Raw genomic sequence first — 144,179 nt, forward strand, 5'->3', positions numbered from 1 at the left:
TGAGGACATAATTGTCATAAGTATAAAACAAATGTATTTGCTTTCTTTCCTTTCTTATTCCTTTATCATGTAACATAAGATACACAGAGTTTATATGATAGTATTCAGATATTGTTAATTTTACATCATAGTAAAATTACAGGATATAAAGAAGAATAATCATTACTCAACGACTTTACCTTCTCTTCTGGAAAAGGGGTTAGTGAATGTACAGTTGTATGCAGGACAATGGTATCATGTTAGATGGAATTATGACTTTGTTATTGTCTTTATTTGGAGATTACGCATGGTTTAAAGTGAGGTGATGCATATAAGCGCTGAAAAGAAAAAAACTATTGTTTTCTTCTGTACATTCCCAACACTCTCAATACTTGACTCCTGACATGGGTGTGTGTGTGTGTGTGTGTGTGTGCGTGTGTGTGTGTGTGTGTGTGTGTGTGTTTCCATAACACATCAATTTAATTATCCAACAAACATCAACTGGATGTCATCTGATTAAATTCAATTCTTCCACTATCTACTTGGAGTTAGCATCACATACCCAGGTTAAGGGCTCAGTTCCACTACACTACTTCCTATCATCTCACATGCCAATTGCAAGTAGTGTCTTCTCAAGTTACCCACAACATCTGTAAAACTTGGCTATAGAACAGGGGTTCCCATGACCCAACCTCAGTTTTAACAATTTGCTAGAAATACAGTATTTGGGGAAAAAGTTTACTTACTAGGTTACTAGTCTTTTATAAGAAGATAAAATTCAAAACAGCCAGATAGAAGAAACGATTAGGGTGAGGTATGGGGGCAGGGTGTGGAGCTTCCACACTGTAGGATCACCATTCTCCAAGCACCTCCGCGTGTTCACCAATGTGGAAGCTCTTCAAACCCCAGCCTTTGGGATTTTATGAGAAATTCATTACATAGGCATGATTTATTAAATCACTGGCCATTTATGATTAAGTTAATTTGCAGCTTCTTCCCCTTCGTTAGAGGTTAGAGGGTAGGGCTGAACATTTCAGCCTTCTTATCACATGGTTGATTCTCTTGGAAACCAGGAAAATCACTTCATAAATTACAAGCGGGTTAGGGGCACTGAATCAGAGATATAAAGCAAACATTAACTTCTTCTTATATTACAATATCAGAAGTACCAAGTTGACAAAGGGTAGTTGTATGTATCCACTTGACTGGGCCATGAGGTGTGCAGATATTTGATCAAGCATTATTCTGGGTGTGTCTGTGAGATTGTTTAAAAATATTAACTTTTAAATCAGTCTCCTGAATAAAGTAGACTGAGGAGATGAGTAGACCAAATAGATTAACATTTAAATTGGTAGGCCTAGACTTCCCCACTTAATGTGGATTGCCTAAATTGAACGAGAAAAGTCTGAGTAAGAGGGAACTCTTCTTGCCTAACTGCCTACAAGGTGGCATTTTGATTTTTCACGCCTTTGGACTCCAGACTGAAACATCAGCCTCTTTCTGGGTGTGAAGGCTGCTGGTCTTTGGAATGGGCTACACTATTAGCAATCTTGGTTCTCAGGCCTTCAAACTCAGGCTGCAATTTTGCAAGTGACTCCCCTGTGTTTCCATCTTGCCAATTGTAGATCTTAGGACCTGTCTGTCTCCATAATCACATAAGCCAATGCCTCATAATATACCTCTTTATTTATAAATATAGGCAGGTAGACAGATAGATGATAGATAGATAGATAGATACATAGATAGATTTCCTCTATTATTTGTGGTTCTCTAGAAAATTCTGACAAATACAACTAGAAAATAAAACAAAAGTAATCTATATTGGAAAAGAAGATGTGAAACTTACAACTGGAAAATAAAAGTAATCTATATTGGAAAAGAAGATGTGAAACTATCTCTATTTATAGATTACTTGCTTTTGTTTATTGAAATTTTAAAGAATCTATTTAAATACTATGGGAAGTAATAACGAAGTTAAGCAAGGTTATAGAATAAATGATGAATATTATCCCACAAGCACAGGGGACCAAAGCAAAAATGACAAATGGGATCACATAGAGTTAAAAAGTTTCTGCCCAGCAAAGGAAGCCATTAACAAAATGAAGAGACAGCCCATAAAATGGGAAAAAACATTTGCAAACTACCCATCTGACAAGGGATTAATAACCAGAATATATACAGAGCTCAAACAACTCTATAAGAAAAGAACTAATAACCCAATTTAGAAATGGGTAAAAATTCTGAATAGACATTTCTCAAAAGAAGATATACAAATGGCAAATGGATATAGGCAAAAGTGCTCAACATCATTGATCATCAAAGAAATCCAAATCAAAACTACAATGAGATATATTGCCCCAGTTAAAATGGCTTTTATCCAAAAAACAGGCAATAACAAATGCTGGCAAGGATGTGTAGGAAAAGGAACTCTAGGACACTGTTGGTGGGAATTTAAATTAGTACAACCACTATGGAGAAGAGTTTGAAGGTCCTTGAAGAAAAACTAAAAGCTATGATATAATCCAGCTATCCCATTTCTAGGTATATACCAAAAATAAAGAAAATCAAGATATCAAAGAGATATCTGTATTCCCATGTTTATTGCAGCACTATTCATATTAGCCAACATCTGGAAACAACCTAAGTGTCCATCAACAGATGAGTGGATAAATAAAATGTATTTATACACAGTGGAGTACTATTCAGACATAAAAGAGAATGAGATCCTGTCATTTGCCACAACCTGGATAGAACTGGAGGTTATTATGTACAGTGAAATAAACTAGGCACAGAAAGAAAAACTTCCCATTTTCTTCACTTATTTTTGGGAGTTAAAAGTTAAAACAATTGAACTAATGGAGACAGAGAGTAGAATGATGGTTATTAGAGGCTAGGAAGTGTAGTGGGGAAGGGAGTTATAGAAGTGAGGTTGGTTAATGGGAACAAAATTAGTTAGAATAAATAAGATCTAGCATTTGATAGCACAACAGGGTAAATAAAGGCAATAACAATTGTGCATTTAAAAATAACTAAAATAGTTGGATTATTTATAACATGAAGAATAAACACTTCAGGTGATAAGATACCTCATTTACCCTGACGTGATTATTACACATTATACGCCATCAAAATATCTCGTGTACCCCATAAATATATACACTATGTAGCCACAAAAATTAAAAATAAAGATTTTTTTAAAATATCAATATTAAAAATTCAATTATATACCATACAATAACAATGAACAATCTGAAAATAAAATTAATAATATAATTCCATTTTGGTAGCATTATAAAGAATAAAATATCTAGGAAAAAAATTTACAAAGCAAATACTAAATGTACATGCATCTCTAGGTGCACTGGTGTAGAAGTCTCATCCTGCAGATGTGGGGAGCTTTGACTCCATGGCTTGGTTGGGTGCCACCAATATGCAGCTCTCACTGGTTGAAGTTAGATGCCTGCAGCACTCCTAAGCTGTAATCACAAGCTCGTGGCTCTGTCTGTATGGGATTGTGGAGTTGGCACTACTGCCATGGATCTATATTGTCCTAGTGGGGAATCTCTGTGATGGCTCTCCCCAATAGCAGTTCTTTGCTTGAGCCTCCTGCCTCTCTGGGCATCCTTTGAAATCTAGATAGAGGTAGCTATACTCTCACAGCTTTGCTAAGCACAGTGCATACTGCATCTGGCTTGCTGGAGCTGCACCTGGGGTGGCTGCAGAGTGCTGTGACAGAATGTGGGGAACAAAGTCTGCCATGTTTACTGGCACCCGCAGTGGTGGCCCCTTCTTTGAAATTGTTTTGCCTCCCAGGTCCTTACACTCTGGTACTGTAATAAGAGAGATAGCCATGATTACCTCCAAAATGGCTTTAAGGTCATTCTTCCATTGTTTTGGATAATACGTCCTGGCTTGTTTAGACGATTGACTAATCTCCTCATTATCTGCATGAATACAGGTATTGATCGACTTACCACCTATGCAACTTACAACCATTCAACTTTACGGCCACAATCGCTAGCCATGACTGCTCTGCGTCTGGCAGCGCAAACGTTGCCCATCTGGGCGTACAACAGTGCGGACCAGCTTCCGGCAGCACTACCATCTCCGCGTGCACCATTTCAACTGTACATATAGCCCACTCAACTTACGACCAAATCGTGTTACGACCGGTCCGCGGTCCTGACCGTGGTCGTAAGTCGAGCACTAGCTGTATCACCTAGCTTTTGTTGGAATGGTTGATCCAAACTAAACTCATTAAGTTTGGTCACACCATTTGTGTTCTCTCCCAGAAAGCTTTCTCATATTTTCCAGTATGGATAGGCTGATACTTTTCCAAATTTTTACATTCCACTTTTGTTTTGATTATTTTATCATTAAGTCATCTCCCTTCTTGCATTTTACTATAAGCACTCAATTACTAAAACCAACCATGCTGCTCCTTAAATGCTTTGACTAGAAATTGTCCCAGTCAAATATCCAATTTTATTGCTCAAACTTCTATCTTTCACAAATGATTAGGATATGAACATAATTAAGCCAAGTTCTTTGTTACTTTATAATAGGGATGGCTTTTTCCCAATTGTCCAATATCATATTCCCCATTTCTGCCTGAAACCTCATCAGAATGGCCTTTGCTGTCTATATTTCTATCAACATTATGTTCATAATCACTTAGATGTTCCCTAAGAAGATTGAGGTTCTCTCTACATCTCTCTTCTTCTATTTCTTCATCAAAATTTTCTTTAATGTTCTGTTCACTGCAATGCAGCCTTTTTCTAGAGTGTACCTCGAAATGCTTTAAGCCTCTACCCTTTACCCAGTTCCAAAGTTGCTTCCATATTTTTAGGTATTTCTTATAAGAGCACCCCTATATCTTAGTACCAATTTTCAGTTTTAGTACATTTGGGCTGCTATACCAAAATATCATAACAGGGTAGTTTCAAATAAACAGAAAGTTATTTCAAAACTTCCAGAAATTTTAATGATTTCCTTTTGGAGCCTGGAAAATCCAAGATTAAGGTGTTGGCAAACTCAGTCTCTGGTGAGGGTCTTATTGGCTCATGGACAGTTATCCTTTTACTACAATATCACATGTCAGAAGAGACACGTCAGCTTTCTGTGGTCTCTTTTCTCTTTTACAAACACATTAATTCCATTCATGAGGACTCTGCTTTCATAATCTAATCACATCCCAAAGACCCTGCCCCTCAACCCAACTTTCTAATGTCATCACCCTTAGAGTCAGGATTTCAACGTTATCAACTTTGGGAGGCACTAACATTCAGACCATAGCAATGATCTAAAATTAAGGCAAAACCTTCTTACAAATGATGCTAAAGGTAAAAGAGAACAAAATAAATAAATTGAACATCATCAAAATTAAAAACCTTTTTTTACTGTAAAGGATATTAACAAGAAAGTAAAAAGACAACTCATAGAATGTGAGAAAATATTTTGAAAATCCACGTCTCATAAGATACTTGTATCAATAATCTAAGGAACTCTTATGACACTATAATAAAGAGACAAATGGCCAAATAGGAATAGATACACTACTGAGAAGATTAACAAATGGCCAATAGTCATATGAAAAGACACTCAATATCATTAACCATCAGAGAATGCAAATCAAAATCACAATCACATATCACTTCACATCCACTAGAATGGCTATAACCAAAAGAAAAATACCAAATAATATCAAAAGTATGAGGAAACTGGAATCCTCATACACTGTTGGTGGGAATGTGAAATGGTATGGCTGCTTTAAAAACCAATCAGGTAGTTTCTGTAAAGGTTAAACACAGAGTTATGACATTTTCACAGGATTCTTAGGGGGTTGCTTTACCAGCTGGAAACCTTTGTGTCTGGTGGTGCCTTTGCCAGAGTTTTGCTTGGACTTGCTGGGCTCCTTCTTCCCATTTGGCCTGGCAGGCTGCACTCGGCTTACACTACTGGCCCGAATCCCATACCTGCAAAGGACAAAACAGTTGTGGAGTGGTGAGGGGTGCCATGAGTGAGCCAGTGGTCCAGCCACTGGGCACGGCCAGGCATACTGGCTATGGTGGAGCAAGCAGTTCTTGTTACAAGCACAGGAACTAGTACTCTGTGAACCTGTGACTGGATCAGGCGTACTGCAAGTGGGTTCCACTGCTGGTACCAGGGAACATGGTGGTGCATGGAAGCTTGGAGATGCCAGAAACTGCACAGCCCCAAAGAGGGTGTCAGAGCTCTGGATCGGGGAGCTCCTAGGTCTAGGCCCCCAAAGAGCTGCAGCTCTCTTTCTTATCACCTGCAACGTGGCAAACAGGGGGCATGTTTCAGCCCTGTGTTACAGCTCTTTCAGTCCCACCATTTGGTGGGTCCTAAGTCCTTGTCCCACATCCAGGAAGAATGAGGTACATGGACAACTGGAGGGTCAGTTAGGTGACGAGGTGCTTTATTGAGCAATAGTACAGTTCTTAGGAGACCTCGAAGTGGGTAGCTTCTTTCTGCAGGCAGGTCATCCTGATGTTTGCCCATGTCTGGCTGAGTCACGGGTTTTCATGGACTTCAGGTGGGAGGAAGTATGTGCTGATTGCTCTGTGGGCAGCCATGTGTGGCTGGGAAAAAGCACTGTAAGTTCTCATGTTGGTCCATGGAACTGGCAGCCTGGCCCTCAGGCTTGAGGCTGTCCCAGGCCTGAAGGTGGGGCATTACCAGGGATCCTGGGGGCCAGGGACATTACCTGATGCCTGGCACCCAGGCTGTGCTGATGGGCACCCACAGGCCCACACCAAGCCACCCTCAGCCCCCCACCCCTGCCTCCCTCCAGCGTGTTCAAAGTCCAGAGAGGAGGACTAGGCAGCAGGCATGTCAGCACTGCCCGGAGCGTACACACCCAGCTTGGCCAGGATGGCACCCAGGCTTGGCCTCAACTTTGCTCTGAAATTAGAGAAGCACTGGGATCGGGGAGAGGCTTGGCAGTGGGAGCAGGCATTTCTGAGTCTGAGGGATCAGGGGGACTTCCAGCTGCGCCCAGGAGGGTGGGGCTCCCACCCCTCCAACTTAGAAAGGAATGGGGCTTCTGCCTGTTCTTGGCTCAGGCTGGCCTGTGGAGTGCATATCCCCAGCAGTGCCTTCCTGCTGCAGCCAGTGTCTTTGCAGCAACTCTTCTATTTGGGCTGCTGCTGTCATCAGTATGACCTAGCAATTCCACTCCTAATGTACCCATGGGAAATGAAAATAGATGTCCAAACAAATACTTGCATGTAATTATTCATAGCAACATTATTAAGAATAGCCAGAAAGTAGAAACAACTTAACACCTATTAACTGATGAAATTATAAATAAAATGTGGCATATTCATACAAGATATTATTTTGTGATGAAAAGGATGAAGTACTAATATGTACTGCAGCATGGATGAACCTTGAAAACATTAAGTAAAAGAAACCAGTCACATAAGACAACAATTATATGATTCCATTTACACAAAACATGAAGAATAGGCAAATATATAGAGATAAAAAGTAGGCTTATAGTTCTAGGAGCCAGGACTGAGGACAAATAATAGTGACTGCTAGTGAGTATAGAGCTTCTTTTTGGGGGTGATGAAAATGTTTTATAATTGATTTCAGTGATGATTGTACAACTCTGTGGACATACTCAAAACCATTGACTTGTATGCTTTAAATAAGTGAATTGTATGCTATGTGAATTATGTGTTAATAAGTCTCTTATTTTTAAAAAAAGAGAAAGTAAATAAATGTTAGAGTCTTGCTTTTAAGATATGGTTCCTCTAGATTCTAAAACACCTTCACTTAAGGCCGTCAATAAATGTGTATGATTTATTAAAATATTTTTTTCTAAAGTTTTCTTAAAGGAAATAACTTCAAAGGAACTTATGTTATAGTAATGAAATGAACTACAAATAAATTTTTATTATACTGGCACCATTTAAATGGAATTCTGTGACTGCAATGATCTGTCCTGTGAGTCTGTCCATGAAGCTGAGTATAGTGGATCTGAGAAGCTTTCAAAAACAGTTAAATGTTTGTTTCAAGTTAAAAACATCAACACTTTAGAAAAAAGCTTAGCAACATTAAGCTGTATTTAAATTAGTTCATTTATAGAATTAATTAGGTAATATTTACTGAACAACTCTCTTACCGTGCTTACAGTTTGCCCTACTCTGTATTTTTAGTTTCATTAGATAATAAATTTGCTTTTTGTTTTTAAAGAAAATTCTTAGGTTCCTTCCTTTGGTAGTAGGATTATTGTATCCAGTTTAAGAGAAAAGCAGACCATAGTACGTTATGGAATTACATGCATATTCCATATCCTTTGAGTTTTGCTAGGATAAAGATGTTTGAAAATACCTTATTATTCTAACACATTTACTTATTTATTTGTTACAGTAAGTGACAGAGGGCTTGAAATTGCCAGTTTCCCATAATAGTACGGAAAATATTTTTACAAAACACATATTCTAGTCAAAACTACAAAGCATTATGTTACATTATAAGAACTAACCCAAATATTATTGCTAGAGAGTCCAAATGAAATTACTGGTCAAATTTGGCAATCATATGCTACTACTGTAATTAATAATTAACAGCAATAGTAATAACACTATTAAAATTGGTATGGTCTTTAGTTCATAAATGATTTCACATATATTAGTTTCTTTGCTTCTTATAATTTTTGAAGTATATATTATCAATTATCTCTACTTTGTTGATGGGAAAATTGAAGCTAATAAGTTAAAATACATGTCTGAGTTCTTTAAGCCAGTAAGGAATTTCATGTAATGATCTGTCTATTTGCAGAATAATTGAGTGTTAATCACAGGGTTAGGGGTATGGCCCCTTCATCAGATTAGCTGTGCCTCATTTTAATCACCTAGAATTAAGTGCTTTTAGGTTGTAACTGTCATTTGCGCTAATCAAGCATTTTTGACTCCCTGACTACTGAGCCCAGAGTGTTATTGTACTTCATGACCCCCTTTAGGTTGAGTGGAGCTGCATAATCATTTCTGGCCAATGAGTCATGAGCAAAAGAAACATGAGTTACTTCTGGGCCAGAAGGGGTAGGATGGAAAGAAAAATTCTGCAAGTGGGTTATTAGGTGTAACAACAAGAGAAGTCACTCCTCCTTCCACTCCTTGATTCCTGGGCCCATGTATTCTACCTATGGGAGAGACTGTACCATATAATCGACTCTGATGCAAAGTGTACATTGCATCCTCCAAGACAGAACCCCATTATTTCAGGATGTTGTCTCCAAAATGACACCATAACTGAGTCTACAGTAAGACAATCCATCTTTCAGTCAAGCCAGCTACTTCCAAACTATAAAATATGCAGTAAGAACAGTTGATTTTATGTGCATGAGCCCATGATAACTGCTTTTACTGTGAAATGAGTTCCTTGATCAGATGTGATGCTCCATGGAATGCCACGGTGGTGAATAAGACATTCTCTGAATCTATAAGCAGTGGTTTTGGAAGAAACACTAATGGCAGGGATGGTAGATTTATATCCAGATTGAGTTCATTTCAGTGAGGATGAATCTCTACCTACTCTATGAGGGCAGAGATCCAACATAATCAACCTGCTGCCAGATGGCTGGCTTGGACTCTATATCCCAGGAATGGTGCCATATTGAGGGCTCAGTGTTGGTTTGTGCTATTGGCAGATTAGGTACTCAATGGCAGCATTAGCCAGATCAGCTTTGGTAAAGGGATGTACATGTTATTGAGTCCATGCATAGACTCCATCTTTGCCACCATAGCCACTTAGTTCGTGGACCCATTAAACAAGGAATATAATGGCAAGGGAAAAATGCTGACTGACATCCTGGAGTGCATAATTTTATCCAATTAAAGCCTCTTCTGCAGTAGTGGCCCTCTGGTGGGCACTTCACATTCACAAATATCTTAATCTGTGGCCATTCTGAAAAGTCAACCCACATACTTCTGTAAGCTCCCTTTTGACTAATCATCTAAAACGGTTCCTTCCAAGTCCTTGACCACTCAACTAAACTATTTGCAACTACCATGAATTATATGAACTTGTATTTCTTTTTTTCCCTCTGTCACCCAGGCTAGAATGTAATGGTGCGATCTCGGCTCACTGCAACCTCTGCCTCCTAGGTTCAAGCGATTCTCCTGCCTCAGCCTCCCAAGGAGCTGGGATTATAGGCATGTGCCACCACACCTAGCTAATTTTGTATTTTTAGCAGAGGTGGGGTTTCTCCATGTTGGTCAGGCTGGTCTTGAACTCCTGATCTCATGTGATCCGCCCACCTAAGCCTCCGAAAGTGCTGAGATTACAGGCATCAGCCACTGGGCCCAGCCATGAACTTGTATTCCTAACAATCTCTCTCTCCAGACATATAGATGACCAAATGTCACACTTGAGGTTCTGGTCGCTGGAAGAATGTTCCTTCACCACTGTTCTTCAGGTTTACCCTTAAGTGGGGTTGCAGTGCTGTAGCTGCTCTTTCCAGATGGTGCTAGCATATTGTGAAGACCTATCTCTATGCCAAGCTCAGGGTATTTCTTCCTCAGTCACTTGGTTATAAGGAGATTCCCAAAATACCATTGTTGCAGGTTTATCTTCTGGGACCATTCCTGGTAGCAATTCTGTATTGTTTCATGTTCACTCAGGAGAGAAAAAATCACAGTCATTTAAGGAGGCAAAATTTAATATAAACTATTATTAACAGAGAATTGGAATAATGAAGAATTGGCTAATGAGAGTCAAAATAATTCTATAAGTACACTAATATAATATAAAATGTGACCACTACCCATAGCGTTGAGATAAGTACCCAAGGACAAGCCCTCTCTTGCTAGGAGTGAGATCTAGATGTCACTGCCTTAGCTCTACCTTAGTTTCCTGAATGTTGGAGAAATCAATGAAGTACCTCATGGTAGGACTTAATGGAAATATACCCTCTGGTTGGCGTTCAGAACTTGTTAGGTGCCAGGAGAAGCTGCTGCCTATTTTAAACTATCAGACGCAGGAGCTTCACAAATCCTCCTCTTCAGGAGTCTAGTGCCCTAGGTCAGCTTTGGGCTGCTGTGCTTGCCAGACGTCAGGGAATGGCTGGACTCCAGTGATGCCCATGTGTGTCAATGCCAGGGACTAATAAGAGAGAAAGGCGTGCAGCAACCTGGGCTAGGGACAGGCCCACAATATCTGGGACTATGCCAACACAGCTGTATGATTTTGATAGTGAGTCAAATACCATAAAAAGTTTTGCCCTACAGGAACCTCACATTGAACAGTGGAGAAAAAGAGCTCTCTGCAGGACACTGCTAAGAGAGCATACCAGAAATAGGAAGAGAAAATACCCTTCCTTCTGCAATATCCCTCCAGATCCTCTACTGACAACATTTAACATCTTGGCAGGTGGCAAAGGAGAAATATCTATAAGGTTCATCTCCATTACCACAGAGCAGGCAATGAGAGTCCATTTGGAGCAGAGAGGCAAAGAATTAACAATCAGTGCACTGACTGTATTTTTCATTTCTATGAACTTTTTGGTTCTTCTTTGTAGTCTGTTGTAGTTATTCTTTATTTTATTTTTTTTGTATATTGTTTTATTATTTAAAGTTCTTTGAGGCTTTACTCATAAAAGTTTTATATGATGATTCTGATCCATGATAGTTTCCTTGAATGCTTTAAATTATGTCTTGTGATCTCATCTGCAGTAGTTTTATCTATTGAAACTGTCGAGTGGGTTGAGAAAGAGATATTTTTATTTGCTTATGCCAGAGATCCCAGTTACATCACTATCCCAAGAACACTTTTAATATTTTGAATTGTGACTTCCCAAACCATGGGTAGGATTTGGGAGGAGTTATCTTTCCTATACGGAGCCCAGGCTGATCCTGTTATTGACCGAGTATCTTATAAGTTTACATTTCCATTATTCCTATGATAATTCAAAGGAAAACCTTTAGATTATTGAGACCGGTCCTACACATTCCATCCTGGGGACAGGCAGAGTAGCAGCCCAAATGTTTACCAATCTCATTCTCTCACATAAAGCTACTTCGTTTTTTGTTTCCTGGAAGTTAATTACTTTTTTGCAACTTCAACCATGAATCTAAAGATTCTTACTACAGTTCTTCAGGATTGGTAGTGGAAGAATTTTAGAATTATCTGTTCTGCCAAATTCCAAGAGCTGAGAGCCCCTGAATATCCTTGTAAATCCTTCTTTATATTTTATTTTCCTTTAGAGATGGGGTCTTATTGTGTCATGGGTCTGGAGTGCAGTAACACAGTTGTAGTTCAGGGTAGCCTCGAACTCCTGAGCTCAAATGATTCTCACACCCAGCATCCCTATTAGCAGAGACTATAGGAATGCACTACCAACAACAGCTAATTAATTTTTTATACCAATGGAGTCTCCTTATGTTGCTCAGGCTGGTCTTGAATTCCTGGCCTCAAGTGATCCTCCTGCTTCATCTTCCCAAAGTTAGGATTATAGGCATGAGCCACCACATTTGGCCCTCTTTTTAATTTTTTAAGACAACATATGCAACATTCTTTTCAATGAGGAGTAAATTATTTCCCACTGACCGCTTACCTTGGGTAAATTATTAAACTCTGTTCATCAGTCTCCTCATCTGTAAAATGGGGATGGTGATAATAGCATCTACATCATAAGGTGTTGGTGAAGATTAAATGAGTAACCATACATAAAGTACTTATAAGAGTGTCTGACTCAAAGTAGACACTAATTATCTTCCACTATTAATACTACTGATGAGCCTGTAGAGAATATGAATACTCTCTGGGGCCTGTGATAAGTTCTGGAAGAGAGTTAAAAAAGACTAACATTTTAGAGCAAAACACACTCTCTCTGATAGATTTAAGACACCAGCCCTTGGCTAGTTATCAGCTTCTGGCAAAGATGAACGCATTAGTCTGTTTTGCGTTGCTATGAAGGAATACCCGAGGCTGGGTGATTTATAAAGAGAGATTAATTTAGCTCACAATTCTGCAGCCTGTTCAAATCTGGCATCAGTATCTTCCTGGCTTCTAGTGAGGCCTCAGGAAGCTCATAGTCATGGCAGAAGGCAAAGGGGGCACAGGCATGTCATAAGGCAAGAGGGGGAGCAAGTGAGTGAGAGAGAAACAGAAAAAGAGGCAGAGAGAGAGAGAGAGAGAGAGAGAGAGAGAGAGAGGGGTGCTATGCTCTTTTTTTAACAATCAGTTCTTGTGTGAATTAATAGAGCAAGAACTCAGTCACTAGCACCAGCACAGGGAAGGCAGCAAGTCATTCATGAGGGATCCTCCCCCATGACCCAAACATCTCCACTAGGCCCCACCTCCAACGTTTAGGATAACATTTCTTTCTTTTTTTTTTTAATCACATTTTGACATAATTTTAGAAGGGGACAAATAGTCAAACGATATCAACTAGATACATGAGCATGTGACATCAGGTGACCATGTGATCCAAGCAGTTCCTCATGAAATGGCTGCTATAACAATGAAAAAACTCCTAAAATTGAATGAGCCTTCCTTCAGCAAACCATACTCATGTGGAAATGTTATTTAAGCATACATTGCGTGAGCATTTGGCTCTTGCTCCCAGCAGGTCTACCCCTATGATCTCATAGGGAGTTCTCTCCGAACAGTTAACTAAGGGGTAAAAACTCCAGATCTGGCTTACAGATGGATCTTTATCATTTGCAGAATCAGTTAGTAGTTGTTGCAGGGCAAAAGGGCAGTGGACAAAGGAAATCCTCCCCTTGGGATACAACAGTGCCAACTGTGCTTCACAGGGGAGTTAAAATGAAGATTCTATGCTGTTTCCAGGACAAAGGTTAGAGTTTTGACTTGACAGGACTTAGAAGAAACAAGGTAGGATCTTGGGGTCAAGAAGGTTTCGGAAAATGTATGTGGGTGAGTTTCTTCGAATGGCCCCAGAATAAAAGCATATTTATATGTAGCCCACAATGATGTTTTCCAAAACATTTCATTTGATAAATTTATATCAAAAATAAGTTTGACAATAATGCTTATTCTTCCGTGGATGTTAATACTATTGCTTTTCTAGAAACTCCAGTGCTTGTTCTATGGCTTCACATACCCAGTGGCCATAGTGGCAGGGAATTATGCTATGCACTCAAAAATAAGGATTTCCCCTCACTAAAGGATAATTGGCTACTGCTCAGTGCTCAACTTGCCACAGTAGCAGCTATGTAGGGCCCTTATTCTGCCACACTGGAGGATCCTATGGTTGTCTTTAGTAGAAAAGTCAGATTGGCTTTTCCTTTTCTGCTCACCAAATTTCCCTCAACATGCTCGTCCGTGAACTTATTGACTGGTCTATTCCTCATCAGATTTTGCACATTATATATTTTTTCTAACTCGTTAAACCATGTTCTAGCAAAAGAAGTAAAGCTTTTGGGCAATGCCCATGGCGTAATTTATCTTATTACAAAACCCATTACTAGAAATAGCAGACTTCATAGATGGTGGAATGGAATAGTAAAGACTCAGTTATGGTCTGAGGATATCCTATCTGGAAAGTACAAGGAAGAAAAAGCTTTTTGACAGGATGTATATTCATGAAACCAGGAATTAACATATGATATTATTTCTCCTAAACAGGACAAAAGTGGATAGGGCTCCTCTTAATATTATACCTATACTCAAAGTTTTGAACTATGCTGGTTTAAAGACTTTTAGCACCTGAATAAGAATTCTCCCATTAAAAAACCTAGTGATAGTCTCACTTAATGGGAAGCTGAGACTACAGAAGGAATAGGCATATTACTTTGGAGTTGTACTAATAATGAGTAGGTTTGGGATTTTCTTCCTTTGGTGGGCTGTGAACTGCTTGCTCAGGTCTTAAAACATGGAAGTAGGGGGCATATGTGAAGAAAGGCAATATTATTGTTGGACAGCCAAAGGGTGAATTATGGTCAGGTTTTTCCCTCCTCCTCTTCCTCTTCTTCCTGTTAGTCTTCTTCTTTTTTGGTTGACAAGCATCAATATGACCTTTCTACGTTTAGAAAATTCTCTGCCTTCGGAATCTCCATGAAACTTGGTCAATCTGGCCAGCAGACATACTCTCCAAGGTTTTAATCCTAGAAAAATCAATACAGAGAAAGGGGATGGTGGAGACATTTTTGTGGCAGTAACAGCAGGGAAGTTCTCAGAGGCAGCTGTGACACTGCTGTCAGGGACAGCAAGTGGAGTCCAGTAACATCAGTGTTAATGACAATATTGACACTGGTGAAGATGGTATAGCCTCCAGTATTAGGCAATGTCTGTACCATTGGCTTTGTGGCCTGGTTTTGGCTACAATCCCAGTTGTGCAGCCTTGCTTTGTTCTTCCCATTTTCTGAGCCCATTCGCTATGCTTTCTAGCGATTCTGTGAGTTACAGCATTATTAAGAATTTCCTGGTTCAGATTGCAATTAGAAAACCTTGAATCTTTCTTGCCAGCCAAAATGAGCTTTACGAGGAAAAAGTAAAGTCGGTTAACTTATATTCTTTACAGACCTCAGCAGAGAGCATTTTCAGAGTACATCTGATACTGTGGTTAATACATATCAGAATCCCCAACCTGAAAATGTTATCATTTACTAAGGAATGTAAAACATGTACATGAAACAAATACAATTTGCAGGATGGAATAAAATTAAATGCTAAATTGAGAACAGACTGTCATGTAGAAAGTCTTTTTGAAAGAGATGGGACTATGTTTAATTTCTGAAGAATGGGCAGGAGATGGCATTTAAGGTACAGAAATCATCAAGCACAGGAACAAGTCTGGATATTCATGGGACAGTGACCAACCTGACTGAAGGGTGGGTGCATGTCTGAAATCAATGGGAGGTACATTTGAATGATTAAGAGACAATGTATCATTATGGCCTTGCTTTTAATCAGAAATATATTCTTTATTTCCCCAAATAAGGAATTCTTATACATAGCTTAACGTATTTTAAAATTTTTATTTTTAAATGGGCCTACAGAAAAGAGGTGGGGCCGAGGGAAGTAAATAATAAAACCTGAAAATAAATAAAAAAAAATTTATCAACGTGGGCTCAATTTTCCATTATTTTTGGAAATTAGTTTTGTTTTTGAATAATAAGCAGTTAAATAATTAAAGCTTTGTCTTGGCAGTGCAAAGACTGAAGATGATTTCTCCGTGGCAATTTTCCAGACTTGCTAGTTGTCCTTGGGTCTTGGTAACATTCTGCTCATTAACTTCAGGAAGGAGTCCAGGAGTAAAGATGCATTTGAAAGTGGCTGAAAATAGTTTGTAAAGCTCGGCTTTCCTGGCTTGACAGTGAAATGACCGCACAGGCCAGTCACTGGGTCGAAAATCAATTACAAAACAGGGGAAGTGTTCATATCTTTAGTTTTACATTAGCTAGAAAATCACAACCAAGAAGAAAGGCAACCATGAAATACAGGAAATACAGTATTGTTGCCTTTTTTTTTTTTTTTTTCCTCTCTTGGCAGGCTGGGTCGGCTGCCTCCCAGCCTCGTTGTGAAAACCGCGAAGTGGACGGTTCGCTCCGTGGCTTCTTCCCCAGACCCCGCCAACGCGGAAACCGTCACTCTGTGGTCCCCGACCAGGTCAATGCGAGGCCGCCCACTCCTACCTTCGAGTCTCTCCTCTTCTGCAGAGGACAGTGGTCCCTTTCTCCACCTAGCCGGAGTCCGAGACCCCCAGGCCCGTGCTTCCAGCCCGCCCCGGGCGAGGTGGGGATGCGCCCGGCCCGGGCCGGCGCTGGTCCCGGCAGTTCCGCGTCTGCGCAGCGGGCGAGGGGCTGGAGCGGGGCCGGCCGGGGAGGCGCGGGAGGCGCGGGAGCCAATGGGCACGCTCGGAGGAGCCGGGCTGGCGGCTGCGGCGGCCGGCCGGGCGCGCACTCTCGGGATGGAGGGCGAGCGCCGGGCATCTCAGGCGCGCTCCTCTGGCCTCCCGGCCGGGGGTGCAGACGGGGAGAGCCCCGGGGGCGGCACCCCGTTCCCGGGCAGCAGCGGCTCTTCCGCCCTGCTGCAGGCGGAGGTGCTGGATCTGGACGAGGACGAGGACGACCTGGAGGTGTTCAGCAAGGTGAGGGCGGCGGCGGCGAGTCCCGGGAAACTTCCAACGCAACTCTGGGAGTTGCCAGCGCTGCGCTGACGGCTGTCTCTGGCGCGCTCGCCTTCTCGGGGCGGCGGCTCTGAGCTGGAGACGGGTGAGGTCCCCCGGGCTGCGGGACCCCGCCTGCCAGCTCTGGCCTCACTCGGCGCCGCGTCACAGCGGGGCCTCGAACCGCAGCCGCTCCCTCCTCCGCACTTTGACCTATTGTTTGGTGGGGCTGTGGCTTCTTGGAGTCTGCAAAGTTGTGATTTCTCTTTCTGCTTCTCTGCCACGGATCTCTCCTCGCTGCAGTTCCGGAACCTGGGAGGCGGGTGGCTCGAAACCGCCCCCGCCCCTGCTAGCTGCTTTTCGGGCGAGACCAGCCCTGAACTCTGGGAGAGATTTCAGCCAAGTTTAGAGAAATTATTCTTGATTTAGTGTTGTTGGTTGCGGATTCGAGACTTGGATAACACCCGAGGCGAATCTCAGGTCCTGTGGGAATAGGTTCGAGGAAATCTCCCTGAGCAGGAGAAAACGGTTGTTTCTAACAGGAAGCTCCTCCGCTGAGGAGCTAAGGATTTTTCAGATGGTCAGCTACTGCCACCCAGCCCATAGCCAGCGCTTTCGTTTTTCCTTGCCCCCAGGAAATTTAGGACCAAAGGCTTTTGGGTTATTTTACTGTTGGAGGGAAATTGACTGGTGGGGGTAGGCTTTTGGTACGTGTAGGCTGCTGGTTGTAATTTCTTAAAGGGTTTTAGAAAAGAAAAATACCTTTCTTGCAGGGAAGTTGAATGTCACTCCAGTTTCTCAAGTTACTGCTGAGAGAGGACCTGAGTTCAGATCACAACGCTGTGGTGTGTTAATTACCAACAAGCCTGTTCAATTTAATGTTACCTGGAGATGTTAGGTGAAGCAAACTACCTACATAACCACCGCATTTATTCTGAGAAAGCAAACCCAAGTTAGAAAGTGAACAAGCATACTCTGACTCCAAAGAGGAGTATGCAAAACTTATTTCTACTTCGGGTTAAATGGAATGATAGGCCCCGGCTTGTATTGAGGACATTTAAACAGACTATCACAGTTTTGTGCTCTTGACTTTTCTATTAAATAGTAAAAAAAAATGGAATTATTTTATGTTTAGTTGTAAAAGGTAAACGCCTTTTCATATGCCACACATACTTTATGTTCAGATCAACGACAATTGGCCAGTTGGTTATTAATTTCCTTTCTTCTTTACATCGCTGTTTAGATCAGGAATATTAGTCTATTATGCATTGTGAAACTTTGAAAATGGGATGGGATGAGATGTTGGAAGTGGCAATAGCGTATCAGAATCATCCTAGCTTCCTTCTGTTTTTTTCTTTTTCTTTTCGCCCAGGCTGGGCTCAAACTTCTGGCCTGAAGAGATTCTACCACCTCGAGCTCCCAAAGAGTTGGGATTACAGGCTTGAGCCACAGTGCCTGGCCCTGGGATTGTTTCAAACTTGTCAGGTGGTTTCTCTTTCCCCAGATTGTTTAAATGCGGTCCTCTCAGAGGCAGATCTAAGAAGCTAATGAAATTGAAGCTTCAGCGCTATTCATTTGCTTAGACCTCTGGGCGTGTTGGGGGTTGCTGGAGTTGCAGATGTTCTAGGTGGGAAGGAAATGACAGGTTGCAACCAGAAGCATTTCAAAATAAGCATTTCTGGTGAATTGCATAAAGCTCTCAGACTAAGCTAGATCTCCGTGGCTCCATTCATTTAATGAGATTTCTTTTCTCATTCTGAATCATTTGTTTTTCCAACTAATTTTGTATTCTTTTAAAAGGGGACCTTCCAAACTCTGTAAGCCCGTACACCTGGGTCCACCCTGCTGGTTAGTGTTAACTGCGCGTGTTGGATGCTTAGTAAAAGTTAATAACATCTGTAGAAACTGCCCCCATAGATTAAGGCAAAGATATTAGTTAAAATCCAAAAAGAGTAGTTGGAAAAGTTTAAAGTTAGCCATTTTTATTCATTTCAGTAAGTTGAATTTCTGAACCGCTATCTATAGTTAGGCAAGCAGATTTAAGAAAGTCTGATCCATGTGGCCTTCCCTTTGCACTACTGCCTTTCTTACCTGCTCCTCTGTAGAACACACACCACTGCTGTTCAGCCTACCCTAGGATAGAATCTCACAATTACTTATCAAGCAGATTGTCCTTCCCCTTTAGTACTTTGAAGTTGGCAAATTGTATATTCAGTTTACATTCACCTTTGTAGTCCCCTTTATTTCCTTAGATTATTTGTGAATATATGTCTCGTGCCCTATTCCAGAAGCTTTTTAAAGATTATGAATTTCCCCACCACTTTGGGAGGCTAAGGTGGGCAGATCACTTGAGGTCAGGAGTTCGAGACCAGTCTGGCCAACATGGTGAAACCCCATCTCTACTAAAAAATATAAAAATTAGCCGGTTGTGGTGGCAGGAGCCTTTAATCTCAGCTACTCAGGAAGCTCAGGCAGGAGAATCGCTTGAATCTGGGAGGCAGAGGTTGCAGTGAGCTGAGATCGCACCACTGCATTCCCACCTAAATGACGAAGTAAGACTGTCTCCAAAAGAAAAAAAATCCAAAAACTTATTATTTTTTTCTACAACATATTACAAGTAAATGGCAAATATATATTTTGTCTTATGTGTGCTTTAAAAAAAAATGCAATATTTAGTTCTTGCTATCACAATCTTATAGTCCAGGTGGGAAGATGTGACAGAAACTCTGAAATAGCAGTGCAAATCAAGAGGGGTGGAAAGTAAAACAAAGTTGTTCTGAATTTTCATATAGTCTAGTGAGAAGAAAATGATGCCAGATCTCAAGAGAATGGAGAGGTTATTGACTTAAAATAATGAGTATAGATATTAGAAGGAGGAGAACAGAACCAGTCATTCAAAAACAGTAAAATAAGAAAAGAGACACAAATGGTAACAAGAGCCTAAGAATTATTTTAGAACTAGGTCAAAATGAGATGAGGCTTCTAAAAAAATTGAACTGGAGAAAAAGGGCCAATTTCTTCACATTTAAAGGAAAAAATTCTTCTTTTTTGGGGAAAAACAATAATTAAAATAAATTGCCTTTATTTTTGAATACTGTAATGTACAGAAGAAACAGCAGTAGATACAGTGTACATGAATAAGTTACAATGAAGCACTGAGATGCTTATCTGGTACTCAGTAAATGATAGCTCTTATTGGCCTCTTTAAAGATATTTGGGATCATAAAGTGAGATATATATATTACCTAGGATAATCAGGGAACTCACAGATGTAATCATCCTCATCACCGCTAGTCATCTTTGAGAAGTCATGAAATGCAGGAATGGTTCTACCAAACTAGAGATAGGTAAATATTGTTTTTAAAAATAATGGGCAAAAAGGAAGTTTAGGAAGGTACTGAATAGTAGGCTTAATTTCAGTCTTCAGGAAAGCCATGAAGTGAATTATTTGTATGTTGTTTATAAACACTTTGGGAAAAAAAATGATGAAACTAGCATGTTTTATAAGAATAATGAAAGACTTAAGATTGAGTAAACAGAAATATAATGAACATGATTATTTGAGCAAGGTTTTTGAAAAAAAAATCACTCATCTTTTAAGAAAAGGTTATTTTTGAAAGAATAAAGTTGAGACATCTAACACACTATACATATCTTTTTATATATTTTTTCCTGTCAATTTGGAAATTCAGTATAGTGATGGAGCAACATAATTGCACTATTCAACTATTCTATCAAATACTTAGAAAAAGATTAGGGACCCTACTAATTTTTCACATATATTCTCTGAACAGTCCGTTTAGTTTTTATTTTGTCTCTGTATCAGTCATCACCCTGATAAAAATCAGAATTCTCGCCAGTGGTTTAAATGAGAGTTGAATGAGGGGACTATTTATGGAATGATTGGCAGAGTTAGTGAACAAACGAGGAATACTGAGACATTTAGAGAGTTATAGTAGGAAAAAGCTATTAGTGTCCCTAGTTTTAAAGGGACAAGAAATAGAAATAGCATTGCTGGAAACCACTCATACCTGGAGCTGTGGCGATGGGGACACGTCTTCAGGAACTCTATAGAGAGAGGTAGCTACTGCTGGAAATGTGCCAAAGCAGGGGGAAATAAGGGGTATGTTCCCTGAATTCCTCTCCTTCTGCCCTTGGATCTGCTTGTGCTCCTCATTGAGTGATTTTGCTAAGGTGATGTCATCCATAGGTGCCAGACTCCTGAGGCATGTAAAATAGATGGGTGGGGTCATAGGATGCAGTGGAAGGACATATGGTGGAAGCGATGCTGTGCAGCTTCCCAGGGTAGATCATGAAATGGAATATAGGTTTCATGTTGCCCAGTAGGACACTGTGCATGTTGGAGCACCACGTAAGAAATACAACCTAAAACCTCCATGTTAGGAAACCCATGTTACATTGAAAACACATGTAAATGCTTGGTCAGCAGCCCTAGCTGAAGTCTGAGCACTATCCAGCATTAAGTGGCAGGCTTTCATGTGAAGATGTCTGTATGATTTCAGCCTCCAGCATTCAGGTTCCCTTAGCCATCAAGTCTTTTCAGTTGAGGCCTCATGTATAATGGAGTAGAGACAAGCCATTTCTTCTGTGTGCTGCCTGAATTCCTGCTTAAATAAACCAGTGAGCATAATCTAAAATAATAAAATAGTTTTATACGACTAAGTTTTCAGATGGTTTGTTACACATCAGTAGTCACTATAACAATAGCTAATAATCTGTATATCATAATCCACCTTCCAAATCTTTTGATAAGTTAGAACATTGTGTTCAGGAGTAGACTATGAAATTTAATTGGGATAAATATGAAGTTATGAAGAAAGCTCCATTAGTCATTGTGAATAAAAATACCATTAAGATGTAAGCTTAGTGGTTAGGAGTAGAAACTCTCTTTTAATTTGAGACAGGGTCTCACTCTGTCACCCATGCTGGAGTGCAGTGGCATGATTTTGGCTCACAGCATCCTCTGTCTCCCAAGGCTCAAGCCATCCTCCTACCCCAGCCTCCCCAGTAGCTGGGACTACAGGCGCACTCTGCCACACTCAGCTAATTTTTTTATTTTTAGTAGAGTCAGGGTTTTGCCATGTTGTCCAGGCTGGTCTCGAATTCCTGACCTCAGGTGATCTGCCACCTAGACCTCCCAGAGGGCTGGGATTGCAGGTGTGAGCCATTGCATCTGGCCCAGGAGTAGGGACTCTAACTACATTGCCTGCCTTTGAAATCCTGGCTGCACTGCTTACTGGCATTGTTCCCTAAAGCAAGTTATTTAATGTCAATGCCTTAGATTTTTCATCTGTAAAATGAGGATAAATAATAAATATGACAATTGCATGACCTAAATATATATGTTCCCTTTTCCCTAAGGCCTACATCCTGCTCTTGTCTTAGTGGGTCTTATTATTTTGATGATTAGGCAAAAAACAATAGAATAGGACTGACCCAGGACTATTTATATTTATCTTGCAAAAAATTTCACTCTGTGCCATATAGCTCTCTTACAGGTTAAGTATTCTTTTATATTTATTGTTAGGGAGGAAGTCTAGGTAGATGAAGTATAAAGGAGGTGAAAAGTTCTCAGTTCCTCTTTTTGAGATAGCATATGTGATCACCAATAAAACCAAAACAAATAAGGAAACTTCAGAATAAGTTTGCGGAGACCTTGTATAGAACCATTTTATGTGCAAGCATTCCTAGTGGTTTTTAGTCACTGAAAAACCAGTATATACAAATGACACAATATTGAATTTAAACGCCATATTTTCAAGGTCATATAGGGTATTAATTGTAATGTAAATGTGACTGTCCATGCCACTTCTGAAGATCTATTCCACTCTCAGCATTTTAAAAGGACAGTTAACAGTCGATGTCAAAACATGGCAGAGGAATATGATCTCATCTTCAGATGCCAGTGCCTTGTTATGGATTCTTTGGAATACTGAGTTGAGGTGTAGCTGAGATCTGGTCTGGGCTTAGCAGAAAGAGAGCTTAGATCCGTTAACATTGTCTCCCATTGGCACAGAAAGTAGCAACAGTCTTGTCACATATTTGCCATCCACGAAAGAGAATCAACTAAGGGATTTCGCTGATGATACATTCTGGCAACCATGGCCTGTGAGGAAACTCTGGGGAAGAACAAAAAGTGATTTAGCTTGGAAGAGATGGATTAATTCCTTTAATAACTCCTTATGAAGGCATTATGATCGAGGTGGATTAAATGTTTACAGTTTTGAAGGACAAAGCTAAGTCCTCTGGATCAAAAAATATGGAGAAGTTTCAGACTAATTCAGAAAATAGATTTCTAATTAAAGATTCCAAAATGAAAAGGATTACCCAACAGGATCATGAATTCTGTCACTAAAAATATTCTAGTACAAACTGGTTGACTGTTTCAGAGGAGAGGAGGGTGTGACAGTTGAACTGTCCTTTATTTTACTTTTAAGAGGCTATTCCAATGGAATTTTAACTTACTAAATTTAAGTGTAAGAACAGTGGAAAATCTTAATTAAATGGACCTTTTCATCCCTTCACTTTTTTTCCAAAGTGGAATGTGTTCTGTCATTCTTCAGATCTTCATTTCTCTTCCCAAACCCACTGTGTTTTCCATTTAATTTTCTCCTAGTGATGTACAATTCTTTAGGTGTCCAGAATAAAATCCTCAGGGTTTACCTTCTGGTCATCTCTCTCATGCACTCTCCTTGTCTGCTCATATACCTGAATGTCCCCATCATTTTTATTTTTTTAGTTTCTCTGAAATTAGTTCCTTCTTTCAGTTTCCTCTCCTATGTTTGGAGTGGTTATGTGATTAACTCTGGGAACTATTAAAATAGCTTCATAAAGTCTTCGTTCTCCTAATATTCTGTCTCCATTCTATGTGTTCCCAGCAAATCTATGTGTTCCCAGAGCACGTAACTCTGATCATATTGTCACCTTTTGCCATTCACAGCTGTTGATGATCAGGCTATTGGCCTTCTCCTTTACATCCACTCTCTTTCCTGGAGAGCCTCACTATTCAGTTCCATGACTGTTACACCACCTGGGAGCTGGTTACAAATGCAGTCTCAGGCCCAGTGAATTGGAATCTGATTTAAGCAGGATTCCTGGTGATCCACCGTACCTTAGAAAAGCAGCGATCTAAGTTGGTCCACTTGCCACCACATGAACTTACTCTGTATTTTTCTACTTTTGTGTAGTTATTGTTAGGGCAACAAAACAAAATCTTTTCTGTTGCTCACCATCCCTAAGAACCTTCTTCAATCCTCAGTTGAAATTAATTTTTTCCAGTCTGTGTTCTGCATACTAGTGTTTTGAATCATCTAATGCTTAATACATTCTGCCTAGATATCATTTCTCCTTTCCAAAATCTTGATTGCTTGTTTATTTTAAACAGATTAAGCTCCTCAAAGGTGGAAGAGTAGGAACTCTATTTACAGAATAAATGCATTAATGAGTGGCGTAGCCTCTGACTTTTTTTTTATATTTATAGAGCCAGTTATTATAATTTGCTGGTGATCTGTTTTTAGTGAATTCAATTTGTATCATATTGGTCTTTCCTGTCAGGATACTAAACTAAATATAATTAAATTAGTCTTAATTAATGGTGAGTAATGTTATTGTTGGATGATACAGAGAGTTATATTGAGCCTCAATCCTGAACAGAATCTCCAATTTAGGTTATATTGGAATAAACCCAAAGTGTAAACAATTCAAAGAGAATAGAAACATTCTTTTCTTGAAAAAAAATTTCAAAAAAATTCATTAGAACCTATAGGAAAGAGAGCTACAGTTCTTTTATGTAGAGACAGTGGTGTTTTATTTACTTATTTATTGGTCAGGCGCAATGGGGAAAGTTACTACAAATGTTTTGAGAAAATGATGTTAAAAGACTCCAGATTTAAAATCAGTGTACTCTAAAAAGACTATGTTATTTTCATGAATTTTAAAGATAAAGTGTTATGTTCATGTCCTTGAGGGTTCTGATAACATGCTCTAGCACACTCTGAACTGATAGCCTGCTATAGTTTTACAAATAGCTAGTGTGATCAAAAGGGAACACAGATTCAATAGCTATGTGGTTACAGTGTTCAAAATTTATTTTATTCATGTTCATGTATTTGTGTCCCACAGTTACCAAAGAATATATGAGACTGTAAGTTAAACATTTACAGTCGAATCACCTTAAGTATATACTTTACAGTTTTCTCAATAAACAGGTGAAGAGTTATATGCTTAGAAGATTTTGCCTATTTTAAACAGAATATTTGATTAACTTTGGATTGCATATATCAATCAAGCTGGATAATAAATGTTACCTGTAGTATTAATAAAAAAGACAATTAAAATTTTAGCAAATACTGACATCAAAAAATCTGCTTATGGTAAAACGCGGGGTTAAACCAATAGTTTTAACATTGAAATAGAAAAATTTTATTATTTTTTGATTTTGAGAAATGCTTTTATATGTCATGCTCTTTTTTTTCTTTTTAAATTCAACTTTATTGAGTATATTTTACATACCATAAAATTCACCCATTTTGGGTGAATGATTTTTTTTTTAAAGAAAACTAACCAAATTGTACAACTATCACTATAACCCAGTTTTAGAACATTTTCATCTCCCCAATATGGTCCATTATGCCTGCTTACAGTTAATCTCTGTTTTCTCTCTCAGTCATAGACAACCACTAATCTAAATTTTCTGTTTAGGTAAATATACCTCTTTAGGTAATTTCAAATGAATAGAATCATATCATATATGCTTTATCATATTTTTGAAGTTCTTTCATTTGTCATGTTTTTAAGTTCATTTCTATTTCAAAAATGATTTTATATCATAGTTTTATTTTTAGGTAAGTTTTTGTTTTAATAAACAGAAGCTTAATCATTTAAAATGAAATATTAAGAAAAATGCCTGTTTAGAATTAAAATGAAAGCCTTATGTGTAACCCAAAACAAATGGCAAATTCTTGGTACATGAATCTTGAAAATTAGAAAAAAAATGAATCCCTAAATTTGTTCTCCTATACTGACTCTGAGAAAAATGTGCATGTGTATTTTGTAATCTAATTGAACATTGAATTGTATCTTCATCAGGTTTCACTAGGTTATGCTGCAGTACAACCTCGAGATCTCAGTGACTTGCTTACAATTAAATTTTCTTTCTTGCTCGTGAACCTGTCAGCTGTGGCTAAACTGTGATCCTGTTCTAGGCTTTGACTCTGTTCCATGTCTTCTTCATTTTGGGATCAAGGCTGAAGGAGTAACCCCTAACTGGGACATTTCTCTCCTGTGACAGAGGGAAAAGAATATGAGCACTGGTGGAAATAGGCAACGGCTCCCAGATCTTCTACCCAGATGCTGCCATTGTCCAAAGCAAATAACCGGTCAAACCAATTGGGAGGCACTGAAAGTCACCTGGCAACTGGCCAGGAGATATAATCCTTTCACAGCAAGAAGAGAGGTCATTAGGAGCAATCGCACCACCTCTGACAATGGTTTTGTGGCAAAGTTGCAGGCAAATGGCATTTTGGACCTTTCTGAATAAATACAACCAAAATTTCTTAAATAGAGTACTAAATGCAAGAAATAAAGTTTTCTACCAAGTATGACATTATTCGAGTGTAATTGAGATAAATGGAGCTGCATTACATATGATTAATAAGCTCCAATTGGCTAATGCTTATAAATAGTCTGAATCCAAACAGATGCTTAACAATCTCTAGTTGTGCAACAAATGTTTAACGTTGGGGTTTTCAGGTGTAGCATTCATTTATCATAGAGCACTCCTCCCTTTTTAAAAGACTGTTAGATAAAAGATATAAATACTTGAATTTTGACACAGCAAATGTCAAAATGAGCTTTGCTAGTTATTCCTTCATCACAGTCTGTGTTCCAGCCATTTGTCTCCTTTCTTGTCCTCAAACATTCTTCCTGCCTTGGACCTCATTGTTCGGTCTAACTGGAATCCTCCTCTTCAATTGTTTTGTATAGTTGACTCCTTCTCACATTACCTCCTCAAAGAAGCTTTCCCTGGCAGCTCTATTGAAATCATTCTTCCTGCTCCCTGCAGCCCCTTTATCGAGCAACCGGCTCCATTTTCTAACAATTATTCTTCTCACCTGAAATTGTCTTACTTACCTATAGATTTGTTTGTTCATTCTGTGTACCCTCCCCTTTCCTCTCAACTAAAGTATAAGCTTCATGAGAGCAGGAACTCTGCCAGTCTTGGCCACTATTGTATCCCCAGCTCAGTGCCTGACACATGGGTGAGCATTTGTTAAATGAAATCAAATTACTTTACTGAGTGTTTTTTGTATGCACATGGATAGTGAGAGTGGTTGAGTGTTGCTATAAATTAAGAGATGAGTGATTTGGGGAGAATGATTATCATTCCTATACCACAAATTTATTCAACTGTAAAATATGGACAATGATAATTATACTTTCATCAGGTTGTTGAGAGGATTAAATGAAATAATGCATGTATATATTTCTAAGGCACATAGTCTCCGGTACTTAGAAAACTCTCAGTATTTGCTATTATGGTATATCATGGTATATAAGATTAATGTTTTTGACTTGTATAAGCAGCCACTTCAAATTTGTAGTGAGGTCTTCAGAGGATCACAACGATATACTTGTTTCTATCTTTAAGGAACTTATACTTATTTAAGGGAAAGTAGTGTGGCAATAAATTGATAATCTAGATGGGGCTATATATAAATCTACTTAGTTAAGTATGGAAAGTATAGAAAACATTTCTGTGGATATTAAGTCTCCATGGAGATAAACCTTAGGAAGATAGGGTACTTCTAATTTGAAATAATTAGAGCACATATTTTTAAATTACCAATATTTTTCTATCACCTTCAACAGTATTGTTTCTTAAGTGCTATAGTATATGCATAATTCCCTTTTTGAGTGAGTCCTTACATGTAATATCTGCCAGGCAATTTAGAATTCTTGGAAAATTGGAATGTTTGGTGAATCTGTTTTAATCATCGACTGGTTTTCCTGATATATGTATAAGCATATATTGTCTTTTGAGAAATGCTCTGTCAATTTATTGGTGGAGTTAGATATCTAGGCTCTTTCTCTGGAGAATATAAAGACAACACTTTGGTTTAGAAGAATAATTGTGGATTACAATAAGACAGGATCCATTTTAGCCATGCCTATTAAGAGCACAATCAACTGGCTGTGCTCCTTAAAACATTTCTGACTATATTCCTGAGTTGGGTCTGCAGTGTCATCTGTCTGTAGGACATACATTAAACCTCTTCAGAAGTTCTAGTTAGAGTAATTATTTTTCCTGGCTTGTTTTGCTTCTAGTTAGTCATCATTGAAACACAATTGGGTAGTTGGCAGATATTGTGTTTTATGTGTGTATCCAGTACTCCAAACTTGTTTTAGGCAATTTCAGTTGACCTTTTATCATTTGTTGATTTAGTATTCATGGCTTTAAAATATTTATGACATGCAGTAATATGACATATCACTGAGGCACACATACGAACTGCACCAGTGTGCTGGAGGATGCACTTAGTGGGGAAGCCTTGCCTACCTTTCAGTCTTAGCGTTTTAGTTGTTGTTTACTTGTTCTTGGTTATACATGGAGTAGTTTTTATTGTGGTGATTAAAACATTGATTTGTGAGTGTATGTGTCTGAGTGTAAAAAAAGTCCCTAGTAGAAAGGGAAATGCTACAAGTACGGAACTTAATTCTGCCTACCTGCCGCTTGTCAAGAGGACTTAATTTTTGTTTCTAAGTTTCATTAGAAAACTGAAAAGAGGCTGCGTGTGGTGGCTCACTCCTATAATCCCAGCACTTTGGGAGGCTGAGGTAGGAGGACTGCTTGACACCAGGAGTTTGAGACAAGCCTGGGCAACATGGTGAGACCCTGTCTCTGCAAATAATTTAAATAAATAGTCAGGTATGGTGCCTTGTGCCTATAGTTCTAGATAATTGGGAGGCTGAAGAAGGAGGATCTCTTGAGCCCAGGAATTTGAGGTTACAGTAAACTGTGATTGCACCACTGCACTCTAGCTTGGACAAAAGAGCGAGACCCTGTCTCTAAAACAAAAAACAAAAATCAAAACAAAACTGAGAAGAAAATCAATGGACACTATATACTTATCTTACTCAAACATACCTTTTAAAAACTTTTTAGATGATTTTTATTATGGAATATTTTCATGCATATGAAACAATATGTATTTATAAAATATCTGTCTATAATATGTAGCTGTCTATATAATATCTACAGTGTAAAGCAGGAACAAACAGCTTGTAGGCCAAATCTGGTTGACCTTTTATAAATAAAGTTTTATTGGAACACAGTCACACCTATTTGTTTATGTAATATCTATGATAGCTTTTACAATACAGTGGCCAAGTGAGAAGTTGTGACAGAAACCAGATGGCCTATAAAGACCCAAATATTTACCATCTGACCCTTTACAGAAAATTGTTGCAGACAGTAATCGAATGATAAAATTTTCATCTATGTTCCACCCTTCAGCTTAAGAAATAAAACATTCAAAAATTTTGACATCCCTGTATTCCCCTCCATAGATTCTTTCTCTTATAAAAAATAAACGAACAATCTGAATTTTGTGTTTATCATTTGGTTTTTTTTTTTTTTTTATGGAAGTTTATGTATGTATCTTGAAGTAATATATTTTAAAGATTTACTGATTTGGGGACCTTGAATGTTTTAGGACTTTAAAAAATGATACCAGCCTGTGCAAATTCTCCTATAATTTGCATTTTTTCTCCTAATACTTAGTTTATGAATATTGGCCATATTGCTGTATGAGGTTTTAGGTTATTTTCATTACTATATAGTATGCACACTCATATGCATATTTCACCGTTTATTCATTTTTCTGTTTCTAGCATTTTTCCAATTTCCAACAATGCTGCCTTGAATACGCTTTACTTCCTCAGTTTTTGTATGCTACAAAGTTATATACTGACCACATACATTTATTTATTCTTGCTTTAGATTTCTATTTAACTTCATGGGAAACTGAAAAAAGTGAATTCAGTGATGAGTCTCAGGGATCCCCTGTCATATTTTGATGTAAGATTATGACCCCTGTCATATTTGAGCTTATTGGCCATTAGCTTAAATCCTGATTCTTTCACTTAATAGCAGTTACAGTTTGAACAAATAATTTAATCTGAAAATAACAGGGGAAAGAGCACCTACCAATTTCTATCTGGCTAAGAAGGGGGAAAATATACTCTGTAGGATTGTGGTAAGGTTTAGATAAGATAATTCATATAAATCCTTCAAGCAGACATTGTGCACCTCACATTTATTATCTCTGTTTATCTTCTTTTTAGTCCTCTGTGATCTAAGGTGAGCTATGACCTCTTTAAGAAATTGCTAGAAAACTGAACCTCAGAAAAGTGACTGGACCAAGTGCACCCAGCTGATACATGTGTAAACTTGGATTAACTTTATCACTGCCTAAGTACAGACACTTTTTCTTTTCTTATACCACTCTTTGTTTTTTTTGTCAGAAGGGAAAATTATGTTAAATAAAATTATGTGAACAATTTCTGTGGTCTGTAGCTCTGCAGTATATAAAACTTGAGAAGTACAAGCACATTCAAGACAACCCCATTAGAAAGTAGAAAAACTAGAGATAGAAGAAGGGGTAAATAAATTGTGATGCCTACATGCAAGGGTATATATACTATGTAGTGATGAACATGTCAAACAAGATTAGAGTGTTGTATGCCCCTTTATAGAATAAGACAGCGGCTGGCTTTTCCCCCAGTCTCGTTTTCAACAGTGTTCTACAGAAAGCCTTTCTCGTTTTTATTATTATTATAAGCAGGCAGATTGGAAGGATTTGTAAACCAAAACACAGCTGGTAAGTCTAAATTTAGGCCTATCAAGATGAGTGTCCTTCTTAACAACATGGCTTCTCAAACTCCTTCCACCTTAAGTTGCTTTTTTACCAGATGTCTCTGGGTGTGCCTGTTTCTTATGCATCAGCAATTTTATTTGCATGGCCTTTTCATGCCAGTATTCTGATTTATCACACTTCTCACATTGATTTTTTTTTCCCCTGCAACTTGTGAAAAGAAAATAGCTGTTTGTGCACAGATGGTGGATGTGATTTAGTATTATCAGAGTAATTCACATTATATTTATGAGACATTCCTGAGTAGCATTTCAGTGAGGAAACTTAGGGAAGGACACCTCTTAGAGAGGTCACATCTCACCTTTTAACCTGTTTCTATTGGTGTTTGTCACCTGAACACTCAAACATTGACAAACCATCATTTATTTTAAATTTCAGCTGTTTTATTTATTTCAGTGGTAGAGTGTTGAGACCACCTAATTGCCTTAAAGGAGGATGGAAAAATTCTCAGAAATTCCTGGAGTTGACTACTAACCTGTTAAAAAAAAAAAAATGGAGCAAGGATGAAATGTTTTAATTATGGTTTCTTCCTTTTAGCTTTGCTTCCATGGTCAAATTTTTATTGTGTACCATTTTAAGTGCAGAAATGTTGTGTGAGTTTGCCAGGGTTGCTGTAACAAAGTACCGCAGACTGGGTGTCTTAAATAACAGAACTGTATTGACTCATAGTTCTGGAGGCCAGAAGTCTGAAATCAAGAGGTCAGCAGAGTTCGTCCCTTCTGAGGGCTATGAGGCAGAGATCTGTTCCAGGCTTCTCAATGTGGCTTATAGATCCGTCTTCTCCCAGTGTCTCTGCACACCTTCTTCCCTCTGTCCATGTTTCTGTGCCTGAATTTCCCATCTTTCTTTAAAGATACCAGCCATAATTGGATTAGAGCCTATTCTAATGACCTCCTTTTAACCTCATCAGATCTGTGAGGACCCTATGTCCAAATAATTTCTCACTCTGAGGATTTGGGCTTCAACATAGGAATTTGGTTGGGGGATACAATTCAACCCATAACAAATGCTTATAATAAGGCCCGAGTAACAACAGAAAAACTTAATTTGAGAGTTTTGCAATACATTCTATTACCATGCTCACACCATTCTAATCCATTTATTTCAGTTAAGTTATTGAGGTGGTTTTTCTGTGGTAGTGGATGTGTTGTTTTGGAGTAAGGATAAAAGACCATGAATTCTGGCAACACAGGCGTGCTTCTCTATTGAGCACACTCAAATCTCAGCCTGAAACCATACCAGGATTTTCGTGGTTTTGTATGTATGTGCATGTTCACTGTACTAGCTATAGGAGATTGGGGGTTACATGTTATTTAAGAAATAGAGATTTGTCACACAGATGATTTTTATTCTGCTGTAATCTCTTGAAGGAAAAAATAAAAAGATATATTTTCATTGTTTAAATGACCCTGAGATAATGGTCTTATATCCAAATACTGAGAGACACGCATCCATTATTGTGGAGGTGCGATCTTTGTTTGGAAAAGACAGATTTTGATGATCCGTTTCTCCTGAAAAGCATCAACCACAAAAAGTTAAATGGAGTTCTTTTTGGTTAATTGCTTCTTTGGATCTTCCCAAACACTTATTTTCTTCAGTTATTCATGTCCAAATGTTAAGTCTTTTAAGTTTTGTCAGTATATTTTCTTTCCTTTTTTTGAAGTGAATATAAAACATTTTAGATAGTCAGTTTTATTGAGGTTTTAAGAATGCTTTTGAGTGATTCATAGTAATTTAAATCCACTGAAATCTTGGATGTTGCTAAATTTCAGCCTGTAATTTTCTTCCTTTGCTAGATATCGAAGCATATTTTTATGACACCACACTATACTCATTGGAATTGTGAGCCTTTGTAAATTCATGCAGATCTTTCCCACTCTACAAAAGGATGCATTTCAAGCAGAAGAAATAGAATGTTAAATTATGTAGTAGGTAAAAGAAGTAGGCTGTGGTGAGTTGGGAGGGTGAGCAAAAAGAATGTCAAAGCACATTTGTACGTAATGTCAGTAAAATACAAAGTGCGTTTGCCCACCACATTAAGATTTGTCAGCTCACGGGGTTGCTATTTATATAAAATGGTTTTTGAGAGAGATTTTATACATGCTGATTACACATTTATTTGGAAGCTCTAAATTCTGGTGTTAATGGCTGCTTAGTATTTCATTGTGTTAGCATCCATAATTTACTATTTACTATGCAACCTTGTTAAGAAGAAAATCAAATATAATCCAAGGTATTCTGCCAGCATGGCCCTAGACAACTCTTTTATCCCTATGGCTCTTACTGTCTATGAGCACATCGTGTGCAATGTTGACTCTAACTATTTTAGCATTTTTTCTCATTACAAAATATAACATATGTTTTGGAATATTTGTAAAAATATAGAAAATCACATAGAAAAATATTAAACTAAACAGCAATCACAACACCTGGAATAATTCCTGTTAACTTTTTTTTAATAGCTGCTAAATTCCCTTTCCCTCCCTGCCCATCCCCCCATCATACACATACACACACACATTGGTATTTGGTTTTACACAAATTTGATAATTTGCCATTTTTTTTCTGGATAACGTACTGTAAAACGTTTTCCAAATTATTGTATGTTCTTCTAAAGCATCTTTAAATCACTATGTTGTATTCAATAATATGAATAGAATCATATCCTATTGTAAAAATATAAAATGATTTATTTCACTAATTTTTTTTTTTGAGGCAGAGTATCACTGTCACCCAGGCTGGAGTGCAATGGTGTGATCTCGGCTCACTGCAACCTCCGCCTCCTGGGTTCAAGCAATTTTCCTGCCTCAGCCTCCTGAATAGCTGGGATTACAGGTGCCTGCCACTACAACCGGCTAATATTTGTATTTTTTAAAATCGGGGATGGGATTTCACCATGTTGGCCCAGCTGGTTTTGAACTCCCAACCTCAGGTGATCTGCCCACCTTGGCCTCCCAAAGTGCTGGGATTATAGGTGTGAGCCACTGCACCTGAACTATTTCACTAAATTTTTTTTTGCGAGGCATTTATTGCTTCTTTATTTTTGTGCAGCTGATTAATCCAACTGAAATTTGTCTTCCACTCCTTGGTCTAAATTATGCTTAACTGATCACAAATCTTTTTGTGATAATAGGCTGAACTTTCATAATCTTAATGACTATTCTTTCTTCAGTTAACATGTCCTATGATAGTATCTCTTCTATTATTACATTGAAGGATGACCTAAATGTTACATTATAGTTCACAGAGCTAAACTTTTTGTGACAAGAGCCTTTAGAGCAGTGTGCTGATTATTATTGATGCTTCGAAAGCATTTTTATTGATTTGGTTTGAGAGGGAAACAAGTCCATATTATGATTTTATCTTTTTTTTCCATACATAGTTTCACAAAAAAAGTGTATTAAAACATCAGAATTTATTATATTGTAGTATATTAATGCATTTGTATCTGAGATATTTTGGAAATCATCAGGTCCAACTTTGTAATTTAACATGGAAAAGCTGAATTAGTGGTTCAGTGCCTGCTTAGTCAATGGCAGAGATAGGACTAGAAGCCATTTTTGGCCACCTTTATAATGATTTTTTTTTTTTTTAAACTCAATACTGGCCAACTTTGTTGCTAAGCTAAAATGGGCTTTATTGCAGATGTAATATTCAAATACATTGGTTAACTTTATAGTCTTTTACATAATAACAAACGAAACTTTTGATTCCAACATTTTTATTACTACTTTAGGGGAACAAATGTATCTAAAAGAAAAAGTATAGAGTTGGAAAACAATTTCTTACTACCACTGCAGAAATAACTCAAATATTCTATTGATAGTGTTCGTTTTATCTCTGCATGTGAAGAAACCATTATTTGAATTTAAAGTTTACTGTAATTATCCTTATATTTCAAATTTTATTTGTAAAGAATAACTTGTAGCCCTTCCTTTTCCTTCCTTTCCCATCTTTTTCCTTCTTTTATTTAGACAAAACTATTAAAGGTGACTGAACAAATGACCAGTGTTGCCAAATGAAATTGAAGCTGAGGAGGTATCCTGCATGGTTGGGGTTGAGAATGAGGCTGCCTTGGCCTGTGTGGTCAGAGCAGAGGAGCCAGCAGTGTGGTTGGGAGATTGGTTACATACAGGGGAATTGAGCCAATCAGTAAACATATTTGGGATAATGGGAACCAGGCTCCTCACTGCTGGTGAAAAGAGTTATAAATATGGAAAAGGGAAACGCTGGACAAGCCATGTTGTGTCAAATTAGAAATAGAGGTATATAATTCAAATTTGTGAACGCTTGGTATTTTACATCTATATCTAGCCATAGATCTCGAGCTGTAGGAGTCTGTGCATGTGTGTGTGTGTTGGTCTGTTCTTGCATTGCTATAAAGAAATACCTGAGGCTGGGAATTTATATAGAAAAGAGGTTCATTTTGGCTTACGGTTCTGCATGTGGTACAGGAAGCATGGTGCTGGCATCTACCTCTGGTAAGGGCTTTAGGCAGCTTGCAGTTGTAGTGAAAGGTGAAGGAGAGCCAGCATATCATGTGGTCAGAGAGAGAGAAAGAGAAAGACCCAGGCTCTTTTATATACTCGTTACTGTGAGGATGGCTCCAAGCCATTTATGAGGGATTCGCCCCAGTGATCAAAACACCTCCCACCAGGCCCCACTGCCAACTCTTGGGGGTCACATTTCAACACGAGATTTGGAGAGGACAAACATCCAAACCATATCAGTGAATATATGTATGTGTATATCTCATACATTTATTTCCTAGCACTAATATCTTGGTTTGTAAATACCAGTCTTCTCTAAGTAATCAGAGCTCCTTGGATAAATGCTTGATTCCAGAGCTTGGGCAGGGAAAAAACAAAATATTATAAACTTGAAAAATCTTGTTCTAAAAAGTAAAGTGCTCAAAGAATAATGAAGACGTATCAAAAGCATACAGGTGCAGCTTTAAGGGGCTCTCACTTGTCAAACTTGGGACTGTTTAAACATCAAAATAAATTATGTTGTTAATGAATTATGCCCACTGATTAAATAGGAATCTGTGAGTCTACAGTCATATAATTAATTTGAGTCTATAAGAATATAATTAGTTAATTATAGTCATATAATTAAACAAAATAGTATACTCTTTGGTGTTTTTAGTAGAAAACCTATTGATATCAAAATTGACAAAAATAGCAATATACATATATACACTGATACAGTTTGGAGCGAGTGAGAGGGAATGAATAAATGAATAATGAACACTCAGGAAAACAAAAATTGGGCTGGCACAGTGGCTCACACCTGCAATCCCAGCACTCTGGCAGGATATATTAATCCATTTTCACGGTGCTGATAAAGACATACCTGAGACTGGGCAATTTAGGCAGGAAAAAGGGTTCAATGGACTTACAGTTCCATGTGGCTGAGGAAGCCTCACAATCATGGTGGAAGGCAAGGAGGAGCAAGTCACGTCTTACATGGATGGCAGCAGGCCAAAAGAGTGCAGAGAAACTCCCATTTTGAAAACCATCAGATCTCGTGAAACTTATTCACTATCATGAAAACAGCATCAGAAGACCTGCCCCCATGATTCAGTTACCCCCCACCAGGTGTTGTGGGAGGCTACAACATGTGAGAATTGTGGGGGTTACAATTCAAGATGAGATTTGGGTGAGGACACAGCCAAACCATATCATTCTACCCCTGGCCTCTCCCAAATCTCATGTCCTCACATTTCAAAAACAATCATGCCCTCCAAACAGTCCCCCAAAGTCTCAACTCATTTCACCATTAACTCAGAAGTCCACAGTCTGAAGTCTCATCTGAGACAAGGCAAGTTCCTCCCATTATGAGCCTCTAAAATCAAAAGGTTAGTTACTTCCTGGATACAATGGGGGTACAGAAATTGGGTAAACACAGCCATTCCAAATGGGAGAAATTGGCCAAAACAAAGGGGCTATAAGGCCCCATGCAAGTCTGAAATCCAATGGGGCAGTCAAATCTTAAAACTCCAAAATGATTTCCTTTGACTCCACATCTCACATATGGGTCACGCTGATGCATGAGATGGGTTCCCATATTCTTGGGCAGCTCTTCCCCTGTGACTTTGCAGGGTATAGCCTCCCACCTGTCTGCTGTCACAGGCTGGTATTGAGTGTCTATTGCTTTTCGAGGTGCACAGTGCAGGCTGTCAGTGGATCTACCATTCTGGGGTCTGGAGGGCAGTAGCCTTCTCATAGCTGCACTAGGCGGTGGTCCAGTAGAGACTCTGTGTGGAGGCTCCAACCCCACAGTTCCCTTCTGTACCACCCTAACAGAGGTTCTCCATGACAGCTCTGTCCCTGAAGCAAACTTCTGCCTGGATATACACACATTTCCATACATCCTCTTAAATGTAGGTGGAGGTTCCCAAGCCCCAGTTCTTGACTTCTGTGCATTGTCAGGCTCCAATACCACATGGAAGCTGCCAAGGCTTGAGGCTTGCACCCTCTGAAGCCATGACCTGAGCTATATGTTGGCCCCTTTCAGCCATAGCCAAAACAGCTGCAATGGCTGGGATGCACGATGCAGTATGGGGACCCTAGGCCTGGCCCATGAAACCACTTTTTCCTCCTAGGCCTCTGGAAGGAAGGCCAGGAAGACCTCTAACATTCCCTGGAGAGATTTTCCCCTTTGTCTTGGAGATTAACATTTGGTTCCTTGTTACTTATGGAAATTTCTGTAGCCAGCTTGAATTTTTCCTCAGAAAAGGAAATTTTCTTTTCTATCACATTGTTAGCCTGCAAATTTTCTGAACTTTTATGCTCTGGTTCCCCTGTAAAACTGAATGCCTTTAACAGCACCCAAGTCACCTCTTGAATGCTTTGCTGCTTAGAAATTTCTCCCACCAGTTACCCTAAATCACGTCTCTCAAGTTTAAAGTTCCAAAAATCTCTAGGGCAGGAACAAAATGCCTCCAGTCTCTTTGCTTAAACAATCAGAGTCACCTTTGCTCTAGTTCCCGAGAAGTTCCTCATCTCCCTCTGTGATCACCTCAGCCTGGATTTCATTGTCCATATTAATTACCAGCATTTTAGTCAAAGTCATTGAACAAGTCTCTAGGAAGTTCCTAATTTTCCCACATTTTCCTGTCTTCATCTGAGCGCTCCAAACTGTTCCAGCCACTACCTGTTGTCCAATTCCAAAGTTGCTTCTACAGAAGGTATCTTTTCAGCAGCGCCCCACTCTCAGTACCAATTAACTGTATTATAATAGTCTGTTTTCATACTGCTGATAAAGACATATCTGAGACTGGGAAATTTGTATGGGAAAAAGAGTTTAATGGACTTACAGTTCCACATAGCTGGGGAAGCATCACAGTCATGGTGGAAGGCAAGGAGAAGCAAGTCACATCTTAATGGACAGCAGCAGGCCAAAAGAACTTGTGCAGGGAAACTCCCGTTTTTAAAACCATCAGATTTCATGAGACTTATTCACTATCAGGAGAACAGCACGGGAAAGACCTACCCCCATGATTCAGTTGTCTCCCATCTGTTTCTTCCTGTGACACTATGAATCGTGGGAGTTGGAATTCTAGATGACAGTTGGGTCGAGACACAGCCAAACCTTGTCACAGGCCAAGGCAAGAGGATCGTTTGAAGCCAGGAGTTTGAGACCAGCCAGGGCAACATAGCAAGACCTTATCGCTACAAAATATTTTTTAAAACAGTAGAAGAATGAAAATGTAATCATAATTCACTATATGACTTGGCTGTGAATAAAAATAATTGTTTTTTTAAACCTGGATCTACCTTAAAATGGTGATAAATTAAGCTGATGGGAGAGAGAAAACCTATGTCTGTATTTGAGAAAAGGAAACAAAGCCTATAAAATAGTTTCAAAGAGGCCTATACCATAATAGAAAATGAAAGATGAGAAATGGTTCCAGATTGAAGGAGACTGGTATAACGGTGATATAAGAGGAATAATGGGGCAACATGTTTCCAGCTTATTCTTGATAAGCAAAAGTTTTCTCATCCCTTCTTTTCTCTCTTTTGCTTTCTCTATCCTTAACTTTCTTGTATCAATTATAGTTTATCTACAGATGTAACATAGGCATGCTCCCTCTCACGTTTATGTCATTATTCTATCAGTTTTCTTTCCTTCCTTTTTTCCTTTGTCCTCCTTTGACTTCCTTTCTTTCATTCCCTTTCTTCCTTGTTTTTCTCTCTCTCTTTTGTTCCCTCCTTTGCTTACTCCCCTTTCTTGTTATGCTTTCCACCGTCTCTTTTTCCTTCCTCCCTTGCTTCCTTTATTCTTTCTCCCTGTCCTGTCCTTGACTCCTTGGATATGTATTTTCCTGGTCCTGTCTATATGGGCTGGTTTGCCGCAAAGCTGTCAACCTGGAACATTATCTTCCAGGGAATTCCTTTTACTTTAATCTTCTGTTGTATCTCTTGTTTTGGGATTTTGTTTCTTCTTTCTTGGCATATACCCTTATTTCGGAGAAGTAAAAAAGCTTCCAAAGAATAGGTACATAGGAACTTAGTTTTTGAAGTCTTCTATGTCTGAAATGGCTTTATTCTGCCTGTATATTTGAATGACAATTGCCTGGCTATGTATAATTCTAGGTGGAAAATACTTTTCTCTCAAAATTTTGAAGACATCAGTTTATTATCATTTAGTTTTCAGCATCGCCATTTACGAACTCTGATGGCATTCTGATTCTCAAGATTCCTCCTTTATTTTACTTACATTCTTTCTTAAATCTTTCAGGAATTAAAAAATCTTTAGTATTATGAAATGTCATGGTGATGGATGCTTGTAGGAGTACTAACTACTCAACCAGTGTCCTGTTCATTTTAGGGAGACCTGACAAGCCCTATCAACCTGGAAACACTTTATGTCAATGATATTTTTCTTTCTCATTTTCTGGAATTCCTTTTATTTGGGCACTGCCTGCTTGGATCCTTTCACTTTAAAAAAATCTTCTCATTTTCCATCTCTTGTTCTTTTGGTTCACACAGTGGGATGGTTCTTGAGCTCTGGTTTTCAAACCTTCTGTTGCGTTTTTATATTGCTGTCATGTTTTAATTTTCACGAGTCTCTTTTTTGGTTGGCATTGTTGTTGTTCTCTGAATATTATTTCTAAAAACAGCATGGTTTCATTCATGGATTTAATATTTTCTATTATCTTTCTGGTGATTTCATAGTTTTTAAAAAGTATTTCTGTTCTGTTCTATGTGCTTCCTCTAATCTTCTGTTTTGGTTTGTTTGTGATTTTACACCAAATAATAAAAGGCAGAGTAGACATTCTATGGTATGGTAGGGGCTTCAGTGTAGGGTGGTTATGTAGAGACCTGGCTAATTCATTAGGGGACCACAACTGTTGGTTTTTCTCCAAGATCAGCTAAGAAAGGAAACTTGCAACTGTAGTGGGTGCTGTGGTATGAATATTTGTATCCACCCAGAATTGATATATAGAAATGCTCATTGCCAAGGTGATGATAATATGACATGGAGACTTTGGGAGGTGATTAGGTTATGAGGGTGGAGCTCTCATGATTCGGGTTGGTGCCCTTATAAAAGACCCAAGACAGACCCTCACCCCTTTTACCATGTGAGATTATAGTGAGAGGAAGCTGTTCTGTAAACTAGAAAGCGGGCCCTCACCAGATGCTGAATCTGCTGGCATCTTGATCTTGGACTTCTTAGTTTAGAACTGTGAGAAATAAATTTCTGTTGTTTGTAAGCTAGCTAGTTGATCATATTTTTCTTTAATAGCATCCTAAATGGACCGTGATGGGGTGGGAGTTGTACCTTCCTGCCAGTGTCTTTAGGAGCAGGTGAGGAGGGTTGCATGTCTTTTGGTCTGGTATGCAGGACTTTCACTTGATATCTGTATTTTCATAGGACCTCTCCTCCGTCCTACTGGATGCTCTTAAGTTCAGACCTTTCAGAAAGCAAACTTCCAGTGTTCTGCCAAATTGGGGTGGGAAGTTACCTCATTGCATGGGGTGGGTGAGGGAATCTGAGGTTCTAACTCTTTGTTGTTGTATTAGATCTTCTTAATAACCAATTGTTTGGTTTTTTGCTCTGTCACAACCTCTATGTCCACGGGTTCTTGGTGGCTCCAATTCTTGAGGCTTTCTGGCATTCTACATCATAAATATCCTTGCGTCTTCCTAGTTTACTGTTCTCTTCTAGACTAATTTTCGGCTTTCTCTGCACTGCTATTTTAGTTACCACTTGATGATCAGATCTCCAATTTCCAAAAAGTAGTTGAAACATTTTGCTTACTATAGTTTTTTCTTCTTACCCTTGCCTGAGAACATTTGTGCCACTGTGACAAAATATCTGAGACTGGGTAATTTATAAATAATGGAAATTGATTTCTCATAGTTCTGAAGGCTAGGAAGTACAAGATCAAGGTGCTGGCGGTTTTGGCGTCTGGTGAGGGTTGCCCTCTGCTTCCAGGATGGTGTCTTTTTGCTATGTCCCTACATGGCAGAAGGTGAAAGGGCAGAAGAGGCACTAGCTAGTTCCCTACAGCCCTCTTATAAGGCAGCTAGTACCATTCATGAGGGCTCTACCCTTATGACTTAATCACCTTTAAAGGATCCACCTCTTAATACTATTGCATTGGGGATTAAGTTTCAGCATGACATTTGGCGAGAACAGAAACATTCAAACCATAGCAATCCTTGAGGGTTTATACTTTTCATTTGTTTGTTTCTTTCTTTACTATCATCTTTTGGGTGGGATTTTCAAGAGGAAACAGGTAAAAATACATGTTCAATATATCACATTTAACTAAAAGCCCAGTAATCCTTTTTGTTCTTGATATATTTCATTAATGTTGATAGCATCTATAATTAGAAGTTTAATTTTTCTATCAATATTCATTTTTGAATGTTTTATTTCTTAGGATGCCTCATTGATGGATATGAACTCCTTCAGCCCTATGATGCCAACATCCCCTTTATCAATGATAAACCAAATCAAGTTTGAGGATGAACCAGATTTAAAGGATCTCTTCATCACAGTTGATGAACCTGAAAGTCACGTCACTACAATAGAAACTTTTATTACATATAGGATTATTACTAAGGTAAATGTTGGATGAATGTTTTCTTGAATATAGATGCGTTTTTTGAAGTTTTGGAAGTAAGTACCTCTTGTTCATTGTAATTCTCAACATTCCAGGATCTTAGCTAAATTGACTTTTAGTTTTTCAAACCTTTTGGTTAGGACATTGCATCTTATCTGCCCTTCACTTGTTCTGTGCAATTCAAATTAACTTGAGAAATAGTCACTCATTTTACATCAGCTATACTTCTTAGAGTAAGAACATCTAGGTTTTCAGTTTAAAAAAATTAGTAAGAAATACCTTTGAAAAAGATGGGCACCAAGTTGTTAATAAACAAGAAAATATTTAAATAGGACACAGTAGTTTGTTTTAGGATTTCTTTGGAAGATTATAAAATATAATACCATTTGTTTTCCAAAGTGGGGCAGGTGGCCACTTTGTCTCATACATGAGATATTGTTATGTGTGCAATAATTCAAGGGCAAAGTAGTTGTTAGAACGCAGATCTCTTTAATCTTAGGGCAAAGTGCTGCAAAGACAGTTTACCTCAGACACAATTAAGCAACCATTTAGTATAATCTGTATTTTAAGTCCTTTATTTAATAGCATTTTTAAAGAATTCTCTCTATAATATTTTGTTTATAAAGCCTCACCTTAGACATTTACACTTCATAAATGTAAAAATACATCTCTTTTTTTTTTGTCTAAAAAAGTTCTGAACTATGTTCCTATAATTGCTTCTTACAATGAGACTTCTACACTACTATTGGTTATATTTCCTGAAAATATATGTATCTGATTTCTTCACTTGAATTCTTAAAATCCTTTCTTGGCCCCCGATTTCAGGCAGAACGAAGTGCAGACTTTCTTGTATGACATATAAAGAGGCTTCTCAATCTGGTGCCAACTTACCCTGAAGGCTTATTTCTTACACCTCACATTTAGTACCCTTGCTCTCTACTCATGGAGAGCTGCTTCTGTTTTCTGAATATTTAGGGGATCTCTTGCTCTCATAACTTTGCATATACTTTTTCTACTGTTTGCTGTGTCCATCCCCTTCTTAGACAAAAGAAATCATGTTTAGTTTTCAATGTGCAACTCGAAATGTTAGATGCCTGTGAAGACTTCTCTAGTTGTTACTGTCCGTTGGCTGAAATAGTCATTTTTCCTCTGTTTTCTCATACTGTTCTATTGAATTCTTAAGGAATGTAAAACATTAGAGTCAGTATAGCAAAACATCAAAAGCGTATATTTAATCCAACTAAGCTGTTTTTTTTTAATCTATAAAACTGAGATAATAGAACCCACTTCTGTAGGGTTGCAGTCGAATAAATAATCAATGCCAATCCCACTTAGTAAGGTGCCTGACACATGATAAGCGTTCAGTAATTGCCATCTCCCTGTATTTGGATAGATAACTATGTTTATTTGTATTTATGCTCAGTGAGTTTGTGAGTTTCTCAAGGAAGATAACTACATTTTAAGTTATCCATACTTCCAAACACAGTACTTAGGACGTAATAAGTAAATTATTTTGTTGATGAATGAGTGAAGGAATTATCTTAGCTATATCAAGATGTGGTAGAGCAAGACAGCATGGAGTTGAATCTTGATTTCTCCCCTTCCTTGCTATGTTCTTGGACAATTTAATTAACCTCTCTATATTAGTTTCCTCATTTGTAAATAGGGTAACAGTGTTAACTTCATAAAGTCTTTATGAAAATTGAATATGTTAATGCAGGCATACTGCTAGGAATAGAGCCAAATTTCTCCTATTACTACTGTTAAAATTATCTATTGTCATAATCCATCCTAGCAAATAACTTGTGAAACTGAATTATTTTCCCATCACTTGTTTCTCTCAGAAAGATACTCTTTCTAAAACCTTATGAATTTCATTCTGATCACAGATGTACAGTTCTTCTGAGTTTTCCATATTTACAACGTATTTTATTTTTATTTATTATATATGTATATATAAAATTGCATTTTAGGTTCTGGGATACATGTAAAGAATATGCAGGATTGTTGCTTAGGTACATACATGGCAATGTAGTTTGCTGCCTCCATCCCCATCACCTATATCTGGAATTTCTTCCCATATTATACCTCCCCAACTCCCTACCCGACACTGTCCCTCCCAACAGACCTCAGTGTGTGATGCTCCCCTCCCTGTGTCCATGTGTTCTCATTGTTCAATACCCACCTATGCGTGAGAACATGCAGTGTTTGATTTTCTGTTCTTGTTACAACATACTTTAAATGGACTGGTCTTATAGAAGTAGTAATAGTGTTGGTAATAATAATATTAAAGTATATAAACTAGAGAATATTTGCTGTGTGACTCCGTTGTGCCAATTAATATTCTAACCGGTTTCTACATGTTAACTCATTTGGGTTCATAGTAATCCATAATCCATAAACATAAGATATTACGATTTACGCCCACTTCATGCATAAGGACGAAGGTTACACAACATAGTAATTAGCTGAGCTGAGATTTAAATCCACACAGTTTACTTTCATACTATACATTTTTTTCTATTGTATTTTTGTGCATTTAGGTATGGATATGGTAAACTTTCAGTTTAACTATTACAAACTAGCTTCCTTCATTCTACTTCTCATTACTTTTACTATATCGTAGTATATAGACTATATATATGTGTATGTGTATATATATATATACAGAAATATATATATATGTGTATGTGTAATATATACAGAAATATATATTACTGATACAAATATACAAATAGTAGAGGTATATTATGTTATCAAATAATCATTTCTTATTCACTTATCATTTATTTATCCCACAAGCTTTTATTCAGTACCCCTTATGTTCCAGGTATTGTGCTTATCTATTAAGAATACGTCAGTAATAAGAATAGGTCTGACAAAATAAACTTTCTGTCTTCCTGGTGTTTTCATTCTGAGGAAGGGATGTGTATATGTTTGGTGATATTAAACAGTTATATACTGTGTTAGTTTGTTCTCATGCTGCTAATAAAGACATACCCAACACTGGGTCATTTATAAAGGAAAAATGTTTAATTGACTCACAGTTCCACATGGCTGGAGTTGGGGGCTCACAGTCATGGTGGAAAGAAGGGGGAAGCAAGACACATCTTACATGGCAGGAGGCAAGAAAGCACTTGTGCAGGGGCACTTACATTTGTAAACCCATGCAGATCTCATGAGACTTCTTCACTACCGTTTGAACAGTATGGGGGAACTGCCCCTAGGATTCAGTTATCTTAACCTGGCCCCACCCTTGACACATGGGGATTATTACAATTCAAGGTGAGATTGGGGTGGGGACACAGCCAAACCATATCATATACTAAGTTATTTCTTCATAGTTATAAATGTTTTAAAAGAAAAATATTGGATACTATGAGCATGAGATACACCATCTAATTTGGAGGTTGAAAGATGGCTTCCCTGGAAAAGTCTTAGTTTTGTAAGTATTTATGTTCATGGACACTAAGGGTTATAAGGGTAAATGAATATACACATATGTACACTGACAGTCACCTATTTAGGAATACTTAAGAATGATCCAACTGTAAATGATTGTATCAGGAAGACCACGTTCCTGGTGTCTGTTCTTTTTATGGGAAATTACCCTTTATTGTCTAGGTTAGCATATTGGAAGTGACTGTTCTAAAGATGTATTTTATCTTTTGGAGATCTAGAGATGCATGTTCTCTTAGTACATATAGGAGTAAGAACTAAGAGATTGAACAAGGGACTTTCCTTCTACTTCCTCTTTGTGAAAACAAACCTGTAAATGCCTGTCAGTACATAGTTAGGGGTTAAGCCGTGTTCTTGATTGGCTGAACTGATTAATAAAATTCATTTTCCCTCAAAAAAAGTTTTCTAAATTCTCAGAGTATAGAATAACTGTTCATACTTGACTGAAGATTGTTATTTTTGCAATGAATGCATTTTGGTGTATAGTTCACATGAGTTCATTATTACTAAACTTTAAGTCCCCAAGCTTTTATGGTCAGACATGAAAAATTGGCTACCATTTACAATATTGCTTCTATGGAAAACTGTATTCTATGTTAGAAGCATTATTTGTACTTCAAATGCACTTTATAAAATGTATTCCTAAGTTGGAGATACGTCAAACCCTGTTATTCCTACAGTTAGGAAGCTTTTGTCCATCTTTTTTTCCCTTTTTTTTTGAGATGGAATCTTGCTCTGTTGCCCAGGCTGGAGTGCAGTGGTGCTATCTCAGTTCACAGCAATGTCCACCTCCCCGTTTCAAGAAATTCTCTTGCCTCAGCCTCCTGGATTACAGGCACACATCACCACACCCGGCTAATTTTTTGTATGTTTGTAGAGACAGAGTTTCACCATGTTGGTCAGGCTGGTTTCGAGCTCCTGACCTCATGATCTGCCTGTCTCGACTTCCCAAAGTACTGGTATTATAGGAGTGAGCCACTGTGTACTGGCGTCTTATAATGACCAAATTCGTTCACTTTAGAGTAGACAATGATTCTAATCCTTGCTGTAGGGAAATTAGTCTTGTTCCAAACCCAGCTGATAATGACTGTTTTCCTCATCATATTCTTACATATATATCTCTTATAACCCTTCAGGAGAAGAATGAATCTTAAGATTAGGAAGAAGTAATATATTCTCCTCCATACTTGCACGTATCCTTTGTCTTCTTCTATTGCAGTACATTAGAGAATTCTTTTGAATCAATGACAGAGTAGTAAGGATAGACTGAACCAATTATTTGACTTGATTTTATATCTTCTTGCTGGAATTTATACCAGATTGTTTTGTGTTTACTTAAAATGTTGGATATTCTTGAGGACATGTATAGTTCAATCTTATTTTAACTGCTGGGTTTTTTCTTTTTGAGTGCTTTATTGTTCATTATACCAATTTATATTCTGAGAAATTGGTAGTGGCCCTGTACATATGTACCCAGCACAAGAAGGTGCTCAGTAATACTTTTTAATGAGTTGCTGTAAACCATGTTTTGGGTGCATATGTGTGTGTACATGCATGTGTCTATTTGCATTTGGACGTACACACACCAACCAGTCTATATTGTTAAACTGGGCTGGTACTAGATTTAGTTTTCCTGTTTTTAACCATTTCTGTATCTTGTACCATTTTGCATAATAGCTAGATTTTGTAGTGTTTTGTGACCATTTACTTTCTTAGACTTCTGCATTTCATTTGCCCCACTTTTTCCCGTTATAAACAGAATGTTGTACAAAGAGACATTATATGATATTCTGAACATTCATTTTAAGAGAATGAACTTTGGAAAGTATAGCTTTCATGGACCTTATTTTATGACAATGAAGATTGCATCTTATGACTTGGACTGTTTAATTTTACAGTTGTGTCCATCTGTGTGGGTGATTGATATTTCTGGTGAGTGTGAAATATATTTGCAATGTGTTATTCCATCTTCTGCAGGAAAATCTCACCCTAAACATTCTGCATATAATTTTTAATATGCAAAAATTCAGTTAAATAAGTTATTGGTGTGAGTGACTATTTTCTTATGAGAGGTGAGTATGCATTAGATGAATTCATATTTTTGTCTTTGTCTTAGGACTCAGGCAATAGGAATGAAGTTGATACTGTACCTATGTTCTTCTTGTCATATGTGTTGGCATGGATTTTTGGTTTGTTGAGAACTGATATTTTAATGTATTTGCTTAATTTTTAGAAGTTTAGGCATATAACCCAAAATAAAATTCCTTGAGAAATGACGGGAAGATTTTCTTTTCACATCAAATGTCTATTAATTACATCTTTTAAAACAGTGGCAAAATCACTTGGTAAAATGTTAGAACTTTCATATACTAAAAGCAAACCCTAGCACAGCAATTCATTTGAGCAAATTCCAAGAAAACATTTTTCTCAGTTACATTCAGGTTATTTTCCAAATTGCAAAAATAGGACTTTCCTCAAATTCTGAATTCTAATCATCTTGAGAAAAGAAATATATTTGAAACCTAAATTCAGAACACACTTTCTTGTTAGCAAGAAAGTCATGCCAAAGATAATAGTAGTTAAAATCTTGTGGAAGGCAGATGGTTGTTGTAAGACAGATTTTTCAGTTTGGATTTTAAATTTAAGTATGATATTTGCTTTCTTTCTGGAAATACTGGAGAGTTTGCTTTGTTTCATCTGCTACATGAATAGATGACAAAAAAAATTACAGGCTGACAAACACTGAATAATTAGGATTTGTTAATTTTTCTTAGAGACCCATTTATTTCACAATGTCTAAAATAATATTAGGCAAATATCTTCTGTCTTCTATTGCATGTGCTGTTATTTTCTCCTGCTTTCTTCAGACATCTCGTGGGGAATTTGACTCCAGTGAATTTGAGGTTAGGAGACGGTATCAAGATTTCCTTTGGTTGAAGGGAAAACTGGAAGAAGCACACCCCACTCTGATTATTCCAGTAAGTTTGCAAAAATTTTTTTCATAGAATAGCTACCAGTTTTCTAGTGAGTCTTTTAGAATGCCTAAAACCTAATTTCAGACCTTAAGTTCACTGTAATTCATTTATCTTAGGAACATTATTTCTAAATGTTTTAATCTGTGTACACATTTTAAAAAAATTCTTCATAATGTATTATGATTTCTCATTTTTGGTTCTAACATTGTGAATTTTTAAAAATTATTTTTATAAGAAATGGTTAGATGTTCAACTAGTCTTCCAAAAGGGGAAAACATAGAATTCCTTATAAACCTGTGGCACATAATACTCAGATACCTTTTTTATTTTCTTTTTGCCTTAGCCATTGCCAGAAAAGTTTATGGTAAAAGGAATGGTGGAACGCTTTAATGATGACTTCATTGAGACACGCAGGAAAGCTTTACATAAATTTTTGAACCGAATTGCTGATCATCCAACTCTAACATTTAATGAAGACTTCAAAATTTTTCTCACTGCACAAGCTTGGGTAACTAATTTTTATTTATACTGTACAGTCTTTTGGTGTCTGTATTTTTGTATTCTTCCTCTTGTCTGCCTTTATAAATCAGGCAGTGGCGTACTTGAATTGAGATGGAATTTTTCAGAAACACTGGAGAGTTATCCTTCAGATATAACCCAGTATCAAGTCTACATATAAGTATTACAGAAGTCTTGTATCTTTTTCCTATATATATGTGTGCACGCACATACACACACACACACACACACACACACACACACACACACACACACGTTTTGGTAAAGTTTGTTTTAATGTCAGTGTGCTTCTTGCATAAATAGCATATGATGAACAGATATAAATATATTTCTTTCATTGACACTATTGTTGACCCTTGAACAACATGGGGGTTGGGGAGCCAAGCCTTTATGAAGTTGAAAATCTAAATATGACTTTTAAATCCCCAGAAACTGAACTACTAGTAGCCTGCTGTTGGTTGGAAGCCTTAACTATAACATAAGCAGTTGGTTAACACATATTTATATCTTTTGTATATTATATACTGTATTTTTGCAATAAAGTAACCTAGAGTAAAGAAAATATTATTTAAGAAAATCACAAGGAAGAGAAAATACACTTAGAATATTCTACTGTATTCATTGGTACCATGAGTTTATGTTGTCTGTTGACAAGATGAATTGTTGGTCTGAAATGGAGGGCAACGATGGTGGTAGACCTCAATCTATGGTACTTTTCAAGCAATTCAACTTTTTTTGTAAGCCATGACGTTTCTCCGCTTCTTGGGAACACTTCCAGCATCACTAGCGACACTTCATATGGGTCCCATGGTATTATTCCAGGTTTATAGTATTGCACTAAACACAATAAAAAAGTGCATGGGAACCGCAAGAGATCACTTTTTATTGCTATACCCAATTTACTGGAGAGATGAACTGCGCATACGGAGATGATTAGCATCACATGGTGTTTTAAGTGGATATTCACAATACTTGCGCTCTCTACAAATAGCAACAGGAGGGCTACAAAAATAGTACAATAGTACAGTGTGCACTGTAGTTAATTTTAAGCAGTTATGATTTAATACTGCATCTTTATGTTTGTTTACATTTCTCTGAACTGCAAATGGTGGCATGTGAGTCAACATATGTGCATACATTTTGATAAATTTTAACTTTTTATAATAGATTTATATATTAGGGTAGTAAATGATAGACTAGTATCTACATATATTTTGTGCATTCATGACATACCTTTCCCTCAGTTTTTTCTGTATTTCTAGGCCATGTGGTTTGTGAGTTCTTTTTAATTGTCACAAATCTCAAAAAATTTTTCCAATATATTTATTGAAAAAAGTCCACATGTGGCCAGGCTCAGTGGCTCACGCCTGTAATCTCAACACTTTGGGAGGCTGAGGTGGGCGGATCACAAGGTCGAGAGATCGAGACTATCCTGGCCAACATGGTGAAACCCAGTCTCTACTAAAAATACAAAAATTAGCTGGGCGTGGGGTAATCCCAGCTGCCCAGGAGGCTGAGGCAGAGGAATCACTTTAATCCAGGAGGCAGAGGTTACAGTGAGCCGAGATGGCACTGTGGCACTTGAGCCTGGTGACAGAGCGAGACTCTGTCTCAAAAAAAAAAAACAGCCCACATGTGTGGACCTGCTCAGGTCATACCTGTACTGTTCAAAGGTGTACTTTATTTTGAGTAATAATGGGTCAGGGCTTTTAAAGTTAGGATAAAAGTACTTATTGAATAGATAGATGGATGAATGGAGATGTATGGATGGATGGATGGATGGTTGGATAGATAGATAATATAATCTCCTTTTCCTTTAATTAAGTGGGGGAGTGTCTAATTTCTAATACAGAAACCTTATCCATTCTACTTGTTTCTTTCTTTTATTCTGTAAAGCTATAACTCAACAAGAAAGGTACCAGAGAGGACAAAGGATCAGTATTAAACAGTACTGAAAAATGTTGAGTTTTATATCTCTCAGTTGTTGCCAGTGGTAGAAACTAAAAAGTTGTTTATTTCAATCTTGACAGTCCTGCTCTATGGAAGCCCTTTGTGACTTACATGAAATGAATATGTGGCCTGACTTAAGAACCTTAGAAGTGTTAGAACTATTCTTCACAGTCAACAGTTTCAGTAACAGCTTGCCGGTTGTGATGTGCCCTGTCTCTGATAATATTTACTCTATCAAATGAGGCCATAGCACTCTTGGATGGATGTGTTGCCTGGTCAAGGATGGCATCTGTTATTATTTGCACAAAAAAAACCCCACACTAAATTGGAAATAAACAAGTTTACTTTGTGTGTATTATTGTCTGTAAGATATTCAAGAAAGGAAAGCTGGAGGAAGATAGAATGTGCTATTTAATATTTGGAAATAATATATCATATTTTTATCTGTAGTTTTGGTAGTCAGTAGCATTTTATTTGATCCCAAGCTTGTGTTTCAACAAGGGCCACAGCCGTTATCAGGATCCCTTGTCCTTTTTTGTTTTTATTTGTTCTTTTATGCCATGCTTCTGAAGGGATATGTTTGTGTGTGGTGTGTTCTTTTATAGCATTTCTTCTATTGATTTTGCATGTCTATAGTTATCCCTCCTAGGTTAAGTATGAAATAACTAGTTACATATTTTATTAAACATTTTCTCTGTAGCCAGCCAGCCAGTGAAGGTGGTGTCACAGTTTACCCACTTCATTTGGCTGAAGCGCTATGGTCAGGTAGTGTCTACTTACAAACTATCCTAATGACTCTAAGGGGGCAAAGCAAGTTTGTGCTTAATAGTGAATCGTCTGGAATCAGACTTCCAGGGTGCCAGTTCTTGCTCTGTCACTTAATTGCTCGGTATCTTGAGCAAGTTACTTAACTTCCTGGTGCCTCTATTTTCTTCCGTAAAATGAGGAAAATAATAAAACCTACCTCATGGGTTTATGGTGAATTACGTATATAACATGTCAGTATAGTGCCCAGAACGTATTAAGCTCTCAATAAATGTTAGCTACTATTACACCCAAAGAATTAATGAAGTTTCCCAGTTCTCTTTTTCCGAGTATAACTTAGGCCCTGAGAAATCTTTCTCAATCATTTTCCATTAAATTCCTGTTATAAATGGCATGCCATATTTTCCTTGTCTTCTCTGGTATCTCACTGAGCACTATTCTGCCTGTTAAACCCTGTTCTTTTAGAGATTTATGGTCTGAGGAAAGACTGTGTACCTGCTTTACATGAGTACTGTGAAAGGAAATATTATCGAGGAGGCTGCCACTTAAAGGAGACAGTGTACCTGAATAAAACTAATCTGCTTCAAGCTAACATTAAAAAGATTGATGCCTACGAAACAATTGTATCTTAATTTTATTCTCTTAATTAGGTTTCCTTTGGTATTGAATCTTGGAATATTGCGACTTGTTTCACCAGAGATACTTCATTTTTTTGTTTCTAGGAACTCTCTTCTCACAAGAAGCAAGGTCCTGGATTGCTAAGCAGGATGGGACAAACAGTCAGAGCTGTTGCATCCTCAATGAGAGGAGTTAAAAACCGCCCAGAGGAGTTCATGGAAATGAATAACTTTATTGAACTATTTAGCCAGAAAATAAATTTGATAGATAAAATATCTCAGAGAATTTATAAGGAAGAAAGGGGTAAGTAGAATTACTGAAATGTGATTTCAAAGTTGTTCAGTTTCTGATGAATCTTCACATATGTTGGTGTAGTGTAGCAACTACCCCATTATACCTGTGGCATTCAGTTAGAACTACAACCATCGCATTCAGTTAGAATGTCAGCTTCAAAGTGTGGCTTATTCCCAGCCATGTGGTAGACATTTCTGATTCCTAAATGATTTCGAAGGCAGTCTGTATTTTCGCTTTCACCAATCACTAGCTGCTCTACTTCCCATTCATAGAAGATAGTGGTAAAGTAAGCCCGAGTTTAAGATTGTGGATGTAGTTGTATGAAGTTTGTATTCAACATGGAACAGAGCTTAGAATCAAAGAAGTGATGTTTCAGGAAAGAGGGTTTTCACATTTTCTAGTAATTATTTTTTTCTGGAGGGAACAGATACGCTGTATTAAGCCTGTCAAAGTATGGGAGAGAGATTTATGAATTGAAAAATCTGCCTCTTTTCTTATTTTCTCTCTTTCTTTTTTTTTTTTTTTAGTTTATAAATAAGAATTTATGATTTTTTTTCTAATTCTAATCGTGTGATTTTTCCATAATTTTCTAATTGCAATAAAAATAGATAACTGAGTCAGCAAATAATTTCCAAATATAAGTTGTTATTAGAGATGAGGAACTACTTAAAGATAAACCAAAAGTCCCTAAGTTGGTGGCTTATTTGTTAATTGTGCTCTACTAAACTGTACTGCCCATCAGGATAAGCTGGGAAAGTTTTTTTTTCCTAGTATCCAGACAGTGTTCAAACATAATAAGTACTCAATTAAAATTTGTTTAATGATTGAAAAAAACCACAAATGAATGAGCATAGCATTTGGGATGGTGTAGGAAAATGTACTTTATTAAGAATTGATTTGTTTTAAAAAGAGATATAGAAAAAATATTATAACTGAATATTCTTTGCCCCCTTTCTGCCTTCTTTTTCATGCATTGACACCTGATAAGATTATTGTAGCAACTGAATGTAGTATAATAATTTGTTTTAAACCTCCTTGGTTTGCCCTCATATTTATTATTTGTCTCTTTTTAAAAAAAATCTGAAGAAGTGAATTATTGGGTAGGTTCTGTGATTCTAGTTCAATTAAGTAGATTCTGGATGCATAGTTAGCTGATATAGCAATTCAAATAGATCTCTGGAAGCTATTGGCAATTAGGAGCCTTATAAGCTATCAATGAGTATCAAAGAGTAATTAAGATAGTACCTGTTAAGCTCGCAGTATAGTTGGGAAATATATATATTAATAGACAAATTACAGTGCAGCTAATTAAATGTTTGCATACAGATGTGATCTGAGTGGTACGTAAGCACAGTTTAGAATTTTAGCAAAGCTTTGCCTATAAACATAAATGTTATTTAGATTTAATGACAGACATTGACATATACCCAAATTGAGAAAAGAGTGGAAAATTTCTAGAAATTAGTTCAGTCTGGTCATTCTTTTACATAAAGATAGGCTTAAGCTCAGGAGGATGGAGTTTGGAAGGATTACAGAGGTGATTAAATGTTCATTAGGTAGCAACTAATATCTCATTGTTTTTAAATTTTATATTTTAAACTTTATTTGATACAAATTTTTAAAGTTTTAATAGTTTAGAGAAATACGACAGATGTCAGCAAATTCTAATGATTTGTAAGATGGTTAAATATAGAGAATTTAATTGTATTTATATGGATAGTGAACAAAAAATGCTGACTGCTTGTAAATTTTCTGCTGCAAAAAGCTATATGCCATTGAAAATTAAGTGTGAAAGTAAAAATGTAAAATTGTAAAAATGTTCACATTTTAAAATGAAATCCACATTTTTGAATACATAGCATATCAAACACTGAATGGTCTTTGGTTACTCTTGTATGCATTCTTTCATTGATATGAAAATATTTATTGAACACATTAATAACTCAGTCCCAGTTTTGTTGTTGTTGTTGTTGTTGTTGTTGTTTTGTTTTGTTTTTTTGAGCTGGAGTCTCACTCTGTTGCCCAGGCTGGAATACAGTGGTGCCATCTCAGCTCACGGCAACGTCTGCCTCCTGAGTTCAAGCGATTTTTCTGCCTCAGCCTCCAGAGTAGCTGGGGTTACAGGCATCCACCACCACCCCTGGTCAATTTTGTGTGGCTTTAGTAGAGACAGGGTTTCAGCATGTTTGCTAGGATGGTCTCCATCTCCTGACCTCATAATCCACCCACCTCAGCCTCCCAAAGTGCTGGGATTACAGATGTGAGCCACTGCGCCAGGCCAGTCCCTGTTTTAAGGAGTATGTGGCCTGCTTGCATTTGAGTCATCAGGCATCTATAATACAGTGGGATAATGCTTTAATAGAAGTATAAAATTATGATAGGCTCGTTGAGAACCAAAGCAACTCTGAGTCCTTTGGAACAGAATCAGCGGAGATTTATTTGAACTGGAATTTAAAGGGTTAGAAGTAGGTTGTCAGGTGATAGAAATGGAGAACAAGGCAGAGGGACATGTGCAAATGTTTTTGTTAAGAGAAATCATGGGATATCCATGAATGAGCAAGCAATTTGGCTTGAGTTAAAATCTTAAGCAGAGAATTTCACCTTGTACCTAGAGAAGCAGACAGTGAGGACTAATGGTAATGGTTTAATCTAACTAATTCTAATTTAGCTACGAAGAGTCAATTTTTTTTTTTTTTTTTGAGATGGAATCCCACTCTGTCCTCCAGCTGGAGTGCAGGGGTACGATCTCAGCTCACTGCATCCTCTGCCTCCCAGGTTCAAACAATTCTGTTGTCTCCACTTCCCAAGTAGCTGGGACTATGGGTACGTGCCACTGTGCCCAGTTAATTTTTGTAGAGACGGGGTTTCAAAATGTTGGCCAGGATGGTCTCGATATCTTGACCTCGTGATCTGCCCACCTCAGACTCCCAAAGTGTGGGGATTACAGGCGTGAGCCATCACACCCAACCGAGACAGTGTTTCTATACTGTGACGAAAATGGAGAATAGTTAGAGGGAGAATAATTAGGATACCCTTGAGGCAGTACCAGTTAGAGATGCTGATGGTGGTGGAAGTGAAGATAAGTACATGGGGTAGGTAGATGGACAGCTTAAGATATAGAAGTATTGGAATTGGTGATTGACTGGCTCTGTGTAAGTATGATTCTAGGATAACCTCCCAATTTTTTGCTTAAATCTGTGGATAGTAATTACCACTAAGTGGAATATATAGTCAGAAAAAGAAAAGAACATAAGTTTTTTTTAGGGCATGTTGCCTATGAGGCACTCAGATATAGTGGTGTGGCAGGCAGAAGTCTATTATAGATATGATGGTCATGTAATTTATTTTTCAAGCCAAGGCATTTTTGACAATGCAAAGGATTGTCATTATTGATTACACTTGGACAGTAGTGATTCAAAGACTGACCTGGGCAAACCATGATGGCCAGTTGATTTAATGTAGGATGATACCTGTTTTCTTATTTCTTTTGTAATAACATGTGCATAATGAGGGAAATAAAGCCCTTTCTTGCTATCTGTGATACAGGTATTTTGAAAACTTTTGTATATTGAAGAACTTATTAAGTCATTTGTTTTAGAATATTTTGATGAAATGAAAGAATATGGTCCAATTCATATTCTGTGGTCAGCGTCAGAAGAGGATCTGGTTGATATTCTAAAAGATGTTGCCAGCTGCATTGACAGATGCTGTAAGGCCACTGAAAAGCGGATGTCTGGACTTGCAGAGGCCCTGCTTCCTGTTGTACATGAGTATGTGCTTTATAGTGAAATGTTAATGGTAAGAACGCCTAATTCTAATAGTACCTCAGTCCCTTACCCAATTATAAGCTCTAGAAAGACAACTATACTCCTTTTCTTTAAAACCAGTATCTTTTTGTCTTAGCTGGTTGTTTTGCATGTAGAAGTTCAATAAATATTTGTTCACTGTGTGCCTAAATAAATGAAGCAACCCCATTGATAAAAAGCAAGAATTTTCAATACTCAATAGCAACACCAACAACTTACCAGATTACACGTAGACTTGAAGCATCCTCAGTTGAAATTTATGTAGGGAATATGATTAGTTTTTCCAAACCTTTTGAAATTTTACTTTAAAATTTTTTTAGTGTGTTGGGGATTTCTTTTCATGAAAGAACTGCTCTCCTGCTTCTAGGTACATTTGATTTAGCAATATATTTAGTACCATTATGTGGAAAGTACTTGAGTCAGATCTTGATGTTCTGCCTTCTGGTTTCTTTTAAAATAAATCTTTCAAGTTAAAATGTTTTTCTTTCACTGTTTGAAAAGGCTTTTATTCCTCTTATATCAAAGTTTTGCATTTACTTCCTCAGTTCAAGTTAAGGTTTCCAGATACTTAAAATTTAGCAATGCTATCTGCAAAGCTAATGTTTTTCATCCAGTGTTTTTCTGTACCCACAATACTTTGCACAGGCAAATTGGCACCCTCAGGTCTCTGGTGTTTTTAGGGTGGTGGTGGGGAGGGAGCCAGCTTCCATTCAGATATATAGCTCCTTTTTTCTGTTCTTTATAATGGGAACCATAGTTTCTTTTGACACGTACCCTTGATTTCTAGAGATTTCTTTCCATTTTTCTCTTTCTTTAAAACTTTTCCTTGTTTTGGTAAGAAAAGCTCACTTTGTCTTTCAGCTTGAGATCTGCCTCTCTTGTTTATCATGTGTAGGTTTCCTTTGACAGAGCCATTAAATATTGCACAGACATTTCAGGCTTCTGTTGTTCTTCACTTTATTGGGGTCCTGTAAACAAAGCTTCTTGTTTCCCAAAAGCCTTCAGTGTTTCACTGTTGATGATGCTCTTGCCTCTCTCTGTCCATTTCCTTGGCTACATCCTTTGGTTTCACTTCATTATTGATCACTCTCTTTTGTAAATCTTCAACAAGATCTGATTTGTATATTCTGTTTCCTTAATTAGTGTTTTCTCCTATATTATATCAAGGTGGAAATTATATAATTGAAGTCTTACATTATTAAGGGCATGGAAAATTATAATAAATTAATTATTTTATAGGCTCTCATTTGATTAAAATAATTTTTAGACTCCTAGGGTATAATAAGTAGTATTTATATAGCTGTTCTTGTTCTTTTTGATATTGGAATGTTCTCTTCAATTTGAGCTAAAATAATGAGAAATAATTCTTTGATTAAAATGATTAATTTCATGTAACTTTTACCAGTTGTCCCCTGAAGCAACCTTTTACTTAAAACACATTTGTGCATATGAAGCCCAGTACTTCATCTTTATTGAAACGGACCTTAAATAAATAGGACTGAATTAGAGAGTCAGTCATTTGGGTCAAAGAAAGGAAGGTCTTTCCTGACATTAAGGACAATTGAGCATTGAGGTAAATATAAAGGAATTTGTGATAATTAGTTGAATTTTCTGTGGACTTCTTCGCAACTGGGAAAAGTGTTCGTTTCCTTTGAATTTTTTTTTTTTTTAATTTTTTATTTTTTAAGAGACGTGGTCTCACTCTGTTGCACAGGCTGGAGTGCAGAGGCATGATCATAGCTCACTGTATCCTCGAACTCCTGTGATCTTCCCATGTCTTTCTTCCAAAGTGCTGAGATGTGATATAGGTGTGAAGTACTGCACCTGGCCTGCTTTGAATGTCTTAAGAGTGCAAAACTCCAGGTGCAAAACTGCACTAGGTGATTCTCAGGATACTCTCTATTCTTAATGCTTTTTGGTTATTATTTAAATAGCGTAGAACCATCTTGTTTGATGGAACTGATTTGTTTCTACTTTCTTTCCTTCTTTAAAACATCAGAAGGCCCTTCTCTTTTATGTCCTGTACTTCTTTTCTAGCTGGTTGAATTGTTTGCTTATCCAGAGTTTTATTTTTTCCTTAACCTGTTTAGGCCATTTGTGCCTATTAGAATGCCATTATTTAATGTTGTGAAAACCAGCAAAAGATGAGTACAAATAAAATGAGTCCTTGTGTCCATAAAGTCTAAGTTAGGTGTCTCGGAAGAGATGTGAATTACTTAAATATGTTGTAAAATGAGAAATGTAGGTGGATTCTGCACTAAAATTTCTTCACACGGGTGCTTTAAGTTCGCAAACTCTGAAACATGAAATCAAGCAAACAAGATGAAACTCCTATCGGTCAAAGAGGGAGCTATGATTTCTCATCAAAAGCTTGGCTAACTGATTAATATTTTATATTTTGAGTAAAATAAAATGCTTAGGATATGAATGCATACTTCAGTTTTCTGATTACCCACCATGATTTCCTGTTTGATTATCTGTCCCTTTGGAGTCAGATAAAAAGGCTGCCACAGAGTGTAGATATTTCCAGTCGAGTGGCCCATGTGACCTCCCATCTGCAACTAGTTCATCCCATAGTATATAATTCTAGTGCTTCTGTTTTTTTCTTGTTTTGCTCTTTACTATTTTTGAAGAATTGTACATGCCTAGAGTATTCCATCAAATGTAGTACATGTGTACAATGCTTAAATGGGTAAAATGTGTGTTAGGAAAACTAATAAAACATTTATGGAAAGAAAACCCCTCTTAAATACTTTATTTCAATTTACCTTTTAGAGATTAAAAAAAGAAACAACTTTTTGAATATGTTATATCCCCAAATGACTGATGCCTTGGGGAAGAGATGCTATTTATATTCCTAAATATATATTTTTGTTATAGGAGATTATTAAAACTAAGTACAGCCTGTTTTATCCATGTGTTTTAATGTAAAGGGCGTTATGAGAAGAAGAGACCAAATACAAGCAGAACTGGATTCCAAAGTTGAAGCTTTGACCTACAAAAAGGCAGATGCTGATCTGGTAAGTTTTTAAGTTTCTTGATATAACTATGTAGAATTTATTGTCTAAAATTTTTATTAGCAATGTAGAGCTTCCTTACATGATTGTTTCTAAGCATTCAGCAAATTCTAGTAAAACTACTTTTTAAAATCTATAATACATTGAATACCATGTGAATTTACAAGCTTAACAATGATGCTTTTCTGCTTTTCTGACTTATGTCTCATACTGTTAGCTCTAGTAAGAAAGCTAAAGATTAGAGGAGTTATAGTTATTGTGTAGAAAGATTGCAGTGATGTGACATTTTTTAAAAAGGAGATGACATGTTGGAAAAAATTATAAAAGGTAATGCTAGCATTATTCTAGCCTAGTAACTACTCAGTAAATAAATCTACTTTTTTCCTCACTTTTTGAGATATTTATATAAAATACATTAATGTTTCCATATACTTTTTTTCTAGGTGTTGTTAAAATCTTTATGAAAGGGAGTATCTTTGTTTGCGAGTTTAATCTTTAAGATATTTTATTTTGGAAATTTTCAAAGAAAATGAGATCTAATGACATATAATGAGTTCTCACATTTTCATTACTGGGCTTCATTAATTCTAAACATTTTGCTCAACTTTTATTGTCTCTCCTCATTTTAAATTTATACTGAAGTATTATAAAGCAAATTCTAGGTATAGATTATTTTACCCATGATATTTTTATATTTATATTTTAGTATCTTTGCATTTTCAGAGTAATATTATCGGGTAGGAAGAATTATTCTCATTTTAAAAGAGAAAAGACACTTGAAAGAGAGTAACTTGCCTAAGTTTATATGTAGGTCTTGAAATGCAGAGTAGGATTGGAGGTGATGATGTCTCTTGCCTGCCTCAGACAGTGCTCCCTGTCAGAAAGCAGGTATAGAAGAGAGAGAAATGGATTGTTACTCTAATGAACTTCTACTGAGTGCATTATGAAAGATTTTTCAAATTTTCCTTTTTATTAAGGTTTTAGGTTGTTATTGAATACAATATTGAGTGCACTTACATCAGGTGAGTGGGAGAGTCCTTGAAACTTCTTGTAAATGTGTAGTATCACAGCCTCCTCAGTCCTGACCTGGCCAAGGACTCTGCATCCCGTCCCCCCAGCACTTTAATTTTCTCCCAAACTTTATGACATAATATATGACTTCCTAATTAGTTTTCTTTGTGTGTATTTTACCTCTCTTGCCCTCTCCATAATTGAAACACCTTAAGGGCAGATTTTTGTTGTTGTTCACTGGGTATTCCCAGACCTTGTGCACTGCCTGGCACGTGGTAGTCACTCAATAAATAACATAGTGAAGGAACGAGTGGAAGCTGCAGTGACTACTCTGATTTGTGAAAGCATATTGAAGACCTGAAGCATGAAGTCTCTGCAAAATCAGACTGTGCAATTATTTCGTTATTTAATTAATATTGTGAAAACCAGTAAAAGATGAGTACAAATACAAAGAGTCCTTATGTCTACGAAGTCTAACTTGCATGTCTCTATGCAACTTAGAATTCTTATGCTATGAATTATTCTCATGTTTCTTGACTATGTATATTAACTGAAATGCTATTCTCCCCAGTGGAATGTGAGTGGGGAGTGGTGGGCTGCTGTGGACAGAGTAGGAGAAAGGAATCTGTGAGAGAATAACAAAATATAGAACTAGAGAAACTAGTGCTCAAGGGAAAAATCATCTTTATGATTTAGAGAGAACCCAAAATTAACCTTTTCCATTTAATAGGAAACAATCCAACTCCTAACTCTCACAATATATGTATAGTTAAGAAACATATGTGTGTATATATGTTTCTTATATATATATATATATACACACACACACACACGTGTATGTATATATACAAATATAAGTATATTCTTATATATATGTAAGAATATGTATAGGAAACATATACATATGTTTCTTTACTATATATACATAGAGTTGAGTCAATTAGAAGGAACAATAATAGGATGGGTATGTGTATAGAAATTATAATTGCATCTTTTGAATTTTACAATTTGTTTTCAGTTGTTAAATAATGAGGATATTAAAGTTATGGTTAGACAGAATTTTGCTCTTGACAAAATACTAGGAAAAGTAGAATATTTTAAAGTTTCAGGAGAATAATAGCATGGTTGAAAAACCAAGCATATGTTCAGAATGGCTTATATTCATGTTTTAAAATGAAAGGAAGATTAGTTGGGATTGTTCCAACCACAAAAGCACAAGGGGAAAAAAAATAGCTTGGGTTCAAATATGGCTGGGATTTCCCATCTTAGTTTAAAAAAACACATTTATTTTTCCATTGGACTTGCAAATATTTTGTCTTCTGCTTAATCAGAACTTCTTGATATACCGCATTATAACTTAATCATCAGTATATATTTATGATTTCATTTGTGTGTGTGTGTCATGCATGTCTACTATAAAGTGTTTAATACCCATGTAGTTGCTACATTGTAAGATTGTAAAAATTTAAAACTTTAATTATCTGCATTATAGCCTGTAAGATACTTTTGGTTGATTAAATTTCAAAACAGACACATTTAACAGAGGCATTGCAGGTATTTTTTTGTTACTCATCAAAACAAATCTTTCCTAAAATTTATGGGGACTGATTTAATGATTTGTGAATGGCACTGTTTATATTTTCAAACAATTAATTTGTTTATAGGTCTTCTCACTTCCAAAATCCCCGTGTCTTACGATGGTATCTTTGGGAGAAACCTACCTGAGTTACTCTAAAAATGAACTGGCCATGATTGGCCACAGAGAGACTGAAAGGAAGTTGCCTAGAAATATGCAGGATAGGGTCACCATGGCAACGTGCCCTTGTGAGGTCCTTCTAAGGAGCAGTCCTTTGCAGTCACCATGACGACCCTGGCAGAGAACTGAATATAGCAATCCGCCTGGTTGTTTACCATGGCAACTCAGACAGGGCCATTTCAGAGACAACTTTGGGGCCATTTCTATGGAGACATTGGGGCAACCTTCAGAGGCTCCATCAAATTCACCTTTGGGTGGGATGCTACGTGCAAACCCAGCAAAGCGACTGATAATGAAAAGGTCAGTGAAACGAAGCTCTAATAAGAAAGGCAAAGATTAGAGGAGTTATAGTTATTGTATAGAAAGATTGCAGTGATGTGACATTCCAGAGGACATTTGACTATGTCAGGTGACATTTGTGTGGGTTTTGTGGCATGCATATACAAGAGTTCTGGTCTTTTTACCTTACCTATAACCCCGCATGTGTTGTAAATGAACAATAATGGCATCACAGTAATTTTTTCTTATCACACAGATATATACACAAATGGTATGTGTCTTTCTGCAAACTAAAATAATAGCTGGTAATGAGGTCCTCTTATATAACCTGGGTAGTTGTAAAGTGGCTCCTTCTTAGAGTTTGTGGTTTGTAGTTCTTACCTCACAGCAATAAAAATAATGGTTTCAAAATAACCTAAGTCAGTAAAGATATTCTGAATATTCATTTGAAGGTCAGTTCAACTGTTTATGTAGAGTTTTGTCATCAAAGCTTTGAAATTTGATAGATCAAAGATCAAATTCTAGTTCACCTGTTTATTTTGTGACCCAGGACAGGTTTTCTAACTTCTTCTAGCCTCATTTTACCATGTATAGTTTGATGAAATTATTAGTACCTTTCTAATAGGCTTAAGGATTAAATTACGTAATGCAAATAAATTGCTTGGATCATAGTAAGCAGTCAGTAGTCTTTAGCTGCTGTTATTCTGATGATGATATAGAGGTAATATTTGAGATTGGTCCTATGAAATAGCTATGGAATTGTTTATTGCAAAGCACAAGGAATATTTCAGGTAGAATGGATATTATGAAAAGTATTACAAGCTCAAAAAGCATGCTAAATTGATAAAATGAGATTGACTCATGGAGGGGAGGGTACACTGAGGGAGAGGGGATGTGACTTAAAGGTGGACTACAGTCAGGTGGAAAGGAGGCCTTATCTGTCAGTTTGAGAAATATATACTTTATCCTTTGGTCAGTTTGGATCTAGTGAGAACCTGAACTGAAGAGGGAGGCCGTGGAGTGGCAGAGAAGTGTTAATTGAGAAAGAAGTAAGGAGAGGATAGGATCCATGTCACTTAAAGGATGAGGGGCAGCCAGTGTTTCAAGTTGCTAATGACTCTAGCATTTCTGACTTGCAGCAGGGCATATAGTGGCTCTCTATGCTGAGCTACAGATTAAAAAGTGTAGAAATTTGGAGGTGTGCAACTTTACATATTGATAAGGTGATATTTAAGGTAGAGGTATTCAACAAAAACTTTTCAGCAAAGTTAATTAGGTATTTACCATATGAACATCACTATTCCCAGCACTGGGGAAAGAAACCAGTTCCTCATGAGGCTTATATTGTAGTGGGTTAAAAAAAAAAAGTTAATAATTAAACTTTATAGTATGTTGTGATACAGTGCTAAGTGTGAAGGAGACAGAATGTTGAGGAGCAGTGCAATTTAGAATTAGGGGTCACTAAAATATTCACTAAGGAGATAATGTGTAAGTAATATGTGTACCTGGGGGAAGAGGCTTTCAGGCAGAGGGGACAGTATATGCAAAATGAAAGTAGGCTTGTACATTCCAGATAATACAAGAAGGTCAGTGTTGCAGAAATGAAGTGAGCAAGTAGAAGAGTTGTGGGAAATGAAGTCAGAGAAGTAACCAGGGATTAGAACATATAGGGTCTTATAAGGTTTTGATCTCAGTGAGACAGGAAAATAGTTGAATAGAGGAGTAACATAATCAAACTTAAGTTATGAGATGATTATTGTGCCTGGGAAAAGCACAAGATAATGTACATATGCTATGTGCATGGGATGGAGGAGAGCCGAAGCTGGAGAGTAGCTCTTAACAGTATTCCCAGTGAGACATGATAGCTTGGACCAGAGCAGAAGTGATGTGAAGGGGTCAGAAGCTGAGTGTATTTCACAGGAATGGCTGTTTGTTATTTGGCGGGCTGTGGATCATGAGACAATAAGAAGAGGCGAGGATGATTCGGAGGTTTTAGGCTGAGCAACTGGAAGGTAATAGCTGGCATTAATTGAGATGAGGAGACTTTGGAAACAACAGGTTTAATGGGGAAGATAAGTTTCTCATATTTGGTCAGGTAAAGTTGATTTGCCTATTAAGTCACCCAGGTGGAGCTATTGAGTAGGGAGTTACATGTAAAAATTCATACATTCAGCTGAAGATATATATTTGGAAGTTATTACCAAATAGATGATATTTAAAGCTATGAGATTTGTCAAGGTCATTAAAGTATGAGAAAAGAGAGAAGAAAGATGGCCAGTAAGAGCCTTGGCATATTTCAACATTAAGAGATTAATGATAATGGAAGAATCAGAATTTCTGGCTGATGAGGAGAAGGAAAAGAATTTGATTCAGCTTTGGCTGGTGATAAATCATTGCACCAGTAAGATGAACTAAACAGATCTGATTAGGGTCACCCAACTTTTTAAACCAATTCTCCATTTGTGAGGCATTTCTAAAAACAATTTGATATATGATAATTAAGATATTTCAAGAGTAATTGAGTTGGATTATGTGTTCCAATAAAGAAGAAATTCAATGAAATAGATGCTGTTCTATGAAAGTCATAATTTTTGACTGGGATGATAAAGGTATAATAATAACTGAGATTATGAGAAAACTCAGATATTTGGAGAAACTTGTGGGTTTTGCCATTTTGTTATAAGTTTTCAGAATCAGAGCTTCTGTTTGAAAATGCTTATTCATTTCACTGCTTAACTGTAAAATAAATAAGATTCATCTGTGGTGCTAAATAATACTGCATATCTATTTTATTTTTATTTTTGAATGGATGATTTATAGTTTTCCACTCAAAGCATTCAAATATAAATGAGTATGAATACATTTGACATTTAGCAATATGTGCATAGAATTGGAAAGTTGGATCTAGATATAATGCCATAGCTGTTTAGCAGTATATTTATGTGAGCAAAGAAATGCATTTTCATAAGATCATCATAGTCTGGATTTTTACACGGCCACATTCAGTGGATACAAACAGATCCCAGATTATTCAAGCTGGTCCTTACTCAGTATGGCATGCTATTTTTGGCTGGTATTTTACTCTCATCCTTAAATAGAGGTTATTAATTTTCAAATGATCTTGGCAATGTACTAAATGCTGTACAGAGCAAGATTGCCTTCTCTCTAATTCTAGGAAGCTTTAAAGAAATAATATTGACACAGTGAACCTTTCTTGTGATCAGAGGTGAAGGTCCCTTCTTCCTTTCCTTAGGTATTTTCTGGCTCCCTTCTCTCCTGAACTTTTTACAAATTATTCCTCTCTATATGCCTCATTTCTTAATATAATCTATTTTCTACTACGCTTTTTTTGTCTGTTTGCATGAATGTGTCTGTCATGTACAGATACACAGGCATCCACACATGTACACACAGATACATAGCAATAAAGAACGTGGCAGTGTCCAGTGGGATGAGAAGAGGCTTTTTTTTTTTTCCTTGCATATTTCCTTTCACCAGTTTATCCGAAAAGGGACCTGGCTGACATTTCCTCAAAACTTATTGGTCAGAATTGTGAAAAGTCAGGATGAAATCAGTCACATGGAGTGGGAATGTGGCCATCAGAATTTACTTACCAGCTACAATACACCCCCTGTTACAGATACCTGAAAACATTGGGGCCTTTCGAAAACGTAATGTGGAGAATGGAGGTTGGATTCTAGATAAAACAATAATAAATGCTGGCCACAGACAGTGCATCAGGGTAGTGGGTTTGCATACACACAGCTGGCTAGGAATTTGGAATGGAGCATGAGTGATGCCGTAATCAAGAGGCCTTCAGCTGGCAGCTCCTCCCAGAAGAAAGTACCAGGGAGTGCCTAGAATTCCTTTCCCTCTGTGCCTTCTCTGGCAGCCCTCCTTCATCCAAGGCTTTATTGGCTTCAGTTGTAGGTATGAAAGCAAAACTGTGTGCTCCTATTTATATAAACTTGTAAAGGATAATAATGAATATTTTATTAAATTGCAAAAATTACTGTATCTACCTTATGAATAAGAGTCTGTTGAGCCTGAGATCTCTGGTTGGAATTTTACCATGTTGGATTTTTCTCTCTGTCATTTACTTTTGTGCCCCTGGCATTTCCAAACAGAGCAGTCTCTGAAAAGTATTTAATATAAGATCTTAATCCCAGTTGCAGAGTTGTATGTAATTTAAAGCACAGCATTTTGTGGCAGAGGCCACTTACTGCCTTTGTAGTCCTGATCAAGTTACTTAGCATTCTCCATACTTTAGTTTTCTCAGCTCTGAGAGATGTGGGTAATACCTTACCTAGAGTGTTGTTAAATGAGCATATTGAAACTCAGCCCAGTGCCTAACCAGGATTAGATTGCAAATATTTCTAGACACAATGTTAAAGGAGCTTTCTTTGAAGGATATATTTGGTGTTTGAAAGTTTGGAAAGTGTTAACTGCAGTCCTGCTTGTGAGACCTCCACAGTGTTAAAATAAGAAAAAGAAAAAGCAAGGCAGCAATTAGTTTGAGCTGTGTAGTGCCCTACCTGGTCACTCTAGGCAGTTGCATAGATACTTGAAATTGTGTCTGAATTTATGCAGACTATTCAGAAGTTGTGCTTTGGACTCTTATGGAATTATTTACTAAACTCACTCGTTGTACCATCGATTTGTAAGAAGGACATTTTAGGGAGAACCATAAACCCATTTATGATAAATGTCGACAGCACTGACTATTTTATATTTTTCCTTTATGAGACATCAGGAGAAAGCTTTTATTTACATTTCAGCACCAGCAATATGGTTTCATTTCTCCTGAGTAGCTAGTGTACTTTCAGCTTATACACATCTTGGGTTTTATACCAGATCCTGTCCTATTTATCTCACTTTTTACATTAGTTACTAGACAATTGAGAGCCCCAATTCCAATCCACTCCTTTCCAGCAAGTATGTCTTTTGTGTGTCAAATTCACCATTGGCTTTATCTTGTTTTTTTCCTTACTCTCATGTTTTCATTGCACTAATGTCTTTACTTTCTATCTGTAAACTTGCAGAGTACAATTTTGGAAGCTCTCTTACATGGAATATGGAATCTAATAAGGAATAAATTAGAAACAAATTAATAAGAACTAGAGGCAAAGTATTCCAAATCATTTTAAAGACCACACATTTCTTACAACATATTGTGACCCACCCTGCCCAAACATGTTTTTAGTTATTTCTTTTGAAATTCATAAACACCATCATGTCTGTTATGAACACAAACCTGAACACAGAATGACTCATGCAACCGTTACCCAGAAAACTTGTCAAGAGATATTTGAGGGTGAGGCAAAAAATGCTGTACTCTTTTCAGATTTTACCCGTGAAATTTGCTTAGGAAAGTAACAACATATTAAGGTTTACTAATTTGAAAATAGAACATATAAATGTAGAGTCTTGATGAATAAGGCCTGCGTATGTTTCTGGTGGATGAGGGTGAAAGGGAAGAAGAAAGAAAAAGACAAAGACTGTGGAAAAAAGAGAGGCATTGTGACAGTGTTGCAGATAATTTCTAAAGAAAGACTAAGCTCTGAGTCTTTCTCTAGGAAGATTTTTTTTTTTTTCTGTTGCCTTAACTGGTAACAGAAAAAGTAACAGATGGACAAGTAAAAGGGGTAGTTTAAAATTCAAGTCATTTCTTCTCAGGATTTTAAGATATGCTACTTACGTGTCCTTTGGATTTGTGGTGTGTTTTGTGGGGTTTGCCTGCCATAGATAGAAAGTTTAAATAGCATTCCTACATAGAAACTCAAAATAGATTCAATTTCTTTTTAATTTAGACTTTTTGTTAATAAGAAATATGTCCTAAGGATCTGTCCTACATATCCTTTTCCCTCCTGGCCCTGCCTGGGCACTTAATAAATATTTCATTATGCTTAGAGCAGTAACACACTGGGAATCAGATGCCGGGAGAGTGCTTTGATTCACTTTTATTTAACTTGTGACCTTAATCAGACATTAATTATTCTTTATCCATGAAAATGCCAAAATTATGCTTAAAGAAATTTTTTTGAAGATGAATTAACATTTATAAATCTAGGACTTGTGTTAGTAAAAATTTTGGTAAGTTATAGTATGAATGTGTAAAGGGTTAGAGAATACATCATGATACTCTAAAACATTTAAAGTATAAATAGTTTGTTGTTGTTGTTGTTGTTGTTGTTTTGAGACAGAGTCTAGCTCTGTCACCCAGTCTGGAGGGCAGTGGGACAATCTCAGCTCACTGTAACCTCCGTCTCCTGGATTCAAGTGATTCTCCTGCCTCAGCCTCCCAAGTAACTGGGATTAAGGCATGTGCTACCATGCCCAGCTAATTTTTGTATTTTTTGTAGAGACAGGGTCTCACCATGTTGGCCAGGCTGGATCTCGAACTCCTGATCTCAAGTGATCCACCTGCCTCGGCTTCCCAAAGTGCTGGGATTATAGGCGTGAGCCACCACACCTGGCCTAAAGTATAAATAGTTTGCTATTAAATATCAAAAGTTGTGTTCCCACAAAATAGAGAACCAGTAGTTATCCTTCTAGCACATTTGGATATCACTAAATTGAGAATGCATTTTGAATTATTACAGGCAAACCTTGGAGATACTATGTTCAGTTTCAGACTGCCACAATAAAGCTAGCCACAAGAAATTTTTGGTTTCCCAGTGCATATAAAAGTTATGTTTGCACTATACTGTAGTCTATTAAGCATGCAATAGCATTAGGTCTTAAAAATGTACACCTTATTTAAACAGTACATCATTGTTAAAAATGCTAATGATCATATGAGCCTTCAGAGGGCTGTAATCTTCTTACTGGTGGAGTGTCTTGCCTCCCTGTTGATGGCTACTGACTGATCACAGTGGTGGTTGATAAAGATTGGGTGGCCCTGGCAATTTCTTAAAGTATGAGAACAAGGAGGTTTGCTGCATAGATTGCTTCTTCCTTTCACTGATGAATTCTCTGCATGCAGTGTTAACTAAGTTTACATAATATTCTGTATTCTGTGTAACTAAGTTTACATAATATTCTGAATTCTTTGTGGTCATCTTAACAAATATAGCATCTTTACCAGGAGCAGATCCTACTTAAAGAAATCAGTTTCTTTGCTCATCCATAAGAAGCAACTCTTCATCTCTTCAAATTCTGTCATGAGATTATAGCAATTCAGCCACCTCTTCAGGCTCTACTCCTAATTATAGTTCTGTACAATTTCTGTCACACCTGCAGTTACTTTCTCCACTGAGGTTTGGAATCCCTCAAAGTCATCTATAAGAGTTGGAAACAACTTCTTCCAAATTTCTATAAATGTTAATATTTTGATCTGCTCCCATGAATCACAAATATTATTCATGGAATCTAGAATGGTGTATTCTTTCCAGAATATTTTTCATTCCCATCAAGGGAATCACTATCTATGGCAGCTACAGCCTTACAAAATGTATTACTTAAATAATAAGACTGGAGACTCTAAATGACTCCTTGACCCATGGACTGTGGAAGTTATGTTAGCTGGCATGAAAGTAATATTAATCCCCTTGTACATTTCCATCAGACTTCTTCAGTGACCAAGTACATTGTCAATAAACTAATATTTTGAAAGGAATCTTTTTTGCTGAGCAGTAGATCTCAAGAGTGGGCTTAAAGTATTCAGTAAACCATGCTGTAAACAGATAACACTGTCATCCAGGCTTTGTTATTCCAGGTATAGAGCACAGGCAGAGTAGATTTAGCATAATCCTTAAGGGACCTAGGATTTTCAGAATGGTAAATGAGCATTGGCTTCAACTTAAAATCACCAACTACATTAGCTCCTAATCAGGCTGTCCTTTGAAGCTAGGCATTGACTTTTCCTCTCTAGCTATGAAAGTCTTAGATAACATCTTCTTCCAATATAAAACTTTTGTGTACATTGAAAATCTGTTGTTTAGCATAGCCATCCTTATCAATGATGATAGTTATCTTCTGGATAACTTGTTACAACTTCTACAACAGCAGTTGTTGCTTCACCTTGCATTTTTATATTACGGAAATAGGTTATTTCCTTAAACCTGCTGAATCAACCTCTGCTAGCTTCAAACATTTCCTCTCCAGCTTCCTCACCTCTCTCAGCCTTCATAAAATTGAAGAGTTAGGGCACTGCTCTGGATTAGGCTTTGGCTTAAGGGAATGTTATGGCTGGTTTGATCTTCTATTCAGACCACTGAAACTTTCTCCATATCAGCAATAAGGCATTTTTTGCTTTCTTATAATTGATGTGTTTACTGGAATAGCAGTTTTAATTTCTTCCAAGGACTTTTTCTTTGCATTCAGAACTTGTCTAACTGTTCTGTGCAAGAGGCCCAGCTTGCAGCCAGTCTCAGCTTTCAAAATGCCTTCCTCACTAAATTTAATCATTTCTAGCTTTTGATTTAAAGTGAGAGATGCGCAATTCTTCCTTTCACTTGAACACATAAAAGCCATTGTAGGGTTATTAATTGGCCATATTTCAATATTATTAGGTCTCCAGGAATAGGAAGGAGAGGAACAGAGACAGAATGGTCGGTGGTAGTCAGAACATACACATTTATGGATTGGATTCACTGCTCTATATGAACACAGTTCCCCCCCTCCAAATTACAGTGGCAACATGAAACACTACACAGATCACCATGACAGATATGATAATAATGAAAAAGTTGGATATTTTAAGAATTGCCAAAATGTGACACATATGAAGGAAGCACATGTTGTTGGAAAAATGATGCTGATAGGCTTACTTAGTACAAGGTTGTCACAAAGCTTCAATTTGCTAAAAAAAAAAAAAAAAAAAAAAATGGAATATCTGCAAAGCACAGTAAAGCACAGTACAATAAAATGAAAGACAGTATAATTAGTAGACTTTGGGGAGTAAGCCTTTTTTTTCTGCTGAATCTTAATAGTCAATTTAGGGGGATGTCAATGCCCCAATCACATGCCCATTCAACTTTTAGAGAATTTCTAGACTCAAACTACTGTTTTCATTTTATAAGCATATTTGACATCTATTTAGTACATTTTGTATGCCAGGCACTGTGCCGATCATTTGCATATGTCAGCCAATGTCTAATCCTATGAGATAGGTAGTAGTTTGTTCCCATTTTTGTAGATGAGAAAATTGAGTCCTAGAGAATAAATCAACAAATAGTTCTTAGCTCCTTCGATGTCCAGGTCCTGGGTGGAAGAGATACTGTGGTGAAGAAGACTGACAAAGACCCTCTCCCTAAGAAGCTTATTCTCTAGCAGAAGAACAGTGAAAATAAGTTTAAAAAAAATTAAATGTATGTGATAATTTTAGACCATGATTAGTGCTATAAAGAAAATAAAACAGGGTACTATGATAAAGAATACTAGGAGAGGAAGTATCTAGAGTGATCAGAGGAGGTCTTTCTGAGATGACCTCGAGAACAGAACCAAATCATGATAAGGGGGCATTGATCCAAATTCCGGAGCACCAGTGTTGGAAGAAGGAGGAAGAACCATGATCCTCTGAAATGAGAATGAATTCGCATGATCCGGAGCCTCATTAAAGTTGCAAGTACCTAGAATATGAAGGATGGAGGGATAGCAGTCTGGCATGAGGACTGAAAGCAAGAGGGTGAAGAATGTGTAGGCCTTGGGTTGTTTTCTTCTGGTTGCAGTAGAGAGCCTCTGAAGGGTTTCGAGTAGGGAAGAGTTGTGATTTGACATGTTACATGTTTTTAAATTTATTTCCAAGTGACAAACTTACAGAAAAGTTGCAAGTACACTTCAAAGACCTTCATTTCCTTTGAACCGTTAGAGAATAAGTTGTAAATCTAATAACCCTTGAATAGTGTGTTTCTTATAAACAAGAATATTTTCCTATATAACTATAATACAACTATCAGTATCAATACATTATTTATATATTTATATTATCAAATGCTCAGACCCATTCAGGCTTCACCAGTGTTCTTTAATGTTTTTTGACAGTATTTAGTTAGATGTCTCCTTCAGTCTGGAACAGTTCTTTCATCTTCCCTTGACTTTCATGACCATTCTACATTTGAAGATTATTTTGTAGAATGCTTCCTATTTTAACTTGTTTCATATTTCCTTATGCTTAAATTTATATCATCAATCTTTGACAGTAATGTCATGTGTTACTGTGATCCTCTCATTGATTCCTTTTAGATTGTACGTGATATTTATTTGTCCCATTAATGATCACTCGATCACTGATTAAGGCAATGTCCCTCTAGCTTCTCCACTATAAAATCACTCTTTTTCCAATGTAATTAATCAGTGTTTTATGGGAAGCATCCTTGAGACCGATGATCCCATCCCTTGTTGTACTTTAACTTTAAATTTATTCATGTGCGAATTTGTTTTTTATTTTAGGAAGTGGGTTTTAGCCCACTATTGTCAGTACTTGTTTTGATACATGAGTTACCCAAATTAGATGATTGGGTCCATCTTCAAGCTGGCTTCTGTGCCCTTTTGACATGTTCATGTCATTTTGATCACCTCTTTGCTTCTGATATAACAAAACATTCTGACTCTCTTGTACTGTACCTGTCTTAGCCCTTCTTAGCCCTGGAATCAGTCATTTCTCTAATGAGCCCTGGTCCCTTTTACTAGAAAAAGTTATATTTAGAATACAATATTTTGGCATTAGATATGTTCGTTGCTATTCAAGTATCACTATCTAAGACCTTCTTTAAGCAGAGCTAGGGAGTATGTCTGTTTAATCATACACACGCACACACACCCACACACACACGTTTTTATATCTATTATTTGTGTATTTAAATATATAGTAAAACAATTAATTTACACCGAGACTCCAATTTTAACTTAGTTATATGGATTCATCCTTGATATTTTTTTCCCCATAGATGTAGTTCCTTTTCTGACAATGAGAGACAGGCTCTCGTTATCTTTTCTAAGTCTGCTGATTTGATTGATTCCCCTGTATGTAACCAATCCTGCATAGCCCAAGTCGTCTTTCCTAAGTGGTGGCACTCCCCACTCCACCTGGGCTTTCACACACTGCATGGGCCACACCTCTACTTTACCACACTTCTGTTTCCCATGCCGGGTTTGCCTCCCATCCCCATATGGTGCCCTCTTCATCCTGCTTGGGCTGTTACTGTCTACTCTTGGCCACTGTCTGTAGGAACCACCTCCTCATCTTGTTTTGACATTCTGCGCCAGGCCGCCATGACTTTGCCTCCTTTTCTCCACCAATGTGGACATTAATCTTGTACCTGCAGCGATGAACCTTTAGAGCAGAGCTGTTTAGGAAGAAAAAGGAGAAAGGAAGAGTTGATAGTTGCTTTCAAATGCTCACTCTGTTTCCTGCGTAGGAAAACAGAAAGTTATATTGAATCCAGTACCATGGGTAGGAGGTGATGATGGCATAAACAAAGAAGGTAGTAGCGGAGATTTTGATAAGAAAGTTAAATGATTTGCTCACAGTTATACAGCTAGTTAAATAGCAGACCCAGAGCTGTAACCTAACTCTGTACACTCCCTGATGTATCATAAATACATTTTTTTTCCCTGATGGGTGGGTCTGAAGTCTAGGAAGATAAGAAGATTTTAAGGCAAGTAACAATTATCTGCTACTAAAATCAAAGCAAAAAGGAATAAAAGTTTGGTGTTTTCTTCTTTTATCTTCTTTAAAAAATATACTTAGTTTTCATAATAAATTGTAAATTGCAACTTGGAAATGCTTTGAAATACATAGGGAGATGAGAAAATTTTAAGGAAAGTAACAATTATCTGCTCCTAAAATCAAAGCAAAAAGGAATAAAAGTTTGGTGTTTTCTGCTTTTATCTTCTTTAAAAAATATACTTAGTTTTCATAATAAATTGTAAATTGCTACTTGGAAATGCTTTGAAATATGTAGAGTTATAATTATCTCAGAGAGTTGAAAGTCTTTTTTTCTTTCAAGGAATTATTTTATAGAATTATGCATTAACTAGATCAACAAGTCATACTAAAACTAATTGATGACGATAATGATAGCTAACATTTCTTAAGCACACACTATGTGCCGGGCAGAGTTCTAAATGTTCTACGTGTATTGTTTCATTTAAGTCTCACGTAATATGGTGGGGTGTAGGTCCTATTATTTTCCTCATTTTATAAGCTTTTATATTTGTTTTTAATGTGACAGTTGAGTAACAGAGGAATAGAATTACTTGAACGACATGCGCATGTAGTAATTTTTGAAGCAGAACTTCAGAAATTGTGCTATTAACAATATTCCAGGACTTGAAAACTATATTCCAGGACAATACCTGTAAATAGTCCACTGCTCCTTTACCTATAGCAGAAACCACTATATCTAATCCCAGAACAATCCTCAGAAAATATTATCAACATGCTTCAGATGATTAATACCAATCAGAGTTTGCATATGATAAATTCTCTTGGCCAGAACATCCTTGGTGACTTGAAATATTTCATTACAGTGAGCTGGCAGTCTTGATAGTGTTTATTTTAGGTTAAATTGACCTACCTCATTTATCTCTCAGTCACAAAGAGGATATGAAATGAGTTAAGGTGGCAAAATTTCTTCCCTTAATGTATGTCAGGGCTTCTCATAAGCAGTGTGGCTAGGGAGAGCGTAAGAGGCATTTCAAAATACACAAAATTACAATGATACTGCCCTTCCCAGGAGGCAGATTCTGTTGCTTCTAAGACCTTCTTATTTAGAAGCTTTTAATCTAAACTTAGTAGGAAAAAAGAGATATTCGTGAAATGCATTCAAAGTAAACCTTAATGCATTTAAAGAGCTGTTGCAGACCCTTGTACTGGGAAAATGCAAGACATATAATGGGCACTCCATACATGAGGAAATGAAAGGGGCATGCACACAGATCAGGTGGTGAGAGAAGTGGCAGATGTGGCAGTTACTTATCCCATGTAGAAGTGCAAATGTAAGGCTTCCCTAACATGTTTCCTGAAGAAGGCTCCTCACCAAAAAATACAGTTTTTGTCCAATGTCAAATTTTAGGTTACAATATTTAGATTAATTTTGTTCTACACAGTGAAAATTGCACATGAATGAGTGATTTTTAATATATATTAATACATTAATATAGAAATAACACCTTTTTCTACTTTCACTTGCATTTTCAATACTTCTTTTATCATCCAACACTTTTATTGGAAGAGGAAATATGTACACACAATTTAACAATCAGGGAAAAGGAACTGAGTTCTGTTTTGATGCCTTATTTTCTGAACCAGATGTAATGTGTCCCTACAAATGTTACTTCCCAACCACCACTACTCATTTGTGTAACATTAGGTACTTGTCGTGATCTCATAACTAATTAGCACATTGCTTTTACAAAAAACCCCAAATTGTGATTTATTTGAATAGGTAATATATTCACATCACTCAAAATTTATAAATTTAGAAAAAGACCCACAGTTAAAAGTGTGCCCATTCCAATATCCTATTCTTCCAAGTCCCACTACCCATGTTATTAATATAAGTACATCCTATTTTTAGTTACTTCTGCAGCCTTCCAGTTTCTTTATGGATATACAATAGATACCAGTATACATTCTGACTTTTTAATGCAATGGTAATATGCTCTGAAGATTTCTGTACTTCGCTTTTTTAATGTGATAAGATATCTTGAAGATCATTCCACTTTTTGGTGTTTTACAGCTACATGATATTCTGTTGTATGGCTGTGCACAATTTATTTAACCTGACCCCTGCTGGTAGATATTTATTTCTAGTATTTTGTGACTATAAACAATACTTTGCCGAAGAATTTTGTACATGTTATTTGTAAGTATACCAGTAGATCTTTAGAATAAATACTTAGAAGTGAAATTGCTAAATCAAAGGGTAATTTTGATAGCTCTTTACTAAATGAGTGATCTTGAGCAAATTAGCTAACTTCTCCATGCCTTAGTTTCTTGTTTTGTGGATTAGAGATGATAATAGTACCTAGCTCATAATGCTAAATGTGTTAACCATGTAGGGTGCTTAGAATATTGCTTGGCCCATAGGAAGGGGTAAAAGAATTACCTCTTCTGCTGCTGTTTGTTCTTGTTACTACCCAGGTGCTGTCCACAGGAGAGCTATTTACATTCTCACCAGCTGGCTTACCCCATAACCTCCACCCCCAGTCTTGTTAAGGGGAGATATCAAATTCCATCTCAAAAGTGAAAAATGATATCTCCTTATAGGTTTATTTTTGCATTTCTCTTCCGATGAGTGGGGCTAAGCATTGCTTTATATATTTAAGTAATTTTTTTTTTCTGTGAGTATCTGGTTTTTGTTTGTTATATTTCTCTATTCTTGATCTCTGTCTCTCTGATTTATAGGAACTATTTGGGAAATTAGTCTTTATTTTCCATTTGTATTATAAATTTTTGTACTGATTTTTACTAGCAAAAATTTCTGATTTTTATAAAGTCAGGTTTATCTATCTTTTTCTTAAGAATTTCACCTTTAAGGACAAGTTAGAAAGTGTTCTACTTTAGATGACAGAAAAAATGTCTCATGGTTTCTTCCATTAATCTTTAAGCTTCCTTTTATACGTTAATATCTGAGCCATTTGAAATTGGTTATAAATGTGAGGTTTTTGAGTAAACTATATAATATATATATATATATACACACATGATATCTATCATGTATATATATATATATATGTTTCCACTGTGTATATTATATATACTCAACTATATATATTTTAATAACTGTCCCAGTTGTGCCCAAGTTGTCTATTGAATAATCATGTTTTCCCTAGTGATTTGATGCTACCTTTGAAATATGCTTAATTTGTTTTCATATGCAACAATGTTAAGACTTTCTATGTATTCCCTTGGTCTGTTAATGCTCGAAAACCATACTGTGTCAATAATGGAGGTTTTGTAATATGTTTGATAAATGGCAGGACTTGTCTACCCCCACTCTATGTTCCTCTTGTTTATTTACAGAGCTTTTAAGAGTAAAGTATTTATAATAACCAAATAACTGAATCATAAAAGATTTCCTAGAAATAACTCTGTTGTTAATCTTTGTCTCCTTCCTTTAAAAACTAACTCTATTAGCAGACTACTGTGTATATTCAAAAGTATCATTAATTGAGTTTGCCTCAGGCTAATATATCTTACAAAATATTATCTCATTTTTTCAAAATGATTGAGAAAATACTCAGTAATATTAGAGTATTTGTAGGAAAACACATCAAAGCAATTTTACCCCTATTAAAGGACAGTTTTTTGAGTGAACTCCTAATTTTTATGCTTGAGCTATACATACGATGTTTACATGATCACAGATTTCTAGGGCCATACAATACATTATGGTACCCACTAGCCACATGTGCTGCTTACTCTTACATTTGAATTAATTAAAATTAAGTATAATTAAAAATTCAGTTTCTCAGTCACACTAGCTGAATTTCAGTAGTCACATGTGGCTTTTGATACCATGTTGGATGGTCCAGAATAGAGTATTACTGTTATTACAGAATGTTATGTTTGGCTGGATTTGTTTTACAGTATGTTGCAGCTTTAGGTGCTGCATTTTATGTATGGTAGTTTGGTTGATTGAATCAAAGAAGGGAGGTCATTTCTCATGGAAGTTTTAGCTTTGATAGGGATTCAGATAGAGAAGAGACGAATGTCTGAAAGAAACTTCAGGGGCATTCACCTGATTAAAACTATAGTGTACACAGTACTATAGCAAAAATAATATGGTAGTCACCAAACTCTTTTGATCACATACTCCATCAAATAAATATTTTTTAAGCAAACCTCCCAATAGATGTTCATATTTTCTTTACAGATTATTTATTTTCACCTCAGGTTGAATATTTTCAATGCATTTGTCCGAAACCCAAAATGCTCCAAAATTTGATACTCTTTGAGTACTGACATAATGCCCACAGAAAATGCTCTTTGGAGCATTTTGTGTTTTGGATTTTCAGATTAGGAATGCTGAACAGGTAGGTTTAGTGCAGATATTCCAAAATCTGAAACACTTTTGGTCCTAAGCATTTTGGATAAGGGTTGCTTAACCTGTATTATACTCATATTTTACTTGTGTTATAAACTGTGCATGTAAGTAGACATTAAAAACAATGAATAACGGTTAAATATAAATAGAAGTTCCTTTATGTAGTACTATGAGCTGTCTTGTATATGCCTTGAACCTCATCTATCCAATTTTGGAGTTTTGGAGTTTGTTGGGGTTCGTATCACAAGCTGTAGAGAACCTAGGTTCTAGATCGAAGTTTCAAAATAAGTCACTCTTAAACTTCAGTAAGCCTTATTTTTTCTTGTAAATAAACTGGGAAAATACTATTTATCTTACAGGGTACATTGAGAACTAAATGACATAATACAAGAGACATTGTTTAGTTAAGTAGAGGGTAAAATACAAATATTTAACAACAGAAAATTGGCCTGTGAAGTTCTGTGAAATCAATAAATTTTGATTTTTGGCTTTGAAATAATTTTTAACTTTGGAAAACCTAATGGCAATAGAACATATTGCTTTTCTAGGCTTGGGTTATATTTTGCAGAAAAGTACAGGAAATTGTATCTCAAGAGTTAAAAGACTGAATTTTTTCGTTTTATTTTTAAGGAGCCACATCATTTTTTTAAGATAGGCATATATTAATGACTGATAGAAGCACCTAGAAAGAAATGAATCCTTTGTATTCTAATGCATATTTAGTGGCTTTTGTTGTATAGAAGATTCAGAGGAGAGCTCTACCTTTCCTAAAATGTGGCCCTTTAAATAATGGACTTTCTATTTCCTGCAATGTCACAAGAAATTATAATCATTATTTGAGGGATGTTAATGGTGTCGAAGGTGCTGGCTTGAAAGGTGATGCGTTAACTACTTTTGTGGGTGTTTTATGACTCAATTTGTCATTTTTAGAAAATGCATTGTGTTTTACTGAACAAGTTACATTTGGATAACACAATCTGCAATGGGTTTCAGGGAGAGAGGCTTCCACTTTTTAAGAAAAGTGTGTATTGTAAAGTATGTAAAAAAGGTACTACTTAGTTATCACATGTATGCTTAAGCAGCATTGTATAATCAAGCATCTAATTTCTTCAGACACATCTCACCTCTCTCACGAATCAGAAAATAATACAATTTTATTGTTAAGAGCCCTCTTATCTTTCCCCTGCAATTTAATTAATACTTGTTAAGAAGAGGTAGCTGTCAGATTAGAAATGAATTTCAGAATTTTCTATTGTCTTCTGATGGAGTGGCAATCTAAATCCTTTTATTTAGATATATTATTTTCAAGAACTTTTCAAAATGATAATTTCCCAGCTTTTCTGATTATGAAGAGAATTTTTTAGCATTTGAATAAATAGATTGAATGGCTGATTTTTTTCCCCATAAAAGGAAATAATAGATAAGCCATTAAAAAAGGAAAACGATATTTTTAAGAATAACTATCAAATAATAAAATTTTGAGCAAAATTTTATCATTTTGCTGGGGCAGGAGAATTGCTTGAACCCAGGAGGCAGAGGTTGCAGTGAGCTGACATCATGCCGCTGCACTCCAGCCTGGACGACAGAGTAAGACTTTAATGCAAAAAAAAAGGAAATTTTATCATGGTGAATATTGTCATTTTTGTCATATTTATTCAATACTTACACTTCATATTTCTTTTTTATTGTTAGTAAGCTGGCAAAATAAAAAACATTATAATGTTCTTCATGATAGAACATTTTTGTATTTTTCCTGATTCTAAAGTAAATGCTTCCAAAATTGTATTATTTTGCTCAAAAATGTTGGCTGTAGGCACATCTGTAGTATTTAAAAGTGGAAAGAAGTAATCATCATAAAGCCAGTAGAGAAATAAGTCTAGATTAATTACTAACCTTGCACTATCCTGAAATCATTAATTCAATCTACAGATATTTACTAAATTCCCACCCAGTGTAAACACTGAGCATAACAATGAAAAGATAGACCCTTATGATAGTCCTTATATCTCAACAGAAAAGTACGAGACAAATAAAATAATTGCTAGATCTAAAGAATGTTAAGGAAATGAAGAATGGACTGGGGTAGGAAATGGCAAGAAAAAAAAAATAGAAAAGAAACAGAAAGAACAACAACCCTACTTTGTACATAAATGTTCTAGGAAGCATTATTTGGGAACTATTATTTAAGCTGAGATGAAAGGAAAGAAAACTAGCAAGAGATTTAAAATAGATGATTTTTTAAGATACTTCACTATTTGAAGCTCCTTCAATATCTCTCAATGAAGTTTTAAACTTTTTTTCCCCCAAAAAAGTCCATGTATACTTTTTGTTAAATTTGTTACTAAGTACCTTATTTTGTTGGCTTGTGTTTATCATAAATTTTGTATTTTAAAACATTTTATGACCTTTTTTAAAGCCAGAATTATAGAAAAGTAATTCACTTTTGCATATCTATTCTATATTTAATGATTTAAGTTATTTTTAATTTTAACAATTTATAGACTGGTTTTCTGTGTAGAAAATTCTAGGCTGGGTGCCATGACTTATGCCTGTAGGCCCAGCACTTTGGGAAGCTGAGATGGGCAGATCACCTGAGGTCAGGAATTCAAGACCAGCCTGGCCAACATGAAGAAACCCCATCTCTACTAAATATCCAAAAAATTAGCCAGACACAGTGGTGCACGCCTGTAGTCCCAGCTACTTGGGAGGCTGGGACAGGAGAATCAATTGAACCCAGGAGGTGGAGGTTGCAGTGAGCCGACATCATGCCACTGCACTCCAGCCTGGACGACAGAGTGAGACTTTGATTAAAAAAATAAAAGGAAATTCTATCACGGGTGAATATTGGCAATTTTGTCATTTTTATTCAATAATTATACTTCATATTTCTATTTTATTGTAAGTTGGCAAAATAAAAACATTATACTGTTCTTAGTGATAGAACATTCTTGTATTTTTCCTGATTCTAAAGCAAATGTTTCCAAGATTTTTATCATCAGTAATAATGTTTGCTATAGTTTTGCATCTTAAATATTTTTAATCAGACTGGGGCAGTTCTTATCTACTCCTATTTGATGAGAGGTTGATTCAAAAGTTAGTATCAAACTTTCAGAATGATTTTCTGTGTCTTTTCAGATAATTGTACACTTTTTATCATTTTCTTGCAGCGACTTACACTGAAAGATTTTCTCATGTTAACCATTGTTGGGTCCCTGGGATAAAGCTACTCTGGCCATTGCTGGATTTGGCTTGCCCGCTTTCTTTTTTCGGACTTTTGTATCCAGATTTCTGAATAAGAATGACTTATCATTACAGTTGCTTCTGCCAGAAATGTCACTATTTGTATCAAGGTTATGCTAGCCTCATAAATTTTTACATACTAGATTCGTTTGTATGAGAATGCTATTATTTGTTAATGAAGAAATGAACTCTTTTCATAATGTATTAGGAGCAGACCTCATAAGATGTTTAGGTATTAGGGGCTTAGTAATAATATTAGAAAGACTCTAAATTTTAATTGTGCTACCCATATGACCTTACTATTGTATGTATAGAGACAATCATGGGATAAGGATAAAGGATGCTTATTTGCCTCTATTCTAGATTACAAAATCAGGGATAAGTGATGGAAGATCATTGATTCAATAGTCAATATAGGTGTCTGTTTCTTAGAGAGATAAGTGAAATTTCTCCCTAGATTGCTTTTTAGCAATGATAAATTGCAGTAATTGAAAAAAAGCTTTGACTGGATATTTTCTGGCAGCTTTGCTTAGAGAAACAGACTGTAGGAAAGCTGATTTCTCAATCCATAATTTTTATAATTGATACTTTGATAAAACTGCTGGTAGCTATGACAACTCCTCTAGAATTATGCTAAAGTATATTATTTATTAAATGTATAGCAGTCAAACAGAGTTTCTTTTAACACATATTTCAATGTGGTGTACTGTTCAAACATTTTTACCAAAAGAGTTTACTTTCTATAGTATAAGAAAGCTGGAATATATGCTCCAGTAAATCTGAGAGATACCCCCACATGGCCAATGCAAACTCAAAATTTCTTTAAGATCTCTTGTTTTAAAGTCTCATGTGACTATCCCTACTCCATAATACATTTACATTTGTTAATAAAAATAGTTTAATCTCTGTAAAGTATCTATGAAAATTATGTTTATTCATGACTTTGGTGATCCTTAGACCATCGCTGAGTGTTGATATAGTTATAGGAATCCCAATTTTAGGAAAACATGTTAAAGCATTCCTTAGTGGCCTCATTGTGAGACTATATCTGAATTGGAAGGACTTTGTGATATTAGGCAAGAATGTTCCTCTATGAAAGAAGTGATCCAAAAATGAATGAGAAGGGAAGAAAACATTTCACATAGGGGCACTGTGCCTTGTATGGTACTTGGCATGAAGTAAGTGCTCAATAAATAGTTGTTGGCTGAGTTAATATACTTTTAAAATGCTGATCTCTGATAAAATCTAAAGGCCTAAAGAGATGTTTGGAAGTCGATAGGAATGGTTTTGGCTTTTATTCTTCTTAGATTGCTAGACAGCTTTTTTTAGTTACCAGGAAGTATATTCTAAAATGCTTTCAGAGTCAGGGAGAACATATCCATTTGCATATTTTGTGTTAGGGTATTTACATTCCATAATTTACAAGACACTGAAATTTCTTGGATTGGAGAGGAATAACTTATTGAGATGGCATGGCAACCTACTTTTCTAAAATAGAGGTAATTTCTGGGCTTTTTGGCTTCACCTGATTGGGAGAAGGGTCTTACAGTAATAGAAGAGGTAATTTCTGGGCTTTTTGGCTTCACCTGATTGGGAGAAGGGTCTTACAGTAATAGAAGACTTTTTGACATGAAGCATTTCATTGTTCAGTTCACCCACTAACACTCTCAGGCTTTGTCAGAGCTATTGAGGAGCTTACTGAGCTGTTAATAACATAGCACTTTGTTTCTCTGGTGCTTTTCTTTTCTTACAGGTCCTCAATTGGGATTCCTTAACATAGGATAAGTGAGAGAGCAGATTAGTTTAGGACAGTTCTGGTGCCTTAATAAAAATCTTCTCATACTCACACCAGGGTGCCGCATTTTATAGAGGAGGAAACTGCACCCTTCTAAGGAAATGACCTTGTCTGCATTCACACAGTTAGGATTTGAACCCACAGGACTTCAGAGCCCAGGCTTTAGATCACTGACTGATAAATGTGTTTGATTGTAAGCTTTTAAAGTTCAGTAAGAAAGGAGCAAGAGGAGCAGGTAACAACAAATTGTTAATATCCTAAGGCAACTGAGAAAGATGAAATGTTGTTTCTTCAAAGTAGAGCTTGCCTGAGTGGCCAGTATAATCTGAGTCGTGACCTAGAGCCAGCAGCATGTGTTATTAGGAGACAGGAACTTAGCGTTGAGGCAGGTGTTGCATCCTCCTCATAAGATGTACGTATCTTTCTCCCCACATGCAGCAGAGCACTGGACATGTAAAAATGTCCTAGAAATAAAGATGTCAGCCAACTGAGCTTGATTATGTCTGGTTGTTTACTTATCTATATTAGTATGTACGTTAATTTCATCAAGTGAATATTTAGTACAATAAGGAAAACTATTGATTTTAAAGATATATTTCCTTTTTACGTGGAATCTTTGGATCTGGATCTTCTGGATTTCTTAAGATTTAGTTTGGAGAGGGTACTTATTTAATTAAACAAGAAAACTCATTGAGAAACTAAGTTATCTATTAAGGTAGAATGCTAGGGAATGCCCAGTGTGATGTGAATCTTAAGTCCCTGCTACACTGTAAGCTTCCAGAGGCAGGGGCCTTCCCTCTCATATTCATACTGTGCTCTTGGTCATGTGTCTAGGCCAATGCCTGGCACATAATAGGCACTTAAAAATAAAGATTTGTTAAATGATTGTTTAATTTTCTACCCAATTTGTTTTTCTTCCTTCATATGGAAGGTAATAAGAAATTGTGTTTTAGTGGAGAATTGGGTGTGAAAGAGCGCACATAAATAAAATTAAATGTCTTATTATTATTATTTAAAAAAAAATAAAAAACAAAAACAACTTATTGGGGCCAAGATGGCCTACTAGAAACAGCTACAGTCAGAGGCTCCCACTGAGAGGAAGGAAAATGCCAAATGATTCCTGCACCGGCAACTAAGGTATCCAGGATCTCTCGACTGACTAGGCAGTTGGCATGACCCACAGAGAGCAAGGAAAAGTTAATCTAGCAGGCACATTTTAAGACTCTGCAATATGCAACAGATTTGCTAAAACATAGCTCCCCTTACTAACCCTTCAAGGGTTATGTTCTTTTTAACAATTAAAGAAATTCTATATTTTATATGCTACTCTAACCTTTTGAGAATACAATTCTCATCTGTAATAGTTATAATAGATATTTCTGATATGATTCCCAATACCATATTTTATCAGAAAGAAAATACTATCTTTATTCTTTTAACAAGATTCCGAAATGTTCTATCACTTTCATCTTTTTCATAAATATTTTTAAGGTACTTTTTGTGAATTTTTTACTTTTCACATTTCAGTTAATCATTTGGTTGAAAAAGCTAATAACTCATATTTTCAGAGATTTATACTTTAATATTAGGTCTGTTCCTGATGGTTATGCTTATGTAAAGATATATTCTTGAAAGTTTAAATTTATAAAGGTAATATAAAAGTAAAATTTATAAAGCCACTTTCTAATGAAAATTATTAGACTACTATGTTTCTGGATTAGTTTTACCAAAAGTCAGGGTTGAGTGTACAAGGAGAAAAACCTCCAGCATGATTAAATGGGCTTGTGAAATTAGTGCCCCAGCGGTGATGTTAGCAGTCATATGTTCTTTAAAAATAAAATAATATTAAAAACAGTGCACAGTATGCAGTTCTAGAAATGGTCCCATGAGTCCATGACAACAGACTCTAGGTTTTATTTTCTAGCAATAATGCTTGGACTTATCACTTTACCTTCCCCACCTGCCCATGTGACCTACAAACATTCACAACATGATGAGCAGGGTTCACAATGCAGCCAGTGCTTATGGAACCCAGTGCGTCTGTTTTGGCCCTTTTAATCATCAGACCATTCCCTACATAACTTGAAACTGAATCAGAAAAAGCAAGCCAGATCTAACAAGAAAGGGAGGAAATGCCCTTCAGCTGGATTGAGATACCTCCAATAGATGAGGTATGACATGAATCTCATGCATCTTTTACTCATCCACTCCATGCTGCCTCCTATACTGTACTTCCCATGGATGAGAATAACAAAATAACGTTTGTTTATGGTGGACTTATTTTTAGTGTGTGGTTTTATTTTTTTTTTTTTATTTATTTTTTTTTTCATTATTTCCTTTTTTTTCCTCCTTTGTTTCTTCTCAGGGATCAGCAAATTCTGTTTTCACTTTTTAAGACTAATAATAATTTTAGAGAAACATATCAGCCTTAACAAAGTTTGGTCATATTCCCCTCTCAGGAAGAATAGTTTTAACCAAAAAACAATTTAGAGTTTATTCCTTTTTTTAAGAACAAAAAAAAAAACTCCAAAGTATAGGAATACTGTTTTTTATAAGAATAAAAATTTTTAAAAAGGTACAAGAAAACTTTTATTTAGCCTCAGGTGCCTCAAGGAACTAACTATGTGCTCATTGTTATTTGTATATTAAATGTATTTAATAAAGAGATTTTCCAGACAGGCCTTGTGTGGGCAACAAGGCTGTTTTATTTCTCGTTTGGGTACAAGTGGGCCAAGTTTGAGAAAGGACAGGCGAAGGCGGTAAGGTGGGACTTGGTTTTATAGGTTGGAGTCGTTTTTTGGAGGGACGGGTGTGTCACAGAGTAAGATTAGTTACAGTGGTGGGGGTTAGGGGCAAGGAATATACATGACCACAAGTTCAGTTACAATGGCGTGTGGGGGTGAGGCAGAAGAGCAATTAAGATGGCAGGATGGGTGAGAGGTATTCACATGATCATAAGAACAGTTAAGATGACAGGGCTGTGTGAGAGGCATTCACATGATCTTAAGAAGAGTTAAGATGGCAGGATGGGTGAGAGGCATTCACATCATCATAAGAACAGTTAAGATGGCAGGGTTGGGTGAGGGGCTTGTCTAGGGAAGCTCCACTGGGCAATCAGGGACAGTGGCGAATGCAGGTGGGGGGTGGGAGACAATCACCTGAGGCAGGCAGGACCTTAGACTTTCAGGCTCCAGGCTTGCATATGGAGACCTGACACTCATTAGATTGTATGTCTCATAATAGCTACAATGGCCCATGGTAGACCAAGAATATTTATTAACTAAATGAATAAATGTCATCTTTTTAGTTCATAATTCCCACAAAGTAGTTATCTAGATGAGCATGAACTGCTTCAGAATCCCCTAATGTTGCCCTCTTTGTCTTTGGACTTCAATAGAAAAGTCTTCAGTTATTTTTCACATCAAATTTTCCATAACTCAATTATGATACGGTCATGTCTTACTAAATGATAGGGATATGTTCTGAAAAACATGTTTTTAGGCATTTTCATCATTGTGCGAATGTTGCAGAGTATACTTACATTACCTTGTGATGTCATACTCTACTACACACCTAGGCTCTGTAGTATAGCCTGTTGTTCCTGGGCTACAAACCTATACAGCATGTTATTTTGGTCCATTGAAAGACAACGGTAAATATTTGTGTATCTAGACATAGAAAAAGTACAGTAAAACTACCATATGGTCGTCTTATGGAATCACCATCATATATGCAGATTGTCATTGACTGAAAGGTTGTTATGTGGCACATGACTCTACAAAGTCTTCTGGATTTGTTAGCATTTCTGACTAACTTGATTCTGCTATAGGTACACCAAACTTAAAGCTTTTGTTTAATTAAATGTGAATGACATTTGAATTACTTATAACCAGTAAAATGATTTATAGTTTTCAGATAACCCCGAAAGCTTAGCACTTCAAAATGCAGATGGTCCCTGAATTCTGATGGTTCAGTTTAGGATTACTCAACTTTAAGATGGGGTTACAGTTTCTATCGAATGTGTTTGGCTTTCTCACTATCCTGAAGTTGAAAAATCCTAAGTTGAATGATTGTAATTTGGAGACTATCTGCTGTGTTGCCAGCATTACATACATTTTTGACTTACAATATTTACAACTAACAGTGGGTTTATTGGGATGTAAGAATAGCCCAAAAAAGTATCTGAGACAGGTCTTAATCAGTTTAGTTTATTTTGCCAAGGTTAGGGACATGCGTGGAGGAAATAAACATGTAACCACAGAAACAGTATATGGTCTGTAACTTTCTCCAAAGATGATTTTGAGGGCTTCAATATTTAAAGGGGAAAAGTGGGCTGGAGGGGAAAGAGGCAGGGAACTATTATCCATATGTTGAAAGAGAAAAGGCACATTCCTCTCAGCCTCAGTGAATGGGCACTTTACTTAAAATAAGGTGAACCTGGAGTAGCTACCTGTGTTGATATTTAATATTTTTATCTGTAGGTATCTGCTTAGGACAAAAGGAAAGGCAGCCTCTTTCATGACTCAGCTTTCAGCTTATTTTTTTTCTTTTGGCTTAGTGAATTGGGGTCCAGATTGGAGTTTTTGTTTTCTTTCACGTAGGTTAAGTCAGGAACATCCATAATCAACTATATCCAAAGAGGTATCAAAGAGGTCAGGGTCAACAAATAAAAACAAATTTATATATTTATGTATTTGAATGAGGAGGATTAGTCTTTCATTTTTTAGGACCAAATGTTTTAACAGTTTCCAAATGAACCACGTTATTGTTTTTAGTTCAAACAAGAATTCTAAAGCAGTTTAAGCATCATTAAGACATCAATATAAAAAACCTTGATAATGGAGAGAGTTCTCTCCCAAAAGAGCAGAGCTGCACATCAGCTGCTGTGAGGTGCACAGTACTTCTCCGGGTTGTTTCTTACAGTTTTACTTCTTTCTTTAGACATATATGTGTAATTTTTTAATTAAAAATATCAGCTCTGCTTTGGTGCAATCGGTATGTCATCAGTATATTCATATCATCTCTCAGCCTGCCCAAACCACCCAAATTAGTGTAGCAAAGTCTTTTTGGAAGCTTCAGAGCTTAACTTTAATCTTAATTCCTTCTAGCCTCCAAAAATTGTTTGCTCTGTATGCAGCTGAATGGTTTTGAATGTTTATATAACTGTCCCTCACCTTGCAACACTGTTTGGGACTGGGAAATACATTACCACTGTTAGCCCTCAGGCCCTCCTCTCCTATCACACTCTACCTGTTCTTCCCGTTAACCTTATCAGCAATGCAGATTTTTCTCCCAGTGCCCACCATGTAGTCAGGGCTAGACCTGCCTGATTCTGTCTCCCTCATTTCAGTTGCTGCTTTTCAGTTTCTGTGGCATCAGGAATCTGATCTTTACCACTGTTCTTTAGTCCTCTTTCTTAAACTCCTTCAGTGCCTCCGCTTGTCTTCTATGAAAATCCGAACAACCTGCAGGAGAAATCCCTTTAGGACCTGGCACTGCCTGCCTCTCTGTCCTTTTCTTTAGCTCGTCATCAACTTGTTCTCTAGGTATCCACCTTAAAGAACCACCTGTAGTTCTTGAGAAACTCCAAGGCAAACATGCTTTTGTGAACTAACGTCTGCAGTTTGCTTTGCATGAATGCCTTTCACGTTTTTTTTTCCTGATTACTTCCATCTTTCTCCCCATTGGTATGAGTCTGTGAGGGCAAGGTCCATTTCTTCCCCCTCCTTTTTCGTTCCTAACACATACTAGGTGGGTGCTGAGTGGAAGCTGCTGGGTGAATGAGTGAGAACCAACCAAATCCTCCCTATTGCCTTTCATGGTTGTTTCCTTAGTCCCATTTCAGATGAACTGGTTTCCTTTCTTCTCTTCTTTTGTTTCTCTCTCAATGATTTCTACATACCTCTAAGTCAGTCTTCTGCAGTACAGCTCTCCCTTGATCAAAACCTTCAGTGGATTATTATGTCTTGCAAAACCCTTTTCACGCTCAGTATAATTTCCAGCCTTTAGTGGTCAGTCTCTAATCTGCATTTGCAGCTGCATTTCCCATGCTGCTTCTTGCCAACTCCAGACCAACCTCTTGTCCATTCTTTTGTCACACTCTGTGGCATACTGTTTCTGTAGTTGTGTTCATATCATACCCTCAGACAGGTGTTTCCTTGTCCTGGTCACTGCCTAGTGAATTAAAACTCAAATGTCCTCTACCCCACAATCAGAATTAATCCTCCATTTTGCATCTGTAAATACCACTGTAAGTTTTTCCTTCCATTATGGTGTGAATCCCACTCCACTTTTTATTATAGCCTTTGGTTTTTGCTTTACTTTTGTGTGTCTGTACCTAATAGATTACAAATGCCTGGAGATAACGGCTCTATCAGTTTAACCTTGAAAGCCACAGGCAAGCTAGTCCAATCAATGGTTGATGCTATTCAGTCAGAACAAATAGACTGTTTGCCTTGACTGACAGACATTGGTTTGAATCCCTAATATGCCACAAACAGCTATATAATCTCTGCCTTTTCTTTCTTCTAGTTTCCCAGCTTTTAATAGGAAGATAATACCCAATTTCTAACATGCTTATGCAGATTAAGTGAAATAATGTATGGAAAGCATATAGCTTAAAACAGTGGCCCATGACAATGCCAAAAATAGTTGTGATTATTGCTGTTACTGTTACTATAGCTATGTAGTTACTGTTGTAGAAACAGACTATTTTGTTTGAGCTTTTAGCATTAATGACTTTGTGTGGCCAATTTCTAGTTGAATATAACTGAACCTAGAAATTACCCATTAGCCTGACTATTAAATATAAAGCATTTTTTTTCACTCTCTTACAGTCTTTTATCATTGCTTATTTTGGCATTACAACGTTTTTCTGGCAACAAGTGTTGTTTGCTTCTTCAGTTGTTCCAATAGCAGAGGACTAAACTGCTGTCAGTATTTGTGAAAAGAAGAATTATTGCAAGCCTTAAATCCTATCTAGCCCAGTCTTTTCCATGATATTTTGCAGTATATGAGTTGAATTTCCTATGGTTAGAGTTACTGAAACCTGCCATGTGGTGTTGGAGGGAACAGTAAAACACCAGAAGGACTTCTTTAGCCTGACAGTGGGCTGTTCTCGCCCTCAGGTTAACTTTTGTTGAGTAATATGTTCTATTAGAACCTGGATGGATGGCACAGTCAGAATGCATTTTCTTTGTACCAAAGAACTTAGTAAAGTTGAAGTCAATTAAGAAGAAGGACATCTAATTATGCTTTTGTGAATTGTTAGGAAAGATATAGTGCAGATCATTCTTAATTTGAATTAGGTGTTTTGTGCTTATTATGTCAGTATTTCTTAGAATTGAAATTATGGAAGATAATTCACTATGAGGAAATATCTAATTTTTTTTTACCTTCCTTTTTTCTAACTAAGATTATGAAGAACTCATCAAAGAAAGAATTAAAAACTCTGATACAATTACCAAAAAAGCTAAGAATTGATCTTACATATTTAAAGCATATGTATCATTTTCTACACTGGTGAAAATAGATTGAGGAAATAGCACTAGAAATTGACTTAAGATCTAGACACTGGTGGAAGAATGACATATTGCCAGAGCCTAAAATACCAAAAGAAGAGAGGGAAGTAATGTCAGTTTCACCAACTGGTGATGTTGGTGATGGTGGTGGTGAGAACATTTTGTAGGCAAATTTTCAGGCCCTGTGTAAGTCAATTAGTGGTCATTATTTCGTGCAAGTTTTATAAGAATCTCTACGAAACCCGTGTTATTACTTTGACCCTTGTTTTACAGATAAAGAAACTAGGGCTTCAACGGATAATCTTACCCAATGCCACATAAGTTGTAAAAGACAGAAGTGAGACTTACAGTACTCTTAATCCCAATACTGTACTGATAAGGCTGCAATCCTTCCTTTATTCCATAGGTGACAGTGAGGTCAAAGTTCTGAGAGTGAGTTCTTAAGTTCTTCTCTAGGAACATAGTACCTGTTGGTTAGAGCAGAGCCACCAACTAAGCAGACGACCACTTCAAAGGCTTTAATGAGGGGGATTTACAGATTGACATGGAAAAGCTCTTTGTAGTAAATCCTTTAGGAAGAAGAGGAAGATAGACTATGTGATTTAGATACTATGTGTCCTGAAAGCCAATTTCAGTAAAGCCACTCTGTCAGTATTCCACTCCATGCCATAGCAACTTAAACTGCAAAGCCTAAGCAGAGGAGAGTAATGGTATGGTTACAATTGGTGTGTGTACCCCTTGATCCTGGATGGAGACATTCTGTTAATAAATCCTCCCCCCGCCCTCCCAGCTGTGCAAATGGCAAGACTCCAGAGGAGTGAGGCTCTCAAATGTCCCTGAAGTCTTCTAGCCTACTCAGATGCTGTTTGAGCTTGGCCTTTCAACAATTTTATTATGCCTGTGGGTACCTATTTCCAGAATGCAAAAAACAGTTGTGATTATTGCTGTTACTGTTACTATAGTTATGTAGTTACTATTGTAGAAACATACTATTTTGTTTGAGCTTTGAGCATTAATGACTTTGTGTGTATGATAGGCACCCACAGCCTATCATTATTAGTTATTCAGTAGCATTCCATTAGACATGTTCTTTAAGATTCGGCAAAATAATTACCCAGAAGATTATAAATTCCCATATTCTCACTGAGCTAGTTTGACCCTACAAACAAAACAAGAGAGTGAAAAAAACACAGACACAAACATGAAAGTCAGCCTTTCTACTGAAATAGATCTCACATTGGTCATGCGAGATTTATATAATACCAAATATCTATTATTTGAGAAATGACAGCACACATGGCTGCTGTAAAAGAAGAACAGAAGTGAAATTTCATATCAAAAAAGGAGCTAATTCAAACAAGCATCGGAAGTAACACATTTTATTGGTTCTAAGATATTTTGACATTTTAGCATCTTGAAATAGGAATTCTTTTAAAAGATGGCGTCTTACAAATACTTTGTCGTGAAATGATGGTAACATATAAAGCTCCTTTTAAAAATTGAGAAGAGGTGATGTCATTTTTGCTCAGATCCTGGCTTTGGATCTCCATAAAATCCAAGAACTTTACCATGGACTCCATGGCTCAGTATGCTCTGGACACTCACTGCTTCTCTAACCTCATTTCTCAGGACTTTCTCCTCCTTTTTTTCTGTCTTCGTTGCAGCCATGCTGGTCTTTCTGTTCTTAAATCACCTAGACATACTTTCACCTCCAGGTCATTGCCTTTGGTGTTTCCTCTGCTGGGAATGTGTTTCCACTGAGAATCCATGGTTCACTCCCATATCTACTTCACATATTTATTCAAGTCACACTTATTTAGGCTTTGCCTAGCCACCTTCTCTAAAATTGCAACATCCTAACATTCCCTGTCTACCTTTCTGCTTCAGTTTTTCTCTTTAGCATTTATTACCAGCTGACAGTTCGTATTTTATTTATCTTGCTTGTGGTTTATCTCTCCCAAGTAGAGTATAAGCTGTGGTAAAAATAGGAATTTTTGTGTATTTTCTTCACTACTGAATCTCTAGGTCTTAGACAAATGCTTGGTATAGACAAGACACTTAATAAATATACGCTGAATATGTGAATAGCTATAATATAAATATATAAATATATAGAAATATGCCAAATATAAAAGAATAAATCAATGGAATACATGCTTAAAGGCTGACAAGGTAGGAAAGAAGGTAAATATTACACTAAACCTGTCTAGTGGCTCATGATCTAGGATTTGGGCATCTTGAGCTATAAGCTTACCTCTGTTACTAGCTATCTGAGTAAAGTTTGCAAGTTAATCTCCTGGGGCTCCAGGTGGGACCACAGATTATGGATATTATAACCAGCCTCTCAGTTAATTGAGCCTTCTGGTAAAAACAGTTGAAAAATGAGGACCAGAACTAGAAAGCTAAAGTGAATGAAGCCCTATCTTTTAACGTAAATATCACCAGAAATGGTGCTTGTAAAAAGAGTCTTAATACAAAAGACTTTTGAGTTAATTTTTTGTTCAGTTGTGTTCGTTTTATAAACAGTGAAACCGAAGCCCAGGATTTGAGAGACTTAGCCAAGGTCAAGTGCCAATTGGTGGCCAACCATAGAACTGTACTCGGCAACCCTGACTGAACCTAATGTTCTTTTTACTTTAATTAGTACACATGGTAAATGCTGGTGGTTAAAAACAAAAAAGAGTTATACTTACGCTGTTTTGGTATTTTGTTCAACTTAAACTTGATGAATTCACATAATGGAAAGAATGCATAGATCAATTTCTCTCTCTTTGTGACTTAATTCAGCTTCCAGAGGAGATTGGAAAACTTGAAGATAAAGTGGAGTGCGCCAATAATGCCCTGAAAGCAGATTGGGAAAGATGGAAACAAAATATGCAAAACGATATCAAGTTAGCATTTACAGATATGGCTGAGGAGAACATCCACTATTATGAACAGGTAATTAGTGTTATTTGATATTGCTTCATTTTAAAGTTACATTCTCATTTATTTTCCATCTGTCCAGTGTTGACAGGGTATGTTAAAGAACCAGCGTCACATTCTGATGACTCCCTGGTAGCCGAATTTTGATGACGTTCTCAGTTACAATTTAGTTTTGTTTATCTTCAGTTTGTTGTTTTGGATTTGAATTCCTCAAAAGCATTTGATAATGCTTTCTAATGATTCTCCTAACTTCTCCTTTTTCCTCTCTCTTTCTCATTTGTAAAGAGTTTGCAAAGGAAGGAAAGGAGCAGAGGTTTGAATGAACAGAAGATCAGTTCAGGGTCTGTTCCCTATGTCCTTGCTGTCCCTGCCTTCTATAACTGTTCTAAAACCATCAACAAAGAAGCACACTATTCCATCAGCAAAAGAGTAACGACGTCATTTTTAAGTTCATTTTGTTTTTCAGATGATTGTATTTTATATATTTACAGCTAACTTTTCCTCAAAGAAGTTTTTTTCTTTATTGTAAACATAATTTTTCTTGAAAGTGTATTTTAAAGTAACATCTTTAACCTTGTCTCTGACTGAATTAATGAATATATGAAATTATTACAGCAACAAAATTATGTTTTATAGCCATGGTCCCAGACCTTTTTGGCACCAGGGACAGGTTTCATGGAAGACAGTTTTTTTATGGACCTGGGTCAGGGCAGGGTTAGTTTTAGAATGAAACTGTTCTACCTCAGATCATCAGGCATTAGTTAAATTGTTATAAGGAGCACTCAGAACTTAGATCCCTTCCATAGGCAGTTCACAGTAGCATTTGCGCTGCTGTGAGAATCTGATGCTGCCTCTGATCTGATAGGAAGTAGGGCTCAGGCAGTAATGTTCACCCGCCGCTCACCTCCTGCTGTGCGACTAGGTTTCTAACAGGCCAAAGACTAGTAACAGTCTGTGGCCCAGGGGTTGAGGACCCCTGTAATGTATATTATATAGTGCTTATCAGTTTAAAAGAACTTTAAACTGAAATATTGTATATCTTGAAAGGTTAACTGATATTGATATTTTTATTCAACATGAGTTAATTAAGCTCCTGCTATCATCAGACATTGTGCCTGGCCCTGGAGAGACCACAGTGTGCAAGACAAACCCAGTCCCTTTCTCATAAAGTTACAGTCAGTGAAGGAAACAAGTCACTTAGAAAGACAGCATGATAAAGTGGTATAAGGTTCACTATAGAAAGACATTGCAGGGGCATATAACCTAATCTAGAAAGAATAAGGATATGTTTATGCAGAGACCTGAATGATGAATAAGGAGTTGCCAGATACGGATGCGAGAGCCTGAGTTGGAGGCAGAGAACACACATGCACAAAAGCCTAGAAGGGAGAGAGAACATGTTCAGATAACTGAGGTTCTGTTTTGGAGGAAGAGGAGTGAAGGTAGTTTTGAATTGAAAGATAGGCCGAAGAGCGCTTTATAAATTTAGTCTTTTATCTTTCGTGGGAAATGGGAACCATCAAGTAGTTTTCAGCAAGGAAGTGACAGCATCATACTTGCCTTCTGGAAAGGCCATACATGGGTTAGAGTGGAGCAACACTGGAATGATGAGACTAGTTAGAAGGCAGCAAAGGCAGAGATGTGTGAACTGACCTAGGAGTTTCATGTTAGTAGACTGGAGATTAACGAACAGATCCGTGGTTTTGTTTTGTTTTTTTTAACTGGGTAGAATGGAACGATCATTTTCTCTCTCTCCTTAATTTTTTGTTCTGGTAAAAACCATGAGTGAATTCAAGTATCTAAAGTGAATTTCTCATAAACCTCAGATTTTGAATGATATAAAATACTTGTTTTTAATAAAGCACATTTATCAACATAAGGACTTATTGCCACTTAACTGTTTAAATCCATAGAATTAACCTTACCTCTCCTTTATAGTAGAACCTGCCTACACTTACATTACAGAAGTGTTATGAAAGTCAACTTGTTATGAATAACAAAACAATAAAACCAAAAATTCAATTGAGATAATTTATAAGAAAGTATCTTAAATTAAAACATGCAGTTTTCTATAAATGATTATAAAACCTAAGTATATTAGGGTATAAAAATCACATGACAAATGCACTTAATATATTTTCCTTTAAATGAACAGATCTGCCAATTTTTCTAAATTTGGATTTTTTTAAAACTGTTCATAACTATTTCACAGAATTCCAACTAAAATGTTTGGGTTTTGACTGTACTTCTCACATAAATATAAATTTTTTCAGTCTCATTGATTGAACTCAGTTTGTACAAACATTCCTTTCTCAGAAACAGTTAAATGAGCATTGCTGTGCCATATTGCAAATTGTTTTTCACAGTGATTTCTATCAGTGTATGATGTTTTTAACTCTTTCCCTCAGTGTATTACATTTCTAAATGTTACAAAAATATAAGTGTAGTACATCTTAGATGTATAAATTTGGAGGGATTATTGTTTCTCTTTTGTATAACTTCTAAAGATCCTTATAGCTCCAGTTATTTCTTGAATTTTTTCCTGAGTGAAAACCTTTTTGACAGATTTGGCACATCAGTCTGGTAAAATCAGGATGTTGGTGTCCTTAAATGATCAAGGATTCTTAGCAGAAAGATTAAGTCCTAAACAGCAATAATCTGCCATTAACTTCAGAATATCTCAGATATACAGGGAAGTGAAATGTTCCAGAGGCCATTCCTTCCCTGTTTGATTTAATCATTCTAAACTTTTTACATCAGCATTCCCAAAAGGGTCTGTTCTTAGTGTAATGGATGAAACAGGGTGGATATACATTTGCCTTTGGACTTAACATGTATGAAATTCTGGTCACAGATTGTTAGAAATTAAAACTTAAATATCAACGTGGCAGAAGGAAGTCAGATTATAAATATGAGGTATGGGTCTGTATCCAACTCCAGTTATTACAATATTGTATAATAATTGTGTCATGTTATACTTAGAGGCATCAATTACATCTAAGTACATGTAATAATCATTGTCATGTTGTACTTAGATGTATGAATTTATTGGGAGATAGTTGATTCTAAATCCATAACAGGTGTCTCAAACTATTAGTAGGTAAAATGAGGTTCTTCCCATTTTGTTCTATATGACCAGTAATTAAGGATAAATGTGTTGAGTCTTTAACAAATGAATAACAAATGGATAAAATTAACAGTCCAGGTGAGCAGGGTGAATATTGTCAAAGTACATTGATACCCAAGTAACCAAGGAAAATGACTTCCTGCTAATGTGAAGAGATTCTACAAAAATAAAATAGGATATGTTGGATACAGGACATGGATGTTTCCTAACTGCTTTCTTGAAGGTGCAAGAAAAAATCTTTTGTTGCCATCAGTGCTGATGATGCTAATGGTGGAGGCTTGAGAGCAAGTGATTCCTGGCTGATCTTATAAATTGGAAGCATGCATTCTTCTCAAAGCTCATTTTAATATCATTGAATTCGCTAGGCTATCCTGTGTCCTCTTACAATTAGACTTCGAGGGTTTATTTGGACATCTGGCAGGAAAGTGCAGCTATTTAGGAATTGCTTTAGAATAGCTCTGGAGTTGGCAAGAACTATTAATATAAAAGAGAATGATTACATTTTGGCGGGATGAGCACAAAAAATGGGGAACCATCTACCCAGTCTAGTGAAATCACCTTTGTTATTAAAGAGGTGACAGCCCTGATGTCCTTTTGGTTAATTAATGTCTTTGTTTTCTTTGTCTCTAACACATCAAGGACAAGGTTGATATTTGGAAAGGGTAGGGAATTCCCAAGAGAGTTATGATAAAGGTAGGGTTAGTAAAGGGAGCTATGTTCAAGTGTGTCTATAGCACCTAGCAGATTCTTATATGTGCCTGCTAAATTAACATCTCTGAGTACCTGCTGTGATCTGGCCCTGCTCTGTGTCTCACATGTGGCATCTCACATGACCTTCTCTGTAACTCTTCTCTCTCTGCAGTCTTGCCGGCCCATTTCTACTAATGTTAATTTTTTGCTAAATTAAGCTGTTTGTAGTTAAGTGAATATGATAAAGGAATATAGTTTATTCCTTTGCATAGTTTATGTTATAGTTCATTCCTTTGAATAGTTTATTTTAAAATTATTAGTAGATATATGTAAGTGCTTGTTTTATTGTCTTATTTTTCTGGCTATAAAATTAATACAGGCTTACTGAAAACAAACAATTACAGCAAGAAAAGCTCCATAAAGAAATGTGTGATGAAGATAAAGAATACCCATCTAATCCTTTCTCCTAGGGAGTGGTTTATTTGGACATTTTACCTAAACTTTTACTAGGTAAAATGATGTTATTCCCATTTTGTTCTATATGACCAATAATTAAAGATAAATGTGTTGAGTCTTTAACAAATGGATAAAATTAACAATCCAGATGAGCAGGGTTATAACTAAATATAATTATAGAAAATAATTTGCTGTTTTAAGATTAAATTATTGTTAGATTTTCTGCATGGCTTTTTAGAATGTGTCATAAAAACACGTTTACTCATTTATTTTGTGTCATAATAATTAAAATGAATATATGTGATTTTGAGTTCCATATTTTTCATTTCTTTTACATCATAGTGTCATAATTTTCTAATGATACCTCATACTGATGTATATTTATTAGCTTAGATAATTAATAGTTGAACATTTGTGTTTCTTCTTTCATCGCTATACGATTAAAAATAATGATAAATATTAGCTTTTTAAAAACTTGCTTGGTAAGAATTTCAAGAAATAAGCAGGTTTATGATTACTGTATTTCTTGTGCCATCAGTCTTATTTAGGAGTGTCAGTTGCCTCATGTAAAATCATTCATTTGAGATTCTGTTATCAAAAGTCCTGTGCTAAGCACTGGGGTGGCAGCGAGGGGATAGGTGATCCATATTCACACTGAAATCTTGCTGTTAAGAGACTAAAGTTGATTAGGGAAGAATAATATATACAAATATTTATTCATTTATTTGATAATTACAGCCCTAAAGTTATTTTTTTTCTAATGACTAAATATTTAAATTAGTTTTATTTGCTTGTTTGTAATGGACAGACTTAATAGAAGGTTCTCTTCTGAGTAGATAACACAAATATATGTATTTGTATGGACATCTGGAAAGCAGAACAACAATTATAGCAAAGGAAATTTTCTGGAAGATAAATGAGGAAAATAAAACCATTACAAGGGTGTACCATCTAGACAGATGAACAGTACTACTAATGTTTTCTTAAAATCCAAGCCTAGTTATTTATGGCTCATTTAAAAATTGCAGAAATTTTATAAAAGTAGATCTCATAGCAGTCTTCTACAAACTAAGTATGAATAAGCACTGAGTGTCCAGAAGGTTCTTCAAGTGTAGTTTTACTTAATTAAGGATTTATTGCTTGTTGTGTTGGGAAAATGGTGAAATAAATTCTAGTGAAGGGGTTGTTTATTTTAAACTTGAGCATATTACATGCATAGGAACACTTTGTATATTTTGTAAATATTTACTAGAAAATATCCTTGTCCAAATTAGGACAATTCCCAAGTATTCTGACCTTAAGAGGTTAATCTGTATTGATAATGATGATAAAACTGCTTCCTAGGCAAGATTTGGATAGATGCCATTTAAATTCCTATCAGAAATTTCATTCTATTCAAAGCTGAAAATCAGAAAAATTATCGACTTGTATTTATCTGTGAGTTGAATGGAGCAATGAGGGGAATAGTTTCCCTAGACTTAATTCTAACTAACAAGTAACTGTTATCTTAACATGACAGTTCCATTAGGAGACAGTACTTTTTAAAATCTGGGCGATGAAAGCAGAGGAAGGAAAACTTGGCCATTCTCAGTCACATTTCCTAGGATTTAGTCAAGTAGCTTACAAAATTAGAGAAAAGTTAGTTGTACCTTAAAATCATAGACTCTAAATGAGACTATGACTTGAGAGGAATGGACAATTCTAAAAAGTGAAAAGAATGAAGCAGGTAAAGAATCTGACACAAATATACCTGTGGAGCATGTAAACAAAGACAATGGGATACAGTCAAGGATGAATACAGAAAAAAACAGGCAGTGTCAGGGAGAGCATATGTCAGGAAGAAGAGAGTTTTGGGGGAAAAAATGTGAAGAGCTTCCAAACAACCCCATAGTCAAATGATAGTAGGTATGAGGAGCCTCTTTGGAAGCAACAAAGTTAAGAATTAATATGTTATCAAAAAATTAATAAAAATGAATTCCTAGTGGAAACTGTGTAATGGAAACTAGGAAAACAGAGCTATCTCATTTCTATTTCACTGCTGTTTTCTCCATGAAGGAGAATAAAAGTAAAAGATGAAATGGTTAGGCAAATACAAATAAAATCCAGTACATTTGAAGAGATGATAAAACAAAAACTATCCATTGCCACAAAAGGAGATGGCTGGATGTATTCTTTTTTTCAGGGAGTGGTGCAAAAGCCCGCCCTCTACCAACCTGAAAGCCGTGCTTACAAAGCCCCAGGTGAAACCCTTAATTCTCAGTTTACTCATAGAAAGGAGATTGACAGACCTTCACTTACCCATGGGAAGCCCAGGCCATGTTACTTTCCTCGATGAATACTAAAATTACTCCCCCAGAGAAGATTTTCGGCAATACTGGAACCATGTTTCCAAAGTAGTTAACCTCCTCTATAATTTCTGATACACACCATACACAGTCACCTAATACTGCTCAGCCCTTTGTCAACAGCCTGTCTTAGAGAGAGCAGAATGGATGTGATAGAGGAGTTACCCAGATAGAGTTGTTTAGCATAGTTACCAGTCTAGGAAATGACAGGTAGTATTTGAGTGTTTGTTTAAATTGTTGAAACAGAGGTGTAATAGATGGTCTGTATTGAATCACTTTTTTTAATGTTGGCCATAAAAAAGGGTCCTAGGCTGAATCTCTGTCAAGAGGCACCTTCTTTCAAGTTAAATTCTCTTTCCTTATTATGAAAACAAAGAAGTTGACTAGAGCTGGAATAATCCAGAGTCATCCAGGACAGGGAGTTTTGAATCCGTATCAAGGTGTGTTTCCTTTTACAATCATGTCTCCTAACAGTTACTAAAGCCTGACCTAAACCTGACCTAAACCCTAGACCCCAGAAGGCAGATGCCCTGATGGTGCTAATAGGGGCCTTCAGAAAAGAGCAGTCTGTACCTTTGGAACTATGTGAAGAATATCTCAGAACTACATTATACACCCTAAAATTGAATAGATTCCAGTTACGTGTCTATATTTCTGGCAAAGCAAACACACCAGCTTGAGAGGATAAGAAGCTTAGAAGTTTACTCAGTCTAGTCATTTTTATACCAGCTAACTTTTCCAATTCGTTACATCCTTGTACCTACATTATCTACTGTCTTATTCATTGGGAAGTGTTCACTGAAAGCCTGAATGTGGTAAGAAATTCAGGTTACGTCATGCTACATTTCTGTGGATCATCTAATATATTTAGGGATGATCCTCAAAAGGAAAACAACTCTTCATCTTCTTAATGCTATTAAATGGCAATACATTGAATACAGTGTTTTCCTTTTGTTTCGAGACCAACATTATTATTACTTAATGGTTAATCTTGCCCTTTTTAGCAAATATATCATTTTTTTGTTGAGCAATCAGTTCTTATTTCAAATAGAATCTAAAGGCACATAGAAAACATCAGAGCAATAGATACAGAGATGGAATAACCTCCTGTAATTCTAGAACACCTTTGAAGACAAGCTACTGTAGACTCCAAGAAACTGCCTTCTCAAGATTGACACATTATTACCAGGAAATTTGGGTAAATGAAGAAGCAAGAATTGTAGGGTGAACTCAGGGAAATCTACATTTAAGATAATTCACAAATAACTTTTTAAAAATTGACTGTAATAAATATCAGAGGAAGTCCCTGGGCATAGTTCTTTGGGTCTCTAATTATTGTATATTTGTCATCTAGATGATGCCACAATTATTTACTTCCACTGATTGAGTATGGCAACATGATAGCCAGATTCCTTCCATTTAGGTTATACTGTTTCGTTTTGTTGGAGAAGGTTGGCAGTACATCTTCGTATGTTTAAGCTTCTAAGAAATTCTCAGGAAAGAAACCTATTCACCTTTCTTTATCCTCTCATATCTCAAATTTATTTGCTCCACAGAAGCCATTTGTGGAGTAAATGTTCTGAAATGTTCTCTGGAAAACAGAGGGAAAATGCATGTTAGAGATATAAGATTTTTAATGCTCATTAGAGTGTTCATTTTAACACCACTTGAATGAGCTTAGGTAACCATTAGGTCTTGACAGTAGATTTTAATTCCACGTGACTTAAAACACTGCTCACTTTGAACTTATGTGTACATAATTTGATGCAACTTTTCACTGATATTTAGATGAATATTGCCCTACCATAGTAAATAAGAAGGTAAATATTATCTTCTATGTTGATAAGGTCCTGCTTTCACATTCCAAGAGGTAAATCTAACTAGTTTCTTTCTGCAGGAATCTATATATTCAAGCCAAAGTTATTTTGCATAAGGTGATTTTTAGTATGGAGAACGATGATATAATTTTTAGAGGTCAATTTATTTAATTTCCTAGGCATTTATTTGGTGACCTCTTAATTAATTTTGAGAGAAAATTTTTTCAAATTTAAGTTTTATGAGAGTCATATTAAAATCCTGTTATATTAGACGACACTTCTGACTTCTAAAACAGCAAAGTAATTATTAAGTAGTTAAGTAAGTTTATTTACTAAAGAAATTCTCGGAGTATTATATGTGTTTGTATGGTTGTGAATCTGAAGACATAATAATTTTCTTGACTAGAATGGTGTTTCTTCTTGCAGGATGAGTTTTCCAGAGAACATAGTTTAGGAAATGTTGGGTAATAGTGTTTATTTCTAATGCTATTTTAAGTGTGGACTGATACTCATTCCATAAGTTATTACAGAATTAATTTAGAGGTTGAAAGTAATCAGTTGGAATCTTTGATAGCAATTAGACATTGCCAAGACATCCAAGTAGTTGATTGGGTTTGACTTGTTGAATTCTATGGAACAATTAAAGTGTTGTCCAGCTTTTGTGGTGATTTGTATGTTGCATAAACTATAGACTAGTCATGGCCAGTAAGACCATTTAATGGTCCTTAGTAGACTGAAAGAAAAAACAAACAAAAAAACAAATTGTTCTTTACCACAGGCAATTTGAGAAGCATTGCTCTGAAGTTCCTTCTGGTTTTTACAAGTCTGTTGATCTCTTACGCTTAATCTAGATAGTGTCCTTTCTCATTTAAAACTACAATTGATTTAATACTGAAGCATCATATAAAGCGTATAAAACACAGTCAATGGTAGAATTAAGTTTAAATGCAGCCGGATTTGGTTTTTATTTCAGGAAACCTTAGAATCAACTAGTTGTCATTTTTAGAATTATTAAGTATTATGTACTTAACTATTTTGTTGTTTAAGTGTGATTTCTGCTCTGAATTAAATGTTCAAAAGCTATGGCTATAGCTCATGTTTCATATTTCCATCTAACTGTGAATCTCTTTTATTATGTGTTATATAAGTCTTAAATATTTTCGTTGTTTTACAGGTTTTTGCATTTTTTTTTTTTTTTTTTTGAGATGGAGTCTTGCTCTTGTCACCCAGACTGGAGCGCAGTACTGCAATCTCAGCTCACTGCAACCCCTGCCTCCAAGGTTCAAGTGATTTTTCTGCTTCAGCCTCCCGAGTAGCTGGGATTACAGATACCTGCCACCATACCTAGATAATTTTTTGTATTTTTAGTAGAAACAAGGTTTCACCATGTTGGCCAGGCTGGTCTCAAACTCCTGACCTGAAGTGATCTGCCTTCCTTGGCCTCCCAGAGTGCTAGGATTATAGGTGTGAGCCACTGCACCCCTCCAGGTTTCTTCAGTCTTAAAAACTTCTATTGAAAATATTCTCATCAGTCCCCTGTATTCTGTAATGTAATTTGTTCTTAGTTATCTGTGCAAATAAAATGAGCTTAGGTATGAAATAGACAGTTGTATCATGGCATAGTCTGTGCTTCTTCCCATCCTTTGGGCTACATAAGTTTTTATGTAGTTAATCAGGGATTTGAATAGATGGACATTACACATTATCATGAAATAATTTCTAAAAATATCTAGTTTGTGAATCAAGGACATTCTGCTTATTGTGCTTTGTAAATGACAGACTACATACTATGGGCCAGTATAATAGCTTCTGTATAGAAAAGGAAGAAATGATTTAAATACACACACACACACACACACACACACACACACACACACACACACAGTATTATATCACATCTTAACTAAGAAAGGTGTGTCTTCTAATGGAAAAAATTAAAGTTGGATATCATGATGTCTGCATTTGCTAATTATAATATTCTAATCATGTCCTCTCTATATGCCCAGTTTGCTAATCTGCCAAATAGAGGTACTCCTCCCTTCCCCCACACCACACCCCATTCACATACACCTCTCACAAGTCTTTAGGAGAATAAAACTGAAACATATATATAACATGCTATAAAATGTGTTTAAACATCATAGTTGCATCTTAATAATCTTCTAATAATCCAAAGATAAAGGTGATCATCCATATAGTTTGTTGTACTTTCAACGTGTGCTTACACAAAAACAGATAAGCTTGATGTTTGAAATGTCTAGCATTAAACTGGATAAACTTCATGTAATTGGCTCCGTTATAAGTAAACAACAGTGATGTGGTATAGAAAAAGTATGTGTGTGTAAGGATATGAATTCAAATTTTGGCTCTTATATTAATTTCTTCTATAAAGATTTTCAATATGTTAGACCTTTCAGGGCCTCAATTTTCCCATGTATAAAAATGAGGGAAATGAATAAATTTTATCTAAAGCTCCATCTGTCTTTATCAGATCTACAGAATAATTAAAAAAAATGGACCACAAGATGGCGTTTGTAGCTAATGAGTCCTTTTGCATTAACTATCTGTGTTGCAGCCATTTAAATATTTGCAATAATTATAAGTACACACTTATCACTCACATTCTTGAGAGATATGTAAAAATAATTTTTAGAAAAGTAATATGCAAATCCTGTTATTTTTAAGTTATTGGTATTTCTAAAATTATAAATTGGCAGATGATTGATTCTCAGAAGCTGACTTTAGACTTTTCCAAAAATGAAATTTAATGAATAATTTTGAGCTATTGAAAAATAATAGAAGTAGCTTTTCTCTGGCAATATAAACTCTAATTTCCAGATTGACTACATTTCAGAATTTGAAAATATGTAGCTCCTGAAAGTTTTCATTAGTGTTTCAAATTTTAGGTTTAAGAGATTAAAAAATAGTTACTAAAATGTTACAAACCCTATTGCCCTTATTTTAGGCATAACCTACAACTTTTTAGATGCTAAATAATTTTGTGATGCTATTGGCCTAGTATAGAAATGATTATGAATTTGAGCTTCAATGTTTTCTCAAATGTAGGTGATATTATCTCTGTCCAGGATTATTTGAGACAACATTAAAATACTTAGAAGAAACTCAGTCATATTTCCCATTGGTAGCTTTTTGAGAAAGATGTAGTTATCATAGTACTCTCTAAAAGGTGCTTTTTGATTAGAGGTGAAAAGAAGCACAGCAGCTTTATATGGCTTAATATGGGAATTTCCAGTTTTAAAAGAAATATATGGGAAGGTGGCTTTTACATATTCTATAATAATAAGTATCATTATTATTAGATAAATGTCCAGTTACTTTATTAACATAGAAATACATAATTGTATTTTATTTTGACTTATGTAATAATTTGGGTGAAAATAAATTTTGTATTAGCTGTTTCTATCAACAGTGCGGTATCATTACCTATGGAGATATCAAATGTCATGTAGGCATCACATGGTGGCTAAGGACATGGGCTTTGGACAAGCATGACTTCTGACTTTTAGCTGAGTGACCTTGAGGGCTTTTTTTTTTATTTTAGTGAGCCTCAGTGTCATCATCTATAATGTGCTGAAAATGCCATACATTTATTTGGGGATTAAAATATAAATGTACATGCATATACATATATATATATATGTATGGAAAGAAATATGTAAAGATGAAAGAAAAGTCTCAGAAGCAAAGTCTAACATTCCCAGTGAGTCACTAAAAATAGTTTATAAGATTTTATTCTCATCAGGTCTTTCCGGGGGTCTTAACCAGCATATGCCTTAAGCCAGTAGTTTTACTTGAGCCCAATATTGCCACCATAGAAAATAGATTTTAAAGCTGCTAAATGAATGAATCGTTGAATGAATGAATGAATGAAAGAAAAAGTTAACTCAGCATCTAATAAGCATTCAGTAAATGTTGGCTACTAGTAGTAATAGCAGCTGTAGTGGTGATTTAAAATATTTCTCATATATTTGTGTATCTCATCTTTTGAAATTATAATGACAATTATAAATACCAAATGCTGGAAGGAGAAGTAAAATTTTATGTTTGGAATATTCCACACTGGGTCAAGTGAAGCAGAGCCAGGCATATTTATAAATTATATGTGATTTCATTTGCCAACTTCTTGTCAGCCACATGTAGCCTCTGGAAATCCTCAGTTTTAGTTCTGGGATGAAACTTAAGATGCATATGGTTCAAGCCCCTTACTATGAATAGGTAAATGGGCCCAGGGCAGTAAAGAAATTTGCCTGAAATCACACTGTAGAACAGAACATCTTCCTATCCCACAAGCTTGAGAAAATAGTAATTCTCAAATGTGGAAGCTTCCATTGAAAGCTGTATTGTATCTACAGAAATATTGTTATTGTCACCATTGACTCTTTAGAAAGCTTGTTCACATCTGCTTGTGGGATTACTGCCCACTTATGAGAACCGAAGAGACATTTACCTCTTCGAATGCAAAATGTCACCACCTTTGCTGAAGTGGCAAGAGATTTAGTTTCAAAACTGAAAGTTAGTTTTGGAATTAAAACTTAATTTTCTATGTATTCCATCTGTGTGCACTGCATTTGAGATGACTTTCAGCCTGTGTGTAGAAACAAAAAGGCTTTGTTTACCTGTTGGGTCTGTTTTCCCCACCTCTTGGTCACCTTCCTGTGGTGGCTCTCTTTCTCTGAGTTCTCTCCTCAAAGAGAAATTACACTTGCCTTTGGCTACAACTGCAGCCACCTAGGGAAAACGTGTACTGGATTCTCAACGAGAATTTGTGATAAATTTTTTCTGATCAACCCATACCCTGGCTAATTGCATGTACAGCACATTTATCAGCTTATTGTTTCTGCAGTGTGAAGGAGCTGTTCACCATGGTTTCATATAGAGCACTGGAAAAAAACATAGTACTGCACTATGAGAATCAGCTTTCTTAACTATAAAATGTAAATACCTGATTTCATCAGAAGATTATTGCATGAAATAAAACAGTATTTATGGAAAATGATGACACCTTATTCAAATGGAAGTGGAGTATTTGTTGTTGGTGGTTCTCCCATGATAGTTTGAGAATCCAAAGCTAGAATGAGCTAATCAGAACTGTTAAATATCAAGCCAGCAGTGATGCTGGATGTTTTCTATTACTACCCTGATTTTGACAGATACTAACTTTCTTCACTCATTGTAATGATTTAAAAGTGGAAAAAGTTGGTTGATAACAATGTGAAGCCAAATAACAAATAGAAACTTTTAAAAATATATTAACTTGTAATTATAAGCAAGTCTCACACTAGGTTTTGAGATTTTTTGGTGGTTTTAATGATTCTTTATATCCTCCAATTGTAATCCTGAACACAGTAGATAGTCACTGAAATAAATTACTTAACTATGTGGCATAAACAATCTATTTATTGAGGTTTTACTTAGGTTTCATACTCAAGAAGGAGCAAAGGGATTTAAGGAGCCTTACAGATCATCTTTTTGTTGTTTAAAAAGATTTGTGTACATTAACTTGATGTATGTGCAGGATATCAGGTAACACAGGTGAATATTAAACATTGGTGGAAATAAGCAATTACATTTATGTAATTAAAAATCTGCTATCAAGAATCCCAAAGCAGTCTGGTAGTGTCAGGGGCTGCGTAGTTCAAGGTCAGATTCTCTGCTGTGCAGACCTAGAAAAACAACCATATTGGTCAGCAACATAAGTAGGGATCAGGCTTTTAGGGCAAAACTTAATATTTACACATTTAGAGAGCAATAGAAACCAAGATATTAGTTGATTGGTGTTCAAATAGAAAAGTGTAGTTTTCTGATGGCCAGCATCAGTTGTTCAATATATTCCTTCTCTATATAGTCATCTGCATTTACTGAGCCCTTACAATCTTCCTGGCATGTATTAATTCAGTCATCTTTAAAGTATAGATCTGTTCCTATAAATATATATAGTATTTTTAAGTTTTTGAAGAGAATTAATTTCCATGCACTCACCTTTTGTAAATACTCTTTCCTAAAATGTGATCAGCCTGATGCCCCTGCAGTCAGGGTTTCTTGCCCATTTACCCTTCCAGAATCATTCTTTGACTATGTAAAGGAAATGTATCTCATTCTCATGACCCAATTACTTATTAAATGTACCCTGGTGATGGTTCAGGAGATTGGTTATCCACTTGTTGATGGATAAATACTGGCATACAACTTAAGAGATTTATAATGCCATAAACGCACTTAGACCATTTGAACCTCAGCCTTCTCATCTGTAAAGTAGGATTCACAGTAGTCATTGTGAAGCTCAAAGAAGGTGACATATAAAGCAGTCATTATAATGCCTGACCAAGTATTTGCATCAATTTATGGCAGTTGTTAATGTTATTTCTGTTGTTATCCTATGTTAATTGTTCTATAATGTTCTGTATTTCCAAACACATACTTTTTCTGCCTCTGGTATGGAAGATAAGGAATTGTGAAATAGCTAATTTGTCCTATCATGTTTTACTGTCCCTTTTAATACTTACTTTAGAAATGAAAATGTTAATTCACATCCCTAATTAGCAAGGATGACACTGAATATCTCAGATCTTTATTAAGCTAGCATAGTTAATGCAGAACATGAAAATGATAGGCATTTGTTCACTTGAGGACTAATGCCATCTTTGGTGCAATTTGGATCACTTATTTGATAGGAATTCTAAATAGAGCAGACTGCTTAGAATTTCATTTTGAATTTTACCTTGAGAATGTTCAGAAGTTTATTTAAATGATAGTTTGGCAGTTATCAAAAATATATAATATCTTCTGAAAGTGGTAATTGCTTGGGGCTACCCTGCAGGGATAACAGATACAAGATTGTGTATGGATTTGCAGAGAGCAAACCAGAGAGCTCTTGTGGAAAAATGGTCTGCAAAGGAAACCAAGGGCTTTTCTCCAAATGGAAAGTGCGGTTCTATTCCTATCAGCCCTCTCAACCCAGTTAATAGTTTTATGTTATAAACATTGTGGATAGATTTTTTTAAAGCTATACTTTGGTGTTTTTGTATTTCCTTCTTGTTTATACTTGACATTTGGTGAAGGAGATTTGTGAGTGGTTTATGAAGCTGAGTTTTAATTTCTTTTTTTTCTTGGGTATTGAAAAGCAACAAAACACTAATAACAGCCAATATTTATTGCATATCTGCATGTGATGTTAATTGTAGCTTTTTGTAGATATTATTCCTCAGGTTGTGGAGCTTCTCTTTTACTCCCAATTTCCTGAGAATTTCTTTTTTTTTTAATCAGGAATGGACATTGGAATTTGATAAATGTTTTTTTTCTCTATTTAGATGATAGTGCATTTAATATTATCATTTGATAAATACTTGAATGTTAATCCAATCTTGCATTTCTGGGATAAACTCCATTTAGTTATGATGCATAATTCTTTATGTAGATTACTGAGTTTCATTTACAAAAATTTTATTTAGAATTTTTGCATCTATATTTAGGAGGAATAATGGTCTGTAGTTTTCTATTCTTGGAATATCTTTGGTTTTGGTATTTTGGAAAGCATCCCCATGTCTTCAATTTTCTGGAAGAGATTATATAGAATTAGTATGATTTCTTCCTTAAATGTTTGATATAACATTTAAGGCCTGGAAATTTGTGTGTATGAAGATATTTAACTACAAATTCAAATTCATTTGGGTTATTGGTTTCTTCTGGGGTGAATTTTGGTAGTTTATGTCTTTCAAGGAATTGGTTCATTTCATTTACATTGTCAAATGTATAGGCATAAATAACTTTGTAATATTTTCTTTTCTCCTTTAGTAGAGTCTGAACTAACATTTACCCTCTCATTCCTGACCCTTGGCAATTTATGTCACTTTTTCATGATCAACATGGCTAAAAGTTTAATCATTTTATTAATTTTCTTATAGATCTAACATCAGCTTCATTGATTTTTCTCTATTGTTTTTCTTTTTTCTTTCATTGAATCCCAGTTTGCTCTTTTCTGGTTTTTTTTGTTTGTTTTTCTTCTGCATTTAACTCTTCCTTTTTTGGTTTTCAAGATAGAGACAAAAGTCATTGATTTAAAATATTTCCTCTTTTCATATGTAGGCAGTTAGTGCTAAAAAGTCTCTGTGTTCTACATTGTAGCATACCAAAGTTTTTAATATGTTGTGTTTTCATGTTCATTCAGTTCAAAACCCTTTCTTATTTCTCCTTTGATTTGTTCTTTGACACTGGAGGCTTTTTATAATTGTCCTGTTTAGATTTCAAATATTTGGTGATTTTAAAGATATATTTTGATCTCTAAGTCTATTATGTTCAGAGAACATACTTTATATGACTTGAAAAATTCATATAAAATTCTTGTAAAATTCATATAAAATTCATCTTTTAAAATTCTTGTATGGCCCAGAATGTGATGTATACTGGTAAATATTTTATGGGCACATGAAAGAAAATATGTATTCTGCTTTTATCCTGTAGATCTCAGTTAGGTCAGCTTGATGGATAGTGTGGTTCAGATGTTCTAAATATCGCGGATTTTCTGTCCACACATTCCATCAATTCCTGAGAGGGGTATAAAAATCAATTATAATTGTAGATTTGTCTTTCTCTTTGTATTTCTGTCAGTTTTCATGAAACTCATTTATGTGTATGAACATTTTAAATTATATCCTCTAGATGAATTGGCCCTTTTATCATTATGAAATGATCATCTTTCTCTCTGATAATGATCTTTGCTTTAAAATCTACATTTCAGATACTAATCTAGCCATGCTAGCTTTTCTTTTGACATGTGTGACAGTAAAACATATATATTTTATTTTGTTTTTTTTTTAATTAAAAAAAAAATGCCAGATTTCACTGTGTTGCCCAGGCTTATCTCAAACTCCTGGGCTCAATCGATCCTCCCACCTCAACCTCCCAAAGTGCTGGGATTATAGGCATGAGCTGCAGTGTCTGGCCATATATATATATATATATTTTTTTTTTAATCCTTTTAATTTTAACTATATTTGGCCTTATATTTAAAATATTTATAAGAAATTTAAACAAAATATAGACAGGTTTTTTTTTTTTAATTCAGTCGGCCATCTGCATGTTTTATTGTTGTATTTAGCATATAGACATTTAAATAGATTATTGGTATATATAAGCTTGAATCTTTTGCTGTTTTTTATTTGTCTTATCTGTACATTGTTCCCATTTTCATCTTTTTGCCTTCTTCTGAATTGATAGACAATTTTATATGATTTCATTTTACATCCCTTTGTGGTGTATTAGATACAACTTTTATGTATTAGATATAACTCTTATAATTTTAGTGGTTATTTTTAGGTTACTGTATATGTCTTAAATTCATCATAGCCTACCTTCAAGTAGTGTTAAACTGCTTCTAAAGGAACCTACAAATGTGTTTTTTCATTCCCTTTCACCTGGCTTTTATGTTGTTTTTGTCATACATTTTACCTATACATGTATTATAAGCCCTGTAAGAGTTTGCTATTTTTTATTTGTTATATTTAAGTACATTTAAATAATAAGAAAAGTATATATCATATGTACTCATGTAGTTACTATGTTATTTGTTTATAGATCCATATTTCTATCTGGTCTTTTTTTTTTTTCTGCCAGATTTTTTTTTTTTAACATTTCTTGTAGTGTGTTCTGCTGATGATTAATTTTGTAGATAATGAATTAAGTGATTTTCCAGTCATGCACATGGGATCCTGTTCTATTGTAGGCCCTGTGAGAATGCCGGATACTGTTTAATTCTTCTTGATGGCTTCTTTCCCTGTCTCTGATAGTCTTCTCACGTGCATGCACCAGTCAGTACTCTGCTCGGTGTGGAAGACCCTCCACACATCTCCAGAGCTTTCTCTCCATGCACCACTCTCTTCCCTGATACCCTGTTCTATGAACTCTAGATTAGCTCTATCCTTTAAACTCTGTGAGTCAGCCAGGTCATGTCTTCCTTCACCGTGGCTTGGAAATTCTGTTAAGACAGTAAGCTGGTATAGTAGAGGGATGCTAATATAGTTTAGATATTCGTCCCTGCCCAAATCTCATGTTGAAATGTCAATCCCAGTGTTGGAGTTGGGGCTGGTGGGAGGTGTTTGGATCATAGTGGTGGATCCCTTATGTATGGCTTGGGCCATCCCCTTGGTAATAAGTGAGCCTTTGCTCTGAGTTCACAGGAGATCTGGTTGTTTAAAAGTGTGTAGCACTACCCTCACCACTCCTGTATTCGCCGTGTGGCATGCCTACCCCCACTTCCCCTTCTGCCATAAGTGTAAACTTCCTGAGGCCTCCACAAAATATGAGCAGATGCTGGCACCAGCTTCCTGTAAAGACTACAGAACTGTGAGGCAATTAAACCTCTTTTCTTTGTAAGCTACCCAGTCTCAGGTATTTCTTTATAGCAATGCAGGAACAGCCCAATACAGATGCCATTACACAGTTCCAAAGACTAGGTGGCTTAGGCAGCAGAAATGTGTTTCCTCACAATTCTGGAGGCTGGAAATCTAAGATCAAGGTGTCAGCAGGCTGCTTTCTTCTAAGGTCCCCCTCTTGGCTTGCAGATGCCCACCTTCCTGCTGTGTCCTCAGATGGTTTTTCCGCCTTGCTCACATTTCTGGTTTCCTCTCTGTGTCCATATTTCCTCTTCTTATAAGGACACCAGTCATATTAGATTAGGGCTCACCCATATGATCTTATTTTACCTTAATTACCTCTTTAAAGGGCTTGTCTCCAAATACAGTCACTTTCTGAGGTATTAGAATTAGGGCTTCAGTTCATAACACTGGGGAAATCATGGAGCTTATTCTGATTTTTTTTTCCCAGAGACCACTGTCGTTTGTTGCCTGATTCCAGGGTGTTGAAAACCACTGCTTTATACGTTTAGTGTCTACCTGATTGATTGATTGACTTAGGCAAAAGAGCCTTTCCAGTCCCTGTTATACCCTCTGGGTCAGCAGCAGAAGTCTTGAGCCTGAGTTCCTGATCACTTCACTATACTTTTTCACATTTACTTTTCACAAACATGCAGAGATTTAGGGGTCTGCCTTCTGCTTGTCTTTTAGTCTGAATTCAGTGATCACTTCCACTAGGAAACGTTAGGACACTCTGACTTAGATCCTATTACTGTTGCTTCCATCGTGTCCTGTAACATCACAGACCCTATAGTTGATTATATTTGCTTACTTGGGTTTCATGCGAAATCATAATTTCTGTTAGTGCTAGGGCACAGCCCAGAAACTGTCACAGTGCCTGACATGTAGTAAGTACCCAAAATTTGTTAAGTGAAGAGATGTTGTATATCTACCTTCCATGCCCCCAAATCATGTATAGTTTAGACAATTACAAATTACTTAGGGTCCAAAATTTGAAAAATAGCTAAATGTGAAATATGGATCTTTTATGCCTTTTCATGAGTATAGACATTTAGATATACTTAAAGATACCTAAATTCTTCTCCTGTACTGTCTAAGTCAAGGCCACTCTTATTTGATGGTTCTGGTAGCAGCTACCCGACCCTGACTCCTTTCCCCTCTCCCATCTCTCCTTCCTCTCCTATTTTATTTTGTTATTATTATTATACATCTGAGGAACTAGAGAGGTTATTATTATATATCTGAGGAACTAGAACATCATAAAATAGTAACTTACTGCAGGATAAAAGCAAACCCAAGAATCGATTCATTACAGTGACTATGCTTCTTAGATTGTACTTGGCTTTCAGTATCTTCTAAAGCTTTTTAAAATTAAAAATATCCCTTAAAGTCTTGATAAACTTGATTATTCTAATGAGACCTACATTACTCCAAGCCTGGCCTTCAAAATATAGTACAAAATAAATATCCACTATTTCCCAGTAATTTATTGGGTAAATTTTACCAAGTATCTTTTTTATTTGACAATTAGGTCTTTCAGTGTTTTACTGTTCTTATGTGATTATACATCGTTTAGCTTTATTATTAGCTTCCTAGGTTCTTGGAGCCATTCTCAGAATTAAATCACAGTATGTAATCTTTATGAAAATCTGGTTTGACAATATACTTACCATATTCTAAATCTTCAGTTTGAAAAAATTGTGTGTGTATACACACACACACACTCACTTTTTGGAATGCAGCACACTTACAATTTTAGAGCTTTAAACATTTGAGTTTTTATAGTGTTTGAGAACTCTCTAGTCTGTTATTAGCATTGGTTGTCAGATATGGACACATTAAAGCTGTGAAAGGATTAGAAGCAAAAGCAATGACCTGGAAGTAGTTTAGCCAGGTAGACCAGCGTTAATCAGCCAGGTTTGGAGTGTGTCATATAGAAACATACATGTCTATGGCAATCTGTCCATATGTAATTTGTATTACATATGGATACAAAAAAATATGTAATTTATTTCCTAATTCATTATAGCTCAGGCTGAATATACATTAGAGTAGGTATGTTTTAGAAAAATCCTAAATGTGTGCAGACTATTATCTTATCTGTAGATAAACTTCATACAGATACTTGAGGATCATCCCCTGGCAAAACCAAATGGGCCACATTTATGTTTGTGTGTTCTCACTACCTTCACACCCTTAACAATCCTGTTTCATTTCCTGCGGCACATTAATAACGAGGCCTCTCCACCCCATCCCAACAGACAGTCATAACCGTTGCTAACTTTCTGAGCATTCACTTTATGCTAGGTATTCTGCTTAGAGATTTATACAGATTACATAAATTTAATGCTCACAGTTGTGGTAGTGGTAAGTACTATCATGAACCTAATTTATAGCTGCAGAAACTATAATAAAAGTTAATCAACTTTCTCAAACCCACATTTGATGTAATGGGATTCAAATCTGACTGATGTTTGTATCATCCTTCCTCTGACTAGGTGCCTAATGCCTGCTCCTCAGCTCCAGCAGGGTCTGTCTTTTTCTCTAGAACTTGGAGCTTTTATTTTTCTCTTGATATGGGATAATAGATTATTTCAGCAAACTAATTCTTGCTAATCTTTTTAACCTTTAATATGTTTTCTCCTTAGTTAGCAATAGCATCCCTCATAAAGAATTAAAATATATCAAAAATGACAAGGATTCTGACAAGCTGATGGGAGAGAAGAATAGGGAAGATTGCAATAGGAACAGATGTGTTCGAATTTATTAATCCTTTAACACTGAAGGTGAACTATTGCTGATTGCCTCATGGTGTGTTTCCATCATTCAGTGCCTTGCTACGTGGGAATCATTTCTTACATCACAGACCAACCTCCACTTGGAAGAAGCCTCTGAAGATAAACCTTAATCCCATTCAGGACTTCTGTTTGATCTTTGGGAGACAGCATTTATTAACCAAAGTTACTCTTTCTGGATCTGCCGTGTTCCTTATAAAGTGGATGCAAAATGTTTTGTACTATCTGGAAAACCAACAACTTGAAACCTCAGATATTCCAGGTCACTGAAATGAATTTGAAGACATATCTATCTGCATGGGTATATATCTATATGTATATAGATATATAAATACAGAGAGAGAGAGATTTTGCTTGGTTTTAATTATGTTCTTAAATTTGTATGCCAATAATTGCATATAGATTTTTTTCTTAGATATTTGACTGTGGAACACGACATTTTAAATATGTTGTAAGGACTGTTTTAATAAAAAGTTTAATATGAAGTGGCTGGCTGCAGTGTGTTCTTTTCCTCCCCTAGTAGCTCAAGCCTCTCCAACGTATTCCAAAATGAGTTCAGCATGTGTTAACAAGTATACTGTGCATTTATTTTTATTTCGTCATTGTTTCCTCTGAACTGCTCAGTTTAATATTAGGAATTCGAAGTAATATCCAAAAATTATTTGACATTATTAAAATTGATAACTGTTCAAAAATTGATTTGTTAAAAGTTATTTCCACAGTTAAAAAGTTTCCAAGATTTAAATTATTATTTGAGTTTTTAGAAATCCTTCTATGATTATATTCCCACTAGTAGATATATTTAGGCTTTTTAAAATTTTTGCGTATTCTTAACACATATCTAGCTTTTATTTTTTAAGATATAGTGTTTATCAAGTTTATTTTCCCATTCATTTATTGTCTGCCTCATGCAAGGCACAGTTGTAGGTGCTTATGTTCTGTGGTGATGAAAAATATAATTTCAGAGCTTATGTTCTAGTAACATTGATCATACAGATTTTTTCTATTAATTTTATAACTATAAAAAAACTAAATGTGTTGATTATTTAATTTTTGCTGATTTTTTGGAAATAGATACTTCTCAGAACTAAGTAAAAGTTGAGGTAATTGGTCATGCATGCTGTCTTACACATATGACTATATTTTGGGTATTAAGTGTCACAAAACTAGACATTTAAATTGTTTTAACTAAAACAAGGGATTCACTTAATATACACACAGCTGTAAATATAAAGCTAAACATTTTTCTTAAATATTGGTAAATACAGTTTTTAAACCATTTGTAATAAAAAGCTGGCTCCATTTTTTTACTTTTGGCTGCTAACAGCTTGTAAGTCTCACTCCTCTCTCTTCCTCTTCTGCCCACATCTTATGGGCAAGCTGCTTTGAAAGCCCAAGTGCTCCCTCCTTTGGCACTGACGGGAACAAAGTTCTAACCGTGCAAGCCCCTCCCTACATATGGAATCTACCCCCTAACCATCATAAAATCCTTAAGCTGGTCTCGTTTTCCAAATGTCTCAAACCATTTTTGAATCAGTCTGAGAGGCCAACCTGGCTCTCCCCCAAAAGCCTCCTGGTATAAGTGATAACCCTTTTCATAGCCTCTTGGTGTGTTTGTGTCATCATGAGTCTTGACATCCCAAACAAATTTTAGGTGGGAGTCCTTCCTGTTTATCAAAATTGCCCTAACAGTATTGTTTCGCAAGCTCTTTAAGCTTGTGAACTTCAGCTTCCCCATAGGGAGGTAATGGAGATAATAATCTTTAACTCACAGATTGTTAGATGATACAGTAAACTTAGAAACCCTGGCAGAGAAATGATAGTCAATCAGATCATTAAATGATTCAATGGGATAATGTGAAATGTGCTTTGTTTTTAAGTGTAATGCCTTTTTCCCCTCTTTAATGCACTGTATGCCTTTCCTCATTCCTCCCCTCCTTTTCCATCCACATGACTACTATCCCAAATACGTACCATGCATAGCCACACAGGTAACCCATGTTAACAAGCATGTACCCTTCCTTACACTTTTCCGTGCTCATAATATACTGTGCATATTTACACACAAGTGGTTTTTCTCATTAATCTAAAAATGCCATCATACTATACATGCTGTTTTGCCTCTTATTTCTTCACTTAACAATATAATCTGGAAAGCCTTTAAAGTCAAAAATAGCTCTGCTTTTTAAATGACTGCACAGTATATCATGAAATAAATCTACAGTAATTTATGCAGCCATGTTCTTTTTATTTATTTACTTTGCTTTCACTTTTTCATCTCTTCAAAAAGAATCTCCATCCCTTTTAACTGTCACTCCCTTAGCCCGCAACCCCTATCTCTCAAGGCCTAAGGAATCTTCTTTCTGTCTCTATATATTTGCCTATTCTGGATATTTCATATTAATAGAATCATGTGATCTTTTGTGACTGGTTTCCTACACTTAGGTTCATCAGTGTTGTAGTGTCAATACTGCATTATTTTTATGGCTAAAAATACTCCATTGTGTGGTTAGACCACATTTTGTTCATCTAATACATTTGCTTATCCTGTCACTGATGGGCATTTAGGTTGCTTCCAACTTTGGCTATTATGAATAATGCTGCTATGAAAATTGATATACAGGAGTTTGGGTGGACGTATGTTTTCATTTCTCTTTGCCCTGAAAGTGGCATTGCTGGATTATATTATAACTCTGTTTAGCCATTTGAGGAGCTGCTGGATTGTTTTCCAAAGTGGCTGCACCATTTTACATTCCCTCCAGCAGTTGGATAAGGGTCCTAATTTCTCCACATCCTCACCAATATTTGTTACTGTTTGATTTTTTATTATAACTGCCCTAGTGGGTATGAAGTGGCATCTCATTGTTTTTGAGTTGTATTTCCCTGATGCATCTTTTCATTTGCTTATTGGCCATTTATATACAAATGTCTATTTACACATTTTCCCCACTTTTAAAATTGGGTTGTGTGTGTTTTTATTATTGAGTTGTAACAGTTCTTTATATATTTAATATACAAATCTCTTATGGAATTATGATTTTTCACTTTCTTGATTATGTCATTTAAAGCACAGAAGTTTTTCATTTTGATGAAGTCCAGAGTATCTATTTTTTCTTTTGTTACTCATGCTTTTGGTATCATATCTGAGAATTCATTGCCAAGTATGAAGTTATGAAGACTTATTCCTATATTTTCTTCTAAGAGTTTTAGGGCTTTAGTCAATTTTGATTTAAAGTTTGTATGTGGTGCGAGGAAAAGGCCCAATTTTATTCTTTTGCATGTAGGTATCCAGTTGTTCCAGCATTCTTTGTTGAGAGACTATGCTTTGCTTCAGGATTCTTATTATTGAACTTGGCAAAAGAACAAATCAAACACTTTAAAAAAAATAGAAGGAATTGACCGATTTATATAGTCAAAAAGAAAAGGATATATTTGAGCATAACTGGTCCTGAACAGATATCTTTTTCTTTCTGTCTTTAATCCGTACATCTCTTGAACGGTTGGCTTCACTTTCTCCTATTGCTGCCTTTACATGAAGCTAATTCTGTGGTTCTCAGCTGGGACAATGTGATTCCCAGGTGACAATTAGCAGAGCCTAAAGATACTGGTTGTCACACTTGTGGAGGAGGGTGCTACTGGTATCTATTGGGTAGAGGTAAGAGATGTTGCTAAATATGATGCACAGTAGAGCTTCCAACTACAAACAATTTTCTAACCCCAAATGTCAGTACTGCTGAGGTTGAGAAGTCCTGGACTACCTTAATGTTTATTAGTAGCTCCTGGCTCACAAGTGCCCAGCTTTGCTATTAGGAAGGAGAGAGCTTTTCCCTTACACCTTCAATTCAGTTAAAACTCTTGAGGGAAGAACTAACTGGCTTGGGATATAGCCAAACTCCCTCTTATCCCCACCCCCAATCCCTGTCTTAGGTCAGTCTTTGTGGCTAGGAGCCAATGTGCTATTATTAATACAGCCAAGGTCATTTCCTACCTTTACACGTATTACGGTAGGCAGAGAAGTCATGACCAAGAGGAGATGGCAATTTTCATTCAACCATATTGTATGTTTCACTCAACCACTATCTAAAAGAAGGGGCTGCTTTATCCAGAAGAAAGAAGAGTACTGGGGAAGATAGAGTAATGCATGTCCACACTATAATTTTGAATGAACTTACATTTTTATCTAGAATTTTATTAGTTCTATATATTTATATAATTAACACTGTTATGCCTAAAATTCTTCAACAAGAAAGGACTCATGTAAAAATGGCTCTTCAAAGAATATTAGCGATTACAAGTGTGAATAAACCATTAGTCCAGCACATATAATTACACAGGAAGTCAATCATCATTGTATTAGCTAAAAAATAGCACAAGACTGTGAAATTAGAGTTGTTAGTTTTTTTTTTTTTTTAACTCATCTGTTTAAAAAAAACAATGTTTACATTAGAATTGATTGAATAAGGAGTTCAATGTGTAAGAAATATTCTTATGCAGAAATACTGAAGATTCCATTGAAACACATGAGTTGTTAGAACTAGAATTAAATTCTGAACATACTGTAAAAAAAAAAATGTCATTTAAGCATTTAAAATTCTGAGCTTGTGAGTTAACTATTCTAGGCCCCAATTTCCCATCTGTGGAAAAAGGGAATTAATCTGCCAGATCTACATTGCTGGGAAGTATAAGAATAAATTACAAACAGCTGACTTTGACTACTTACTTGGAATAAAAACGTTAAGTTCTGCCTCAGCTTCCCCTTGTTATCTACTAAATCTTTGAAACTCCGAATCCCTTTATAGGTGAATCATGAGATAAAATAAACAATAGTAACACTTACCAAGGCATGTCATAGTAGGATATGTTCAGAATGTCATGCATATGTGAATAGAAATAAATATAGATACATATTTAAGCTCATATTTATATAGATGGTATAGATGTGTTATGTGGTGTGTTTGTATGCATGTGTGGTGTGTGAATGTGTATAGTGATCAGTGGAAAGATGGGAATAAAAATGGAGCAGGAAGCCAACTGCAGGCATGCTGTTACTTATCTCCCTGTCTTCATGTATTACAGTTTGCCCAGGTTTGAAATGTATTTATGTGCCTGTTCATAAGGTTATTGTGCAATGAGATCCCTTAAAATGGGACAGCTAGTCAAATGTGTTTGCCATCACTTTTGCTTGTGTAATTCTTTAAGGCTATAATTACATACGTTCAAAAGGGAAAATTTGTACTTCCACAATTCCTGTTTATATTTCTCTTAATGTAAATCATGATGACTGAAGAGACTGTTTGTGCTTTTTATCTTAAAACACGACAGGGTAATCTTTTGGTAAGACCAGAAGAACAATGTTTTCTCATTTTAAGGGGAATCATCCCACAACATGCAATTTAATAACTAATCGGAGCTGGTTAAATGAAGTGTTTGATAATTATGCATCAGAAATTTTCTTTTCCTACTTGAAGCATTATGATTACCGATTTTAAGATTAAATTATTGTTGCTTTTAGGTGGTTTATTTGAATAATCTGAGATTCTAAATTGTTTTGAAGGACTTTGCATAAAAATATCATCCATACATCCTCTTATTCAGTAATTCACTAATTTCACAAATATTCCACTACTAATAGGTGCCAGACAGCATCCTCTCTGTTGCTGTAAACAATTATGGTAGGTAAACATACCGTTCTCTCATAAAGTTAAAAGTCTAAGGAAACAGACATCATACAATAAATGATAAATCTCAATTAATGCATGTATTATTTCCTAGGGATGCCTTATAAAAGTACCAAGAACCGTGTGGCTTCAAACAATAGACACTTGTCTCACAGTTCTCGACGCTAGAAATGGGAAATCAAGGCGTCTGCAGGACTGTGCTCTCCCTGATGATTCTAGGGGTGAATCTTTCTTTGCCTCTTCCAGCTTCTGGTGTTTGCCAGCAATCCTTGGCATTCCTTGGCTTGTAGGTGCATTACTTCAATCACGTGGACATCTCCCTGTGTGTCCTCACATTGTCCTGTCTCTGTGTCCAAATTTCCTTTTTTCACAAGGACACATATCTTATTGTTAGGGCCCACCTTAATAACATCATTTTAATTTGATTGCCTCTATAGGGACCCCCTAGTGAAATAAGATCACATTCTGAGGTATTGAGGGTTAGGTCTTCAACATATGTTTTTTTTGGGGGGTGCGGGGAGAAGAGACACAATTCAACCCATAACAATGCATAATTCCAAATTGTGTAAAGTGCTGTGATGTAGTCAGACCACGAAGACAGGGAATAATATGGATCATCTATTTTAAATTGAGTAGACAGGAAAGCACAACTTAAGACACAGAAAATAAGAACAAACTAGGCAAAGGGGAGTAGATCGTGGCTGAGTGAAACAACACGGGCAAGGGCCCCAAGATGGGAAAAGCTTAATGCATTGAGGAAAGTGAAAGAAAACCAGGGTGTCTGGACTGTAGTGAGCGAGAAGAGGCTCCAAGATGAGTTGTTTAAACATACTGATTTTTTTTTTTTAATTGTAAGCAATTACCAGAACTTGGTTGGGGGTAGTGTGAACTTCTAAGGGACCAAATCAATATGGTTTTTATGACCTCCTTTGTAAGGACAAAGGTGGGGATATCGGAGCACATATGAAGCTAGGAACAGTGGTAACATTAGAAACCTACAGCATAAATAAAAACAGTAGAACTAATAGATACCAGGCTTCAAGTTGTCATAAGCAGTGTTGATATTCAGGGTGGTTTGCACTAGTACAGCCATACTTGTTAAATTATTTAATACTATGTAGAGAAATATGCCAGAAGGAAAAACAAATCATTTAAATACTTTGATAATAATTGCTAAATAGCTGCTGCCGTAAGCCTCGAATCACCCCACTGACTCATATTCTAGAACTGTCCCCAGATGGTCCCCAAGTTTCAGAAATGAAAACTTCTCAGAGACCCCTGCATCAGCTCTACTACTTGCTGTTCTTTATTCAGATTAGTTCACCCGTGATACACTGCATATGTCATAGTAAGAACTTTCAAATGTGATATTCAGGCATAAATTTTGTCTCTTTATATAGATAGATCTCTATGTCTATATACATATACATGTGTGCAAAAATATATGCAAATATATTTGTACACTTGCATATATTAGTGAAAATTAGCAAAATAAAAGTTAATTATTTTATATGCCTATCTTTATATGCCCATAGTCTCTGAAATCTTAACCGTCCATGGAGATGCAAAAGCGTTAACTGACAGGGTAGTTCTAGGGGCTAGAGATGGAGAATACAGCTGGATAAACAAAGAAGCAGAAAATCCAATAAATGATCAGGTAGATTTTGATGCAGGCTGGTATTCACATCCAAATTGGTCCCATTCCACAGAGAAAGAATACGAAGTGGAAGGCTGAGGCAGAGGCCAAGCCCAAAGTCCAGATAAACAACTGCGTGCCCATTCCAGGAAAGCAGCTGAGACATAAAGGACAGAATCCACTCCACATGGGAGGGAGCTGGGGCAAGGTGAATTCCAGGCAGGTTCCAAGCTAAGTGGAGGCACAAAGGCTAACCCTCTCAAAGTAAGTGGGATGCATTTGGCCATGATAGGGAACTGACTCTAGCAGGTTTAAATGGAGAGAAAAATATATCCTCATTTAACAAGGAAGTCACTGAGTGGCTTAGGATCAGCTTCATCTGATTGCCCCACCCCGGTTTCTCTGCAGTGCCCTGATCTGTGAGCATTTTGCTTATAGGCTTCCTTTCCTTACAGTATGAAAATGACTTGGTGGCTTTTAATTTTTTATCCACATACACAGTATAGAAAGGAAGCAGGAAGTTATCTTTTCCAATGGTTATTTTTTTAAGAATAGGAAAACTCTTTTCCAGAATACCCAACATCCTCCTTGGGTCTCATTTCTCCAAACTGAAATTTATGCCTATCCTGAACCAATCCCTGTGACTGTTTTGTCACACAACAGTTGACCTAGGCCTGAGTTTCTAAGCTAATCCCAAATTAGGGCAATGAGATAACTTTATTTAACCTACTCCTGGATGTATTACCAGTTTTTAAAATTATTATTTAGAACAGGATCTTTTGCTTAGATTATCTCAATTTTGTTGAAAGTAAAGAATCAGAAAAAGATTTGATGCCCTGGTATTAGAGTGTCTCAGTTTGGGAGGCAGCCTCCAAGACAAAATTAGCAATGTCAAAGATTGATAGAAACTATACATAGAAGAGATAAAGAAGAGAGGGCCAAAGAAAGGCTTCAGACTGTCATGCAGACTGGATCCACAAGGGGAGAGGTGGAAGAAGAAAGTGGGTTTGAAGGGCCTCAGAATACAGCACAATTCTCAAAAAGTCTTAGGCCACAAGCAATTCTCAGAACAAAACTTTTCTGTTATGAGTCCTGGCTTGGTAGAAGTGCCCCCCAGCTCTGTTAGCTCTGCCAGGCTGTCACTGGCTGAGAGGAGTCTGAGGGAAAGTAGGATGTTTGTGTGGAAATCGCAGTGGATCTGAAGATGTAGCAGTGAGGGGCTGCCTGCTAACTACACTTCTCACAGCAGGGTTTCTCTTGGAAGAAGAGCTAAGCTACAGACTTAGCGACTAAGTAACTGTCACATAGAATCTTCCTTCCCTTTTTCGTTTCTGGAAAATAGAGAGCATAGATTTTACCAAAACTTATTCAATGACAATGACTAATCTTTTACTCTTTCACTTAGAGACACCTTCTTAAACAGAAAAGGTTAGGGAAATTTAAATATTGCTAATTGTAATAAACCTTTGCTATGACAATTTTTGATAAAGTGCTTTATTCTTATGTATTGTAAATTTTTTTGTGAAAACTTTGGAGTTACAGACTTAGCCCATTAAATTTACAGAAAATGTCAGCCATGTAACCTAATCGATCAAGCCAGCCCTCATTGTGAAATCAATCATTATATTTCAATTTAAATAAACATACAAATTCATATTTTCATGAGAACCATCTCCCTTCTGAACTTTAAGATTGTTACATGGACAGATGGGTGATAGATAGAAGGATGGGTGCACAGATAGGTGAATAGATAGATCAGCCTTGCTACTAGCTTGTCATTTGCATAAAATAAAGCATCACAACTTTCAGCATTTCTTAATAGACTCATTGCTTTGTTCTCATGAGACAAAGTCACTGGAGCAAAGCATTCTTTGATGGTACTCCAGAGGCAGATGAGAGTGAGGTCACTAAATGAAAATTAAATAAACCCTGCCTCACCCAAAATTAATCTGAACATTGCAACATTGACAAGAATACAGCATTTTTTATTACACAGCATGCACGCACGCGCACACACACACACACACACACACACACACACCATATATATGAGAAATATTTTAATTTTCTCTTTGTTTAGTGACTAGTGAATTTGTACCCTTAGGCAATTAGCCATTGTAAAATTCCAGATGTGTAAGAGCTATGCCTCTCTTTTTTAAAGTGAGAGAACATCTACTGTAAAATGGAAAGAAAGAAAATTAGGTTATGAAGCAAAAATATTCTCAAGCAGACAGCTTTAGAAAAGAATATATTTAGGAACTTAGTATCTAGAAACTGACAACCAAAAACACTGCCCATACCAGAGTACTTTCTGGAAATTTTATTCTGTAGTCCCAGGCTAGTTTGAAGACTACTGGTCTGAATGACCTTCCATACTTTCCATCTTCTCTAAAGTCCAAACATAGACTAACTTAGCATTCTCCAAACACTGTTGAACTTTCATTCTTCTATAATTTTGCTCATATTTTCCCTCCTATTGATAAGTCCTTCCTTCCTGCCTTTCAAACTCCTACTCATTTCAGACTCGCCTTAATGTCATCCAGTCTTTGATGCATTTTTCTATTATCTCCAAGAATTACTCTTCCCTCTATCCTCCTGCGGCACTTTATAGCTACGTTTATTTATTGAAACATGTACCACCATTACTGAAGTCTACTTGCTTAGATCATTCTGGGAATAATACAGTCACAGGAATAATAATTATTCTCTAATTCTGTGTCATATTCTCAGCATCACACTGTGCTGGTTCTATGCCATTAGAGAAAAATGTGAAAATGTTCAGTGCATAACAAACCGAAGAGCTACATTTCAACCAAAGGCTGAGATAGTTATTAGGAATTTATTGCTCTAGTCCACATTACGGATTACGGAGATCTTAATTAAAGTTGTGGTAGTAAATATTTGAAAAGAGTGGCTAAAATGTTGAGGAAAAAATCATAAGTTTATTTTGAAAGTGAAAGAAGGACAGAGTTTTAGGATACATAAAAATGTAAAGTGAATTGCTTCAAAGAGAACTTACAGGAAATGGACCTACTGAACTAAGCAATTAGGAAATCCATGCTAACTATAATGAATAGTTTTGTTTATAATTCAGTGGCCAGATTTCGCCACAAACTCAATGGCCGGTCACATAGCACACCTACATTTAAAGGATACTGGAGAATTTAATATTTATTTTTACATGCAGCTTCCACAGAATAAAATTAGAGCTCTACTACTAGGGCAAAATGGAAGTCTAGATATAAGGTGGATAACTAGCAGTGTCTGTATTACATCACAAACTGTAGTGGACAGTACAGAAATTCCATTTCTCACAGCTGTCAGTCTGCTGCAGTGAATTGCAGACCTGAAGACTGAGTCTTAGGAGATGTATTCCAGCCTGATCCAAGACGTCACGATTGCCCAGAGCTCCTCTTGAAGGTCTTATAGATAGATTGTTTTGCCACTGTTTATTTCTTTTGAATTATCATTGCAGTCATATAATTTTACTTTTGAATATTCTTTAATATAAAATATAAATCTTTCTTAGAATAGCATCACAATAACTTACCTTTTCCCCTTCCTTTCTTCATTCCTCTTTCCCCTTTATTTCCTTCTTTCCTTATAATCATTCTCTCTCTTGGTATTTCATTCTCCTGTATATTTCTGTCATAATATAACACATCCCCTTTAAAGAAACAAACTCAGATTCTCATATTTCAAGAGAGGGACAATTGTGCTAAAATCAATACTTTTCTGAAGAGAAAACCTCTTAATTTAATTATTATACTATAAAAACATAAAAAACTCAAAATGGCTCAATGGCATAATTTGTATCCTTTAATGAAGGCTTAAATACAACCAAAGAAATATAATGTCTGCTTTTAAACTTTAAATTTTAAGATTCAAAATACATAATAGCTGCATTTTTTTTCTTCTAGAAGAACTTATGCAAATACTTTCTAACAGGCAAGATTACTTTGTGTTTCTTTAGAAATATGTGATATAAATCATCAAAAACTTCATTTATGGTGTTATTATATTTTTCCCTTAAGGCAAGGATGATACAAATACTGGAAGATATTTTGGTGACTAAATCACTTTTAGAGAAAAACATCATCAAATTCTGCTGTAACAAGTGAATGTCATAATCTTTTCCGTATAAGAAATCATCATGATGTGAAATTCTAAATTCTGGATGGGACCATGGAAACACAACTTAGCAAATCAGTTCCTGAGTTTACAAATAAATTGTGAACCCAGGGCTTTGGACACAGTATGTGACCTGTGTCGTTATGTAGGTTCCTAGGCTTACCAGGGCCCGACACTTGGTTTAATGCTCTGCCGTCACCAACTTGAAAGTCTCAGTAATTTTTTGAAGAAAAGGCCTAATGTTTTCATCTTGCATTGTGCCCCACCCCTCACATTACATGGTGAGCCTTGGTTGCAGTTGTTTGAAAATAGAGTCAGAATTAGAGCTGTTTATCCCTTCTCTTCATACTCTCACTTCCTTAGGCAAATATGGCTTCAAGTGAATCTCCTTACTCCTTCTAATAACTTCCCTCCTAATATACAGTGTCTGGCTGCCTTTACTCCAGATAGTGTACAAGCATCTAATGCCATCTTTCTTAATTACATCAAGTAAATGGCAAAGAGGTGGAAAGGGAGATGCTTTCTTTATCATTTTTGCTCTATATAGGAGGCATTCTGTGGAGGCCCCTTTGGTTGTTGTTCATCATCATCACAAGTTCAGTGCAATGTGCATATGGAAAAAAAGCTTTTAAAATTAAGGATCAGGTTGGGCATGGTGGCTCACACCTGTTATCCCAGTGCTTTGTGAAGCCGAGGTGAGAGGATCATTTGAGACCAGTTGAAGATCAGTCTGAACCACATAACAAGACCCTGTCTGTACAAAAACATACAAAAATTAGCTGGGTGTGGTGGTATGCAACAGTAGTCCCAGCTACTCAGGTGGCTAAGGCAGGAGAATTGCTTGAGCTTAGGAGGTCAAGGCTGCAGTGAGTTATGATTGTGCCACTGTACTCCAGCCTGGGTGACAGAGTGAAACTGTCTCTTAAAAAAAAAAAATAAGTATGGCTAGTCTGATAGTAAATACAAAATTTTAGTTTTTTAAAAAATAAAAGTTAATATTTTTTATATTTTTAAAGCAATTTTGACTTACTACATTGCTCTACATTTACAAGATGGGAAGGAAACAGTCAATAATACCTGAAAGACATTCAATATCTGGGAGAGACATATATGTGTATATATAGTATATTTATAGCTTTATGTATTATACATTGTAAATATATGTTATGTAATTGTTTAGGGAGGGATAATACATAATTACTTTTTCAGATATAAATTATCCCTCCTTCCCACTTTGTATCTATTGTTTTTTACATTTTACATTCTGAATGAAGATGCTTCTCTTCTTCTTTAGCAGCTCTCTGTCCATTTTGAGTAAATTACAGCTGCAACTATTACTAAACTGAAGAGTTTTCCAAGGAAACATTTGCCAAATCTTCTAAAAAGGACTCTTTTCTCAGAGGGAACGAATGTATGAAGCTGCCCTGACCTCAGATAAGAATCTGAGCACCTTACTCCTGAAATGGTTCAGAAGCACCTAGAGATTTTGCGTTTGCTTTTTGCACTCTTGACTGGTGGAAACATCTCAGCCTCAGTACATCAGCCAGCTTGGGCTGCCAAGTCATTGCAAGTTTTCTAAATTTTCTTCATAAAGTAAAAATGTTCTCAAAAATGTTCTTTAAATTTTATGTCACTCAAAAAATGAATGCCCCATATTCTCTTCCTGTTTACACTTAGAACAAGTATTTCTCTTTATGGCTTCATGCCTCCTAGACATTAATTTGCTTGACAATCCTTGAATAGATTGGTGAACAAATTTATCACCAGTTATTAATTGTTGGCCACCTAATGTGCTGAGCATGATCAAAACCACAAAAATGCTTGACATTGACTGTTATGCAGATAAGGCAACCAGGTGCTCTCTTAACTAATGGTCAAGAATGAGGGCCCTGAAGTTAAGATCCAGATTTGAATTAATCATTTATTATCTGTGTTACTCTGGGCAACTTTATCAATTTTTTTTTAGTCTCAGCGTTTTTATCTGTCATCTGTCTGTCTGTTTGTCCATCTGTCTATCAAAATGTGCATTAGTTTTCTGGGGCTGCTGTAACAACAGACCATAATTCTGGAGGCTAGAAGTCCAAGATCAAGATGTCAGCAGATTTGGTTTCTTCTGAGGCCCCTCTCCCTGTTTTTGTTTTTAAGGATTGCCACTTTTTCACTGTGTCCACACGTGGTCAACTGTTCCCCACCATCCTGCAGCAGCTGGCTTGATAGAATAGTGGAATGGCCTTTTGAAAACTCAGTTACAGCAACATCTGAGGGGTGATACCTTGCAGGGCTGGGTCAATATTCTGCAAGAGGCTGTACATACTCTGAATTAGTGTGCAGTATATCATGCTGTTTCTTCCATAGCAAACACTCAAATATCCAGGAATGAAGGTGTAGAAGTGAGAGTCACACCATTTGTAACCAACTAGCAAGATATTTGCTTTCTGTTCCTGTGACCTTATGCTCTGCTTGCCTGGAGGTCTTAGTTCCAAATGGGGGAATTCTTCCACCAGGACAGATAACAATGATCCCATTGAACCATGAGCTAAGACTGCCACACAACCACTTTAGGCGACTTATGCCTCTGAATCAATAGGCAAATATAGGAGTTACTGTGTTAGCTGGGGTGATTGATCCTAACTATTATACCAAGGAGAAATTGGACTGCTACTAAGGAAGAGTTTGTCTAATACAAGAGATCCATTAGGGTTTCTCGTAGTATTGCCATACCCTGTGACTAAGATTGCTGGAAAAATAAAACAACCCAATCCAGATAGAACTGCTAATGGCCCAGACCCTTCAGGAATGGTTTCGGTCACCTCACCAGGGAAGGAACTATGACCAGCTGAGGTGCTTGCCGAAGGCAAAGAGAATGCAGAATGGGCGGTCAAAGAAGCTAATTATAGATGCCAGCTATGGCCACGTGACCAGTTACAGAAATACGTACTTTAATTGTCATGAGTATTTCTTTCTTATTTTGTTATCAGTATGTTTGTGTGTATATATGTACATACATATGTATGTACGCATTAATGTACATAATATATAGTATCTTTGTTTTCTTTCCTTTCTTTCCCCCTTATTATGTGATACAAGATGTATTGACTTCATGTCATAGTATTAAGTATTATTGACTTCATATCATAATATTTAAATTACAAGATATCAAGAGTAAACATCATGTAAGGACTACATATCCTCTTCTGGAAAAAGAGTGAGTGCATTTTCAGTTGTACACTGGATAATTGTGTCATGCTAGGTGGAAGTATGACCTTGCTATTGTTTTTATTGGAGATTGAAGTACAGTAGCCGCCTTATCTCTGGCAGACATGTTCCAGCACCCCCAGTGAATGCCTGAAACCAAGGATAATCCAAAACCTATAAATAGTATGCCTGAATTTCTTTTTACTGCTTCACAATTTCACAGATAGAACATTCATTTTCACTGTAGATCTTAACAACCTCAGCATATGATTTTTTTCCTTCCTAAGTCGAGAACTTTTCACTTAAAGGAAGAACTTTATAACATCTCTTTAGCATACCCAAATTTCCAGTATCACTATTCTTGCACTTTGGGACCATTATTAAGTAAAATAAGGGCTGCTTGAACACAGGCACCATAAACCATGACAGTAGATTTGATAACCAAGTTAGCTACTAAGTAACTAATAGGCAGAGAGAATAGACAGTGGATATGCTGAACAAAGGGAGGTTTATGTCTCAGGAGACAGAGTAGAATGGTGTGAGATTTCAGCACCCTACTCAGAACAGTATACAATGTAAAACTTATGTATTAATTATTTGTGGATTTTTTTTTTTTTTTTTTGAGACGGAGTTTCGCTCTTGTTACCCAGCTGGAGTGCAATGGCGCGATCTCGGCTCACCGCAACCTCCACCTCCTGGGTTCAGGCAATTCTCCTGCCTCAGCCTCCTGAGTAGCTGGGACTACAGGCACGCGCCACCATGCCCAGCTAATTTTTCGTAGTTTTAGTAGAGACGGGGTTTCACCATGTTGACCAGGATGGTCTTGATCTCTTGACCTCGTGATCCACCTGCCTCGGCCTCCCAAAGTGCTGGGATTACAGGCTTGAGCCACCGTGCCCGGCCGGATTTTTTATTTAATATTTTTGGACCATGATTGACTTCAAGTAGCTGAAACCAGAGAAATCAAAACAATGGGTCTGAGGGGTATTACTGTATGGTTAAAGATGTGTGTGGGCACCAAGTTCACATGGAATAGGCTTGTGATGATCCATTTTATATGTCTACTTGCCTGAGCTATGGTGCCCAGATAGTTGGTCAAATGTTATTCAGGATGTTTCTTTCAAGATGTTTTTGGATGGCATTTACATTTAAATCCATGAACTTTGAATAAAACATATTGTTCTTGGTAATACAGGCCTGGATAAAACAAAAGACTGACTTGCTCTGAGTAAGAGGAAATTCTGCCAGCAGACTACTTTGGACCTTCATCTGCCACATTGCCTCTTCCCTAGGTCTCCAGCCTCCTGGCCTACCATGAAGGTGTTTTTGGCAGCTTTCATAATCTTGAGAGCCTTAAAATAAATCTCCTTGACTTACAATGGGGTTATATCTTGATAAGCCCATCATACATTGCAATATCCTATGTCAAAACGTATTTAGTATACCTAACCTACTGAACAGGATATCTTAGTCTAGCCTACCTTAAATGTGCTGAAAACATTTACCTTAGGCCACAGTTAGGCAAAATCATCTAACACAAAGCCTATTATATAATATTAAATAGCTCATACAAATTATTGAATGAGCTTTTTTAAAAATTATGTACTGAAAGTGAAAAACAGAATAGCGCATGGCTACTCGAAGTATGGTTTCTAATGAATACCTATTGCTTTTAACACCATCATAAATTTGAAAAACCCTAAATCAAATCATTGTAAGTCAGGCACCATCTGTGTATGTAAATCCTATTGGTTCTGTTTCTCTGGAGAACTCTAACGACTGCAATGCCAGATAGTCTGTGTGTTGTCTGAGTCCCCATCTCATCTTCTTCTAAGCATGTTGGTCATATTGGATTAGAGATTACCTAGAAGAGTTCATTTTACCTAACTTATTTCTTTAAACACCTATCTCCAAATACAGTCATATTCTGAGATACTGGAGTTGGGACTTCAACATATGAATTTTGAAGGGGACATAATGCAGCCTGTAACAAATAGTGTGGTAATGGTGCCTCAGAGAGTTTTGAAGTGAGGATTAAATACGTTAACACATGTCAAGTACTAAATACAATGCCTGGCACATAGCAACAGAAACATAATCACTGAAATTTTTTTCCCTAATAACATTTTTAGTTCACTAAAAGTTTTATGAAAAACTTAATTTGCATGGCTGATGAGTGTTGGAACTGTAGGGCTCTGTGTATCTCAACATGTCCTGGATTGTGTTAACATAGAAAATTGAGACATCCTTTTTCTCCTTAGGTAACTCCATAGCAGTAATGAATACTGGTGATTATTTTTGCAAAATATTCTCAAAATATGTCTCAAGAAAGTCAAATTATATCATTTTTTTGAGTTTGTTTCTAAACTATGATGAACTAAGAAAGTCCAAACAAATTTATTCATGACATATGTATAATATATTTTTAAGTAAACAAGAGTAACCAATTGAAGCATTTATTTAAGAAATACTTATCTACCTATTGAGTGCTACTATGTGCCAGGCACTATTATACACAGGGAAGATCCAGTGGTGAAGAAAATGACAAAGTCTGCTCTCTTGGAGCTTATATTGTAGTGGAGAGGGATCTAGAGTAAACAAATGGACAAATATCTAATATGATGGCAACAAGTACAGTGAAGAAAACTATATCAAAGCAAGGGGTTAGAGGGTGGGGCACCTATTTGACACAGCTTAGTCAGTGACTGCCTCTTTGAGAAGATAAAGATGCAGATGAAGTAGAGATCTGATGTAGTGATGACGCCAGTCTTTTTCGGGTACAGAGGAAGGAGTATCTATACTGGAGAGGGATGTTGAGATTCACTTGGGGTGGTTGGCAAAATATTACAGAAAATATTAAAGATATCTTAGGTAAAGTTATAGACTAGTCTCAAGCCTTTTGGGGGGCCAAAAGGTTTTATTGGGGCAGGCCAAAGGCTGCCAGCCAGTCCATTAAGTTAGGGAAAGGTAGAGATAATCAAAGGCCTTACCCCATACCCGCTTGTCTCCACTGTATTTACTCATGTAGATTTTGTACTGCGTGGTCTCTCCAGGGAAGATCAAAGGGGAATTACCTGTTAATAGCATTTACTCTGGACCCCTGAACCTAACGCTTTATTAGTCTTAAAACCATTTTGTTAACCATGTTAATCATACACAAGTGTATTAACTTAGAACCTCTGTTATGAGTAAAAGTATGGACAAACAGAGGGTCTGGGTCAATTGGTTGCATTTCACCCTCTAAAAGCAGCCTATGGCCAGCCCTAGCCCACTTGAAACACTGTAATGGTATAAGAGTGCATTCATTCATCCATCGTTGAGTCAGGGTCTGAAGGTCAGACTTCCGCAGCGGCAGGGCCTACGTCTCAGGTGGTGACCCCGAAGTGATTAAGATCAAGGGCAAAGAGGGAACCTTAAATACAAATACTCTAAGCCAACATTAAACTTGGTGTCTTCGAGAACAATTGGGAAGGCAGGATGATTGGAACAATGTGAATGAGGGAGGGGAAGAGTGCTGGGGATTATATCAGAGTGGTCACAGGTGACAGATTGTGTGATACATCCTCTGTCTTTCTGCACAAATTATGTTAAATCATTTTTAAATTGAAAATTTGAAAGTAACAGATGTTTTGAAAATTTGCTTTTCTTCAAAATGATCATGCTAACATTATCCTGTGTTTATGACTTTGAAAAGATACACTATACATGAATCAGCCTACCTGTTGAGACTATGGCAAACATTGTAGCTATTATTTTTATTTAAAACATATTTAATCTCCATATTTCACAGTTTATGATTCATGTACTATTTGACTCAATAATAAACAAGTATGTTTTGAGTATGTGTGCCAGTCAGTCACTCTCATTGGTGATTGAGTTAATATTAAAAAAGATGAACATCTCTGCTCAGAAGCAGTCACCAGCAAATACTTTTTCTACCAAGTGTGGGCACAGGGATGTTAACACTGTGAGAGCACTTAGAGGAAAACCTAGGTGTCAGATTATTAAAATCTGACAAGTTTACATACAATGGTTATCTTTGATTTTGCATTCCTGGTTTGTATTCTCATTATACTTGGAAAGATTTATTCTAATAGTTATTTTACACCTGGCCGTTAGATACTATTATGATATTTAGGCTAGAAATATGGATATATAGCTCCAAGAATCAAATGCATTTTATATAACTTTCAGTGCCCTTCTTTTAGGATAATGTAAATAGTCTTGTCCTTGATGGGGATTACTGTACAATTGCGGAAATATATTAACCATCAGATAGAGAGAGCAACTTTATTACAGATTTGGCACAGTTAATTTATTCCTTTTATCAGAAATCCTTCGTAAAAGTAGATAACAAAGAGGCTAAGTTATAATCTTGTTGTGAGTGGGTGGTTATGCATTGAGATATCTGACACCCAGTTGTTAGATGATCAGAAAAATGCAAAACCCAACTGAAAGACTAATTGTGTTTTCTTGTCACATGTGGCACAGAAGAAAAAAGGAGGCACACAGGGCAGGGAACCCTCTGTCTGAAGGCTGAGAGCCATTCACTTTGCACCACATCCAAGCAAATCTTATGGAGAAGAATAAATTTGTTTCTATCATCTTCCTTCATTCAAAAATGTATTATTCATTCACCCAAAGATCTTTAAACATAAATAAGGGGAACATAATTTATATAAATGATTACTATTCCACATACATTGACTCTAGTTCTAGTACAGGAAGCCAAGAGACACTTGACTGAATTAATTCAGTGATTCTCAAACTTTTCTCCTTCACTATTTCATTCTCTCCTATTACACTGCTTACACTGCGTTTTCAGGAGCTGTTATCAACCAGCCACATGGCTCCCAGTCCTTCTTTGAATCCAGCTTGTTTTGAGGAAAAAGAGGATGTAAAGAGGGTTGTAGGAGATTGGTCAGAGTGGTGGGAGAAACTATAGAGAAAGGCGCAGGCCTGACAGGTCAGAAGGCGCCTGCAAAGCCTCAGAGGAGAATAGCTGAAGGCAACTGTTCTCTAACACTGAGGCAGAGGGCAAGAAGTAGGTAGAAGGGAGTGTAGGGGAATTTATCTTAAACAGGCTTGTTTACTTATGTGGACCAGGAACTGACCTTTGATCAGCGTGCCTGACTGTCCCCTGAAAGGGGAACAATAAGTGTTAATTACCTACAGGTTGTGTTTGCTACAGGCTTTCTGCATTATGCCTGCACTGAATAAAAGCAAGCAGATCCAGCTTCTCAAGGCTGCTGCACTTTGGCCGCTAGAGCCAGGCAGTCCCCTAGCTGCTCTTACACTGCGTACCTGTTTCTGAGTACTCATTTCATCCGTCGGTTGGCCAGGGTCTGCGGGACAGACCTGGCAGAGGGTAAAAAAGTGGAGAAAGACATTTTACCAAATTCCAGATTCTTTTTTTTTTTTTTTTGAGATGGAGTTTTGCTCTTGTAGCCCAGGCTGGAGTGCACTGGCCTGATCGTGGCTCACTGCAACCTCTGCCTCCTGGGTTCAAGTGATTCCTCTGCCTCAGCCTCCCAACTAGCTGGGATTATAGGTGTGAGCCACCACGCCTGGCTGATTTTTGTATTTTTAGTAGATATGGGATTTCACCATGTTGGCCAGGCTGGTCTTGAACTCCTGACCTCAGGTGATCCACCCCCCCCCCCGCCACCTGCCAGCCTCCCAAAGTGCTGGGATTACAGGTAGGAGACACCATGCCTGGCCCCAGTTCCAGATTCTTATGGGTCATTGCCATCACCACTGCACTGGTACTGAAGCTCCATTGATACTCTATTTCCAAGCCCATGGTCCTTTGAGAAACCTGTGATCCCAGATAAATCTGAAAGAAGTTTATAATAACATGGTATTGATTCTATCATGATATGTTTACAGGACTTAACACTTGATGCATGACAGTTTTTTCCATGGCTGCCTCAATAAATTGGTAATCTATAAAAACATCATTTTCCCTCATTGTGAATCTAGAGTAAAATAAGGGTCTACCAGACAACAGTGCTCTTCCAGGAAAGGAAACACAGGAGACGGGCAATCCTATTTTATTGTGTCAATGGATAATATTTTTTGACAGATACTGGGTTGTGCACTTTACATGTGATTATTCCTTATTTAGTATTATGAAACTGGAATAATTATTATGTTTATTCATATAAGGAAATCAAGCCTTGGAGAAGTGAAATAGCTCATACAATTTCACACAACAATCAGTGTGATTCACATCCAAGTCAGTGCTCTTAACCATGCTCCTAAGTTCCCTTCCCCAGTCTAAGAAATAAAGAAGTTCTTTTGGAAGCAACAGTCACTTTGTGCTTCTCTGAAACATTAGGTCTACAGTGGTGGGAAGCAGGGGAGCTTTCCCAGCAAAGTCTCTTGGAAGAGAGAAAGAGTGCCAGCCACTCTCTGTAGAGGCGGAAAGAAGCACTGCTTGCTGCCAGCCACAGCCCATCTCCCTCACCTTTAGAAACACCGTTGAGCCTCAGGGAGGAGGATCTATCAGTGTCCGCAAATCTGATGATCTACCTGGTAAGTCTTTGAGAACTACTAGCAATAGATCTGCTTGGGTGGACTTTTATCCTGTCTTCGTGTGAAGTCACCTCACTTCCTAGAATATCTGTAAAATTAGAGAATGTATGAGCTGTCTGCTGAAGTATTTTCTAATTTTCAAATTATTTGGATCTATGAGATATTATATTTGGACAGTCATTTACCCTCACCTTTACCTCAGCCCTCATTTTATATCATGATATTTATTTTCTCAGGCTCAGTCTGGCCTGCTTTCTTCTTTCTTAGCAAAACCATTCAGAGTTAGGAAAGAAACTAAACCAGTGAATGTGCAACTGTCAACTCAGCTTTAATCTGCAAGATTTCGAAGAAACTATACTATTCTTCCCAGTTGAGCTTTGCCTAAGTATTTTAATCCCCCAAATAGCATCCTAAGCAGAAACCTCCATTTTTACTATGAGTAAGAAGTTTTAAGCCCGTCTATTGGTACTGTAATGCTTACTGACTTTTCAGTGACAAAACGTGCTGAGGTATATTTTGTAAATCTAGCATGGATCTATTAATCTATTTATTGAATGCCATTTGAAGTCTCTATTTAAGCTCTTCAGTGGTCCATGAGTAAAGATTGGGCCAGTTTCTTGCTGGTGTGTGTTTAATTCAGTTGTAACAGGTGTTCTATTTATTGTGTAAATGGGATAATTCTAAGTTCTAGTTGGGATTTTCTCTCATTTACTATTATGTGTATAATGCATGCCATGGACAATTTGCAAATAGCCAGTGTCATTCCTCTAATTACATAGACACCTTAGATTTAAGGAGATTAATACCATGGTAACTTTAAAGTCTTTTGATGAAAAACAGCATAGTTATAGAATAAAAAAGACTCAAAAATGTTTTCTTAGTTCTTTCTAGTACCTTTAGCACCCAACATGAGACTACTATTCCCTGATTCATGTTATAGCTCCATGTACAGTCAATTCAACCATTTTTGATTAAACAATCTGCCAGTTTCATACTAAGTAATGATCCAACCTATTAAACTGAATTTTCAGGAATTTTGAAACAACTGAGCAGTCAATTCAGGCCAAGTAGCTCATTTTACCTGCAGATATAGTCTAAGCAATTGATTTGAAGTTTTTAAGTTAGTGTGTTTTCTCCACTCAAAAATTATGTGTTATTATAAAATATTGCCATTGCTTTATTGTGCTTTAAAAATATTCAAATATTTTTCTAAAATTAAGTTTACAGAAAAGGATCCTAAATTTTAAAAAAGAATAAAATGTAAAACCAATAGTTTCTGAATTTAATCTCTATAGTCTATTGAGAAGAACTTTTAGTTGGCAATGAAAAATCAAAGTTAACATCTTGTGCTTTAATAAATACAGCTACTCAAGAATAGTATTACAACATATTTTAAGAAGCAATTTTAAAAAAGACAAAGAAATATTTACTCAAAGCAATCCTCCTTAAACAACAACAAAAAACCAATTCTGGTTGCAGCCATCAGTTTTTTTTTGTTTTGATTTGTTTTTGTTTTTAGGTTTTTTTATTTGAAATATCTTACAAAGGAATATATGGGTCTCCATGATTGGTTAGACATAATAGTTGCTGTGGGAATATTTTATTCATTATTTAGAATTCTGAGGCTTACAAAGTTATCATTTAGAAGCAAAATGAATACACTTAGGAACATCCACTTCCAACTATGAGGGAGTGACAGAGAACAGAATTATCACACAACCTGAAAAATAAACAAATTGACAAAACATGTGAAATAAAAGTTATCAAAACACTAGCATCAAGCAATGTAGAACAATGATCCCTGAGAGACAGGGGGAAATGATGTGAGCCCTGTTATTTCCCTATTTTATTGCCTTCAAGAGCATTTCCAGGACATAGTATATGGAGGCAGAGCCCAGGCAGAGCCAGGTCAGTTCTCTGAGTTGAAGCGACAGAGCTGAGAGTATGTGGGACAGTGTGCTGGAGAAGAGAGAGCCTCACAGAGAGAGAAGTCTGGAGATCAACAGCAAACCCCTACATGTCTTTAGCAGAGTGCTGCTGAGTGCCTGTGTGTGAGGAAACCACCCAAAGATGAAGGAAAGAAGTACCTAAACAGACTAAAGGTGACAGCGCCTAGAAGTGACACAAGGCGGGACATAGCACCCATTCCCACCAGCCAAACTGGAAAAATTTCATGTTTCATGGAACACTGGGTAAAGCACATTGATGTATCTTCAATAGTAGGAAATAATTAGGCTGAAACACCTTTCTAGTCATGCCTAACAAACCTTAAGAGCAAGCTCCAACAGCATCCAAATACATTACTCTTGTATCGAGAACAAAGCTCAAGAATACTTATAGGAATCCAAAAACATTTAGCACCCAACAAAGTAAAGTTTGCGATGTCAGGAATTCAATAAAGTATTACAAAACTGGCAAGATAGTATGAAAATATGATTTATAATGAAAGGGAAAATCAACTAAAGCCAGAACTGACACAGATATTACAATTAGCAAATAAAGACATAAAAACAGCTATATAACTATTATATATGTTCAAATATTAAGCATAGAAGTGGAATTTATAAGAAAGACAAAAACTGAATTTCTAGAAATGAAAACTAAAATGTGTGAGGGAACAATATATTGGATGGGATTAATGACATTAATGCAACGTTGCAGATGTAAACATTGGTAACGATGATGACATAAAAATGGAAACTATCGAAACACAAAAATAAAGGATAATTTAAAAAAAAAATGAATGAACTATCAGATATGAGACAATTTCAAGTGGTCTAATATGCTTGTAAGTGAAGTGGTCAAAGCAGGGAGAGACAGACAGAAAAAAATTGAAGAAAGTAAGTTTGAAATTTTCCAGATTTGATAGAAACAATAAACTCATGGATCCAAGAAGCACAATGAACCCCAAGTACAAGAAAACATTAAGACAATTCCAACATAGTTCATCATAATCCAGCGAATTGGGTTTTTAAATTTTAATTAATTAATATGTTTATTTAAAGCCAGAATCTTGCTGTGTCACCCAGGTGAAAGTTCAGTGGTACAATCATAGCTCATTGCTGCCTCAAACTCCTGGGCTCAAACAATCCTTCCAATTAAGCCTACTAAGTAGCTAGGACTACAGACATATGCTACCACACCTGCCTAATTTAAATTTTTTTGATTTTGTATAAACCCAGTGTGACTATGTTTTCTAGGCTGATCTTGTACTCCTGGCCTCAGGTGATCCTACCTTCTCAGCTTCCCAAAGCACTGGGATTATAGGTGTGAACCACCAAACCTAGCCTATAATCCAATTGTAAAAATGAATGATAAAAAGAAAAAATATATATATTATTAATTTATATCCTCCACAAACTCAATAAAAGAAAATCAATTTGTTTATTAAATGTGGTCAAAACAGAATCTCTGGGACACAGCTAAAGCAGTGTTAAGAGGGAAATTTATAGCACTAAATGCCCACATCAGACAGTTTGAAAGATCTCAAATTGACACCCTAACATCACAATTAGCTAGAGAGGCAAGAACAAACTAATCTAAAAGCTAGCAGAGAACAAGAAACAACTAAGATCAGAGAAGAATTGAAGGAGTTGGAGACATGAAAAATCCTTTAAAAAAAATCAATGAATCTGGAGCTGTTTTTTTTGGAAAAAACACCAAAATAAACCACTAGCTAGATGAATAAGAAAAGAGAGAAGAATAAAATAAACACAATAAAAAAATGATGAAGGAGATATGACCACTGACCCCACAGAAATACAAACTACCATCAGAGAATACTATAGACACCTCTATGCAAATAAACTAGAAAATCTAGAAGATACATACACCATCCCAAAACTAAACCAGCGTGGACACATACACCCTCCCAAAACTAAACCAGGAAGAAGTTGAATCCCTGAGAAGACAAATAACAAGTTCTGAAATTGAGGCAGTAGTAACTTACCAACCAAAAAACCCCAGGACCAGACAGATTCACAGTTGAATTCTACTAGAAATATAAGAAGAGCTGGTATCATTCCTCCTTCAACTATTCCAAACAATTGAAAAGGAGGGACTCCTCCCTAACTCATTTTATGAGAGCAGCATCATCCTGATACCAAAACCAGAAAGAGATACAATTAAAAAAGAAAACTTCAAACCAATATCCCTGATGAACATCAATGCAAAAATCAATAAAATACTGGCAAACTGTATCCAGCAGAACTTCCAAAAACTTATCCACCACCACCAAGTTGGCTTCATCCTTGGTATGTAAGCCTGGTTCAACATATGCAAATCAATAAATGTAATCCATCACACAAACAGAACCAAAGACAAAAGCCACATGATTATCTCAATAGATGCAGAAAAGGCCTTTGATAAAATTCAACATCCTTTCATGTTAAAAACTCTCAATAAACTAGGTACTGATGGAACATATCTCAAAATAGTAAGAGCCGTACAGTATATGACAAACCCACAGCCAATATCATACTGAATGGGCAAAAGCTGGAAGCATTGCCTTTGAAAACTGGTACAAGACAAGGATGCCCTTTCTCACCACTCATATTCAACATAATATTGGAAGTTATGGCCAGGGCTGTCAGGCAAAAGAAAGAAAGAAACGTATTCAAGTAGGAAGAGAGGAAGTCAAATCATCTCTGTTTGCAGACGACATGATTGTATATTTAGAAAACGCCATCTTCTGAGCCCCCAAATTCCTTAAACTGATAAGCAACTTTAGCAAAGTCTCAGAATACAAAATCAATATGCAAAAATCACAAGCATTCCTTTATGCCAACAATAGGCAGGCAGAGAGCCAAATCATGAATAAACTGCCATTCACAATCACTACAAAAAGAATAAAATACCTAGGAATACAGTTAGCTAGAGATGTGAAGGACCTCTTCAAGGAGAACTACAAACTACTGCTAAAGGAAATAAGAGAAGACACAAGCAAATAGAAAAATATTTCATTCTCATGGATAGGGAGAATCAATATCATAAAAATGGCCATACTGCCCAAAGTAATTTACAGATTAAATGTTATTCCCATTAAGCTACCATTGACTTTCTTCACAGAACTAGAAAAAACTACATTAAATTTCATACAGAATCAAAGAAGACCCCATATAGCCACAACAATCCTAAGCAAAAAGAGAAAGGTGGAGGCATCACACTACCTGACTTCAAACTATACTATAAGTATAAGCATACTATAAGCATAAGAACCAAAACGGCATAATAATGGTACCAAGCAGACATATAGACCAAGGGAACAGAACAGAGACCTCAGAAATAATACCACACATCTACTACCATCTGATCCTGGACAAACCTGACAAAAACAAGCAATGGGGAAAGGATCTCCTATTTAGTAAATGGTGCTGGGAAAACTGGCTAGCCATATGCAGAAAACTGAAACTAGACCCCCTTTTATACCTTATACAAAAATTAACCCTTAAATGTAAAACCCAAAATTATAAAAAACCCTAGAAGAAATTCTAGGCAATAAAACTGAAACCGGACCCCCTTTTATACTTCATACAAAAATTAACTCAAGATGAATTAAAGACTTAAATATAAAACCCAAAATTATTAAAACCCTAGAAGAAAATCTGGGCAATACCATTCAGGACATAGGCATGAACAAAGACTTCATGATCTAATTAAACTAAAGAGCTTTGGTACAGCAAAAGAAAATATCATCAGAGTGAACAGGCAACCTACAAAATGGAAGAAAATTTTTACAATCTACCCATCTGACAAAGGTCAAATACCCAGAATTTACAAGGAACTTAAACAAATTTACAAGAAAAAAACAACCCCATGAAAAAGTGGGAAAAGGATATAAACAGATACTTCTCAAAATAAGACATTTACGTGGCCAACAAACATGAAAAAAATCTCAACATCACTGATTATTAGAGAAATGCAAATCAAAATCACGAGGTACAATCTCATGTCAGTCAGAATGGTGATTATTAAAAAGTCAAGAAACACTAGATGCTGGTAAGGTTGTGGAGAAATAGGAATGCTTTTACACTGTTGGTGAGAGTGTAAATTATTTTAACTACTGTGGAAAATGGTATGGACATTCCTCAAGGATTTAGAACCAAAAATATAATTTGACCCAGCAATCTCATTACTGGGTATATACTCAAAGGAATATAAATCATTCTACTATGAAGACACAAGAGCATGTATGTTTATTGAAGCACTATTTACAATAGCAAAGACATAGAACCAACCCAAATGCTCATCAATGATAGCCTGGATAAAGAAAATGTGGTATATATATACTATGGAATACTGTGAAGCCACAAAAATGAATGAGATCATATCCTTTGCAGGGACATGGAACAGAAAACCAAATACCGCATGTCTCACTCACAAGTGGGAGTTGAACAATGAGAACACATTGACACAGGGAGGGGAACATCACACAGCAGGGCCTGTTGGTGGGTTGGGGGCAAGTGGAGAGAACTTAGAGGTTGGGTCAGTGGGTGCAGCAAACCACCATGGCACATGTATATCTACGTAACAAACCTGTACATTTTGCACATGTATCCCAAAACTTAAAGTAAAATTTTTAAAAAATTACCAAAAAGAAAAAAATATTTATAGGTCTATTATATAGTTATAACTATTATTAGTATTTGGCATAACTTACCTACATTTTTTGTATGCAAATACATGTTATAATAATACTATGTAAAACTGTGTATCTTGCTTCTTTCACTGGATATTAAAGAAGAGGTTTTTGTACTAAATATTAATTTTAATAGCCATTATAAATTCAATAATTTAGACATACAATAATTTATTACCAATCTCCTGTTGTACATTTGCATAGTTTTAAATGGTCCACTATTATAAAAATTTTGCAGTATTCATCTTTTGAGTAAAGCTGCTTTCTTGGGAAAGTTTCTGTGAGTTGGAATATTACTTAAGCATATCTGTAACCTAAAAAATGTCTCTTTCTAACATAAGAATTCATTATCATCTACTGAGCACTTATGATGCAAGATACCTAGGTACCATTATGGCATAAATTATGCTTTGGGTGTTTGCATATTTACATGTGTTGGCACAAAAGTAATCAGTTTTACTTTTCACATTTACTTTTGCACCAACCTAATATGTCTTTCCAATTAGACTATGGGAGTCTCCCATTAGACTATGCCCTAAGGGCAGGACATTTGTCTTTCATCCTTGTATTTCTGATACTCAGTGTAATATCAGGAAAATAGATTCTAACCAATACTTGAACTGAAATTAGAATAAAAATCTGGACTATTATTAAACTCACACTTCACTTTCATCATAATCTCAGGTGAGGCCAGTAGTTCTAATA

At 36.3% G+C, this 144,179-nt stretch overlaps 1 protein-coding gene and 4 long non-coding RNA genes across 8 annotated transcripts; 3 read left to right on the forward strand and 2 right to left on the reverse strand.

Annotated features, from left to right (window-relative positions):
- Positions 1 to 15,533: 15,533 nt before the first annotated feature.
- Positions 15,534 to 16,767, reverse strand: LOC116530006. The gene is made up of 2 exons (XR_004259782.1): positions 16,611 to 16,767; positions 15,534 to 16,251 (listed from the first exon to the last, which is right to left on the reverse strand). It is a non-coding gene; the product is annotated as an uncharacterized LOC116530006 (long non-coding RNA).
- Positions 16,768 to 16,819: 52 nt separating this feature from the next.
- SNX7 (sorting nexin 7) lies at positions 16,820 to 116,145 on the forward strand. 4 transcript variants are annotated; one of them, XM_032247955.1, is made up of 9 exons: positions 16,820 to 17,065; positions 41,936 to 42,118; positions 48,445 to 48,555; positions 48,896 to 49,060; positions 52,509 to 52,707; positions 56,297 to 56,496; positions 59,438 to 59,524; positions 93,905 to 94,057; positions 115,696 to 116,145. In XM_032247955.1, the coding sequence occupies exons 1-9, from the start codon at positions 16,823 to 16,825 to the stop codon at positions 115,771 to 115,773; spliced, it is 1,419 nt and encodes a 472-aa protein (XP_032103846.1). In that variant the 5' UTR covers positions 16,820 to 16,822; the 3' UTR covers positions 115,774 to 116,145. The 4 variants fall into 4 exon arrangements, with proteins under 4 accessions (XP_032103846.1, XP_032103847.1, XP_032103848.1 ...); XM_032247958.1 differs by lacking the exon at positions 16,820 to 17,065 and adding an exon at positions 17,334 to 17,643 and having other exon boundaries at positions 41,934 to 42,118; positions 115,696 to 115,895; XM_032247956.1 differs by lacking the exon at positions 93,905 to 94,057.
- Positions 81,393 to 86,122, forward strand: LOC116530009. Its single transcript, XR_004259785.1, has 2 exons — positions 81,393 to 83,301; positions 83,363 to 86,122. It is a non-coding gene; the product is annotated as an uncharacterized LOC116530009 (long non-coding RNA).
- Positions 86,476 to 88,015, forward strand: LOC116530008. The gene is made up of 2 exons (XR_004259784.1): positions 86,476 to 86,537; positions 86,635 to 88,015. It is a non-coding gene; the product is annotated as an uncharacterized LOC116530008 (long non-coding RNA).
- LOC116530007 lies at positions 112,510 to 113,809 on the reverse strand. The gene is made up of 3 exons (XR_004259783.1): positions 113,798 to 113,809; positions 113,359 to 113,360; positions 112,510 to 112,699 (listed from the first exon to the last, which is right to left on the reverse strand). It is a non-coding gene; the product is annotated as an uncharacterized LOC116530007 (long non-coding RNA).
- Positions 116,146 to 144,179: the final 28,034 nt, after the last annotated feature.

Source organism: Sapajus apella, unplaced genomic scaffold (genome assembly GCF_009761245.1).
Source record: "Sapajus apella isolate SASKATOON/1434 unplaced genomic scaffold, GSC_monkey_1.0 scaffold64, whole genome shotgun sequence".
NCBI classification, from domain to species: Eukaryota; Metazoa; Chordata; class Mammalia; order Primates; family Cebidae; genus Sapajus; species Sapajus apella.

Excerpts from the sequence above, each read along its gene's own strand:
- SNX7 (XM_032247955.1), top strand. The coding sequence starts at position 16,823 with ATGGGCACGCTCGGAGGAGCCGGGCTGGCGGCTGCGGCGGCCGGCCGG. Across the intron at positions 49,061-52,508 it reads TTCTCACTGCACAAGCTTGG|GAACTCTCTTCTCACAAGAA; the intron begins GTAACTAATTTT and ends TTTTGTTTCTAG. Across the intron at positions 59,525-93,904 it reads AAAAGGCAGATGCTGATCTG|CTTCCAGAGGAGATTGGAAA; the intron begins GTAAGTTTTTAA and ends GACTTAATTCAG.